This window comes from Myotis nattereri (genome assembly GCF_964212035.1).
Source record: "Myotis nattereri genome assembly, chromosome: 1".
Classification (NCBI taxonomy): domain Eukaryota; kingdom Metazoa; phylum Chordata; class Mammalia; order Chiroptera; family Vespertilionidae; genus Myotis; species Myotis nattereri.
The window spans coordinates 131280613-131424791 of record NC_138075.1 but is presented as its reverse complement, the minus strand read 5'-3'; the positions used below and the strand labels follow the sequence as shown (position 1 = coordinate 131424791).

Genomic DNA, 144179 nt, shown 5'->3' with positions numbered 1-144179 from the left:
TGGAGTTTTAAAAAACAGAATGCGTCATCTGCCTGCTTTGTATGGCAACTCTAAAAAGGCATGGCTCAACTCAGACATTTTGCAAGAGTGGATTTTGAAAGCATTTTCCCCTGCAGTCAGGAAGTTTCAAGGCGAAGAGCTTGGAATACCACCAGAGGATGCAAAATGTTCATTGCATTTAGACAATGCTCTTGCTCATCCATCTAAAAATACTTTCTGTTCAGAGGATGGCAAATTTAGATGTATGTTTTTGCCAAAAAAATACATCACGTATCCAGCCCATGGACCTGGGGGATAATTCTGGCAACTAAATGAATATACCGCAAAATTTTTTAGAGGAAGTAGTGGTTGTATTGCAGACAGAAGGTAATGATGAACATACAACTGGACAGCGTATCTTACAAAACTTACCGTTTTAAAGAGTTACCATTTAAAATCAGCAATTTTTAAATGTTGATGCAGCATGAAAAGAAGTGAAAGTGCAAACATTGGAAACTGGTTGGAAGAATTGGCTTGACAATGAAGAGAGACTTGCATTTAGAAGGTGTAGAGGTTACTCATTACTGTGGGACAACACAGAATATTGGCGGACAAGTAGCTGAGGAAGATGATTACAGTGGTTAGAAGAAGATGAAGGTGACCCTGGGTACCACACTGGCTGAAAGTGAAATAGCAGATGAGGTGATGACCTGGGAAGATGAGGGTGGGAGTGAAGATAAGGAGGAAGAAGAAACAGCATGCCCCAAACATAAAGTTATCAGTGCTTGGATCTCATCTCCACGATCTAATAACACTTATTGGCAATTCATCAGATAATGAAATGCAGCTCTATTACACCCATTTTTGAAATATTAGGGAGTTAATTATAAAAAACAGCAGACTTCAAAAGTTCAAACTAAACTTGACAGGTTTTTCAAGGCAGGATTACCTAAAGCAAGGGCCTCAACATCGAACATTAACGTCACACTACAATGGGAGTGGCTGGATATATCATCATCCAAAGATGATTATATAGGAAAACTTTCTTCTGTTCTTATAAAATTTAAATTTTGTTTTGTTTTTAAGAATATTGTTTATTTTTTAGTTAAATATAACTAAAGTGTATTTTTGGAAAAATGTTTATTTTAATTTAGATTGCTTACTTATCACAGTCTCTAAACTATGGTAAGTACATAAGCAATAATATCTATAGAAAATTTTTCTGTGAAACTAAACTTTTCATACACACTTAATTTTAAACAAACGTTGTCTACAAAAGTAAAAGCAGGTAAACTAATTTGTCAGTTTTTTCACATACACATTCAGAAAACCTACTTTATTATATATAACAGACTTTTGGCTTTGGGACACCTCCTTGCCTGAATTAGTCCCTTACATTGGATATTGGGGTCTCTCTTTAATTTGAAGATAACCTGACAAGAGTTGCTGACAGATTTGATGTGAGGTTTAAGATAAAGAGAAAGATAGGAGTTGAGTTTGAACCCAAGTTTTTGGCAGAGCAATTGGAAGAGCTGTCATTAACTCAAACAAGAAAGACCACATGAAGGGTGAGTGTGAGAAAGAAGATCAATAGTTCAATTTTGGAGATCTTATGTCTGGAACACCCAATGGCTATTAAAAAAAAAAAGATACCAAGTAGGGAATTTGATATATAGGTCTGGCATTGAGGAGAGAGGTTTGGTCTGGAGATATAAATTTGAAGATCATTAGTATATACAAGGTAGTAAAAGTCATGAGAAAAAAGATCAAAGCCTGAATCCTGGGACACTTGCATGTGTAAAAGGAGGGAAATGAGGAGAAACCAGACTAAGGACAGACTAGGAAAGGCAAGGAGGAATCCAGGTGATTATGTTCCCCCTCCCCACTGAAAACTCAAAGTTCTAAGAGACAAATGAAAAAAGAGACAGTTTTCCATTGGGTCAAATATTGCTGATAGGTTATGTAAAACCTGGTCTAAAACATTATGTCTAGATTTATTAGAGGGAAAAAAGTACTAACCTTGCAGAAAACAATTTTGGAGATGAGGTGGGACTGAAAATTACTAGAGTGGGCTCAAGAGTGCATGGAAGGGAAATTAGAATCAATGAGAATAGATCATTCTTTTCAGGACTTTGTAGCTAAATGGCACAGCCCTGGATGATCTCATCTGCTTCATGTTTAGCTGTAGCTTTCAATCCTTCCATAGTGACTATGAAGTATTTTTGTAATATGTAATACTTGAAAGTTTTTTAATTACGCACCTGTGGCACTATATGGTGTAAAACATGCCAGTCTAGTGTTACATAATAAATTCACAAAATTATACACCTAAAAGATGCCATGATTTTTTCTAGATATATAATATTCACTAACCTTATTATCATGTTTCTCATGCTTACAAAGATGACAGAAGGATTCCTTTCTAGATGAAAATCATCCAACTCTAGAATATACTACTCAAATGTACAAAGTACACTGTAATCAATCATATTAAAATTGTGTAATAGAAATAAAGGGGGAAACATGCATGTAACATTCTTACTTTATAAACTGAATTTTTGTAAATTTTGTAATATGCAGTCCCTGTTGAAAAATTGGGTGAGGTACATACTGAAATGTATTCTCTTTAAAAAAGAAGGATAAAGGTATGCACTCATGGTACCTTTCAAAAAGATTCACGACATTAGGAGCACCTTGGTTTATCTAGTGTCTATGACAGATTTCAGAGACCCGATGGTTCATGAAGCCCACAATACTGAGTGTCTGGCCCTTTACCAAAAAGGTTTGTCAACTCCTGATCTAGCAGATTAATCCCTTGATGTGCTTAATAGCTTTTACTCAATCTTCTGAAATTTGTATATAAGATATGGGACAAATTGCCTTGTGAAATCCCTGGGCTTTCAGATTAATTTGAGGGTCCAATATTTGAACACTCAGGAATTAGGGACAAGCACAAAAAGCTAGTAGCTAGTAATTTAGATGGAAACAAAGTAGAGTGACAGTGTAGCATATAATTTCCTATCATAACTGAGCAGGTATTAAAAGTATCCTCACAAAATTTGTCTAAGACATGACATTAAACCCAATACTTTAAGTACACTTCAGAAAAACAGGAATAACAGGAGTGAAGAAAAAGATGGTGGCTGGCAGTATGGAGGTGAGGGATAGGAAGTGAGTGAGTGAGGGTATGAAAGGAGAGTGTGTGGATGTGTGTGGTATGTGTGTGAGTGAGGCAGGGACAGTTAAATCTGGCAGGAGAAGCCGAGGCTGGCAGACCAGGCTCTCTGGGACAGGGAGAGACTACCACCGCTGCGGGCACTCCCCAGACTGCAGGACTTGGACTGGGAGCCCAGACCATCTTGAAAGGGAGAGTGGCCTCTTCTAGGAACTCATCAGCACCACCACCCAGATAGGCCTTGGACACTGCCTGTGACCTGCAGCCACTCCAGCCAAAATCCTGCTGCCATACCCGCAGACTCGCAGACCCTGGGATCTCCACCTCTAAAGGAGCACTGCGCCTGCAGCAGTAAGTGCAGCTTCCCCCTCCCCAGTGGCAGACCTCCAACATCGCATTCATGCATCTCCAGTGAGCAGGTCTCCAAGGCACACCACTCCACAAACTTCTCTTAGGAGTCATTGTGAGCCCCAGCTGGGTGTGATTTTGTACAGACACAGGCACACTGCCCCCCAATAGAAATTCTGAATTCCCTCTGCCTGAATAACTGCCCACACACCCAGCTGCCCAACTTTAGCGCCAGGGCCTCTCAGTACCAGAGCCCCTCAGTGCCAGGGCCCCTCAGAGTGCATCAGAGGTCAGCACCTCTGGCAGATGCACTGCCACAGTTGCTCATTCCCCCTGAGCCCACCTATCCACAGGGCACTTTGGGAAGCCTCAGTGAGCCTCCACTGGGTCCGATTTTGGACAAATAGGGACTCACTCCCCGGGGCAGTAGAAATCTGAATTCAACCATCCTGGATACCTGCCCAAAGATGCCTCGATTAAGCATGCCAGGGCCCTTCAGAGTGCTTCAGTGTGCCTGTCTTAGCAAACTCAGGGCGGGTGCTCCTGTGTGCCACCACTGGGAACACGCACCTATCCACCACAGGAGCGTCAGCAAAAATTGAGTTTCCCCACCCCACAGATGCAGATCTCTGGACACTACAGTTGCATGCTTTTCCAGCGTGCAGTTCTCCCAAGACCACTGCTCCACAGGCAGCCCTGGGGCCCCGCTGTGAGCCCTGCTGGACACACATTTAAACAAACAGGGGTGCACTGCTGGGCTGTAGAAACACTGAATCCCCTCTTCTGGGATACCTGCCCACAGACACTGCAATCCAGTGGCTTCAGTGCCAGGGCCCTTCAGAGTGTGTCAATACACCCTGCTGGCAAACACACCACAGGTGCCTCTGTGAAGTGCCGCTGGGATCACATGTACCCAACCATGAAGGCAGCAGCAAAAGCCGAGTCTGCCCACCCCACAACTACAGAACTTTGGACACCATAGTCATGCCTTGCCAGAACAGAGGCCTCCTGAGCCCCAACACCCCAATAGGTGGTTCCTGGGTGCCACTGTGAGTCCCTGCTGGGCACACGTGATTTCAACCAAGGGCATAAGACAGCAAAAATTGGAACACTCCCTCCACAGCTGCTGACTTCTAGACACCTCAGTTGTGCATTTCCAGCTCACAGGCCTACATCAAGAGAACCCAAATAGCTCAAGTAGGGAGCTACACTAGACTACCAAGCCCAGGAGGCCTGAGAGGTCACACCAGTAGCACCATACCCAAAAGAAGCTGGGTAGCAAAGCAATCTGAGCTACAATTAAAACATTACAGCAAAACATGGGAAGACAAAAAAGCAACCCACAAAGGAAAGAAAAATAAGAATCACTAGAAAATGATTTAAATGAAATTGAGGCTACTAACTTATGAGAGAAAGAATTCTGAATAATGGTTATAAGGATGCTCAAATGGCTGGATGACAAATACACACAACTCAATGGGAATCATAAGGAGCTGAATGAGAATGTCACCAACATGAAAAGGAACCAAGAGGAAATGAAGAACGACATAGCTGCAATAAAGAACACAATGGAAGGCTTAAAAAGCAGACTAGAAGAGGCTGAGGACCACATCAGTGAATTAGAAGACAAGGTAGGAAAAAACACACAAACACAGGAGCAACTGGAAAAAAACTTAAAAAGCAAGTGGAGAGCCTAAGGGAGCTTTGGGACAATGCAAAATGAAACAACATTTGCTTAATAGGGGTACCAGAAGGAGAGGAGGAGAAGCAAGGAATAGAAAACCTGTCTGAAGAAATAATGACAGAAAACTTCCCTGATACTGGCAAGAAAAAAGCTACACAAGTCCAAGAAGAACATAGAGTGCTAAACAAGATGAACCCCAAAAGACCAACATCAAGACCCATCACAATTAAATTCGCAAACACCAATGACAAAGTAAGAACCTTAAAGGCTGCCAGAGAAAGACAGAAAGTTACCTACAAGGGATCTCCTATTAGAATATCAGCTGACTTCTCAACAGAAACACACCAGGCAAGAAGGGAATGGAATGAAATATACAAAGTGATGCAGAGCAAGGGAATGAATCCAAGAACACTATACCCAGCCAGGCTATCATTCAAAATTGAAGGTGGAATCAGGAGCTTCACAGACAAAAAAAAAAAGGCTAAGAGAGTTTATTACTACCAATCCTAAAGGGACTGCTGTAAAAAGAAGAAAAAAAGACAAGAAGAAGCACACACATTAAGAATAAAAATAACGAGAAACCAAGACGGCGGCATAGGTAAACACGGGAAATTGATGCCTCCCACAACAAAATAAAAAATACAACTAAAAGACAAAAAGGACATCATCCAGAATCACAAGAAGGCTGGCTGAGTGGAAACTCTACAACTAGAAGGAAAGAGAAAAGCACACTGAGACTCAGAGGAGGTGCAGAAATAAAGTGCAGAGGTACAGAGGCGCACGTGGAAAGGGTTGGCAACTGAGGACACAGTTGTCTTTTTCAATCCGGAAGGAGTCTCAAGCTCCCTACTGCTCTGAACTCCAGTTCCGGGCGAGTCTCTGGGGACCCAGACTCATACGGGGAGAAACTGGACTGTTTGGCAGCGGGGGGAACTCGAGGGCAGCTTTCTCTCAGAGGTGCTTGCAGCGATTACCTTACTGGGACACTGAGACACAGGGCCTCTTGGGTAGGACTGAGTTTCAGCCATAGCTGTTTACTCTGCCTTGTTGCTTCCCTGAGACCCCGGCCCACCCAAGCTGTTAGCAGAGGCTTTTGCATATGAAAGGCCTGGCCCTTTGAAAACTGAAAATTACCTAACAAACTGCAGCTGGGTCAGAGAGTCCCAGAACTTCCAAAAGAAGGCCCAAGGCCCCACAGCAGCTTGCATTGCTTCACAGCTGGGCCTCATCTGGGCACCTCCAACTCCCAAACACAGAAGAGGAATCTTCAGATATCTCCATAGCTCCTGCTGGGTAGCCTCAGGCAAAAGCTAAATTAGCACCTCCTTAGAGATCCAAGAGCCACTGCACCCAGTGGTCAGAGTGGGACCATCCAGATTACAACTCCTCAGATCCATAAGGGACACACTCCAGGGGCAGACTCAGTGAGCACCAAAGCCCCACTGAAGCAAGTCCTTCCCCAGAAGGGCGTCTCCAGCACAGAAGTTCTCCCACTGCAGACACAGCTGATTCTCAAAGTCAATTGGCCTGGAGGTCAATTCCTCCCAGTGATACCTACAACAATCAAGGCTTAACTACAACAAGACTGTGCACAAAGCCCACAAAGGAGTGCACCAAGAGTGTCCACCTCAGGTAATTGGGGAGGCTGAGCCACTGGGCCCCATAGGACACCTAGCACAGAAAGCCACTCTATCAACACAGGGAAGTATAAAAAATGTGGAGACAAAGAAACAGGTCACAAATGACAGAAATAGAGGAAAGCAAACTACTGGATATAGAGTTCAAAACCACATTTATAAGGTTTTTCAAGAATTTTCTAGAAACCGCTGATAAATTTAGTGAGACCCTCAAGAAATCTAGTGAGACTCTCGAGGATATGAACAAGGACCAACTGGAAATTAAGCATACTTGACTGAATTAAAGAATATTATACAGAGTTCCAACAGCAGACTAGAGGATCGCAAGAATTAAGTAAAAGTTTAGAAATACGAAGAAGCAAAAACACCCAACTGGAAAAACAAAAAGAAAAAAGAATCCAAAAATATGAAGATAGTGTAAGGAGCCTCTGGGACAACTTCAAGCGTACCAACATCAGAATTATGGGGGTACCAGAAGAAGAGAGAGAGCAAGATAGTGAAAACCTATTAGAAAAAATCATGACAGAAAATTTCCCCTACCTGGTGAAAGAAATAGACTTACAAGTCCAGAAAGCGCAGAGAACCCCAAACAAGAGGAATCCAACGAGGACCACACCAAGACACATCATAATTAAAATGCCAAGAGCAAAAGACAAAGAATCTTAAAAGCACCAAGAGAAAAAACTCAGTTATGTACAAGGGAGTTACCATATGACTGTCAGCTGATTTCTCAACAGAAACTATGCAGTCCAGAAGGGAGTGGCAAGAAATATTCAAAGTGGTGAATAGCAAGAACCTAGAACCTAGCTGAAACTGGTTTGGCTCAGTGGATAGAGTGTCGGCCTGCAAACTGAAAGGTCCCAGGTTCGATTCCGGTCAAGGGCATGTACCTTGGTTGTGGGCACATCCCCATTAGGAGATGTGCAGGAGGCAGCTGATCGATGTTTCTCTCTCATTGGTGTTTCTAACTCTCTATCTCTCTCCCTTCCTCTCTGTAAAAAATCAATAAAATATATGTATTTTTAAAAAGAACCTACAACCTAGACTACTTTACCCAGCAAAGCTATCGTTCAGAATTGAAGGTCAGATAAAGAGCTTCACAGATAAGAAAAAGCTAAAGGAGTTCATCACCACCAAACCAGTATTATATGAAATGCTGAAAGGTATCCTTTAAGAAGAGGAAGAAGAAGAAAAATGTAAAGATACAAATTATTAATAACAAATATACATCTATCAACAAGTGAATCTTAAAATCAAGTAAATAAATAATCTGATGAACAGAATAAACTGGCGAATATAACAGAATCAGGGGCATAGAAAGGGAGTGGACTGACTATTCTCGGGTGGAAAGGGGTGTGGGGGGTGTGGGAAGAGACTGGACAGAAATCATACACCTATGGATGAGGACAGTGGGGGGAGGGTAAGGGCAGAGGGTGAGGTGGGAACAGGGTGGAGGGGAGCTATGGGGAGAAAAAAGAGGAACAACTGTAATAATCTGAACAATAAAGATTTAATTTTTTTAAAAAGAAGGATAAAAATGACCACAAACAAGTACTTTTCAATAATAACATTAAATGTAAATGGATTAAATGCTCCAATAAAAAGACACAGGGTAGCTGAATGGATTAGAAAACATGACCCATATATTTGCTGTCTGCAAGAGACCCACCTCAGAACAAAGGATTCACACAGAGTGAGAGTGAAGGGATGGAAAAAAAATTTTCAGGCAAATGGAAATAAGAAAAAAGCTGGGTTGCGATACTTATATCTGACAATACAGACCTCAAAATAAAGGCCATAACAAGATATAAGGAAGGCCACTACATAATGCTAAAGGGAGCAATTCAACAAAAAGATATAACTCTGGTAAACATATATGCACCCAATATAGGAGCACCCAAAAACATAAAACAACTCCTGGAAGATATCAAGGGAGAGATCGATAGCAATACAGTCATAGTAGGGGACTTTAATACCCCACTGACACCACTGGATAGTCCTCTAAACAAAAAATCAGCAAAGAAAAATCAATCCTAAATGACTCACTAGATCAGATGGACTTAATTGACATATTCAGAATATTTCACCCCAAAGCTACATTCTTCTACAGTGCACATGGGGCATTTTCAAAGATAGACTATATATTAGGAAACAGGAAAAGTCTCTTCAAATTCAAGAGAATAGAAATTATAACAAGCATCTTCTCAGATCACAATGACATAAAATTAGAAATCAACCACAATAAAAACATTGAAAAAGAAATCTAACACTTGGAGGCTAAATAGCATGCTATTAAACAATGACTGGGTCACCAGAGAGATCAAAGAAGAAATAAAAAGCATCCTGGAAACAAATGACAATGAAAACACAACAATCCAAAATCTATGGGACACATTTAAAGCAGTCCTCATACGGAAGTTCATAGTTCTACAGGCCGACCCCCCCCCCCCAAAAAAAAAACAACAAACAAACAAAGAAAAACTGATAATAAATTATCTCATTCTACAACTCAAGGAGTTAGAAAGAGAGCAACAAGAAAAGCCCACAGTATCCAGAAGGAAGGAAATAATAAAGAGCAGAGGAGAAAGAAAAAAACATAGAGACAAAAAACAACAACCCACAACAACAAACAAACAAACAAACAAACAAAAAATACCACAATACAAAAGATCAATGAAACCAAAAGCTGGTTCTTTGAAAGGATTAACAAGATTGATGAACCTCTAACCAGGCTCACCAAGAAGCAAAGAGAGAGGACCCAAATAAAATCAGAAATGAAAGAGGTGAAGTAACAACTGACCCTACTGATATACAAAGTATTGTCAAAAAATACAATGAACAACTCTACTCCAACAAACTGGACAATCTCGACGAAATGGACACATTCCTAGAAAAATACAAGCTTCCAAAACTCAACCAGGAAGAATCAAAAAACCTGAATAGGCCAATAACTACTGATGAAATTGAAACTAATCAAAAAGCTTCCAGCAAACAAAAGCCCTGAACCAGATGGCTTCACAGGGGAGTTTTACCAAACATTCAAAGAAGAACCAAAGCCAATCCTTCTCAGACTATTCCAAAAAGTTCAAGAGGAAGGCACACTTCCAAGCTCTTTCTATGAAGCCAGCATTACCCTAATCCCAAAACCAGAAAGGGACACCACAAAGAAAGCAAATTATAGGCCAATATCCCTGATGAACATAGATGCTCATATACTCAACAAAATTCTAATAAACTGGATCCAGCATTACATTAGAAAGATCATACACCATGACCAAGTGGGATTTATTCCAGGAATGCAAGGCTGGTAAATATCCGTAAATCAATAAACGTGATACATCACATAAACAAACTGAGAAGCAAAAATCACATAATCATATCGATGGATGCAGAAAAGGTATTTGACAAAGTCCAACACCCTTTTCTGATAAAAACACTCAGCAAAGCCCTAACCGGATTGGCTCAGTGGATAGAGTGTCGGCCTGCAGACTGAAAGGTCCTAGGTTTGATTCCAGTCAAGGGCATGAACCTTGGTTGCGGGCACATCCCCAGCAGGGGGTGTGCAGGAGGCAGCTGATGGATGTTTCTCTCTCATCATCGATGTTTCTAACTCTCTATCCCTCTCCCTTCTTCTCTGTAAAAAATCAATAAAATATATTTTTAAAAATGCTCAGCAAAGTGGGAATAGAGGGATCACACCTCAAAATTATAAAAGCCTTATATGCCAAACCTACAGCTAACATTATACTCAATGGGCAAAAACTAAAACCGTTTCCCTTAAGAACAGTAACAAGACAGGATGCCCACTTTTACCACTCCTGTTCTACATAGTACTAGAAGTGCTAGCCAAAGAGATCAGACAAGGAGAAGAAATAAAAGGCATCCTAATTGGAAAAGAAGAAGAACATTGTCATAATTCCCAGATGACATGATACTGTACTTAGAAAACCCTAAGGACTCCATCAAAAAAATATTAGAATGAATAAATGAATTTGGCTGTTTCAGTATACAAAATCAATGCTAAGAAATCGATGGCATTTTTATTATGCCAATAGTGAACTTACAGAAAAAGTAATTTTAAAAAAACTCATTTACCATTGCACCAAAAAATTAAGATACCTAGGAATAAACTTAACTAAGGAGGTAAAAGATCTCTACCCAGAAAACTACAGGACTTTGAAAAAAGAGATAGAGGAAGACATAGACAGATGGAAGAACATACCGTGTTCATAGATTGCTAGAATCAACATCATCAAAATGTCCATACTACCCAAAGCAATCTATAGATTAAATGCACTCCCCATTAAAATACCGAGATCTAGACAGAACTCTCCAAAAATTCATCTGGAATAAAAAAAGAAAAAAGAAACGAATAGCTGCTGTGATCCTGAGAAAGAAAAACAAAGTAAGAGGGATTTCAATACCAGATATCAAGCTGTATTACAAATCCACTGTTCTCAACACTGCCTGGCACTGGCACAAGAATATACATATAGACCAATGAAATAGAACAGAGATCCCAGAAATCGACCCAAACCACTATGCTCAATTATTATTTGACAAAGGAGGCAAGAACATACAATGGAGTCAAGACAGTCTCTTCAATAAATAGTGTTGGGAAATTTGGTCAGACACATGCAAAAAAATAAAACTAGACCACCAACTTACACCATACACAAAAATAAACTCAAAATGGATAAAGGACTTAAATGTAAGATGGGAAACCATAAAAATATTAGAGGAATCCACAGGTAGCAAAATCTCAGATATATGCCGAAGGAATTTCTTCACTGACACAGCTCCTAGGGCACTTGAAACTAAAGAGAAAATGAACAAATGGGACTATATATATCAAAATAAAAAGCTTCTGCACAGCAAAAGAAACCATCAGCAAAACAACAAGAAAACCCACTGCATGGGAGAACATATTCGCCAATGATATCTCTGATAAAGGTTTAATCTCGAACATTTACAGGGAACTCATACAACTTAACTAAAGGAAGATAAACAACCCAATAAAATAATGGGCAACAAACCTAAATAGATACTTTTTGAAAGAGGACAGACATAAGGCTGAGAGACATATGAAAACATGCTTAAAGTCACTAATCATGTGAGAGATGCAAATAAAAACGACAGTGAGGTACCACCTCACACCTGTCAGAATGGCTATCACCAACAAATCAACAAATGACAAATGCTGCGAGGATTCGAAGAAAGAGGAACCCTTGTTCACTGCTGGTGGGGATGCCACTGTGGAGAACAGTATGGAGTTTCCTCAAAAATCTAAAAATGGAACTTCCATTTGACCCAGTGACCCGACTTCTAGGAATATATCCCAAGAAACCAGAAACACCAATCAGAAAGGATATATGCATCTCTATGTTCATAGCAGCACAATTTACCATAGCTAAGATTTGGAATCAGCCTAAGTGCCCATCAGCAGATGAATGGATTAAAAACCTTTGGCACATCTACACAATGGAATACTATGCTGCTGTAAAGAGGAAGGAAATCTTACCATTTGCAATAGCATGGATGGAGCTGGAGAGCATTATGCTAAGTGCAATAAGTCAGTCAGAGAAAGATAAATATCACATGCTCTCACTCATTTGTGGATTATAATGAAAAACATAAACCGATGAACAAACACAGATGTAGAGACAGAGAAGCATCGATCAGATGCTCAAAACTCAGAGGGAAGGTAGGGGAGGGTGGGGGTGAGGGTGAAAGATCAACCAAAGGACTTGTATGCATGCATATGAGCATGAGTGATGGATGTGGACAACAAGGGTGAGGGTGAGGACAGGATTGGGGGATGAGGGGACATTGGGGGGATAAGGACACATTTATAATATCTTAATTAATAAAGAGGAAAAAATGTAAAAAAAATAAAAAAATAAATACACTTCAATTGTCTAACAATCAGTACACTGTAGACCAGAACTACCCTCATTTTTTTTTCCAGTGGCTGCATACTACATTATTTTATGGGTATAACAAAGTATTTCCTTATAGATAGCTATTTATACTATCTTCAACTTTTTGGTATGCAATGTTGTAATAAATATCCTTAACATACATATGTATATTTGTAACATTTATATAAATATCCTTAATGCATATGTGTATATGATATATCTTTAACATCTATGTCACATTTTATATATATACTAGAGGCCCAGTGCACAGAATCTTGCACCGGTGGGGTCCCTTGGCGTGGCCTTGGGATCGGGCCGAAACTGGCAGTCCAATGCTGCCTGCCCTCCTGCCTGCTGCTCCTGCTCATCCAGGCCCAGCTGCACCTGCCCAGTCAGTCCCAATCAGGAGAGGCTCGCACAGCTGCAGCGGTGGTGGCCAGCCATGAGCCCTGCACCTGGCGCCCCTTCCAAGGGGATTGCCGCAGGGGGAGGGGGGGCTGGGATGCCATCAGTGATCAGCCCTCTGGGTGGACAGTGAGGTGCCCTTGCTGGCCTGGGATCCGTATCCATCCTGCTGACATTCGCACCAGTTGTTGGGAGCCACCTGACAGCTGCTTTCACTGGTATATCTTTTTTCCTTGCCAAGCTTGCATGGAGGGGAAGTGGCCGTGGTGTTCGAGGCCGACTTCCAGGAGGCCAGTGTCACTGTCAGGATTGTGCCAACAGTGCAGGTCCATCAGCTGGTGGCTGCTGGGACAGGTCAGACAGCTGAACAGTGCTCCCGCTGTGGGAGCCCACTGACCACCAGGAAGAGCTCCTGTCGATCAGTCATCTGGCCATTCAGTCATTTGGTTGCTTAGGCTTTTATATATATATAAATAATACATATAATGACCAACTATATGCTTGATATACATAATAATATATAATTTATGTCCTTAGAATGTATACATGTGTGTTCATACAAGTCATGTTTTCTTGTAGGATCTAGTTCTGAAAGTGAAGCTATTGGGATAAAAGAATGACATACTTGAAATTTTGAAACTCAATTACCCTTCAAAAGAAGATGCACCGATTTCACCTCCCAATAGTGCACAAGAATGCCTTTTCCTCCCACATGCCAATTCTGGTTTTTATTTTCTTTAATAAAATAGTTATCATTATGAGTTCTAAAAATGGTATCTCATTGTTTGTTGATTTGCATTTTTCTAATTACCAATCAAGGTTCACTCTCTCTAGTAAAAATATAAAATCAATCAGTAATATTAGCTCAAGTTGGAATTTTTTTATACGAAAAGAATAATTACCTACTGTTAAGTACTGCTGTAGGCTTACCTGTCAGACTCTTCATTCTCCATAGTAGAAACCTGCTGCTTATCAGTTTGTTCACTGTTGTTCTGCTGGCTCACTCCACCACTGCCAGTGTCATCAGCACCCTCATCCATGTTTCCCGACACTTCCCTTTTGCTGGTTTTCTGATCCTTTTTTTCTTCAACCTTTGATGAAAGATTGATATTAGGGATATTGTTATCATCTCGCTCATTAAAAAGACTGTGTTTTCATTAATTTTATCATTTGGCTTTTATTATTTGGCTTTGTTATTACCTTATTCATGAAAATGACTGTGTTTTCATTAATTTTATCACTTGGCTGCTGGTTATCAGTGTGTTCATTGTTGCTCTGCTGACTCAGTCCAATACCGCCACTGTCCTTATCAGCACGATCATCCATGTTTCTTGACACTTCCCTTTTGCTGCTTTTTTGCCACTTCTTTTCTTTAACCTTTGTTGAAAGTTTAATATTATGGATATTGTGATTATGTTATTCATTAAAAAGGCTGTGTTTCCTGTAATTTTATGAAATTGCTATGACTTGAACCAATAAAAATATTTTGTGTGTTGAAGTTTATTATTAAAGGTCATTGAAATTGTTGTCAATTCTACTTCATTTGTGTCAGTAAAGAAGATGACTTTTTCAAGATTTCTAATAGGGCTTTCTTAATTTTGTGCTCCTATTCACATCACACCCACACTTTGTTACCTAACATTCTCCTTACCCACCCCCACCCCATTTATCTAGCAGAGACAGAGAAATAAAAGGACAAAGATGCAAAATGTGTCCTCTTCTGTCTTTCAAACATGGATCTTGCATTACCCACCAGATTTAGAGGATGTGAAATCGTGCTTCAGTAACAAATAGGAAGCTTTCCTGGGTCTGCACTAAGCTATTCCTTTCCCCATTGTCTTTTACAATTCTTTTTCCTTTAAGATCTTTGAGGGCTTCAAACAAGTGGTGGTATTCATAAAATATATGAACCACAGTTTACCACAGCACTGGAGCAGAGTGAAACCAATGGATTGGTGGTTAAAGTTCAATTCTGGAAAATGAGCAATACGATCCCTATAAAATCTTATAGCTAGAGGATATACAAGTAGTCATCTACTTACTTTAGCCCCATAGTTACTAATAATGGAAATAAAACCAAGATTAAATGAACTGTCCAAACTTGGTAAGGATGCAATTCCTAGCATTTTATGGCACCAAAAGAAAAGATATAATTGTATAGTGCTCAATCAGATAAGTAAACAGAAAATTTTGTCAAATTAATCAGGTAAATTAAGTATGACTTTTGAAAAGTAATTTAATGCCTTAGTGTAATGAGAGGGCTCATCCACATTTTCTTATAAAAGAGCATCATATCTCAAGCTTTTTCCATTTTAAAAGTCAATGAACCTCAAAACTTAATCTTCTATAGAGAAAAATATTGATTTTATTGCAAATAATTGATGTGACATATATATATATATATATATGTATATATATATATATATATATATATATGTCAAAATGATAATTGCCATGATTTTAGTTTTGGAAGGTGTTCTATCTCTTTTTATATTTTTTTAATCTTTACATTGCAGTTCACATTCAACATTATTTGTATTACTCTCCGTTGTGCCGCATAGTGGTTAGACAATCAGATACTTTACAAAGTGATCCCCCTGGTATTTCAATATCCATCTGACACCATTCACACTTTTTACAATACTAGTGGGCTGATGCATGGATTTGTGCACATGGAAAGGAAATTAACTAAAAGAAATATTTTAATATTGCTGGTCACCCTTTCTCTCTAATAGAAGTGTCAGAGATGAAAGGAAATTAGATGCATATGAAAATAACATTTGAATTGATTACTAAATAAACAATAACAACATGGTATAACAACAAAGACATGATATAAAAACATTGATAAAAACAATGACTGATAAATTGATTAAACTTATTCTATATCTCCCTGAATACTACATTAAAGGTAAAAACATTTTCAGAGTTCTTGACTAATTTCCCTTGTGATAAAATATTTACAACTTTAATGTCACATGCTCTTTTACCTCGAGAGAAAGCAACATGTAACTGACCATGTCCGAAAACGGGTTCAGGTAGGAATATTCCTACTCTGTCTAGAGTTTGTCCTTGTGATTTATCAATAGTCATCACAAATGCTGGCATCACGGGAAACTCTCTTCAAATTAATTTAAATAGGAGGCCAGTGTCAGACAGGGACAATCAATTCTTAGAATCAGAGCAACCTCTCCTTTCACAGCATCTGTTAATACTTCAGCTTTAATTATGTTAGGTCGCAATCTTGTGATAATAAATCTAGTACCATTACAAAGACCCCATTTACTATTAAGATTCCTCAATAGCATGATAATTGCACCTAATTTCAATTTTAATTTATGACATGACATTCCCAAAGGAGTAGTACTATTAAGAAATGCAATGGGAAAATATGCCTTCCCGGCATCATCCATTGAATCAGTAGATTCATCACTCAAGTAAGTGTGAAAATCTCCATTGAGTCTATCCAAAATTTCTTCATTTAATTTATGAACATGCTTACTTTTAGGACAAAGAATCACACATTTAGCTATATTTTTAGTATTACCTATAGATATACTATTTTCAAAGCTAGCTTCAATAATAGATCCGTTACAAATCATTTCACGTGGTATTTCAATAATATCCATTCCTAAATGAAAACTGCTATCTAGTTTGCCATCTCCAAGTTTTACTAACAATTTACTATAAGCAGAATCCTCTGATCTCATATTTGTTTTAAGGGACAACTGTCTGAAACATCTCCAAACAGTACAGTACTTTAAGCTCATTTGTACTATAGCCGATGGCATAGCATGCAGCAAAACACTGAGATATTGTCGAAAATCCCCTCCAAGGAGAACTTTTCCACCAAATGCAACATTCAAATTAATAATTTCTCTTAGTAATCTATCTATGGTGTTTATAGCATGACTGGATGCCATGGTGCATTCATCAATAATGAGCCTTTTTAATGGTTTTAGCAACTTCACTCTTTATATCGAGTCTAGAAATTGAAGTTTCATTGGTGCCAGAGAGAGCTTTATATGTATCACCCATGCACGAGTCAATGTTTATTTTTAAGTTGCCAGTGTGTGTCATATGTACCAGCAGGTGGGTCAGTGGAACTTTCAGATGGATGTATGGTCAGTCACTTAGCCTTTTATATATATAGATGGTTGACTATATTCTCTATGCTGTACTTGACATCCCTGTGACTTTTCTATAACTACCAGTTTGTACTTGTTGACCCTACTTTTGACTCAACCTACCAACCCATTCCCTCTGGCATCCGTCAGTCAAATCTGTCTGTTATCTATGAATATCTTTTAAATTTCTTAGTTCATTTATTTTGCTTTTTGCTCTTTACATTCCACATATAAGTGCAATCAGTTGGGACTTATCTTTCTCTGTTTGATTTATTTCACTTAGCATAATGCCCTCTAGGTCCATCCATGCTGTCACAAATGGTAAGTTTTTGTTTTTTTTATGGCACCATCATACTTTATTAAACAATATAATGTGAAGGTTTGACTCAACAAACACATTTGAGAGTGATGATAAAAATATATATATGAAAGTACGTATGTTTGTTATTAAAATATCTAAATAATATTCCAATGATGATATACAATGCAGGTGGGTACTTGAAATATTGGGGTGACTATGTTATACAGTATATGATTATCTAACCACAATCCTATACATATGAAACTAATACAAAATAATATTGAATGTAAACTGTAACTGAAAAGTAAAATAAAATAAAAATATCTTGATGTGATCATATTAGAATTCTAAATTCTAAGGTTTTCTTTCAGTAAGCCATAGAAGATTGCACACACTATAGCACAAAAATAGATGAGTTTGGTTGGGGATATTTGTTTATATCCCTTCTGTCAGTCATAGTTTCCTTCACTTTTATTGTTTCTGGGACGCTATTTATGGGTATTTTAAAAATTAATTTTAGAGAGAGAGAGAGAGAGAGAAACATCGATGACATAGAAACATAGATCGGCTGTCTCCTGCACACACTCTACTGCAGATCCAGCCACAACACAGGCATGTGCCCTGACCCTGAATTCAATCAGGAGCCTCTTGGTTCATGGATCAATGCTCAAATACTGAGCCACACTGGCCAGGATACGGGATGTAAATTATATTTAAGCCAATGAACTTAAGAAATAAAACAACCCTAGTGCTTATTACATTTTTTAAACAATTTCCTTTATACTTTCACTGGTTCAGAAGATGACATAATACATAGCTAAATTAGTTTCCCAATTCATAGGGAAGACTGACAGAAAGATCTAAGAACAAACCTGAGAACGTTTTCTTAAAATTCTATTACTTAGTTGACTGAATCTATTTATATTTACAATTATATATTTAGACAACCTAATTTTACACACAAACTTTTTTCAGAATGGATAAGAGAATTGATAAAGAGAAAAAACAGAGTAGCAGAAAATGAAGTTCTACCTCTTTTTGAAGTTGAATTTTCTCTCTTTTCCACGCCAGGTGTTCTGCTTTTAAGATGTATACCTTATTTTTAACCTTTTGTAATTCTTCATTTACATATACTCCAGGTGTTCTGTCATTGTGCAGTGCAGAGGAACTCTCATCTTTTAATTTAGAGTCCATGCTTTTACAATAATTAGCACGGCAATGATCTGCACATAATGGCTTCTGGAACACATCTTGATTTGGCTTTGTTTCCTTATAAGCATTTGTAACAGCAGGCGTATCGTGGCTTTTTAATTGAATCATAGGTTTTGTTTCATTACAGCGGACAAGCCACAAATCAAAATGGCCTTTCGGATCACTAGACTGAGGTGTAGGTCCGATGCCTAATTTCCAATCCGTGGTATTTGGGTTCATATTTTTTGTCATCTGCATAGCAAACTCTTGGTCTTCTCTCACTTCAGATGTAACTACTGCATGTCTTTCTTTTTTATTTTCTGTATCATTATAAAAAATCTCATTTTTGTTTAAAACGTGTTCAACGTCAGATTTGTGATCATTTTCAGAGTGTAATTCCTTTTCTCTTAAACGAAGCTCAGATGATGATGATGAGGGAGAGTCTGCTGGGGACCCAGGGTCTGCTTGAGATGGAGAAACAATTTTGAGAGAGGTTTCTTCTCCTTCAGGAAATGTTTGTAATGCTGCAGAGACAAACTTTCCAAATGCATCTTTCCCCTCACAATCAAGCATTTTACCTGTCAAATTAGAAGGCCTTTGTCTTAAGCTTGCTCCTTCTTTAGAGTTATCACGTAGTGGCTCTTCCTCAGGGCACTCCGTCATTTTGAATTTTACAGAAAATTCAGGTGACTTCTGCTTTGCCTCATCTTTGGAAAGTTGTAAGTTCTTCCTCTGCTCTAATGTGCCTTGTTTGATTCCTATTTCCTCCTCCTTTTGCACAGAAGGGTGTCCTGAATATACAGATGTATCTTCTTTGTCACATGCCCTATTCATTTCTGATTCCTGAGACATTTTTTCTAGATGCAAAGGTGGAAGGTGAATTTGCTTGCTTTGATTTTCAGATGTCTTTGCTGTCAGGATACATGTTTTTGAAATAACTTTATCCTTGAGTAATCAAGTATGGACAAAGATAAGTTAGAATATAATTAAAATTTAACTGTTAGGATTCTTAATCTATGATTAGCTACTCCCAAATCACAGGATTGAAACTAAGAAGTAAAAAAATAACTTGCCTTGGCCTAAATACAAATAAAAATATGAACCTAATTTTGACGCTGTTGGAGTTAAATAATTCATTAGATGTTAAATAAATTACCAGCTGAGTTTTAACATTACAAAGCTTCCTTCCTCACTTAAAATATTTCACCTCACCATATCCTGAATATTGAGTCCTTGCAGTGCATTTCAGAATTTTTTAGGGGTGCTCCAAGATGGAGGCAAAGAGGCAAAAGTTAAGTCACCTCCTCACTGGGCCAAATTGGAATGACAAGTAAATTACATAACTACCAACATGAACACTAGGTGAACATTCGTCTTATAACCAAGGATCTACAGAAGAAGCCTGAGCTACACTGGCAGGAAGGACAGAGATTCTAAAGGTAGGCCCCCACATCCACTTGTGGTGGTTGAGAATGCAGAGGCATGTCTCAGTGCAATGGTCCCCTGAGGAGCATGTGGTCTCAACCCCACTCTGGGGTCCAAGCCCTGAGAACCAGAGCTGAGAAGAGTAGCATACATGACATCCGATTGTCCTTCAGGAAGAGGTGGGAGTCTCCTAGAATCCCAGGAGTCCTTTTAAAGGGTCAGCACATGAGTATCATTCCCACCACTCACCCTGGGCCTATGAAGAAAGGGTGGTTCAGAGCAGACTGGGAGTCACGTGAGGAGAGACTGCTTTATGTGGCTCTGGGAGAGAGCTTTATGGCCTCTGGGTGCCCTCCCTGTGCTGAGTCGCTCTCCCACAATGCCCACAGATACCATCACCCTTGGGTCAAGTCCTCCCTTCCTTCTGGCGTCAGCCTGGGAGATGTACTAGCCCATCATCCTGAATCCTTATCCCCAACCCTGTGGAGCTACACAGTACAAAGGAGCCAGCTGCCTGGGCCCATGGTGTACACTTTCATGAAGATCTCTTAAGAAGGTTGAGATAGCTGAAACCGGTTTTGCTCAGTGGATAGAGCGTCGGCCTGAGGACTGAAAGGTCCCAGGTTCAATTCTGGTCAAGGGCGTGTACCTGGGTTGCGGGCATATCCCCAGTAGGAGATGTGCAGCAGGCAGCTGATCGATGTTTCTCTCTCATCGATGTTTCTAACTCTCTATCTCTCTCCCTTCCTCTCTGTGAAAAATCAATAAAATATATTTTTTAAAAAAAGAAGGTTGAGATAGACTGAGGAGGTGTCAGAGACTGAGTTGTGTGGCTTTGGGTTGGGAAATTTTATTCCCTTGCTGGTCTAATTGAGGTCACCTTTCTAGTGCCAAGCCCTCTCTTCACACAGCCAAATCTTGATACTTGGGGCCTGATGAATTCTGCTGGCCCCACCCTACCAGAAAGGTCCACAGGTCCCCGGTGGGTGATAACTGGTATTTGTATACCCTGGGACTTGTGCTGAGTGGCCTCACACCCAGAAATGAAGCCCAGTTTAAATCTGTATCAATCAGGTAAACACCACTGGCACCTACCTGATGACTCACTTACCTCATGCAACTCACATGCCAACCATAGCTCTTTCAGAGACTGACCCCAACAGAAAGCTGGTAGGTGGAGGTGGATCTCGGAGTGACTTCGGCTTTTTGCTCAGCTGCCCCATGGGCGTGGTGCTGGTAGAAGGAGGCATTGCTGTGCAGCTTGGCCCCTTCCAGGTGCACCCAGGCCCAGCAGAGGCAGTCACAAACTGGATCGCTTTGTAGCTCCACACAGGTAGCCCAGGGGAAATCACAGGCAGAGACTGACATTGACTTGCAACAGAGTCCCTCCCAAGAGGCCCCAGAACCAACACACTCAGTGGGGGGCTTCAGAGCATGACCCAATTAGCTTCACAAGCAGAACACGCAAACAGAAATCTGGGCAGGCACCACACCGAGCTGGCATGAATTACTTCACATGGGGTCGATCTTTGAACAAAAGCTTGTATGCTGTGTAGTCAGCCGGCATGAGGATCAACCCCACCCATGAACAGGCCAACAGCAATGAAAATTCTACCAAAGGAGGGCTCACATAACACAATAAAACACAAGTGACATTCTTGGAGCACCTACATCATGTGATCAGAAAGACTGTACCAATGTGCCTCACTAGACACCTAGTTCATAAGGCCATTATACCAAGACTGGGAGGCAAAGCAGATCTACCCAATACACAGAAACAAGTACCACGTCGCAGCCAAAATGGAGAGACAAAGATGCCGCAAATAAAAGAATGGGAGAAATTCCCAGAAAAAAAATCTAAATGAAATGAAGGCAAGATACAGAGCTCAAGAATATGGTTACAAAGATCCTCAAGGAACATAGTGAGAACATCAACAAAGAGGTAGCAAGTATAAAAAAAGGACAAAGAAACCACATAAGATAACCACTCAGAAATAAAGAATACGATATCTGAAATGAAAAATACACAAAAAGGAATCAATAGCAGATTCAATGAAGCAGAGAATAGACTCATTTTTAGAAAAATATATTTTATTGATTTCAGAGAGGTAGGTATAGGGAGAAAGAGAGATAAAAGCATCCATCATGAGAAAGAATCATTGCATGCCCCACACTGGGGATCAAGCCCACAACCTGAGCATATGTCCTAACATGGGATCGAAGCGTGACCTCTGGTTTATAGGTCAACACTCAACCACTGAGCTATGCCAGCTGGGTGAAAATAGAATCTTTGATTTAGAAGACAAGGTATCAGGAAACACCCAATTAGAGCATAAATGGTGTTTTTTTTTTTAAATACGGCTAGTTTAAGGGACTTCTGGGACAACAAAAAGCATAGTAACATCCACATTATAGGGTACCAGAAAGGGGAGAGAAAGAGAGAGAGAGAGAGAGAGAGAGAGAGAGAGAGAGAGAGAGAGAGAGAAATGATTTGAAGAAATAATGACTAAAAACTTTCCTGACTGGGTGAAGAAAAAGGAGACACAAGTGCCCGACACAAAGAGAGTCCCATACAAGAGGCCCACAGCAAGACACTGTATAATTATAGACAGTGACAAAGAGAGGATCTTAAAAGCTAAAAGAGAAAAACAGATAGTTACCTACAAGGGAGGCACCATAAATCTATCAGATACTTTCTCAACAGAAACTTTTCAGGCTGGTAGTGATTGGTACAAAATATTCAAAGTGATGAAAAAGAAGGACCTACAACCAAAACTATTCTACCCAGCAAAGCTATCATGTAAAATTGAGCTTTTCACATAACTTAAAGGAGTTCATCTCAAAAAAAGGCAGCGTTAGAGGAAATATTAGAGGGACTTCTATATAAAGAAAAAGAAAAAAGGCAGAGACATAATTATTAAGGGTAACAATAATTATGAAGAATAAAATGGCAATATGTGAGTACTTTCAATAATCCCTTAAATGCTTCAATCAGAAGACAGAGAGTAGATGGATGGATAGGGAAACAAGATCCCTACATGTGCTGTCTACAAAAGATGCACCTCAGCAAAAGATACACACACACTGAAAGTATAAAGAAATGGAAAAAGATATTTCCTGAAAATGCACGCAAAAAAGGCCCTGGTCTGCTGGCTCAGTTAGAGTATTGTCCCAATACGCCAAGTTCGTGTGTTCAATCTCTCATCATGGCATATACAAGAAGCAACCAATGAGTGCATAAATAAATGGAACAAATTGATGTTTCTTTCTATCTCTCTGTCTGTCTCCCTCTTCCTCTCTCTCAAAATAAAAAATAAAAAAATAAACAAATTTTTGCCTTGTCAGTGTGCTCAACGATCAAGTGTCCATCCAGGAAACAAGAGTTCACTGTTTTGATTCCTGGTCAGGGCACATGCCCGGGTTATGGGCCCAATCCCCAATAGGGAGCATGCAGGAGACAGAGGATTGATGTTTCTCTCTCATTGATGTTTATATCTCTCTATCCTCTTCCCTACTGTCTCTCTCAAATCAATAACACATCCTTAGCCAGTTTGGTTCAGTGGGCAGTGTCAGTTTGCAGACTGAAGAGTCCCGTGTTCCATTCTCTTCAAGGCACATGAAAAATGTATTTTTCCAAAAATAAAATAAAACATATTTAAAAAAAATTTTTTTCAAGCACAAAGAAAAGCCTGGGTAGCAATACTTATGTCAGACAAAATAGAAGTTAAATCTAAGGTTATAAAAAGAGACAAAGAAGGCCATTACATAATGATATGGGATCAATCCAACAAGAAGAAATAACCCTTATAAACATATATGTACCCACCAGAGGAGCATTTGAATATATAATGCAAATATTGATACAATCATAGTTAGGGTATTAAATACCCCATTGACATCAAAGGACAGACCTTCTAAAGAAAAAAAAAAAATCAGGAAGGTAACAGCACCCTTAAAGGACCCATTTTACCAGAAGAATTTCATTGATTTTTTCAGAGTATTACACCCTAAAACTGCAAGGTATACATTTTACTCAAGTGCACATGGAACATTTTCCAAGATAGACCACATGTTAGGCCATAAAACAGGCCCTTGTAAATTTAAAAAGATTGAAATCATTTCACACATCATGTCCAGTGACTATAAGTGTGTACCTATTAATAATCACTTTAAATATAAATGGCTTTAACGCTCCAATAAAAAAAAAAAAACACAGAGTAGATGAATGGACAAGAAAACAAGACCCCTATATGTGCTGTCTGCAATAGAACCACATCAGCAAAAGATACACACAGACCAAAAGTAAAGTGATGGAAAAAGATATTTCTTGAAAATGCAAAGTAAAAAGGCCCTGTCCTGGTAGCTCAGTTAGTTAGAACATTGTCCCAAGTTTGTAGGTTCAGTCTCTCATCAGGGCACATACAAGAAGCAGCCAATGAATGCATAAATAAGTGAAACAACAAATCAATGTTTTTCTCTCTGTGTGTGTCTCTCTTCCTGTCTATCTGCCTGCCTCTCACTCTCTCTTCTTTCTTTTTTCTCAATAAGTAAAAAAAACAAAACATTATTCAGGAGAATCAAGGTGGTGGCATAGGTAAATGCCTATACTTGCTGCCTCCCACAACCACATCAAAATTACAACTAAAATACAGAATAGCTATCATCTAAAGCCACTGGAAATCTGTCTGAGTGGAAGTACTACAACTAGAGAAGTAAAGAAGAAAGCACACTGAGACTGGTAGGAGACACGGAGGCTCAGAACAGGCTGGTCCGGCACCCGGATGTGTCACTTTTTTAATCAGGAGGGAGACTGCCTCTGCAGAGGCCATCCAGAGGAGCGAGGGATCCCAGCCCAACACCAGACCCCCAGCCCAGGGTTCCAGAGCTCAGGAAAGAAGTCACTATGGGCAGTAAGAACTATGGGCTGTAAAAACCAGTGTGGATTGGGGCTGAGTGACACACAGGCTGCTGGTAGCACAGCTGCTCCTCTTAAAAGGCTGGCACCAGGAACTGCATTTACAAGCTCCCAATTCCTCTGAGCTCCAATGCCAGGCAAGGCTCTGGGAGACCCAGACACATAAGGGGATAACTAGACTGTCTGGTATTGGGGCAGGAACTCGGGGGCAGCTTTCTTCCAGATGGAGATGCTTAAAGAGGTCATTGTTCTCGTGCTGAGACTTCCCCGGTGCAGGGCTGACTGGTAGCCATTTCTGTTTGCTCTGCCCTGGTGATTCCCTGAGACCCAGTCCAACCCAATTTACAACCTCCAAGCTGTGCTCAATGGCTTTTACATATGAATGATTTGTCCTTTCTCAGGCTAAAAATCTGTCAAACAAGCTGCAGCTGGGCCAGGAAGCCCCAAACCTATCAATAAAAGTCTCAAGAACCAGCACCAGTGCCAGCCTGCCTTGCTTCACAGTTGGGTCTCATCTGGGCACTTCCAAATCTGATACAAAGAAGAGGAATCTTCAGATTTCTCTGTAGCTCCTGCTGGATGGCCCCAGGCAATGGCTGACTTTGTACCTCTCTGGAGACCCAAGAGCCAGTGTACCAGTGGTCAGTGTGAGACTATACCAGATGATAAGTCTTCACATCCATAAATGTCACACTCAAGGGACAGACTCAGTGACCACCAAAGCCCCACTGAAGCCAGTCCTGCTTCATAAGGGTATCTCCAGAACAGCAGCTCTCCCACTATAGTTGCAACTAATCCCCCCAGCCAATTGCCCTGGAGGTCAATTCCTCCCAGAAACACCAATAGAAATCAAGGCTCAACTACAACAAAACTGTGCACACAGCCCACAAAAGGGTGCACCAAGAGTGTCCACCATAAGTGATTGAGGAGGCTGAGCCACTGAGCCCTATAGGACATCTACTACACAAGGCCATTTTATCAACTCAAGGAAACTTAGCAGCTACCCAATACATAGAAACAAGCACAGGGAAGCAGCCAAAATGCAGAGACAAAGAAACATGTCACAAATAAAAAAAACCAGAAGAATGTAAACTACTGGATATACAGTTCAAAACCATGGTTATAAGGTTACTCCAGAATCTTCTAGAAACTTCTGAGGAACTTAGGGAAACTTTCAAGGATCTTACTGAGAATGCCAAAAAAAAAAAAGAAAAGTTCGGTCAGAAATTAAGCCTATAGTGACTGAAATAAAGAATAAAATACAGGGATTCAATAGTAGACTAGAGGATCCCGAGAACCACATCAATGATTTGAAATATAAGGAAGCAAAAAACACCCAACCAGAAGAGCAAAAAGAATAAAGAATCCAAAAATCTGAGAATAGTGTAAGGAGCCTCTGGGACAACTTCAAGTGTACCAACATCCGAATTATGGGAGTGCCAGAAGAAAGAGAGCAAGATATTAAAAACCTATTTGAAGTAATAATGACAGAAAACTTCTCTCTCTGGTGAAACAATTACACTTACAAGTCCAGGAAGCACAGAGAACCCTAAACAAGAGGAATCCAAAGAGGACCACACCGAGACACATCATAATTAAAATGCCAAAAGTAAAAGACAAAGAGAGAATCTTAAAAGCAGCAAGAGAAAAAAAGTTAGTTACATAGAAGGAAGTGCCCATATGACTGTCAGCTGATTTCTCAACAGAAACTATGCAGGCTAGAAGAGAGTGCCAAGAAATATTCAAAATGATGAATAGGGAAAACCTACAACCAAGATTACTCTACTCAGCAAAGCTATCATTTAGAATTGAAGGTCAGATAAAGATCTTCACAGACAAGAAAAAGCTAAAAGGGTTCATCACCACCAAACCAGGATTATATGAAATGCTAAAGAGGATTTTTTAAAAAGAAGAAGATAAAGATAAAAAATATAAACAAGGAAGTGATAACAAATACCTATCTATCAACAATTGAATCTAAAATCAAATGAATAAAAAATCTGATGAACAGAATAAACTGGTGAATGGAATAGAATCAGGGGCATGGCAATGGAATGGATTGATGATTCTCATTGGAAAGGATGTGTGGGGGGTGTAGGAAGAGATTAGACAAAGATTTTATATGCATGTATGCATTACCTAAGGACACAGACAATATGGTGTTGACGGCCTAAGGTGGGGCAAAAACCAGGTGGATGGATGGGGCGAAAGGGGGAATATCTGTAGTAATCACAACAATGAAGATTAATTTTAAAAAATTATTCAAATGCAAACAAAAATAAGCTAGATAGCAATATTTATTCAAAAAATTTGAATTTAAAATTAAGACTTTAACAAGTGACAAAGGAGGCCATTACATAATGATAATGGGGTCAATCCAACAAGACACTCAACCACTGAGCTATGACAACTGGGTTAGAATAGAATCTTTAATTTAGAAGACAAGGTAACAGGAAATAGCAATTATTCACCTACCATAGGAGCTGAGTCTAAAAATTAGACTCAGAGTCTAAAAAATATTGATACAATCATAGTTGGGGGTTTAACACCCCATTGACATCAATAGGTAGATCTTCCCAAAAAAATCAAGCACAATGGTATCAAACTAAAAATTAATTACGCACACACACAAAAGAACACCTGAAAACACACATGGGGGCTACATAACCTGTTACTAAACAGTGAATAAATTAACATTGAGATCAAGGATAAATCAAAAGATTCCTTGAGACAAATGAGATGAAAACATGAAAAACCAATAGGACATAGTGAAAGCAGTCCTAAGAGAGGAATTCAAAGCAATGCAGGCCTACCTCAAGAAACAAGAAAAATCTCAAATTTATAATGTAACTTCATCAGAAGACATGTTTTAAATGAGCCTATTGCATTGTTGTAAAAGAACAATATGATCTTAATTCGATCACTTGATTGACTATTATTCTGATAGTATTCTTGTTTTTTTAGATAGTAAAGTTCACCAAACAGAAAATAAACCACTTTAAAGCGAGAAATCCTGTAGCATTTGGTACATGTACCATGCTGTGCAATGACCACCTCTATTTAGTTTCAAAACTTTTCATCACTCCAGAAGGAAACCTCATTACCATGAAATAGGAACTCCCTATTCCTCCTATCAAAGTCATCTATGAATTAACTTATTGTCAAAATTACATATAAAAGTAATCAGATAATAAAATGAACATATTTTCCACCCTGGCCTGCATGGCTCAGTTGGTTGGAGCATCATCGCATGCACCAAAGGGTCACAGGTTGAATTCCCACTCAGGGTACATACTCAGGTTGCCAGTTCAATCTTGGTTGGGACCCATGCAGAAGGCAGCCAATCAATATTTCTTTCTCACTTCTCTCTCTCTCTCTCTCTCTCTCTCTCTCTCTCTCTCTCTCTCTCAGTGGCTCCCTCTCCCTCCCCCTTCCTCTCTCTCTAAAATCAATTAAAGAAAATATACCCTCACTTGAGGATTTAACAACAAAAGACTCATTTTATATTACAAACATAAAACAATGACAGGTAGGCCACTACAAAATTTTAAGTTAGGCTACATAAAATTATATTGAGATCAGGAAAATTACTTTCACAAGGGAGCACGTTACCTTGAAGTCTTCATTGTGTGATACAGGCCATGCATCATCAATGCCAGATTTTTTGGAAAGTCTTTACAGTAAAATATACAACAAAAACGAGTGAGTTAATACTGTAAAATAGCAACAAAAAGGGGGCGGGGGAGATCAAGCTGGGAAAAAGGAGTCATATGTAAAATTTTAAACAATAAAAAAGGGAAAAACAATTAAGAAGCAACAAAAAATCTAAGTGAAAGATCAGCTACCTATAAATGAAATAGTTTCTTGATACAAGTAACACCAGACCTCTGTTTTAAAAAATATTTTAGTTACCTATTTCTGCCACCACCTCTCCCAACCTATGATCAATTTAATGAAGGTACACTCTGCTTGAGCTTAATTTGTTTTCACCAATTAAGGGCAGACATAAGTTTTGCTCCCTGAACTGGAACACATCTGATGACCTACGTCCAGGTAGGAAGATATACTGATCCTTCTTCAACATCTGTCCCTGATTCAAAGACTAATCAACGTCAGAAAAAATGGCAGTTTTGCTTCTTTAACATGGAAACCACTTGTTAAGGAGAACCTATTCCTTCCTTTTATCCTAAAACTGTACAGGAAGTTCCCTGAAGTGGTTGAAAGTTAAAAGTCCAAATGTCAAAGAACAAATGTATCCCAGATCACCCTTTGCAGGCTCCATGCCAGTCTCCAACATTTACATCTTCAGCCTGTGAGGCACAGACTCCTGAAACAAGGACAGGCTCAAATGACAAAGAACAGGAGCTCTCAATTTTCCTTGCTCCTTGAAAACAATCTAAATGGAGTCTCAGCAATTCACGCATAACATAGGCGTGCTACCAACTCCATTACTGATCTGACATCTAGTCCTACCTCTGCCCAACCCTCCGTGTAGATGAGAAGCACATCAGCTAATTGGGAAAACAGGTAGCAGTGAGAAGACACCTGCCTTGGGGCATAGATCTATGTAGTTCAGCAATCCCCGTCCCCTAGGCCTCAAGGAGACCTAAGCCCCACTCTGTGAATCAGCGTTCACGTAGCTAACATCACAATCCTTTATGCGATCAAAAGATCTTTCCAGTAGCTCCCAGTTTTTAAATATCTTTCTAAAGAAAACTTGAATGTTGCTAGTTCCTCCAATTAAACAAACTAACAGAAGAGCAGCAAACTTGTCAGGACTTCTTTGAGCCCCATATTTTAATCTGCCTTTCTAGAGAACTCCCGACACCCTATGGCCTTCCTTCTTAATACTTTTCTGTAACTTGTCACAAACCCCAATATTCTCATCTCCTTTCCAAAACTCTTATTTCAACCTTCACCCAGTGTTGTTCCTCTTGAAACTTAGACAGTCCTGCTAATTCCATTCTTATCCTCTATTGACTGTGTTCACTACCCAATCTCTGTATGTCTATTATTAAAACTCGCCAACAGAATGATCAAGAAGAGTACTACACTTAGCAACCTGAATTTACATATGAATTCCACCACTTTTTATATCCCCATGAGTCAATTTAAACCAGTTTCCAATAGTCCATGTGAACAACCACTGGGCCAGGATATTAAACAAGTTAAAGTACTACAGGGAGTTTTGATGAATTAATTGATAGCCTTCCTCAAAGTCCTGAAATTCTACGTGCCTGTCTTTCTGTCTATGAAAAAATGAAGAACACTGGAGCTGGCAGAGTAGAAAAAAAATTACACAATAAAAGACACACCAAAAAAAGCAGAGAAGAAAGTAAAATAAATAAATAAGTAAATAAATAAATGTCATGGAAGAGGAAAGAGGGCACTAGGGAAAAAGAAAAAAACTTCATACAACTAGACAAAGTTACAACCTGAAGGAAAATCCACAGTGGGAGTCAGTAAATAGAGAAATCAATTAGGAATATCCTCTAAATACATGCTGAATTTAATTAACATAACATGGTTTATACATAGAGACTATTCACTTACAGATAAATAATTCATGTCAAGAAGAGTAGATTATCATTTTATGTAAAAACAGCTGCCTGATTAGGCCTTGCTTAGGTAAAACCTTTGGTTCTGTGGCCATAGCTAACTGAGATGTGCCCTACAAGCTTTGGTGGGAAGAACAAGGTCCTATTTACCACTACAATGTTCAAGTACAGTAAGATAAATACTTGGACTAACTGAGCCGCTTAATAAAACTCTAAGTCAGAGTTAATACACAATCGGATTTGACTTCTGAGTTATCTGAATGCCATCCATATCTCAATGCCTGTGCTACACAGGAACTTACCAGTGTATGTTGAGAGACAAGAGAATAATTTGGGAGCCAGCCTGGTTAACAATCAAACCATGGGTCAGCCCCTTGCTAACTATGGAATCATGGGTCAATTCATCCACCTCCCTGAACCACAGTGGCCTCACTAGAAAAAGTAGGCTAAATAGCACAGCTACTTTGCAGAGCTATTGTGAACACTATAACACGGGTTAATAACATGAAGTAGTGACTGGCTCATGGCAGAACACTTTAGAAATGTTAGGTTTTTTTCTCTGCACTCCCTTAGTTAACATATAGTTTTAAAAATCCATAAAATCCTACCTGCTTAAGGAGTCTTTTTCAGAGCTCTCATCCACTATTAAAGAAAAACATAAAATACATTTTAAAACAATAAAAAAAACTGGACTTTAAAAGTACTGGAGTAATGCTTTGTTAGGGAGTATTCCTTTGGGACCACACCTGAAGACTATACTAGAGTGAATATGGATCACATTATTGGTAGGCCATGAACATATTAAGAACAGTTACTTTCTCTTTTAAAATATATCAAATGCAAGAAAAAAAAAAGAATGGCATCCATCAAAATTTTATACTTACCTTTGAACTATTATTTACAATGAACATATTCCTAGCCAAACCCCACCAGACTGATAGAAAATTGTTTCACTAGTTGAAGCAGAACCATAGACTGACAATGGAAATTGTAAATAGCATGAGTCTTCTGGACCTCTTCAACTGAGAGCGGTTGGAAGAGAGGACACCCACTCTGCTCTAACACAGCACAACTCCTCCCGCTCTTCAGTGAGGACCAGCCAGTTCAGGATGGAGCACCCTATCACAAGGAAGCCTGGCCGCTGGCACTACACTCTGCAGCACAGCAACACATAGGAAACAGTGTTTATGGCCGCATTACCGGCTGCAAGATAAGTAGGAAAGATTTTGTGATTCCGGTTGTGTAAAATATAACGATATGAGATTGTCCCCTTCCAGTGCTAGGGTCTACCGGGGCCCACATCATAGCTCAGGATGGTCCAAACAGTTAGTGCTCTGCAAGAGTGCGTGAGGTCATTTTTTCAGCTTGTACAGTATATGTCAGCAGAGCCTGTGCTGATGAACAACAACAACAAAGCACAAAGGACAAAGAACATCTTGGATAACTACATCCAAATACCTTGGATGTAATTTTTAAGCATTTAAAAAGATACCCACTGTATGATTCCAACTATACAACATTCAGGAAAAGGCAGAACTGTGGAGACAGTAAAAAGGATCAGTGATTTCCAGGGACTAGGGAGAAGGGAGGGATGAATAAGAGAGCACAGAGGATTTTTAGGGCAGTTAAGTGATTCTCTATGGTACTGTTAACGGGGGATACGTGTCATTATACATTTGTCAAAACCCATAGAATGTACACCAAGTGTGAACCTTAATATAAACTATGGACTTTGGTTTATAATGATGCATCAATGCACATCTACCCATTGTAATAAATGTACCTTTCAGGTGCAGGATGTCAAAAATGAGCAAGGCTGTGTGTAGGGGATGTAGGGTTTAAGGGAACTTTCTGTGCTTGCTGCTCAGTTTTACTGTGCACCTAATACTGCTTTAAAAAGTAAGATTATGAATTTCTGTGAAAAATGTGTTATTCGCATACATGACCACATTAGTACTATTTTCAAGACACAGTCACCTTGGAAATTAAGAAAAACCCAAGTACCAGAAAATTGGCATTATTCCCACAATTGAGTGAAACATACGGAAAACATAAATAAAGCCAATAATTTTAACTGTGTACAGGGCAGGGATATAACTGATATGATTGAATATCTTGCTTTATTATTATAAACTAGAGGCCCAGCGCGCGATTGTAATCACGGGAGGAGGCGCCCTGCTGGCCAGGACCTGCACCTGACCAGCATAGCAGCAGCCACCGCATTGTGTGGCTGGGGTGGGGGCCTGCTCTATGCTCTGAGCCAAGCAGCAGCCACTAGGAAAATGCCCCCCCCCCCCACCCTGCCGGCCGCCAGCATTGTGCCCGCTGGGGTGGGGCAGGTGCTCCTGTGTGTTGTGTCTCAGCTGTGGCCAGCCCTCTCCTCAGGTTCTCCATGTGTTGTGTCTCCACTCTGGCCCGCCCTCAGCCCCAGCCTCCCCCTGGCCACCGGGGTGGGGCGGTAAGCAGTCCCCTCCCGCCCATCTGCTTGCTCAGCTCCACATGAGCTGTCATGATGCAGCCTCCTCCTCAGTGGTGGTGATGGTCGGCTATCATATTCCCTGTTTATATATGTAGATGGGGATTTAGCATGACATAAATTAAAATTAAATCATCCATATAATTAAAGGATATTTTCTAATTTTAAGTAAAAAATCATTATTATGATTTTACAGAAAAATTGTCTTGAAAAGTTGATTGTACAAAAAGGAAACCTTAAAATTGCCTAAAATTACACTAGTAATTTATGGCCAAAAACCTGTTAAATAGCCACCAAGCATCACAGAAGTAACCAGCATTGCAAGCAACTATGGATGCTGTGACAAACCAGTACCATATTACATTATCATATTGCTTGTTTTAAAAATAAATTTTTAAGTCAACACCAAAAATTCAGTCAGGGCTATACCTGCTGTGCAGAAACATTTCCTACAGCAGGCTCAAGACTGCTATCCTTAGAAAGTCCTGCTTAACTGGCTGCCCTTCAGTTGGTGTCTGAACCTGAATCTGGGAGGGTTTCCACCTTTCCCTAACTGAGAAGAGTGGCTCCCTGCATCTAAACACTTTGTACAACCAATGGGGATCATGCTGAACACTTCCTTTCCTTCTGTGAATCTAGTAGTTTGGTACATGCTATCAGAAGATGTCCAGGTGACTATAGTGCCATAAAAACCTTGGCACTGAGTCTAACAAAACTGGTAGATGACATACTTCATGTGTGTTGTCAGAATTAGACACTGGAGTAACTCAGCACATCCTGGTAACTCCACAGGGAGAGGACTCTTGGAAGCGTGTGCCTGGTGTCCTCCACACTTTCTCACACACACCTTTTCTCTTTCTGATTTTGTTTTGGCCTTTCCCAAAAATAAACCTTTTTTTTTTTTTTTTAAGAGTAAAACTATATGCTGACTCCTATAAATTTTTCTTGGGAATTAGCAAACCTAGGTGTAGGTTTAGGAACCTCTAACAAAATTGCATTATGTGAAATTGGTATTATTTGGTGTGTTATACATGATGATAGGCAGAAATTGATTTCAGAGTACCTGTGTTTGATGTTGTTTCGGTCCATGCTTGTTTTTGAGTGTGCTGAAGATTTATAACTATTGGAATAAAGACATGAAAGGGATAAAGAAAGCAATGATGTCAGAAAATAATGTGAAACTAGCAACATTACTATTTACTCAGAATAAGAAATAGAGAATCCTAATGATTGACAACATGTTCTATACTATCAAAGTTCCTATAAAGGAAAGGAAGACATCACACTGACAATTTTATACAACTAAACAGGGTTTAATTCCTTTCTACAATAGTCATGAATCAATCGATATTGGGAGAACTGTAGAAAAACAAAAATGATCATATATACCAAAATAGGGTTCTCGTTATTTCAAAGTTCTTTTTATTTGTTCCTAATGTTTCACAAATTTCTTATTAAACTAAAATCATGGCTCACCTGTCAAAAGCAGTTCTTCACAGGACAAGTCAAAAAGTCAAAGGTATTGTATACAAACTTTAGAGATATCCATGGATATTCTACTAAACTCAACATGTGTGGACAAATACTGGTCTTACCTCTGGAACAGTGGCTCTTTCCTGTTCATCTGATAAAGTCCTATTCTTCATGTCTGATCTAAATGCCAGTGCACTACCTGGAAACCTGTCAGTCACCTTAGATTTCTTTCTCCTCGCCACTTTTTACATGCAATCACCAGGAAATCATATGAACTCGGCCTCCTACTGTCTCCACTTATTTTGCTACTGTCAACTGCCCTAGTCAAACATGAGCTCTTTACAGATAGCTCTCACAGGGGGATAATACCACTAATTGTTACTGTTCTTTCTTAAATTAATAAAATTAATAAGATATTTTAAGCAAAACAAATGAAAAAGGCATAGAATTAGAAAAAAGTTAACATTGTAAATGGAAATAATTGAGCTTCCTGACTCGTTTCACATACGAGTAAATGGGTAAAAACTTCATAATGGACTGATGGTAGTCCAAGGAGGAGAAATCTTCATTTGTCTCCCAGTCTCTTTATGTGCTTTCCTTCCATCTATGCTCTACATGAGGGGTCAGTCAGCAAAGGAGGGCTCACAGGCCAAATAGAAGCTGCCATCTGGTTTTGTAAATAAAGTCTCACTGGAACACAGCCATTCCTATTCACTTGCAGATTCTCTAGGACTGCCCTCACACTGCAGTGGCAGACTTGAGTAGATATGCAGACCACATGGACTAAAATCAGGCCCTTTCCAGAAAAAGCTTGCTGATCCCTGCTTCATACCACAACCACCGGGCCCTAATCAAATATAATCTTCTTACTCTTCTCCCAAGAACTGCAATGAATCCCTGCAGCAAATATTGGTGGCTCCCTACCTTGGTCTTCATTTTTGCTGGAGAACCACAACTGAATTTGGCCATTCACTGTCCTGATACACAAAGAAGGTGGTATCTCTCCAGCTCCAAAGAGAGAAATGATTATACTAAGCTCATCACAGTAACAAGTTGACCACTGTCTGGTTTAGGAATGAGCAGGGGATGTAACCCAAGCCTATAAAATGTTAGAGGAAGTGAGCTGCAGGCCACTCAGTTTTCTTCCTATTTGAAAAGAAACACATAGGCCCAGCCTGTGTGGTTCTGAGGATTGAGCGTTTTCCCATGCACCATGAGGTCACTGGTTATATTCTAGGTCAGGGCACAGTTAGGCTTGATCCCCCATTAGGGGGCGTGTAGGAGGCAGCCGGTGGATGTGATGGCGCTCTGTCTCCATGTTTCTATGGCCCTCTCTCTAAAGACAATAAAAACTTATTTTAAAAAAGGTTAAAGGGAACACACAGATCAACATCAATAATCAGGGAAATGCAAATGAAAACCATAAGAAGTACCAGCTCATTATCTAAGAATGGCTGTCATCAAAATATAAATAAATAACAAGTGTTGGTGAGAATATGGAAAAAAGCAAAAGCCTCATGCACTGTACAGGTGTTTAAAATTGGTATAGTCACTGTGGAAAGCAGCATAGACATGCTTCAGAAAAATGGAAATAGAACTGCCATTCCACTTCTGGGTATTTATCCACCAGAAACATGAACACTAATTTGAAAAGATATCTGCAGCTGTATGTTTGCTACAGAATTATTTACAATAACCAAGATATAGAAGCAATGTAGGTGTCCTTCCTTAGATAAATGAATAATGAATATGTGGGTAGTATATACATATACACATGCATATATATATACATATATATATAATTTATATATAATAAAATACTACTCAGACATAATAAATAATGAATTCCTGCTACTTATGGCAACATGGGTGGACTGAGAGGGTGTTATGCTAAGTGATATAAGACAGAGAAAGACAAAGACCATAGGTTCTCACTTACATGTGCAATCTAAAAGAATATAATAGAAACAGACCCATAGCTTCAGAAAACAAACTGATCCCTTACTTGCCAGAGATAGTAAGTTGAGGAGAGGGATGAAATAAAGAATGTGTATAACAAGTGCAAACTTCCAATTATACAATGTATAAGCCACGGAAATCTAGTGTACAGCACAGGGAATGTGTCAAATCTATCCTATCTAATAAAAGAGAAACATGGTAATTAGCGTATGACCGCTACCCTTCCCATTGGCTAATCAGGGCGATATGCAAATTAACTGTCAGCCATGATGGAGACCGGCAGCCAGGCAGCTGGAAGTGAACATTAGGCTTGCTTGCTTCAGTGACGGAGGACTGCAACGTTCCCCGCCTGCCGCTGACGGCTTCTGAGCTGAAACTCTAAGCAACTATGTTACAAATATAGAAGCTAAACAAAACCCCAGAAACCTGCTTTAGTCGCCAGGCTTCAGCCAGCAGGATCGCAACATTGTTTCAAATACAGAAGGTAAACAAAGGCCAGAAACCTGCTTTCAGCAGCGGAGGCCTAAGAGCTGGAGCCTCAGGGCTAAAGCTGGCCCTGCTCTATGCCTGATAGGGGGGAGCTCCCCAACCCCCTGATTGCCCTGCGGTTTTGTGTGTGACAGGCTGCTGTGCCCCAACCCCCTGATCGGCCCTGCTCTGTGTGTGACAATGTGCAGCGCCCCAACCCCTGATCAGCCCTGCTCTGTGAGTGACAGGGTGTGGTGCCCCAAACCCCCACCCCCCATGGGCCCTGCTCTGTGTGTGACGGGGTAGAGCCATAACCTCCCCATCGACCCTGCCCTGAGTGTGACAAGGTACGGCACCCCAACCCCCTGATCCGCCCTGCTCTGTGTGTGATGGGGGGAGCTCCCCAACCCCCTGATCGACCCTGCTCTGTGCATGACAGGGTACGGAGCCCCAAACTCCCTGATGGGCCCTGCTCTGTGAATGACAGGGGGAAATGCCCCAACCCCGATTGGCCCTGCTCTGCGTGTGACAGGGGGTGGCGCCGCAACCTGCCCATCAACCCTGCCTTGAGTGTGACACGGGGCAGTGCCCCAACCCCCCAATCAGCCCTACCCTGAGCGTGACTGAGGGTGGCATCGCAACCTCCTGATCCGCCCTGCTCTGTGCATGACAGGGGCAGCGCCCCAACTCCCCAATCAACCCTGCCTTGAGCCGGACCAGGGTCTGCACCTAGGGATTGGGCCTGCCCTCTGCCACCCGGGAGCAGGCCTAAGCCAGCAGGTCGTTATCTCCCGAGGGGCCCCAGACTGCGAGAGGGCACAGGCTGGGCTGAGGGACCCCGAGTGCACAAATTTTTGTGCACCGGGCCTCTAGTATATATATAAGCCTAAGAGACCATTATGACTGAATGATTGGACAACCATTCTGTAGCTATAATGTGCATTGACCACTGGGGGGCAAATGCTCTACGGAGGAGCTGCCCCCTGGTGGTCAGTGTGCTTCCACAGTCAACCTCCCCCAGGCAGCCAACCTCCCAGCCCCAATTGGCCCAATCAGGACTGGGTGAGAGAGGCCCTGATCAGCCCTGATCACCGGCAAGGCTGAGGGATGAATTCGTGCACCGGGCCTTGCTGGGGTCCAACCCCAGCGGGTCCAGGGGTCCCCAAAGGTGTGGACGGAGTCGGTGAAGAAGGAATGACACGGAGACAGCGTTCAGTTGATCAGCAGCCTAGCCAGGATCTCCAGCCAAGTTCTGGTCTGGATCTCCAGCGAAGTTCTGCTTAGGATCTCCAGCCAGGTTCTGTGTCCATGGTCTCTTGCTAGGTTCTCCAGCCAGGTTCTCCAGGTTCTCCAGCCAGGTTCTGTAGCCATGTTCCCTCGCTAGGTTCTCCAGCCAGGTTCTGTCCAGGTTCTAGTCAGGTTCTCTTGCCAATTTCTGTAGTCAGGTTCAGTCCAGGATCTTTTGCCATGTTCTCTCGCTAGGTTCTGTCTCTAGGTTCTGAGGCCAGTTTCTGTCCAGGATCTTTTGCCATGTTCTCTCCAGCGAAGTTCTTCTGTCTCTAGAGAACGTTCTGTGTAGGTTCTGTGCCAATTTCTGTCTCTCTCCGTTCTGTCTTCTTACATCTGTATTTATACCAGTTGATTCCAATCCTATCAATCTCTATTTCAAAGGTTAGGGCGTTTCTTATCTCCATTCCAGGGAGTAAAGATTATGTAGCTTAAGCATGATTGTTGGTAAAGTGATTAATTACCCACCTGGCACTTAGTTAAGAGGTTTTATTCCCTCCCTAACTTCAGGGGAAAATCCCTACCTGGGGAAACAACCTTTCTCAGAGACCTTGGTTAAAACACATAGTGCCTAGAAGGTGAGCAAACATATTAAGAACAGTGTGCCATATATGCCAGGTCCCTTGAAACAGCAAGCATGGACTGGCTCCCGGCAGGGCCTGCACAATAACAGATGAATACTAGACATATCATTGTGAAAACATCATGAAGTACCTAAATCTCAAATCACTATGGATACACACCTGAAAGCAATATAATGTGTGCCAACTCTACTGTAACAAGAAGTTTAAGGAAAAAGAATGCCTCAGGAAAAGCAGGCCTTTCAGCTTCACATATTGCCATATGAGAATAGGATGCTTTGGCACCATTGCTAAATACGGACCAGGTAAGCAGACATAAACACTGACAACCTCACAGCTGAAAAAAAGGACAACTAGGATCCTGATGACATTACTGAACCACAAAAACAATCCTGGTTCCTAATGTTTCAGCCTCTGTTAATTAGACCACCTATTATCTGAAACTAAAAGCATTCTATCTGATAAATTTCCCAAGTCCTAGAGCAGTGATGGTGAACCTATGACACACGTGTTAGAGGTGACTCACGAACTCATTTTTTGGTTGATTTTTCTTTGTTAAATGGCATTTAAATATATAAAATAAATATCAAAAATATAAATCTTTGTTTTACCATGGTTGCCAAGATCAAAAAATTTCTATATGTGACACGGCACCAGAGTAAAGTTAGGGTTTTTCAAAATACTGACACACCGAGCTCAAAAGGTTTGCCATCACTGTCCTAGAGGATAAGACCAGGTCCTTTCTGTAGCACTAAAGACTTTCATCAGCCTGCCTTAGCTAGGCACTCACCTCATTCCCAACATTCCCATTGCACACATCTTGCACATTGAAATGGTTCTGCTCATAAACCCCGCCAAGTTCACTAGTGCATCTCAGCCCTTGCACTGCTGTTCCTGCAGCCAAACCTGTAATCTCAATAGTGGTTCCACCTGCCAAACATCATCCTTCTGCCACTTTACCTGGAAAACTTCTTTGTGGTCTGCATGCTTACTTAAACTCTCATCCACATTTTTACTTCTATTTTTTAAAAATATTTTTAAAACATTGATTAGAGAGAGACAGAGATAGAAACAGGGATAGAGAAACACTAGTTTATAGTTCCACTTATTTATGCATTCATTGAGTGATTCTGGATTATGCCCTGACCAGGCATCAAGACCACAACCTTGGCATATCAGGGACAAGGCTCTAAGCAACGGAGATACCTGGACAGGTCCTCACCCACATTTTTCTAACTGCAATTCTCATCATGGACTTAAAGTGGCTGGCACACACTACACACAATACACAAGAATAAACAATGATAATTATAAGCTCCTAGTGCACTCTGGCACATAATAAGAATTGAATAAACCATAGTAAATAATAGAAATGACAAATGATAATAATAAACTCTTAGAGGGTAAGAACTGTGTTTTTAAAATATTTCAATTCTGTATCATCAAAATAATACTTAGTACCTAAAAGACACCTGATGTAAATAGCGTGATCATTAAGCAGAAAAATGAATTAACTGAATTTAGATATTTTCTTTGAAAATTCTGTTTAAAAAGTACAGAAATAATCCAGGACATTTTTCTCATATTATGAGCACCTTCAAGGTCAAAACACTACTTTATCTTTGCATTTTCCATGATTTGCAAAACAAACCAACAGAATTCCTTTGATAAAGGACTACTAAGTCCAAGTTGTCCTCGTACAGTTCAGATTACACAATGAACTATGTGCCACATCTGGGTAGCACACTGACATTTTTGTTATTGTGAAACACTTTTGTACTTTTATGATAATTTGCTGAGTCCCGAGTGGGACTATCTGAATATTTATGATTATCTTTTGACCAATGGCAACAGAGCACCTTGTTCTAAAGAAATTATTGTCCTGACATTTATTTAACAAACAAAGATAACATGTTCTAATAAATCAACATATCTCATTCTGTTTTGACTTCTGAAGAGTAAAGTTAATAACAGTGAGACCTAGTTGGTATAATATGTAAAATACCCTATGATGCTCAACAGATATTGCCTTTCTGACTTCTGTACTATGAGTATATATCTTTCAAAAACAACTTCATTGAAATCCGTGCACACTGGCTAAGTGAGTAACTCTATCATTTGCCATTTGTTTGTGCTTCTAAGAAGTAATGATGAGTCCCTACTTTTAGTTACTTTTTTAGTAAGACAAATCACTGTGTATAATAAGAATTCATGTACTAAATGTAATCCATTCAGTACAAAATCTAAACAAAAGATCCATTTTTAGAACAAGTCCAATTTGTTATAATGTGAATATAGTAGAAACATACAACATTCTAACTTAACATCTTTTTTCTTTTTTACATAAAGATATCATATGGGCTTTTAGGGGTCAGAATAAATAAATGAACTTGTTTTCAAACAAAATACTTCAAGATTTTAAATTACCCACAATTAACATTTTTGATCATACTGAATATTATTCTATCAAGAATGAGATAAAGAAAAACTACATGCAAGTTGCACATTGTTTTGTTTTTTTTCACTGCTCCTTCATTATCAAAATTTCCTCATTCTACTGCATCTATGTTAGGAGCACCAAGAGTAATTCACTATCAGAATTCTTACCACGATGAGTACTTTCAGATGTGTGAGATCTCCTTCTTTCTTGATATTCAGAAGTTAGTTGTTGCTTGCTGTGCACAAAAAAATAAAAATGGTGATAAGTAATATTAGTGCCTTAATACAAATCCTATATAATAAAAGGGTAATATGCAAATAAACCAAACAGTAGAAGACTGTTCACTATGATGCACACTGACCACCAGGGGGCAAAAGCTCAATGCAGGAGCTGCCCCCTGGTGGTCACTCAGCCAGAAGCCAGGCTCATGGCTGGCGAGTGCAGCAGTGGGAGCTTCTCTTGCCTCTGCAGCAGCACTAAGGATCCCCCTCAAGGTATGTCCAACTGCCGGCTTAGGCCTGCTCCCTGAGGGGACATCCCCCAAGCAGTCCCAGACTGTGAGAGGGTGCAGGCCAAGCTGAGAGACACCCTCTCCTCCTCTCACAAATGTCATGCACCTGGCCTCTAGTCCTATCTAATAAAAGAGAAACATGGTAATTAGCTATACCTCCGCTACCCTTCCCATTGGCTAATCAGGGCGATATGCAAATTAACTGCCAACTAAGATGGCAGTTAACTGCTAACAAAGATGGCGGCTAATTTGCATACTGAAGGCAGGGTAGGACAGTGCAAGCCGCCATCCAGGCCCCTGTATGCCATGGGGGGAGGGGGGGTGGGGCTAAGGCAAGTGGTGCCAATTCCTTCTCCAGCCTACCAGAGACAGGGGGCCCACTCCCGTGTGCGATCTGGGCGGCGGGTGGGGGCTGGGGCCAAGGCAAGTGGTGCCGATTGCTTCACCAGCCTATGAGAGACAAGGGCCCACTCTTGTGTGTGACCCGGGGGTGGGTGGGGGCTGGGCCAAGGCAAGCAGTAGCTATCGCTTCGCCCGCCTACCAGAGACTCGGGGCCCATTCCTGTGTGCGACCCGGGGGTGGGCGGGGGATCGGCAGCATTGCTTGCCTTAGCATGAGCCCCGCCCGCCCGCCAGGAGCCATCCAGCCCAGGGCCAAGAAGGCAGGAGGCAACCCTGGAGCGCTGGAGCCACCCGGCTCTCCCAGCTGTCCGCACTTCATGAATCCCAATTTTCCACGGAGCAAAGGCTGCAGGACCCAGAGCAGGAGACAAGGGAGTGGGCCAAGCTCGGCTCTGGCTCGGGCTTGATAGAGGGCACCGATGATGCTCGTGGAGGATATCTACCCAGGGGGCAGCGACTCCCCCTGCTGCCTGGGAGATCTCCTCTGCCCCAGTGCCCTCTGTCCAGCCCGAGCCACACTCAGCCTGCTCCCCTGTCTCCTGCTCTGGTCCCTGCAGCCGCTGCCTCTGGGGAAACTTGCGATTCATGAAGCAAGGGCGGTGAGGAGGAGGAGGCACCTAAGAAGTCCCCAGCTGCTGCCACTGGGAGCTGGGAACTTTGTGCGGGGCGCTCCCAGCAGGGCCATGGCACAGGGGAGTTGGGACTCTGGCCACCACCGCCGCCACCCCCCAGCTGGCTACTGCTGCTGCTTTGGCTGCTGGAAGCTCCGCTGCTGCTTGGGGTCCAGGCGCAGGAGGCTGGCCACGGGCCTGGGCCAGGTCAGCAGCCCCCGCGGCCGCCTCAGCAGCAACAGAGCAGGCAGCAATACAATGGTGAGCAGGGCCTGAGCCCCGCCAGCCCACCCAGACACTGGGCCGAGAGAGAGAGAGAGAGAGAGAGAGAGAGAGAGAGAGAGAGAGAGAGAGAGAGGCGGAATTTGGCACCCCGCATCCCTCCCTGATCAACCACTGTGATTCAGGCCGCAGCTCCAGGTCCCTCATCCCCACCCCAGGCCCGAGAGCACAGTTCTGGGCAGAGGCACCCAGTGGTTGGGGAATGCAGCGCAGTGAGGGGCCAGAATGAGGTGGGGGTGGGGGTTGTGTTTACACCACCAAGTTCCCCACTTCTGCCCTGGCCCACATCCCTCCTCCTTCCCCTCAGAGGCCCAACTCCTGCCTACATGCTTGCTGGGCAGGCCCAACTGCACCAGAAAGTGAGCTATGGCAATCAGGATGGCCACTTCCTGGGATGGGATGGCCAGACCACGGGGATTCACGAGGGCGATGAGGCCCATGGGGCATGCACAGCCCTCCGGCAGTGGGGGTGGCTGGCCAAGCCAAGTCTGGCTACAGTGGGGCCAGTGGGAGCCCGAGGCTACCCCAACCCCCACAGGTCCTGGGCAGACGGTGGCTCAGTGGAGAGTGGTATCTCCATGCATGGTGCCCAGGGGCGGCTGTGAGCTGCTGCAACCCCACCCCATGCTTCAGGGATGGGGAGAAGGCTCGCAGCCACCAGCACCCTATGCTGCACCGCCTGGCCTGTGCCTCAGCCTGCCAGGTTGGCAGGGTCCAGAGAAGGTGAGCTGTTCCCTTTCCCCAGTGGTAGGACAGGGAGGAGAGCGCTGGGTGGACGGAGGGGACCTTAGCTGGGATTCTCCTGGTGTGGGCCCTGGCAGGGGCCGGTGCAGAAGTACCAGGGCACAGTTGCTTCGGTGTCTCGGTGAAGTTTGCAAATGACCCAAGGAGGAAACCCGAGAGGGGAAAGGCCGGGAGGCATGAATTGCCAGCACTGTAGCCACTTGAAAACAGCTCCACTTGGAATGTGAGGTGGTTGTATGTTCAGCTGAGAAGTGAGGGGGCTGAACTCCACCATCGCTGGGCTCCTGTCAGTCCAAGGCCCAAGCGTCCACCACGACAAGGGGAGAACAAAGCGAGGGACCCGGAGGAAGGGAGGACAATTGAAGAAAACCATGTCTAGATTTTCCCCAGCCCTCTCCTTCTTTCTGCTGCCTACAAGAGCCCCAGGCCCGGCCACAGTTCTGTGTCCACCTTTTAGTCCCCTATTCTCCAACCGCAGAGGAAAGAAATAAGGAAGGAGTCTGTGCTGCCTTCAGAAAGTATCTATATACCTGATTGGCCAGTTGCCTTCGACAGAGGGAGGCCAGACTGTGGCTTAGGCCCACTCCTCACAGGGACATCAGTAGGACATCCTGTGAGGGCTCCCAGACTGTTAGAGGGGGCAGGCTGGGCTGAGGGATGCCCCCCAAGTGCACAAATTTTTGTGCACCGGGCCACTAGTCTATATATAAAAGCCTAAATGACCATCCAACCTTTCGACTGTCTAACCGGTAGCTATGATGCATACTGACCACCAGAGGCAGACGCTCAGTGCAGGAGCTGCTGAGCTGCGGTGACTTGGCAGCTTTGGTTCTCAGGTGATGCACCCAGAACAAGGAAGGACGGAGCCCGATTCCTGGGTGCATCACCCGAGAACTGCCCTCTCATAATCCAGGACCCTTCGGGAGATATTGGAGAGATGGTTTTGACCTGATCCCCCAATGGCCAGGCGGAGGGAACCCACCTGCCAGAAGGACCCCACCCTTAGTGTGGCCCCCCAGGGAGGGTCTGCAGGACGTTGGCTCCAGGGTGTGTCTGTCCCGTTTCGCTCAGTCCCACCTAACCACCTTCTAATTAATTTCCTTTCAATGTGCACAAATCTGTGCACTGGGTCACTATTATAAATATATTTTCCAAATGTAGTAAATTCTTAGAATATTTTAGATAATATTGGATCTAATATTAAAACTTCAATTATATGATACATTTCAAATACATAAGGTCTATAACGCTTTTTAGGAAGCATGTAATTTTTTAAAAAAAGTAAACTGAAATAGTCATGATTTTAGGACAGTATAGTTTAATGAATTAATTAGAGTTAGCTTATCATAAGGGCAAGTGTCTTGAACTCATACATCCTAGTTCTATAATCAACAGCTATTTGTTCTCAAGTCACTTTTCTTTGACTCAAGGTCCTCCTTTCAAAATAACAATCTTACTGCCTTATTTTAGAAGGTCGTTAGGAGGACTAAATGAGCTAAGACAGCAAAAAAAGAATGCTCAGAGAAACAGTAAAGTCAAGCAAAAATCAGTTCATGAACATTATTTGTTGAAATTGTTTTGGAATCTGAAATAAGTCCCATTGTGGGGTTTTCAACATTTCTAACATAAAATGTTGCAGTTTTCAGAAAATGTTATTACTTCTGATTATTACCTGTTCTTTCTTTGTGTTTTGTAAATCAGGGTATCTCAGCTACTATCTAACTTGCAGCTAAATTTATCTACAAATATATTACCTCCTGAAGTCAGATAACACAATGCTCCCTTATTTTGGCAGCAAATCATACCAATGGCAGAAAGAAAACTAATAGAAATCACGACCTGGTCTGGACCACTACTATCCCTTCTCTACCTACTCACTCTGTGAACCAGCAGATCTTATTGAGAATGATCCTTAATCTCCCTGTTCACCCCCATTGGCTTTGAAGATAGAATCCTACTGGTCACACATGGATACTGATGAGTCATGGATGGAGGCTTAGGTATTATATGGGCCAATAACCTACTTTTGTTTATTGGATTTTTAAAAAATAACTCTTTACTATAGGAATTATTACATAAGTCCCCTGCTTCTCTCTATTAACCACCTCCAAACCACTCTCCCCCATCCCCTGGCCCCAGGCACTCTCCACCCCACTGTCTGAGTCCATGGATTATGCACATATGCATATAAGATCTTCAGAATAACCTACTTTTGATTCAGAGCTTTAGGTTAACTGGCTTCCATATGAGGCAAAATTTAAAATATTTTGAAACCTGAGGTAAATTCAAATCACTTGGGCATGTTTCAATGTTATGGCAAAGAGATCACTGGAGGAGCCAACCTCAGTTATGGAATCTCAGGCGGGGTGTTGACCACTACTCTGGGAATTGTGACATGGGACCTTCCACTATCTGAACAAAGATTCTCTGTAGGATTTAAAGTGAACCTAAGGTACAGGACTGGTAACAAAGGAGAAAGGAATGTCTGGCCTTTTCCTGAGGCTTTATTTGAACCTTTATTTGACAGCTCAGAACGGGTCTGACTAACACCTGCAAGCAGAAAAATACAAACAAGAAGCTCAAAGGTAAGTAGTCCACAAAGGTCCCGGCAAGGAAGTGAGCACCATGTAGGCTTTCCAGTGTGTGTGTGTGTGTGTGTGTGTGTGTGTGTGTGTGTGTGCGTGTGTGTGTGAGAGAGAGTTGGGGGAAGACTTTAAGCTTTGAGTGCTAAAGCTAGGAGGCTCAGATACCAATATAAGATGGTGGTAATTGAAATAGTGGCTTAGTATAACAGCATATGGATATGAACTAATAAAAAGCTGTGACCCTCAAATCCAAGAGAGAATGAACATGAAGACTCAGGAATCTGGATCAGCAAGGACAATCCAGGAGCAAAGATCAATCATGACTACAGGACCAGTTTCAGTGGCACGTCTGCAGCAATAAGATCGAAGGAAATGACAGAACAATTAGAATGTCCTCTTTTTACCTCTGCATCTGACTTGTGAAAGAAGATTGTCTCCCTTGGACTTAGGGAATCCCTTATGTTCCTAAAGAATTCAAGGGGAAGAGTAGGCGATAACCTCCAGAAAACACAGATATTTCTACTAAAGAGAACAAGTCAAAATCGCACATAATGAATTAGAAAAATCAGAGATGAGACTTTATTTGTAATCACATGCATAGAGGTTCTACTTGGAGTGAAATGGATAAAGATCTTAAAAGTTCTGAGATAAGAGTCTGGCTCATTGCTCATCCTAACTAGTTGAGCCTTTGCTGGTTTCTGGCTGAAGACGACAGTAACCCACTGCTATTCCTAAACTGCCTGAACTAAACTATGAAATCTCACCTGGTACATAGGAAGGAACAGGGAAGCTATTTTAAACCTCAATTTAGTCATAAACACCATTTTAAAACAAACACGAATTAGCACCACTCACAAAAGCATATTCTTCGAAAGTCCACCTACAGTTACCTTGAGAAAAGACATCAGTACCTTGCTGAAGAGGAAACCTGGTTGTGCTTGTGGACTCATCATTTCTAGCAAGCCTGAGGGCTGTGCATGTAACACAGAGATCACTTCCCTCTCAGCATCTTCAATACAGCTAACTATTTAAACAGTGAATTTGGTGTACTCCCCGAGTTAATGCCCTGTGTGTCTGTCTAGAGTGGCCCATTTACATGCCAAAGTGCTCATCTTTGTGGGTTACCTCAAAGGCCAAAATGAAGGGACAAAATGGATGCCTCTTGCCCCACTTGTGTATTGCTAATTTAAAGTCTAACCTATAATCAACTATGCTGAGGTCACTAGTCTGAAGTAGGGAAAGATTTAATGAAGATCCACCACTGGCTAGGATTTTAAACACATGCTAATGTACTATAAGGTGTTTTTTATTAATTAACTAGAGGCCCGGTTCATGAAATTTGTACATGGGAGGGTTGCCGGTGCACCCCCTCGGAATCTGGGACTGCTGGCTCCTAATCGCACACCTGCCTGTCTGCCTGATCGCTCCTAACCACTCGCCAGCCTGCTTGATTTCCTCTAACCACTCTGCCTGCCTGCCTCATTGCCCCTAACCACTCAGACTGCCTGTCTGATCATCCATAATCGCCTCTGACTCAGACTTCGCTGCCGTGGCTTCGTCCAGAAGGGCATCCGGAATGATGTCCAGAAAGTTGGTCAGCTGTTCAGTCTAATTAGCATGCTATGCTTTTATTATTATAGATTGCTGGACTTCCTTAAACTCTTGAAATTTCACATGACTTTGATTCTGAATATAGATAAATGGAGAACCCTGGAGCTTGCAGAAGTAGAAAAAATAACACACTGAAAGAAACACCAAAAAAAAAAAGCAGAGAAGAAGTAAAAATCATTAAAAGTCATGGAAGAGGAAGAAAGGACTAGGAAAAAAGAAAAAACTTCACACAGGTAGGCAAAGGTACCATCCTGAAAAGAAACCAGACTGGGAAGTCAGTAATTCGAGACATCAATTAGAAATATCTTCTAAATACACTCTGAGTTAAATTAACATAACATGGTCTATACAAAGATATTCTTTACTTACAGATAAATAATTCATCTCAAGAAGAATAGATATTATTGTACCTAAAAATGCTTTCCTGATTAGGCCTTGCATAGGTAAAAACTTTGGTTCTGTGGCCATAGCTAACTGAAATGGGCTCTAAAAGGTTTGGTGAGAAGAACAAGGTCGTATTTACCAATACAATTGTCAAGGATAGTAAGTTAAATGCTTGGACTAGCCTGGCCTCTCAGAAAAACTCTATATCAGAGTTAACACACAAGCAGATTTCACTGAGCTGATGTGATTCTCATATGTATCTCCATGCCAGTGGCACACAGGAACTTATCAGTGTATGTTGAGGGACAACACAGTAGATTTGGGAGCCAAGCTAGTTGACAGTCAAATCATGGGTCAGCAACTTGCTAACTATGAAATCATGGGTCAATGCATCCACCTCCCTGAACCACAGTTGCCTCATTAATAAAAAATAGGCTAAATAGCACACCTCCTTTGCAGAGTTATTATGATGACTATATTACACAAATTCATTACATAAAATAGGGTCTAGTCCACAGGAGAACACTCTAGAAATGGTAGTTTCTATTCTCAGCATCCCCTAAGTTAACATATAATTTTTAAAAATCCATAAAATGTTACCTGTTTAAAGAGCCTTCTGCAGAGATCTCATCCACTATTAAAGAAAAAATTAAAATACATTTTAAAACAATAATAAAAAACGCAGGTATTTAAAAGTCCCCAACTAATGTTTTGTTGGAAAATATTCCTTTGGGACCACACCTGAAGACTATACTAGAGTGAATATTAATGATAGTATGGGTAGGCCTTTAATACATTAAGAACATTTACTTTCTCTTTTTCAATGCAAGAAGAAAAAGAATGGGATCTATCAAAATCGGATCTGCCTACCTTTAAACTATGTACAATGAATATCATTCTAATCAAACCCCATCAGACAGAAAGAAAATGATATTATTAGTGCAAATAGAATCATAGAATAACAGTATCAAACGTACATAACATGAGTTTTCTGGACTCCCTCCTTTTAGAGTAGTTGGAAGAGAGTATATTTATTTTGTCCTAACACATACAGCTTCTCCAGCTCTTCAGTGAAGCCTAGCCAGTTTCGGATGAAACGGTCCATCACCAGGAAGCTTGGTTGATAGGCCCTCCATTTTGCAGCACAGCAAAACATAGGAACCAAACTCTTTCTGCCCCATTTCCAATTGCAAAATAAGTATGAGAGACCTTGGGATTCCAATTGTATAAAGTAGAACTACTTGAGATTGTCTCCTTTCATTGTGAAAGTCTCTCTGGACCCACCTCATAGAGAAGGATGGTCCAAACAGTCAGTGCTCTGCAGTAGTGTGTGAGGTCATTTTTCTCAACCTTCCCCATTAGGTGTCTAATAGAGAAATCATGCTACCTGAGTGCATATGGCACATGTCATCAGAGCCTAAGCTAAAGAACAACAACAGAAAACCACAAAGGACAAAAAACATCTTGGATAAATGCATCCAATTACCTTGAAATTTTAATTTTTTAAACACCCAAAAAGATACCTACGGTATGATGCCAACTATACAACATTCAGGAAAAGATAAAGCTACTATCACTGGTGTCCACTGTTTAGGGAGAAGGGGTGGATGAATAAGCAGAGCATAGAGGATTTTTAAGGGAGTGAAAGGATGGTATATGATACTGTAATGGGGGATACATGTCATCATACATTTGTCAAAACCCATAGAATATACAACAGCAAGAGTGAACGTTAATGTAAACTATGGACTTTTGTTGATACACCGCTCTATTACAGGATGTAAAATGAGCGAGGCTGTTTGTGTAGGGGATGTGGAGGTTATGGGAACTCTCTGTACTTTCCCCTCAATATTGCTGTGATCCTAAAACTCATCTAAAAGCTAAGAATTATGAAGTTTTCTTTAAAAATAGGTATTTGCTGAAACTACTATTAGCATATATCAACATAGTAATGCTATTTTCAAGACATAGTCACCTTAGAAATTAATATGAAGATCCAAGTATCAGAATATGGGTATTGAAAGATGTAGTAGCATGGAACAGACCTTCAAACTACAGAGGGAAGGCTAGGGAGGGTGAAGGGGAGGCCTAGGAGATGAACCAGAGGACTTGTATGCATGCATATATACATAACCAATGAACACGGACAATAGGGGGATGAGAGCATGTGATGGGGGCAGAAGCAGGCAGGGAGAGATCAAGGGGGGAAAAGGAGACATATGTAATACTTTCAACAATAAAGAATTTTAAAAAGAATAAGGGTGTTATCCCCACAATAAAGTGAAGCATATGGAAAGACATAAATAAAGCCAATAATTTTAATTGTATACTAGGGCAAGAAAATAACTGATAAATACGGTTGAATATCTTGTTTTATCATTATAAGTGGGGAGTTAGTGCAATATCAACTGAATCATCCATGTAATTAAATGACACTTTTTATTCTAATTTTAATACAGAAATTGTCATACAGATTTTATCTAAACATTACCTTGAAACATTAATTGGATGAAAAGGAAAGTTTATAATTGCCTGATATTGCACTAGTAATTTATGTATAAATAGCTATTAAATACTCACTAAGAGTAATAATAGTAACCAACATTGCAAGCAATTATGGATGATGCAACTGAAACCAGTGCCATGTTATATTACAATATTACTTGCTTTAAAAATAAATTTTCAAGTCAACACCAAAAATTCATTCAAGGCTATAACTGCTGTGCAGAAAATTTTCATGCCGCAGGACTAAGACTCCTATCCATAGAAAGTCCTGCTTAAAAGGCTACCCTTCAGTTGGAGTCTGAAAACCTGAATCTGGGGAGGGTTTCCTCATTTCCCTAACTGAGAAGAGTGGCCCCCTGTGCCTAAATACTTCCTACAACCTACAGGGTTCGTGACAAACACTTGCTCTCCTTCTGGGAATCTAGAATTTAGGTACAGGCTATGGGGCAGATGCCCATGTGACTATAGTGACATAAAAACTTTGGCACTGAGTCTAACCAGACTGGTAGATGACACAGTTCACGTGTGTTGTCAGAATTTGACCCTGGAGTAATGACGACCTCCTGGTAAGTCCACAGGGAGAGGACTCTTGGAAGCTTGTGCCTGGTGTCCTCCACCCTTTGTCACACACACACACCAATTCTCTTTGGGGACTTTCCTTTGGACTTTTACTGTAATAAATCTCAGGTATGAGAACAACTATATGCTAAGTCCTGTAAATTTTTCTAGTGAATAAACAAACCTAGGTGTGGGTTTAAGAACCTCTAACAAAATTGCATTATGTGGAATTGTTATTATCTGGGTTGATATATTATACATGATTACAGTCAGAAGCTGATTTCACAGAATACCTGTCTTTGATTTTGTTTCGGTTTGTGGTGATTTAGGAGATTCCTGTAGATTCGTAGCTATTGGAATAAAGGCAGAAAAGGGATGAATGAAACAATGATGTCAGAAAATAATATGAAACAAGAAACAGTACTTTTACTCAGAATAGAAAATACAGGATCCTAATGATTGACAACAAGTTCTATAGCATGAACGTTCCAATAAAGAAAAGAAAAAAATCACACTGACAATTCTCTCCAACTAAACAGGTTTGAATTCCTCTTTACAATAACTGTAGAAAAGTAAAAATGATCACATATTCCAAAATAATGTTCTAGTGATTACAAAGTTCTTTTTATTTGTTCCTAATCTTTTTTTTTTAAATGTTATTAAACTAAAACCATGGCTCACCTATTAAAGGCAGTTCTTGACAGGACAAGTCAAAAAGTCAAAAAAATTGTACCCAAAATGTACATATCCATGGATATTCTATGAAACTCAACATGTATGGCCCAGCCAGCATGGTTCAGAGATTGAGTGCTGACCTGTGAACCAGAAGGTCAAGGTTGGATTCCCTGTCCGGGCACATGCCTGGGGTGCAGGCTCAATCTCCAGTACAAGGCCTACAGTAGGCAGCCGACCCATGAATCCCTCACATCAATGTTTCTATCTCTCTCTCCCTCTCCCTTCCTCTGAAATCAATACAAATATATTTTAAAATAACTCAACATGTATGGAAAAGTACTGGTCTTTGCTCTTGAACTGTTGTTCTTTCCTGCTCCTCTGACAAAGTCCTATTCTTCACGTCCAATCTAAATGCCAGTGCACTGACTGGAAGCCTATGAATCACCTAGGATTTCTCTCTCCCTGATCACTCTTCACTTGCAATCATCACGAAGTCATATGACCTAGACCTCTCTACTCCCTCTGCTTTTACTTTGCTACTGTCAGCAGCCCTAGTCAAACATGGGCTCTTAACAGGTGGCTGTGACATGGGGGAAAATACTAACAACTGTTATTGTTCCTCCTTAAATTATTAAGATTTTGAAAGCAAAATGAATAAAAAAGACATAGACCTATAAAAACTCCAACATTTTAAGTGGAATAAATTGAGCTTCCTGACACATTTAGCATGGATGGATGGAAACTTCATAATGGACTGATGCTAGTCCAAAAAGTCAAGAGCTATTTTCGTCTCCCGGTCTCTTTACGTGGTTTCTTCCATCTATTCTCTACATGAGGGTTCATCAAACTAGGGCCCACAGGCCAAATACAAGCTGCCATCTGGTTTTTCAAATAAAGTCTCACTGGAACACAGCTGTGCCTACTCAGTTGCAAATTCTCTAGAACCGCCCTCACACTGCAATAGCAGACTTGAGGAGATAAGGCAGACCACATGGACTAAAATCAGGCCCTTTTCAAGGAAAACTTTGCTATCCCTGCTTCATATCACAACCAGAGGGCCCTAATCAAACCTAATCTTGTTACTTTTCTGCTCAAAACTCCAATGCATCCCTGCACTATGCACTGCTGGCTCCCTGCCTCAGTCTTCATTCTTGCTGGAGAACCACATCTCTATCTGGACATTGACTGTCCTGATACACAAAGAAGGTGGCATCTCCCCAGCTCCAAAAAGGGAAGTGATTATACTGAGCTCATCACAGTACCTACTTTACCAATAACTGGTTTAGGAATGGGCATGTGATATAACTCAGGCCTATAGAACTTTAGAGGGAGTCAACTGAAAGTCTGTCCCTTTTCTCCCTATTTAACAGAAACATATAGGCCAGGCCAGTGTGGTTCAGAGACTTGAGCATTGTGCCCTGCATTAAGAGGTCACTGGTTCGATTCCCAGTCAGGGCACAGGCCGGGTTGCAGGCTGCTTCCCCAGCAGGGGCAGCAGGTAGCAGCTTATCGAAATGATGTTTCTCTCATTGATGTTTCTATCTTACTTTCCCTTTCCTTCCTCTCTCTCTAAAAATAAATAAAAACATATTTTTAAAACAATTACAGGAAACACATAGCTCAACATCACTAATCAGGAATATACAAATGAAAGCCATAATGAAGTACCAGCTCACTCCTCTCAGAATGGCTGTCACCAAAATATAAATGGAAAACAAGTGTTGGCGAGGATATGGAGAACAGAGAAAGCCTCATGCACTGTCCATGTGATTGTAAATTGGTACAGTCACGGTGGAAAGTAGCACAGAGCTATTTCAAAAAACTGGAAATACAACTGCCATTCCAGTTCTGGGTGTTTATTGTACAGAAACATACACAGGAATTTGAAAAGATATCTGCATCCCTAATGTTCACTGCAGCATTAATTACAGTAGCCAGGATATGGAAGCAACCTAGGTGCCCTCCATAGATAAACGAATAAAGAAGATGTGGGATGTGTGTGTACATATACAGAAAGAAATATTACTCAGACATAAGTAAGAATGGACTCTTGCCATTTATGGCAACATTGATAGACCAAGAAGGTGCTATGCTAAGTTAAATCAGAGAGAGAAAGTCAAACACCATAATGTCTCTCTTACAGGTGCAATCTAAAACACCAGAAACAGACCCCATGGCCACAGAGAATAAACTGATGGTTGCCAGAGGGTAGTGAGTTGAGGATTTGGATGAAAAGGAAGAATATGAATAAGCAGTGCAAACTTCCAGTTATAAAATATATAAGCCACAGGGATCTAGTGCACAGCACAGGGAGCGTGTCAAAGTTGCGATAACTTTGCACAGTAAGATGGTTATCATTTGCTTATCATTGTGAACACATCATGAGAAACATAAATTACTCTGTCATATACCTGAATGTAATCTATTGTGGGCCAAATATATTTTAACAAAAAAAATTATAAAAGAAAAAACATCTAGTCCTTTCTGTGGTACTAAAGACTTTCATAAGCCTGCCTTAGCTACATATATACCTCATTCCCAACCATTCCCTTAACGCACATTGGGCCCCATCAAAAGAGTACTGCTCCTAAATCCCTCAAAGCTCATGTGTACACCTTAGCCCTTGCTCTGCTGCTCCTGCTGTCAAACATGTAATCTCTATAAAGATTCCTCCTGCCAAACATCACCGTCTGTCTCGTTACCTGGCAAACCTATTTGTGTGCGTTACTTTAAAACACACCCACCAATGCAGACTGGTGCAGCCTCTGTGGAGAACAGTATAGAGCCTTCTCAAAAAACTGAAAATGGAACTCTCATTTGACCAGTGAACCCACTTCTAGGAATATATCCCAAGAAACTAGAAACACCAACCAGAAAGGATATATACACCCCTATGTTCATAGCAGCCCAATTCACCATAGCTAAGATTTGGAATCAGCCTAAGTGCCCATCAGCAGATGAATGGATTAAAACACTGTGGTACATCTACACAATGAATACTACGCTATTGTAAAAAAAATAAATAAATAAAAGGAATTCTTGTCATTTGCAACAGCATAAGTGGAACTGGAGAGCATTGGTATAATGCAAAATAAGCCAGTCAGAGAAAGATAAATATCACATGATCTCACTCATTTGTGGAATATAATGAAAAACATAAGCTGATAAACAAAAACAGATCCAGAGACAGAGAAGCACTGATCAGACTGTCAAACCTCTGAAGGTAGGGGAGAGTGGGGGCAAGGGGGAGCGATCAAGCAGAGGACTTGTATGTATGCATATAAGCCTAACCAATGGACACAGACACCAAGGGGTGAGAGACGAGAGGGGGTTTGGTGGGGAGGGCATTGGGGGGTAAGGACACATATGTAATACCTTAATCAATAAAGAAAAAAACAACAAAAACATACCCACTTTTTAATTTATTTTTGAAGGTTTTAAAAGAATTCATTAGAAAGACGAGGAGAGACAGGGAGAGAGAAGGAGTATTGGTTCCACTTATTTATGCATTCATTAGGTGATTCTGATATGAGCCATAACCAGGCAGCAAAACCACAACCTTGGCATATCAGGAACAGCACTTTAAGCAACTGAACCACCATGCCAAGGCCTCACCCACATGTTTAAAACTTTAGTTCTCATCATGGACTTAAAGAGGCTGGCATCCTACATGCCAATACAAAAGAATAAACAAGGGTAATTATAAGCTCCTAGTGCACTCTGGCAGCTAGTAGCACTGAATGAAGTAATGTGAATAATAGAAATGACAATGATACTAACAAGCTCTTAGAGGGCAAGGACTGTGTTGTTAAAATGTTCCCATTCTGCAACATCAGAATAACACTGAGCACCTAAAAGACACCTGAGAGTTAAATAGCAGACCATTCAGTGGACAAATGAATGACTTATTTTTGACATTTTCTTTGAAAATTCTGTTAAAAAAACAACAACACAGAAATGAACCAGGGACAGCTCTCTCATATTATGCACACCTTCAAGGTCAAAACGCTAGTCCATCCTTGTATTTTCTATAACTTGCAAACCAACCTACACAAGTCCTCTGATAAAGGTCCACTAAGTCCAAGGTGTCCTCAAACATTTCCAATTGCACACATTGGGTAGCACACTGTGCCACATCTGGGGAGCACACTGGCATTTTTGTTATTGTGAAACACCTTTGTACTTTTTTAAAAACATATATTTCATTGATTTTTTACAGAGAGGAAGGGAGAGGGAATAGAGAGTTAGAAACACCGATGAGAGAAAAACATTGATCAGCTGCCTCCTGCACACCCCTTCCTGGGGATGTGCCCGCAACCAAGGTACATGCCCCTGATCAGAATCGAACCCGGGACTCCTCAGTCCACAGCCTGATGGTCTATCCACTGAGCCAAACCAGTTAGGGCTATTATCATTTCCTGAGTCCCAGGTTGGGCTCTTTGAATAGTTATTATCATTACCTACTGACCAATGGCTACAGAGCATCATATTCTAGAGAAATTACAATAATCCAACTAATTAAGTCAACATATCTCATTCTGTTTTGAGTTCTGAGCAATGAAGCTGATAATAGTGAGACCTTGTTGGTATAATATGTCAAATCCACAATGCTTCTCTACAGGCATTTTCTTTCTGACTTCAGTACTATGGGTAGAAATCTTTTAAGAAACAATCTCATTGGGATGTTGCACACTGGCTAACTGCTGTAACTCTTATGGTTTGCTGTTTCTTTGTGGTACCCAAAAAATATTGTTGCGTTTCTAGTTTTAGTTACTTTTTTAGTGAGACAAATCCCTATGTATTACCAAGTGTTCATTTACTACATGTAATCCATTTGCTATAAAAACTAAAGGTAAGATCCATTTTTAGAAAAAGTCCAATTTGTTATCATGTGAATACAGTAGAAACATACAACATCTTTTTTTTTCTTTAAATATATTTTATTGATTTTTTACAGAGAGGAAAGGAGAGAGATAGAGAGTCAGAAACATCGATGAGAGAGAAACATCAATCAGCCGCCTCCTGCACATCCCCCACTGGGGATGTGCCCGAAACCCAGGTACATGCCCTTGACCGGAATCGGACCTGGGACCTTTCAGTCCGCAGGCCGACGCTCTATCCACTGAGCCAACCGGTTTTGGCATAACATCTTAAATTATGATTTTTTTCTTTTTTACATAAAGGTATCATATAGGATTTTAGGGATCAGTTCTAAATAAATGAATTTCGTTCCAAATAATATTGCACCAGATTTTAAATTACCTACAATTAACTTTGTTAATAATACTGAATACTATGCTGTTAAGAAATACATTGAGAAAAACTATATATGCACCTTACATATTGTTTTGTATTTTTACAGTGTTCTTCCATTATCAAAACTTTCCTACTCTTACTTCATCTATGTTAGGGGCACCAAGAGTAATTCAGTATTTGAAGTCTTACCAAGATTGCAACTTTGAAATGTTTCGGGTCTTCTTTCTTCTTTATATTCATAAATTAGTGGTTGCTTCCTATGTACAAAAAATGGTGATAAATAGTATTACTCTCTTAATATCAACACAAAATATTTTCCAAATATACTAAATTCATAGAATATTTCACATAATATCAGAACTAATATTAAAACTTTAATTATACCATACACTTTAAATACGTAAGTTCTACAAGTGTGTTATGAAGCATGTAATTAAAGAAAATAAGGTGTAATAGTCATGACTTCAGGGCAGTATAGTTCAGTGAATCAATTAGAGTTAGTTTGACATATCATAAATGTCTTGAACTCACACATCCTAGTTCTATAACCCATAGCCATTTGTTCTCAAATGAGTCATTTTTTTTTTGTCTCAAGACCCTCCACTACAAAATAAGAATCTTATTACCTTATTAAGAAGGTTGTTAGGAGGATGAAATGAGATAAGACAGCAAAATGACATGCTCAGAAAAATAGTGAAAGAAAGAAAACAATCTAGTTATGAACTTTATTTGTCGAAACTATTTTGGAATCCCAAATCAACCCCAATGTGGGCTATTCATGGCTTCTAACATTCAAATGCTGCAGTTTTCAGATGTTATGAATTCTGGTTGTCACCTGTCCTCACCTGGTGGTCTGTACCTCATGCATCTCAGCTGCTATGTAACTGGCAGCTGAGTGTTTGTACAAACACGTGACCTCCTGCAGTCAGACAGCACCTCCCTCCCTGTATTTCTGCAGCGAATCACCAGCAGCAGAAAGGAAACTAACAGAAGCCAGGACAACTATTCCTCCTCTACCTGCTCTCACTGTGAGCCAGCAGATCTTCATGAGAACGACGCTTACTCTCCCTGTCCACCCCAACTGGCTTGGAAGATGCAATCCTACTGGTCACCCACGGATACTGATGAGTCATGGATGGGCCCTTAGCAATTTTAAGGACCAATAACCTACTTTTGATTCAGAGCTTTCTGTTGACTGGCTTCCATGTGAGGCATAATTTAAATTTTGAAACCTGAGGTAAAGTTTCATTGTTATGGCAAAGAGATCATTTGAGGGGACAACCTCAATTATGGAACCTCAGGCAAGCTGGTGCTCACTATTCTGGAAAGGCCTTATGCGACCTTCCACTCCCTAAACAAAGATGCTCCACGAGATAGAGAGTGGCCTTGGAGTACAGATCTGGTAACACAGGACAAAGGAACGTCTGGTCGTTTCCTGCAGCCTTATTTGAATCTCTCTGGCAGCTTAGGATGGTCCCAACTAACACCCTCTTCTTCTATCCGAAGTGCTTCCTGTTTCACTGTCCCCAGCTTCAATAAATGTACTCTCCAAATAAAATTTTTAAAAGAACAAACTATTGTACCTTTTTCTCTGATCATCTTTTGCAGCTCTGCTTTCTAGTAATTCCACCATTTCATCATTGTTTGCAAGTTTAGCAAGTGCAAGTGGTGTGAGGTCACTCTGTAAGCAGCAAAAACAATTTATAATTTAAGAAATTACATATATCCAAATTGAATATTAAAAATTATGAAAGATCCTCTGAACTTACACGTATAATATAGAAAGTAAATAAAAAGCATCCATTTTTTTCCCTGGCCAGTGTTACGCAATGGCTGGAGTGTCAGCCTGCACATGGAAGGGTTGGGAGTTAGATTCCCATTCAAAGGCAAGTCCCTGGTTGCAGGTTGGATCCCCAGCCCTATGGGGGGTGGGCACCCAATCGATGTGTCTATGTGTCTCTCACACATAGATGTCTCTCTCTCTCTCTCTCTCTCTCTCTCTCTCTCTCTCTCTCTCATCTGTTCCCTCCCTCCACTCCACTCTCTCTAAAATCAATGGGAAAACTATCCTCTGGTGAGAATTAAAAAAAAAAAAAAAGCCCCTTTCTTCTCACCTCTGTGCAGTCACTGACTGTTCTTCCCTTTAAAATGCCCTCCATTCTCCCTTCAACAGATTAACTGCAACATCATTTGTCAAATCTCACTTCCAACATTTACAGTACGGGTGCCAAGAATCTGTGTTCCTATCGTGCTATCCTGTTGTTATTTTGTTGCCTGTGGACTGGGGCTTCCTCTTCCCTCTTGCACTCACCCAGCTCCCCTTGCTGGGTACTAGGCCTCCTCCTCCCACCCATACCCAGCAGCACCATTTCCTAAGCCCCTGGCAGCACAGCAGCCAGTCCCCAGCATCACTTCACTCCCCCAGGCCTTCAGCCTTAGTGGGCTCTGAGCCTATCTCCCACTCCCAGGCACTAACAGGAAGTTCTTCCTTCTGGGGTGGAAGGGAGACAGAGCTTTGCCCCCTACCGTGGACACTACATTTCCCCAGCCCCCTGATTGGGCTTTGGAGTGTTTCCATGGTGACAGGGCCTGATATATTACATTCAGTATATGTATGTGAGAAAGAAAATGCTTGTGCCCAGCTGGTGTGGCTCAGTGTTTGAGTGTAGACCCAAGAACCTAGAGGACATGGTTGATGAGAGGTCAGGGCACATGCCGGATTTGTGGGCTCAATCTTCAGTAGGGGATGTGCAGGAGGCAGCCAATGGGTGAGTCTCTCTCATCATTGATCATTGATGTTTCTCTCTCTCTCTTCCTTCCTCTCTCAATACAAAAATACTTTTTTAAAAAAAAAAAAAAAGATGCCTTTAACTAAACTAAACACATGTATTTCAAATATTTAATAAATGAGGTTACTTGAGCTATACCTTGTTTCTCACTTCAGTATTTGCCTTGCACACAAGCAGCTTTTCCACTATAGCTGTATTGTGACCAAGGACAGCATAGTGCAGAGCGGTGTTGCCATCGTTGTCCATTGCATTCGGATCTGCACTAGAGTCTAGCAGAATAGCTGCACATTTCACATTCTGATATTGTAGGGCCTGTCAGTGTTATGCCAAGAAAGAGATTATAAGTTCTAGGAACCAAAATAAACATTTCGCAATTTCACCAATGACTTTTAGATAAATGAGATGAATTGAATTTTATTCTAAATAATTAAATGAACCCCATCTCATGTTGACATAGTTGGCGAGTGCATACCTGAATCAGAGCTGTCTTTTTCTCACTGTCACGGAGGTCCAATAGGCATTGTCTCTCTATTAAGAGTCTCACTATCCTTGAACGGCCATAGGCACAGGCCACATGGAGAGGAGTCCTATGGGAGTCAGAGGACTCGTTAGGAAATTAGAGGGCACTATCTCAAAACATAAATTATCCATGTAATTGTAAACATTTACCCCTATGATTCAAAACAAATATGTCGTTTTCTTCTGAAAACAGTACAGTATTTGTTAATTCTTGTTTCTCTCCACATTAATGAAGGAGCAGCCTATTTGACTAGAGGGAGGATGACCTGGGAATTCAGTTCAACTTGAGTCTGATCGTATTTTAACTGTCACTTATTAGCTATCACTTGGCCTTAATTTCCTCATCAACAAAATGGAGATAAAAATAATTATTTCCCAGGACACCACTGTTTGCTTAATGGGAATCTATGCAAAGTGTTTACTATAGTTCTTAGCACACACAAAAAACTGGCAAAATAATTGTTAGATAATATTAGTATCATTATTACTATTACTGCCACTTTATAAAGACAACATTTCAATTAAGTAAAATGATATCATTACATCTATTCTGCAGACCTGTTTTAAGGATCAGAAAGAAGACAGTATTTCAATGATTCTAACATGCTTATCTTCTCACACTTTAACATTTCTGACTTTGGAATCCAATTTTTAATTCAGAATGTGTTAAAACTTATTGACAGCATTAAAAAATTTTAGTGATACATAAAATACTGGCATCATTCCATCCATGGTACCTTACATTAAGTGAAATAATGGTGAATACAACAGAGCTCTTGCAGTTCTAATCAATGGTTGGCATTTAAATAAATTTTAGTTCTTAAAAACCTTGTGGGGGAAAGAGGACTAAAAAAGCAAAATAATAATTTTTTAAAGTAATTTGATGTTCAAGAAAACTTAAGCCAAAGGAAATGCAGGATTCAAATAAATAGGATGATTCATTTTGTCCAATATTTGAATGTACAGATTGTATGGAAAACAGATGTTCCCAATGATCAATATTATTTGATACTATTATACTTTTCAAAAGGGCAAGAAAAGGTCTTACAATTTCCTACCTTCAAAAATACTTTTGTTTGAAACCTGGGAGAAAAAAGCTTCAACTGTGACTAAGTCCTAATACTTTCATTTTCAGTTTCTCATTTTGCTCATATTGGCCAACATGAACATTTTAAGGATGAAAAAAGGGCCTGGTAGATAGACTGGAAGGGTCCTGTGTAGACTATGTCTGCTCCATAATAGATATTCAGGTTATGTTTCATGTAAAGATGGATTGAAAGAATGAATAAACATAGTGGGAGAGTTCAATATTTTTTAAGAAAACTTCTATAAGTTAAAATGACACTTCTGGAATAGGAATAATCACTGATATGTTCTATTTTTTAAAGAAATAAGCCAGTTAGAGAAAGACAAATATCACGTATCTCACTTATATGTGGAATCTAATGAACAAAATAAACTGATGAACAAAATATGTCCAGAGGTATGAATGCATGGAACAGAGTAACAGATCTCAGGGTGGAGATGGGGGAACAGGAAGAGATTAACCAAAGAACATATATACATATATTCATAAGCCATGGACAGAGACAGTAGTATGGGAAAAGCCTGTGGTGGGGTGGAGGCTGGGTTGAGGGGGACAAAAATGGAACAAATAGGAGACATCTGTCATAAATAAGACAAAAATAAATTATTTAACTTAAAAATATTTTTAATTAATTGTAGAGAAAGAGGGAGGAAGAGAGGGGAATGAGAGAGAGAAAAATATCTATGTGAAGGAGAAGCATCGATCAGTTCTCTCCCATAGGTACCCCGACCAGGGATCAAACCCACAATCTAGATATGTGTCCTGACCTGGAATGAACCTGCGACCTTTGAGTGTACTAGAGGGGTACCAGGCAACACTCCAACCAATGGAGTTATACTGGGCACCATTTTTGATTTTCATAAGTACACAACTAAAATGATTAATCTATAATCATTTACATATTATGTATAGTAAAGCTATATAAAGTAAAACACATATGTGTGTAATTAGATGTATGCATACACTCTACAGGCACAGACAAAAAGCAGCCCAAGTGCCCATCAGCAGATGAGTAGATAAAGATGTAGTACATTTTCACCGTGGAATACTACGCTGCTGTACAAAAGAAGGAACTCTTATATGCTTGGTGACAACATGGATGGACCTAGAGATTATTATGCTGAGCAAAAATAAGCCAGTCAGAGAAAGACAAATACCATATGATCTCATTTACCTGTGGAACAAAATAAATTAACAAACAAATAGGACCAGAGGCATGGATACATGGAACAGTCTGACAGATCTCAGAGGGAGGGAGGGAATTGGGGGGACTCAAAGAGATTAGCCAAAGAACATATATGCATATTTGCATAGCCCATGGACACAGACAACTATGAAGTGAAGGCTGAAGGGGGCTGGGTGGAAAGGCACTAAGAGGGGGGAAAGGAAGGGGAACATCTGTAACAGTGTCAACAATAAAAATAAATGTAAAAAAGATTCCCTTTCCTTCTGAAGATACCAATCCTCAAAAGAATTTCAAAAATAAGTCCACAAAACAGGAAGTGAGCAATCAATTTTATCTGTGCAGGATTCATATTATTGCTCTTACCCAGGATGATTTCATTCATAATAATATTTACTGGAACTTTTGTACATGTTCATTGCAGAAATCAGATTTTTTTAAAGAAATGCTCATTTTTAATACAAATGCTCAGAAATAAATTTTATCTTATTTTGCACCTATTTTTGGCTAAGACAAGATCATAATCTGTTTGTGTGTATGTATAACCAAATTGATTTTTTTTCTTATTATTATATTGCTCTTTTAAGCAGTGCTGAATGAAACAAACTATGTAATTTATCTAATTATTTCATAAAGATACTTTAGTATAAATAGAATTGATGGGTGTAGGGAATATACATATATTTTTAAATGTGGTACTTGGTACCAAATTGCCTATGGAAAAGTCAAAAGCAACTTAAACTTTAAGCAGCAGTATAAGGATAATCACTGGTCATCTTCACAAACCTTGTGGATGGAAAATATTATTTTCCTCTTTCAACTTAAATTCCTTTTCCTACCAAGGATACTAAGTACTTTTCCTGTGTCCATTGGTCACTTGCACATATCCAAAATGTACTTAATCTACTTTCAAGTTAGTTTTTTCTTGTTGATTTCAAAAACTTCTCTGTAACATGAAGACTTTTTTTTTTTTTGCTCTGATACACATTCATTGCAAATATTTTGCTACTACTTTTGCTGTTACCCTGCTAATATTATTTTCTGACAGAGGGTTTGAATTTTTTATATTGCTCAATCAATCTCCTGAAATCTTGCTTTTGAAGTGTTTGTAATCATTTAAAAAAAAAAGTATAAATAGCCCTAACTAGTTTAGCTCAGTGGACAGTATATCAGCTAGGCACTGAAGGGTCTCAGGTTTTACTCTCTTCAAAGACACATACCAGGGTCGCTGGCTCAATCCCCAGTGTGGGGGCATACAGGAGGCAGCCAATCAATGATTCTCTCTCATCATTGATGTTTCTCTCTCCCTTCCTCTCAGAAATCAATAAAATATTTTTTTAGTAAAGAACATATACATGTACACTGATATAAAGTGATTATTGGATTTTACCTAAACAACTTTTAGCCTAGTAGTTGATCTACTATGGTAATTCTCTCTCTGTTTATTTAATTTTCTAAGGTGTGTAACATTATGGTATAAAAATGTGTACATCAAATATAAAATGCTGTATATATTCAATTTCATTTCAATTATTGATATATAGTTCAATCACTTAAAAGTTGTCAATAAAGCCCTAACCAGTGTGGCTCAGTGAATAGCGTGTCAGCCTATGGACTGAAGGGTCCCGGGTTGGATACCTGTCAAGGGCATGTGCCTTGGTTGCGGGCACATCCCCAGTAGGGGGTGTGCAGGAGGCAGCTGATGGATGTATCTCTCATTGATTTTTCTAACTCTCTATCGCTCTCCCTTCCTCTCTGTAAAAAACTAATAAAATATTTTTTTAAAAGTTGTCAGGAAAGTGTTCTGTAAGAGGAATTATGAGTGGGTCTTTATGTTTTGCGGCTCATAAAGTTGGTCTGAGCGCTAATCCCCAGGTTAGGTGTCCAGCAGGGAGGTGCTGCGGGGTCCCAGGAGGGAAGTCAGCCCAGAGCCCTGGCTGACAGGAGGCTGCTCTCCAGCTGCTGAGCCAGGCAAGGGCGTGCCTCTCCCAGGTCCACCCACCTCTTCCCAGGGCACCTCAGACCCCCAGCCTTGCAGTCCCAATTACCTGCGCTTCTTATCTCTTGAATTCAGGTCACTTATCCCGAAAAAGAGGATGTGCTTCAGGAGCTGCCGGCTGCCCTCTCTGGCTGCCTTGTGGATCACATTCAAATCTTTGTCTTGAAAGCTAGGCCTCCTGGGTTCCATGCGACTGTGCCCCTGGCTTGTAGGGGAGGCATTGGCCACACTGGTAGAGGAACCCATGGCCCTGCTGGTAGGGGAAACCAGGGCCCCCCTGGTAGGAGAGGTCTTGGTCTGGCAGGTAGGGGAGACCGTGGCCCCACTGGTAGGAGAGACCGTGTGCCCAGTAGTAGGGGAGACCATGGCCCCGTTGGTAGGGGCGACATTGGGCACGGCAACAGGGGAGTTCACAGCCACCATGATAGCATCCCTCAAAAAATGAGACAACTTTTTCCTGGTGGGGAGTCTAGGCTTCAGAGAAGCCTCACTGGTAGGGCAGACATTGGTCCCACTGGTAAGGGAGATCTTGGTCTGGCTGGGAGGGGAGACCATTGTCCCACTAGTAGGGGCAACCATGGCCCCAGTGGTAGGGGCAACCATGGCCCCACTGGTAGGGGAGACCGTGGAACCGCTGGTAGGGGAGACCGTGGGCCCAGTGGTAGGGGCGACCGTGGGCCCAGTGGTAGGGGAGACCATGGCCCCGCTGGTAGGGGAAACCATGGCCCCCCTGGTAGGACAGGTCTTGGTCTGGCAGGTAGGGGAGACTGTGGGGCCAGTGGTAGGGGAGACTGTGGGCCCAGTGGTAGGGGAAACCGTGGGCCCAGTGGTAGGGGAGACCATGGCCCCGTTGGTAGGGGCGACATTGACCACGGCAACAGGGGTGTTCACAGCCACCATGATAGCATCCCTCAAAAAATGAGACAACTTTTTCCTGGTGGGGAGTCTAGGCTTCAGAGAAGCCTCACTGGTAGGGCAGACATTGGTCCCACTGGTAAGGGAGATCTTGGTCTGGCTGGGAGGGGAGACCATTGTCCCACTAGTAGGGGCAACCATGGCCCCAGTGGTAGGGGCAACCATGGCCCCACTGGTAGGGGAGACCGTGGCCCCGCTGGTAGGGGAGACCGTGGGCCCAGTGGTAGGAGCGACCGTGGGCCCAGTGGTAGGGGAGACCATGGCCCCGCTGGTAGGGAAAACCATGGCCCCCCTGGTAGGACAGGTCTTGGTCTGGCAGGTAGGGGAGACTGTGGGGCCAGTGGTAGGGGAGACTGTGGGCCCAGTGGTAGGGGAAACCGCGGGCCCAGTGGTAGGGGAGACCATGGCCCCGTTGGTAGGGGCGACATTGACCACGGCAACAGGGGTGTTCACAGCCACCATGATAGCATCCCTCAAAAAATGAGACAACTTTTTCCTGGTGGGGAGTCTAGGCTTCAGAGAAGCCTCACTGGTAGGGCAGACATTGGTCCCACAGGTAAGGGAGAGCTTGGTCTGGCTGGTAGGGGAGACCATTGTCCCACTAGTAGGGGCAACCATGGCCCCACTGGTAGGGGAGACCGTGGCCCCGCTGGTAGGGGAGACCGTGGCCCCACTGGAAGGAGAGACCGTGGGCCCAGTGGGAGGGTCGAACATGGGCCCAGTGGTAGGGGTGTTCACAGCCACCATAGCATTCTTCAAAACATGAGACACCTTTTTCGTGGTGGGGGGTCTAGGCTTCAGAGAAGCCTCACTGGTAGGGCAGACGTTGGACCCATTGGTAAGGAAGACTGTGGCCCCACAGGTAGGGGCGACTTTGGCCCCGCTGGTAGGGGAGACCATGGCCCCGCTGGTAGGGGCAACCGTGGCCCCGCTGGTAGGGGAGACCATGGCCCCGCTGGTAGGGGCAACCGTGGCCCCGCTGGTAGGGGAGACCATGGCCCCGCTGGTAGGGGCGACCGTGGCCCCGCTGGTAGGGGAGACAATGGCCCCGCTAGTAGGGGAGACCGTGGCCCCGCTGGTAGGGGAGACCATGGCCCCGGTGGTAGGGGCGACCGTGGCCCCACTGGTAGGGGAGCCGGTGGGCCCAGTGGTAGGGGCGACCATGGCCCCGGAGATAGGGGTGTTCACAGTCACCATAGCATTCTTCAAAACATGAGACACCTTTTTCGTGGTGGGGGGTCTAGGCTTCAGAGAAGCCTCACTGGTAGGGCAGACGTTGGACCCACTGGTAAGAGAGATCTTGGTCTGGCTGGTAGGGGGGACCATTTTCCTACTAGTAGTGGCAACCATGGCCCCACTGGTATGGGAGACTGTGGCCCCACTTGTAGGGGCGATCGTGGCCCCACTGGTAGGGGAGACCGTGGGCCCAGTGGTAGGGGCGACCATGGCCCCAGCGATAGGGGTATTCACAGCCACCGTATCATCCTTCAGAAAATGATACACCTTTTTCCTAGTGAGGAGTCTAGGCTTCAGAGAAGCCTCACTGGTAGGGCAGACGTTGGTCTCACTTGTAAGTGAGATCTTGGTCTGGCTGGTAGGGGAGACCATTTTCCCACTAGTAGGGGCAACCATTGTCCCGCTGGTAGGGGAGACCGTGGCCCCGCTGGTAGGGGAAACCGCGGCCCCACTGGAAGGAGAGACCGTGGGCCCAATGGGAGTGGCGACAGTGGGTCCAGTGGTAGGGGTGACCATGGCCCCGGCGATAGGGGTGTTCCCAGTCACCATAGCATTCTTCAAAACATGAGACACCTTTTTCGTGGTGGGGGGTCTAGGCTTCAGAGAAGCCTCACTGGTAGGGCAGACATTGGACCCACTGGTAAGGGAGAAATTGGTCTGGCTGGTAGGGGAGACCATTTTCCCAATAGTAGGGGCAACCATGGCCCCATTGGTATGGGAGACTGTGGCCCCACTTGTAGGGGCGATCGTGGCCCCACTGGTAGGGGCGACCGTGGCCCCGCTTGTAGGGGAGACCATGGCCCCGCTGGTAGGGGAGACCGTGGCCCCGCTTGTAGGGGAGACCGTGGCCCCACTGGAAGGAGAGACCGTGAGCCCAGTGGGAGGGTCGAACGTGGGCCCAGTGGTAGGGGTGTTCACAGCCACCATAGCATTCTGCAAAACATGAGACACCTTTTTCGTGGTGGGGGGTCTAGGCTTCAGAGAAGCCTCACTTGTAGGGCAGACCTTGGACCCACTGGTAAGGGAGATCTTGGTCTGGCTGGTAGGGGGGACCATTTTCCCACTAGTTGGGGCAACCATGGCCCCACTGGTATGGGAGACTGTGGCCCCACTGGTAGGGGCGACCGTGGGCCCACTGGTAGGGGGGACCATGGCCCCGCTGGTAAGGGAGATTTTTGCCCCAATTTTAGAGATTAAGGAGGGCCGGATGGTAGGGGAGAACTTTGCTCCACTGGTAGGGGAGACCGTGGGCCCAGTGGTAGGGGCGACCATGGCCCCGGCGATAGGGGTGTTCACAGCCACCGTATCATCCTTCAGAAAAGGATACACCTTTTTCCTAGTGAGAAGTCTAGGCTTCAGAGAAGCCTCACTGGTAGGGCAGACGTTGGACCCACTGGTAAGGGAGATCTTGGTCTGGCTGTTAGGGGGGACCATTTTCCCACTAGTAGGGGCAACCATGGCCCCACTGGTATGGGAGACTGTGGCCCCACTGGTAGGGGCGACCGTGGCCCCACTGGTAGGGGAGACCATGGCCCTGCTGGTAGGGGCGACCGTGGCCCCGCTGGTAGGGGAGACCATGGCCCCGCTCGTAAGGGCAACCGTGGCCCCGCTGGATGGGGAGACCATGGCCCTGCTAGTAGGGGAGACTGTGGCCCCGCTGGTAGGAGAGACCATGGCCCCGGTGGTAGGGGCGACCGTGGCCCCACTGGTAGGGGATACCGTGGGCCCAGTGGTAGGGGCGACCATGGCCCCGGCGATAGGGGTGTTCACAGTCACCACAGCATTCTGCAAAACATGAGATACCTTTTTCGTGGTGGGGGGGCTAGGCTTCAGAGAAGACTCACTGGTAGGGCAGACGTTGGACCCACTGGTAAGGGAGACTGTGGCCCCACCGGTAGGGGCGACCTTGGCCCCGCTGGTAGGGGAGATCATGGCCCCGCTGCTGGGGGCGACCGTGGCCCCACTGGTAGGGGAGACCATGGCTCCGCTAGTAGGGGAGACCGTGGCCCCGCTGGTAGGGGAGACCATGGCCCCGGTGGTAGGGGCGACCGTGGCCCCACTGGTAGGGGAGATCGTGGGCCCAGTGGTAGGGGCGACCATGGCCCCGGCGATAGGGGTGTTCACAGTCACCACAGCATTCTTCAAAACATGAGACACCTTTTTCGTGGTGGGGGGTCTAGGCTTCAGAGAAGCCTCACTGGTAGGGCAAACGTTGGACCCACTGGTAAGGGAGATCTTGGTCTGGCTGGTAGGGGAGACAATTTTCCCACTAGTAGGGGCAACCATGGCCCCGCTGGTAGGGGAGACTGTGGCTCCACTTGAAGGGGCGACCGTGGGCCCACTGGTAGGGGGGACAATAGCCCCGCTGGTAAGGGAGATCTTTGCCCCAATTTTAGGGAATACGGAGGACCGGATGGTAGGGGAGACCTTTGCTCCACTGGTAGGGGAGACCGTGGGCCCAGTGGTAGGGGAGATCGTGGGCCCAGTGGTAGGGGCGACCATGGCCCCGGCGATAGGGGTGTTCACAGTCACCACAGCATTCTTCAAAACATGAGACACCTTTTTCGTGGTGGGGGGTCTAGGCTTCAGAGAAGCCTCACTGGTAGGGCAGACGTTGGACCCACTGGTAAGGGAGATCATGGTCTGGCTGGTAGGGGGGACCATTTTCCTACTAGTAGTGGCAACCATGGCCCCACTGGTATGGGAGACTGTGGCCCCAATTGTAGGGGCGATCGTGGCCCCACTGGTAGGGGAGACCGTGGGCCCAGTGGTAGGGGCGACCATGGCCCCAGCGATAGGGGTATTCACAGCCACCGTATCATCCTTCAGAAAATGATACACCTTTTTCCTAGTGAGGAGTCTAGGCTTCAGAGAAGCCTCACTGGTAGGGCAGACGTTGGTCTCACTTGTAAGTGAGATCTTGGTCTGGCTGGTAGGGGAGACCATTTTCCCGCTAGTAGGGGCAACCATGGCCCCGCTGGTAGGGGAGTCCGTGGCTCCGCTTGTAGGGGAGACCGCGGCCCCACTGGAAGGAGAGACCGTGGGCCCAGTGGGAGTGGCGACGGTGGGTCCAGTGGTAAGGGTGACCATGGCCCCGGCGATAGGGGTGTTCCCAGTCACCATAGCATTCTTCAAAACATGAGACACCTTTTTCGTGGTGGGGGGTCTAGGCTTCAGAGAAGCCTCACTGGTAGCGCAGACATTGGACCCACTGGTAAGGGAGAAATTGGTCTGGCTGGTAGGGGAGACCATTTTCCCAATAGTAGGGGCAACCATGGCCCCATTGGTATGGGAGACTGTGGCCCCACTGGTAGGGGCGACCGTGGCCCCGCTTGTAGGGGAGACCATGGCCCCGCTGGTAGGGGAGACCGTGGCCCCGCTTGTAGGGGAGACCGTGGCCCCACCGGAAGGAGAGACCGTGGGCCCAGTGGGATGGTCGAACGTGGGCCCAGTGGTAGGGGTGTTCACAGCCACCATAGCATTCTGCAAAACATGAGACACCTTTTTCGTGGTGGGGGGTCTAGGCTTCAGAGAAGCCTCACTTGTAGGGCAGACCTTGGACCCACTGGTAAGGGAGATCTTGGTCTGGCTGGTAGGGGGGACCATTTTCCCACTAGTTGGGGCAACCATGGCCCCACTGGTATGGGAGACTGTGGCCCCACTGGTAGGGGCGACCGTGGGCCCACTGGTAGGGGGGACCATGGCCCCGCTGGTAAGGGAGATCTTTGCCCCAATTTTAGGGAATAAGGAGGGCCGGATGGTAGGGGAGAACTTTGCTCCACTGGTAGGGGAGACCGTGGGCCCAGTGGTAGGGGCGAACATGGCCCCGGCGATAGGGGTGTTCACAGCCACCGTATCATCCTTCAGAAAAGGATACACCTTTTTCCTAGTGAGGAGCCTAGGCTTCAGAGAAGCCTCACTGGTAGGGCAGACGTTGGACCCACTGGTAAGGGATATCTTGGTCTGGCTGTTAGGGGGGACAATTTTCCCACTAGTAGGGGCAACCATGGCCCCACTGGTATGGGAGACTATGGCCCCACTGGTAGGGGCGACCGTGGCCCCACTGGTAGGGGAGACCATGGCCCTGCTGGTAGGGGCGACCGTGGCCCCGCTGGTAGGGGAGACCATGGCCCTGCTAGTAGGGGAGACTGTGGCCCCGCTGGTAGGAGAGACCATGGCCCCGGTGGTAGGGGCGACCGTGGCCCCACTGGTAGGGGAGACCGTGGGCCCAGTGGTAGGGGCGACCATGGCCCCGGCGATAGGGGTGTTCACAGTCACCATAGCATTCTTCAAAACATGAGACACCTTTTTCGTGGTGGGGGGTCTAGGCTTCAGAGAAGCCTCACTGGTAGGGCAGACGTTGGACCCACTGGTAAGGGAGATCTTGGTCTGGCTGGTAGGGGAGACCATTTTCCCACTAGTAGGGGCAACCATGGCCCCACTGGTATGGGAGACTGGGACCCCACTGGTATGGGCGACCGTGGGCCCACTGGTAGGGGGGACCATGGCCCCGCTGGTAAGGGAGATCTTTTCCCCAATTTTAGGGAATACGGAGGGCCGGCTGGTAGGGGCGACCATTGCCCTGGCGATAGGGGTGTTCACAGCCACCGTATCATCCTTCAGAAAAGGATACACCTTTTTCCTAGTGAGGAGTCTAGGCTTCAGAGAAGCCTCACTGGTAGTGCAGACGTTGGACCCACTGGTAAGGGAGATCTTGGTCTGGCTGGTAGGGGAGACCATTTTCCCACTAGTAGGGGCAACCATGGCCCCGCTGGTAGTGGAGACCGTGGCCCCACTGGAAGGAGAGACCATGGGCCCAGTGGGAGTGGCGACCGTGGGCCCAGTGGTAGGGGCGACCATGCCCCCGGCGATAGGGGTGTTCACAGTCAGCATAGCATTCTTCAAAACATGAGACACCTTTTTCGTGGTGGGGGGTCTAGGCTTCATAGAAGCCTCACTGGTAGGGCAGACGTTGGACGCACTGGTATGGGAGACTGTGGCCCCACTGGTAGGGGAGACCATGGCCCCGCTGGTAGGGGCGACCGTGGGCCCACTGGTATTGGAGACTGTGGCCCCACTGGTAGCGGAGACCATGGCCCCGCTGGTAGGGGAGACCGTGGCCCCGCTGGTAGGGGAGACCATGGCCCCGGTGGTAGGGGCGACCGTGGCCCCACTGGAAGGGGCGACCGTGGGCCCAGTGGTAGGGGCGAACATGGCCCCGGCGATAGGGGTGTTCACAGTCACCATAGCATTCTTCAAAACATGAGACACTTTTTTCGTGGTGGGAGGTCTAGGCTTCAGAGAAGCCTCACTGGTAGGGCAGACGTTGGACCCACTGGTATGGGAGACCATGGCCCCGCTGGTAGGGGCGACCGTGGGCCCACTGGTATTGGAGACTGTGGCCCCACTGGTAGGGGTGACCATGGCTCCGCTGGTAGGGGCGACCGTGGGCCCACTGGTATTGGAGACTGTGGCCCCACTGGTAGGGGGGACCATGGCTCCGCTGGTAAGGGAGATCTTTGCCCCAATTTTAGGGAATACGGAGGGCCGGCTGGTAGGGGCGACCGTGGCCCCACTGGAAGGGGAGACCGTGGGCCCAGTGGAAGGGGAGACCGTGGGCCCAGTGGTAGGGGCGACCATGGCCCCGGTGATAGGGGTGTTCACAGCCACCGTATCATCCTTCAGAAAAGGATACACCTTTTTCCTAGTGAGGAGTCTAGGCTTCAGAGAAGCCTCACTGGTAGGGCAGACGTTGGTCCCACTTGTAAGTGAGATCTTGGTCTGTTTGGTAGGGGAGACCATTTTCCCACTAGTAGGGGCAACCATGGCCCCGCTGGTAGTGGAGACCGTGGCCCCACTGGAAGGAGAGACCATGGGCCCAGTGGGAGTGGCGACCGTGGGCCCAGTGGTAGGGGCGACCATGCCCCCGGCGATAGGGGTGTTCACAGTCAGCATAGCATTCTTCAAAACATGAGACACCTTTTTCGTGGTGGGGGGTCTAGGCTTCAGAGAAGCCTCACTGGTAGGGCAGACGTTGGACCCACTGATAAGGGAGATCTTGGTCTGGCTGGTAGGGGAGACCATTTTCCCACTAGTAGGGGCAACCAAGGCCCTGCTGGTAGGGGACACCGTGGCCCCACTGGTAGGGGCTACCATGGCCCTGCTGGTAGGGGATACCTTTGTCCCAATTCTAGGGAAGACCATGGCCCCGCTGGTAGGGGAGACCTTTGCCCCAATGGTAGGGAAGACCATGGCCGCGCTGGTAGGGGATACCTTTGCCCCACTGGTAGGGGACACCGTGGTCCAGGCACTACGCGATTCCACATCCAGCCTGACAGCTTCCTTCAAAACAGAAGACACCTTCTTCATGATAGAGAGTCCAGGCTTCAGAGAAGCCTCACCCTCCGTCCACTTTTCGCACCTTCTGAGCCCAAAACTAGCTCTCTTGCCAACCACCTCATGCCACAGCATTCAAGCATGGCAGTTCAGCAGTTTGACAGTTTGGCAGTTTGGAATCTCCCAGCTCAGAATCATAGTAACCAAGCAACAGCCTCTGACATAACTGCCCATGTGCACAGAGCCTTGTGGTCAAGGGCAGCCAGAGCCCATGCCCAAGGCCCAAGCCTCTCAAATCCCAGGAACTGCCTGTGAGCAAGTGTGGGTTCTGTTCAAACACCCCTGGGAGTTGGCTAAGTGTTTCCAGATGCTTACAAAGGTGACTCACCCCCCGTTAAAAAGCAGTCTGTGCCTAAGACAAGGGCTAGGGTGGTATGGAACTTCAGGATACTCAAGGTCTAGTGCCCCAGAAAACTCCCCTTAAAAACATCTCTAAATCTCCTTGTGACTCAGTTTATTTCTCTTCCTCATCCTTTTGTGCCCCAGCCAAGCTCCAGGGAATGTACCTGATGCAAGAACAGACGGACGTTTTCATGGCTTCAGAGATTGTGGCAACATGTGTCTGCAAGTGTAAATTTATGAGAAACCAGTGCCTGTTCTGCTTATGAAATGAAACCCCTTTCTGCAATCCTCCTAATCTCCTCTTGGGCCCACCTCTTACACTTATGTATTATTTCCGTCAAATAAATGTTTTACTCAATCGAAGATGTATTTTGGCGCATGGTGTTAACCTTTAAGAACTTTTTGTTAAAAATGGCTATTCACCTGTCACAAGCCACCTTTTCTCGCCTCGTTGAAAATGTCACTTTACTGTGGATTAAATTCTCAAGTTATGATTTTGGTTTTGAAGTTTTCTGTTGTTATCCATTGAATGGTCAGCTTCTTTTTGCATCAGTAATACCTCTGTAATAAACCCAGGTACAAATAACTAGAGAGGAGCAAAGGGAAGGCCGAATTTCATAGGCATGTCTTTTATGCAGCTTTGCCAGAAAACTGCAATTTAACCCTCCCCAGGGCTAGTCCCCACAGATGGTGGGGGGAAGGGACTGGACAGGGGAAGAGTACTAGTGACTGCATGCCCAGGCAGGTCTCAGTGAAAGAGGGAAAGTACTTGACTGTCAGTAACACCTGAGAACAGGTCATGGGCTAGAGTAGGTGTGGCCCTCACAAGTGGAGAAGATTTGAGACACTTACTTCCTAAACAAAGGAGTTCTCTCTCTTGCTACGCCCACCCTCCTGGCCTGTGGGACTTTCATGCTCCTGCATTTGCCCACATAGGCCAAGGCCATGTGGCCCCCACACACAATGGACTAATGGACTGCAAGTAGCCTGATGTTATGCAGCAACCAGCTCCACTGTGGGAAGGAAACTCTGGACACTGGCTCTGCTTCAAGCTCTGCCGAGTCCCCAGCTGCACATTTTCTAGGCCTGGATGAAGGGAAATTGGACTTTGCAAACCCAGGGATGTAAATCACTCCTCCTCCTGTGTGAGTCTCAGAAATTTCTTTTTCTTCAGGTATTATAAGGACTCAACTCCAAGCACCCAGGGGGAAGGGGACTGATAACACTGGGTGGTTACTTTAGGTCTCTGAGTTTGTAAGGCCTGCCATGCACCTGCCATGAGCTTGTCACGTTTAGTAGGTGGTCACTTTTTTGTTCACACTTGACCTGTTAAATATTTGTTTATTGTCTACTTTCTCCCAACTAGAATGTACCATCCATGAGAAAAGTAATTATTTTCTTTGCTATTTATCTTCATTGCTTTTAGAAGAGTAGATGCTTAATAGTTTCTCATTAACTAAATGACTGAACTGTGAAATTGCCTAACATATGTCTAATTTATGTCTCTACCACCTCTCCACATGGAAATACTTGAAGACAGCTGTATAGGGGAAGAGGAGGAGGTTACTGCAACCCTATTTACAAATTGTAATGGATTTTAACTGCTGTATTTTCAGATCTCCCCTCATTCTCTCAGGAGACTCCCCTCCCCAAGGCCACTGGGGTTATTTCCACTCAGTCCTTGGCTGTTAAAAATAGGAGTGCCCAGAAAGACCCTGTGCATATGCATTACTTCTTTTCATCACTTAATCTCTGTAATACATTCTTAGAAATGTGATCTCTGCGTCAAAGTTGTAATTCCATATGTAAATTAATTAGCTATTGCCTAACACCACTCCCATCCCCACCCCCCACCGCCCACCCCACCCCCACCCCACCCCTAGAACTCATGCCACTACTATTTTGGATTTCCACCAAATATGTGAGAGGCTACAGCCTCACATGCCATCTGAGTGTGGTTAAGCTTTGGGGGTGAGAAGGTTGTCAATCTGATCCTTAAGGAATGGCCTCTGCTGGGTGCACCTGTTCCCACCCCTACTCCAATCCCTCCAGCCACTCCCAGGTCCCATAGAGGCAAGCTGATCTCCAACCAGAGGGCAAAGGAATAGCAGGTGAGTCCCCACCCCGTGCACAGGTGGAATGCATGGGCAGCTCCCCTCCCCACTCTGAAGCTGCCTGCCCCAGGTGGGATGCACAGCCAGGAAGGGGCATTTGCACAGCTGGCCAGACAGAGGAAACACAGGAAGGACTGAAGTAAACACTTAGAAAGACAGTTTAGAAAGAAATCTGGTCTTCGGGCTGTGGCCAAACCATCTTCTGGCCCCAAATTCCTTTGCCATTTTCCACTAATATATTGAGGCGACAGAGGGGTCAGTTCACCAGGGTCACTCCTGAGAGAAGGGGCACTTGGTGCCAGTAAGGAAGGGATGAGCCAGGAAGGCACAACTTCACCAGAATTTTTGAAACAACAAACAAACAAGAATAAAACACCTCTTTTCTTCAAGGTTATCAAGGTTGTAGTGTAGAGGGGGCAAGTAAGAGGAATTGAGGTACAAATCCAATGAGGAGGACAGATCAGCCCTGATTATTCCCAGTGGTTCTCCAGCTGCGTTTCTCCCTGTGTGTCTCCAACCAGGTGTCCCCCTTATACCAGGATGAGAAGCTGAGCTGACGCACTTCCTCCCTGAGGCGGGGACCTCAGCTGGGTGCAGCCTAGTCCATCTCTTTGCCTACCCAGCAGGAGTCCAAGGCCGACCAGCACCCTGCCCGCACCCCCACCAGGTCCCCCTACAGCCTTGGATGTAAGCACTGCAGGCAGGCCTGGGAGCAAAGGGAGCTGCAACCAGCACCCTGGGGCTCTCCCCTCAACATGTGTCAAGCCCCTGGGGTCCCAGGCCTCACACAGCGTTTCAGAGGAACAAGCGCTCCCACCTCCTCTTAGACCCGCTCCCCACGGTCCCACCACTGATGTCTGCACTTGACCCAGCTCCATGGAAGTTTGGGGCTGAGGCTGGACATCCCCACACCGGATTTCATCAGATTTGACTGATTTCCTACCCAGAAAATTGCTACAAGTTCCCATGAGGAATAGGGAAGAACCGCTGTCTGTCCCCCAGGTCCAGAAGCCCAGCCAACTGGAAGGGATTCCTGGGGCATTTCTGGGCGCTGTAGATTAAATGCAAGTCTTGTACAATTTGAGTTGCCTGCCTTGAGAACTTTCAGACAACTGTTTCTTCTTTTTAAAAATAACTTTTCTTCCAAATTGTTGGGTTGTTTTTGTCTTGAAGGAAGATAGAGGGAAAATATGGACACCAGGCAGAGGTTTGCAATTTGGCTTGGAAATTAATGTCCAGGGTGTGGTTTTATAGCATGAAGGAAAGTAGTAAGATGCCTGATACACTGGAAGGCCTCAGATCAAGGGCCCCACTGAAAACTTTGCTCAGTGTACCTCTCATTTTCCTCTGGGGAGGGGTTTCTTATTATTCATACCAGTCATACCATAACTGTGCTGTTTCCTAGACATTCACAGCAAAGTGGTTCAAAAGAATATTCAGTGTGACCGTTAGAGAAAGAGAAATGGAGTAACAGAGGAAAGTAACAGAGAGGAAAGGTCACATGAGTTTATTACTCCCCAGGGTATTGTTTCTGGTGGTATAATGTGGCTTAAACAAGGCAAGGATCCCACACTGCTTCCAACTTTGAAGTCTAGGCCTTCAAATCGAAATTTCAGAAAGAGAGCCTTTGTCCCCTTGCATAAGCCCCCAGTGGCAATTTTCCTCTGGCCTCACTGCAATACTGGAATGGCACAGTAATGCTGGCTGGCAAAATTAACAGAGGTTCCACTAAGAAATGTGTCATGTTTTCCAGATGGTATTTCCCGTGTGAAAGGTCAAAGAAATTGAACATAATCTTTGGACCATCAGTCCGTAATAATTCTTACAGTATTATTCAATACTTGTGTCTTTTCTGGGTATTTGGGAGACTTTAACTAGAGGAAGGATGGTCTTGAATAAGTTGCTTTAACCTCTCTGAACCTGAGATAATTTACCAGTAAAGTGAGATTATTGCACTACATTATGTCTGTCATTAAAAGAGCAATTAGCGAATTGCTATAATTCTTTGAATTTGTCCTGCCTGGAATGCCAATAAAGTTAGAATTGCTGATTACTAACCAAAAAGAATGGAGAAAATAATAATGACAACAGATTTTGTTAGATGCTGAACCACCGATACTTTAGAGGCCTTTTGTTTCTCTGAATACAGTCAATTTCTGGCCTATAGATGGCAAATTTTCATTCTGTTGAAAACTGAGTTGATGTGCCCAAGTTTGGGCAGGTCAATATTAGTTTTCAAAATTCTTCAATTGTTATTTCTCAAGAAATATAACTTCGTAATATGAATGACTTGGTGATTTAGTTACTTTAAATCTTAAACATAATACTTACTGAGTGAGGATAGTGTCCACTACATTTTTTGTATTTTTATATCCCAAGAATGTATACTAATTACCCACTCTATTTTTTGCCTTTTTTCAATTAAAATAAGTTTTTCTAGATATTTTCATATTTTTCTCCCAATAACCTTTTTATAAAATTATTGTTATAAGTTACCGTTTAATATGCCACTTTGAATTTTTTAAACCATCCTACTTTCAAAAAGTATTATTATTTTCATGTACTCTAATCATCCTCAACCTTATTTTAATTATTTTTATACTTAACACCTTTTAGTGATTCCACAAATCTTATAATAAACTAAGTTTGAATTTTATATTCTAGTAAAATAAAATCAATTTTATAGAACTTCATCAGTTTATTTTTATAGCTAATAGAATTATCTTAGTAATTATCCCTGAAAATAGAACAATTCTTATTAACATGATTAATATTTTAGTATGGAACATCTTACCTAATAATAGACAAACATGCAAATTGACTGTCTGTCTGCTACACCCACCAGCCAATTGGACTAGTATGTAAATTAATCCAACAAAGATGGCGGTTAATTTGCATACATAGGCACCCAGCGGTCTGGGTCCCGGGAACATCATCAGCACCCAGGTCACTCAGAGGTAGGCCCCGTGTGGGCCCTGAGCAGCCTAGAAAGGGCCAGAGCCAGGGGGCTCCTGGGCAGAGCCAAGCCTTCTATTGGAGCCGAGGGGGCCCCTGCCCATGCCTAACAACTCAGCCAGAGGTATTAGGCCTGGGCAAGGGCAGAGCTGGCAATCCCGGGGAACTGGGGGTATCCTGCCCAGGCCTAATGCCTTTGCCAAAGGCGTTTGGCCTGGGCAGGGGCGGGGCCGGCAATCGCAGGGAGCTGGGGGTCCCCTACCCAGGCCCAATGCCTCGGCCAGAGGGTAGCAGCTTTGTATGCTGTGTGGATGGGATGGATGGTTGGAGGCACCTACATCCTCCTGAAGAAGGAGGAGGAAGAGGGGGAGGAGGAGCTGGACACTCTGCAGGGCATGGCCTCTGCTGTCCTGGTGAGAAGCGGGGTGGGGCTCATTTCTTGAGCCTTTAGCAGCCCCTGTCAGGTCTTTGTAGCCCCGTTCCCTACCCCGTGTCCCAGAGGATCAGCAGCCTTTCCTGGGAGAGGAGCACTCTTCCCGAGTTCTGGGCCTGGGGGCAGGGGGTCCTCCTTCTCAGGGTGTGAGGAAGCAGGAAGGTTGTCGGTGCACAGAGAGGAATGGCTTTCCATGTCCTGGGGACAAGGCTCCTGATGCCCGTGGTGAGCCTTCTTCGGGAGGCGTTGAAATGTCTACCTGGGAGTTTACCACCAATGTCTGACGCCCAGTCTCATTCCCATCCTCTGGCAGTGGCAGAGGGGGACAAGGTGCTCTGGGCTGTCTCTGTCCTGGAGGAGGGGGTGCCAGGGCTTCCCAGGAAAAAAACCTCTTGTTCCTATGTTGGAGGGAGGAGTCCAAACAGGTGAGCCCGGTAGAGGTTTCCAGGCCCCGGCAGAAGTGAAGGTATCTGGTGCTTTATCTTTTACTAGAGGCCCAGTGCAGAGATTCATGAACTTGGGAGGGGGAAGGGGGGGCCTTCAGCTCGGCCTGCACCCAACTGACAGCTTAGGAAGAAGCCCTGAGCGGTGCTCCCCTTGTGGGAGGGCACTGACCAAGAGGGGGCAACTAGTGCATTGAGCGTCTGCCCCCTGGTGGTCAGTGCACATTATAGTGACTGGTCTTTCTGCTGTTCGGTCGATTTGCATATTAGCTTTTTATTATATAGGGCTTATTATATAGGATAGGATAGTATTTATAAATGCAGTAGTCATTGCTGTGTGTGGGGCGAATACCGGGGGGTGAATGGGAGTAGGAATAAGAGATCAGAGTTTTTAAAAAGAAAGAAATACTTGGCCCTTAGCCTCTTAGAGGCAGATTCAAGAATTCAGAAATGTGTACTTTAAGCTGTGTTTAATAGGGGGCCATCAAATTGTCTGCTTTTCCTCATTTCTGCTGCCTTCATCTCCACCAACACGTGGGGAAAGGGTAACGTACTGATCAGGTGCGTGGCTGCAAAGTAACACTGATGCAGCTGTCTCAGGACCTCCTGGCTAGGCCCCAGAGCACGCTCCGGTGAGATGGGCTTATTTTTGGGAAAGCCTTAACACAGCTTGTGATGCAGCTCATGAGTTCAGTGGAAATACAACACAGTAGGATCAATTCTGTTTTTTTGGACCCTGACAGTATAGGTTGTAGAGCAGCGGTTTTCAACCTGTGGGTCGCGACCCTTTTGGGGGTCAAATGACCCTTTCACAGGGGTCGCCTAAGACCATCGGAAAATACATGTATAATTACATATTGTTTTTTTGATTAATCACTATGCTTTAATTATGTTCAATTTATAACAATGAAAATACATCCTGTATATCAGATATTTACATGATGATTCATAACAGTAGCAAAATTATACTTATGAAGTAGCAACAAAAATAATTTTATGGTTGGGGGTCACCACAACATGAGGAACTGTATTAAAGGGTCATGGCATTAAGAAGGTTGAGAATCACTGTTGTAGAAGGAAAGAGTAGAATGTAAGCCATTTTAGTTAGTTTTTATTTCCAGCTGGGAAGTTTCTAATACTCCATGAAAAAGAAGTTGATGTAACTTGGGTACCCATTGGTACCAAGTCCTTGACCTGTTTTTTTCATGGTGTCATTATTTGGAGCTGTATGTCTGCTGATTAAGACAGGCATGAATTTGCCTTAGACAATTAATAGTCTCTTGACATGAAGGTGATAAACCTTGAAGAACATACTGAGTTGAGTATATCGGCCAAAGAAGAGTTCACAGAGGAGAAGGGCTTTGACGTAGGCAACAGGTTGTTGCTCCAAAAGAATGAGGAAGACTGCCCTGAGTTGTGGGAATCCTTTCCTCTGGATCTTGTCAGGATGGAGTGGGTGCTTTTGACCTAGCAGGTGTGGATTCTGGGACTCGCACACAGGATTACTTCTGCGTCCAGAGCCTCGGAGGGAAACGTACTCTCTGTTGTGTGGCTCCCAAACCCTCTTCCTGCTTTCTTCTCATCACCAGCTATGCTCTCTGCATAGGCTTTGTTCAGGTTGAGGGGACCCTAGGAAATTAATTAATTGATCTTCTTTTCCAACCAGGAAGAAGATTCCCTTCTTAACATATGCAAGGAGATTGTGGAACGATGGTCAGAAACTCAGAAAGTTGTCACCAAAGTGAAAAAAGAAGGTAGTTCTGATGTCTAGCTTGCATTGTGTTTTCCAGTAACCCAGTGGTTCTCAACCTTCCTAATGCCGCAACCCTTTAATACAGTTCCTTATGTTGTGGTGACCCCCAATTTCATTGTTACAAATTGAACATAATTAAAGCATAGTGATTAATCACAAAACAATATGTAATTATATATGTGTTTTCCAATGGTCTTAGGCGACCCCTGTGAAGGGGTCGCGACCCACAGGTTGAGAACTGCTGCAATAACCTTTACTAGTAAGCTGTCATGGAGAGAGTTTTTAGTTTTCTCCTGTAAATACTCATTATCCCTAAGATAATTTAATCTGTCAAACACCCAACAGCTTTAACTTTTTAAGTGAATATTGGTTTCCTTTTCTCTTTTCTACTTTTTCACTTCAGCTAACCAGTTATCTTCATTTTGGTTTATGCTTTTTTTCTTTTTAATCCTCTTTTCACTGCCCCTCGTAGATTTGCATTGCAGGGATAGGATCACCTATAATTTCCCACTTTTTTGGCTTGATAAACTCTTTTCTGTTTTTATTTTTATGTTTTAATTAAATATTTATTGTTGAAAGTATTACCTATGTCCCCCTTTTCCCCCCATTGGCCATCCGGATCTGGGCTTTTCTTTGCTGGGAGCTTTTTGACTACTGCTTCTATTTCATCAGTTCTTATTGGCCTATTCAACTTTTGTAGTTCTTCGTGATTCAGTTTTGTGATATTGTGTTTTTCTAGGAACTTGTCCATTTCATCCACATTGCCTAGCTTGTTGGCATATAGTTGTTTATAGTGTTTTCTTACAAGCCTTTGTATTTCTGTGGTGTCCACTGTTATATCATCTCTTTTGTTTCTGGTATTATTCATTTGAGTCCTCTCTTTGTTTCCTGATGTGTCTGGCTAACGGGTCATCAATCTTGTTTATCTTTTCAAAGAACCAGCTCTTAGTTTCATTGTTTTTTTTGTTTGTTTGTTTGTTTGTTTGTTTGTGTTTGTTTTGTTGTTTTTTTTGTCTCTGTATCATCTTTATGCTCTAATCTTTATTATTTCCTTCATTCTACTTACTCTGGGCTTTTCTTTTTCTAATTCTTTAATTAGTGAGGTTAAATAGTTTATTATTAATTTTTGTTATTTTTTGAGACAGGCCTGTAGTGCTATGAACTTCCCTTTCAGGACTGCTTTTGCTGTGTCCCAAAGATCTGGGATTGTTGTGTGTTCATTTTCACTTGTTTCCAGGAAGTTTTTGATTTCTTTCTTGATCTCATTGGTAAGCCAATCATTGTTTAATAACATGCTATTTGGTCTCCATGTGTTTGAATGTTTTGGGGTGTTTTTACTGTAGTTGATTTCTAATTTCATTCCACTGTCATCTGAGAAGATGCTTGATATGATTTCAGTCTTCTTGAACTAGGGACTTGTTTGTGTCCTAACATGTGGTCTGTCTTTGAGAATGTTCTATGTGCACTTGAGAAGAATGTATATTCTGTGGCTTTTGGGTAAAATGTTCTATAAATGTCAATTATATCCATTTGACCCAGTGTGTCACTTAGAGTCACTGTTTCCTTGTTAATTTTCTGTCTAGGAGATCTATTCGGTGAAGTCAGTGGGTGTTAAATTCCCCTACTATGACTATACTGTTATCTATGTCTCCAAGTAAAGTCCTCTGGAAGTTTTTTATATATTTAGGTGCTACTGTATTGGGTGCATATGTGTTTACCATGGTTATACCCTCTTGTTGGATCAATCCTTTTAGTATTATGTACTGACCTTTGTTGTCTCTTGTAATGGTCTTCATTCTGAAGTCTATTTAGTCAGAAATGAGTATTGCCAACCCAGCTTTTTTTTTTTTTTATTATTCCATTTGCATGGAATATTTTTTTCCATTCCCTCACTGTAACCCTATGTGATTCTTTTGCTCTGAGGTAAGTCTCTTGTAAACAGCATATAATTTGGTCATATTTCTTTATTTCTATTCAGCTACCACATGTCTTTTGATTGGAGAATTAAATGCAGTTACATTTAAGGTTATTATTAATCGGTACTTATTTATTGCCACCTTAAGTCTGTATGCCTGTTTTTCTCTCTATTTCTTCTCATGATAGCTGTCCCTTTAACATTTCTTTGCAGTGCTGGTTTAGTGGTGACAAACTCCTTTTATGTTTTTGTCTGGAAAACTCTTTATTTCACCATCTATTGTGAATGATAACTTTGCTGAACATAGTAATATTGGTTTCATATTCTTGCTTTTCATTACCTTGTGAACTTGGTCATTCCCTTCTAGCCTGTAGAATTTCTGATGAAAAATCAAGCTGACAGCCTTATGGGAGATGATTTGAAGGTAGAAAATTGCTTTACTCTTGCTGCCTTTAAGATTTTCTCCTTGACTTTAATTTTTGGCATTTTAATTATGATGTGTCTGAGTGTGGGCCTGTTTGGGTTCTTCTTGCTTGGGAGTCTGTGCCTCCTGGACCTCTTTGACTTTTTCCTTTACCAGGTTAGGGAAATTTTCTGCCATTATTTCTTCAAACATATTCTGTATCCCTTGCTCTCTTTCTTCTCCTTCTGGCACACCTATTATATGAATAGTATTACATTTCATGTTGTCCTGTAGCCCCCTTAAGCTGACCTCCTGTATTTTAATTGTTTTTTTTTCACGTTGGTTCTCTGATTGATTTTTTTTATGCCATCTTCTAATTCACTGATCCAATCCTTGGCTTCCCATACTTTTCTGTGTATTCATTCCCCTGTGTTCTTTATTAATGCTATATCATTCTTCATAGCTACTATATGTTTTCTAATGCTTATGATCATATTTGCCATCATTATTCTGAATTCTATGGCTCATAAATTTTTTTTCCTCAATTTTTATTAGCTCTTCTTCTAGAGAATTCTCTTGTTCTTTCATTTCAGAGTGTTTTGGGGGTTTTTTTTGTCTCCATTTTTGCTTCCTATTGGGTTTGTGACTATATACTAGGTAGATCTGCTACCTTTCCCAATCTCTTGTGTAGGACAGTATCAAAAGCTATTTTTGACTCATTAGATCAGGCAAAGACTCAAAGCCTTCAGAGACCCACTTTTGCCCTAGACCAATTGTATTCAGTTGCAAGAAGCCTCAAGCTCTCACCCACAGGTGGGGATGAGAGGTTTTTCAACAGACTGTGGCAGAAGCAATTGCCTAGAGCAGGGGTGGGCAAACTTTTTGACTTGAGGGCCACAATGGGTTTTTAAACTGGACCGGAGGGCCGGAACAAAAGCATGGATGGAGTGTTTGTGTGAAATAATATAAATTCAAAGTAAACATCATTACATAAATGGGTACGGTCTTTTTTTTTTTTTTTTTTTTTTAGTTTTATTCATTTCAAATGGGCCGGATCCGGCCCACGGGCCGTAGTTTGCCCACCCCTGGCCTAGAGGCTAATTGTTATTCTCAGTCTCTTAATGGGCCTGAGAAACTCTATTTGTGGAGGAAGGGGCTTTCTAATACAGCAGTGGTTCTCAACCTTCTGGCCCTTTAAATACAGTCCCTCATGTTGTGACCCAACAATAAAATTAATTTCGTTGCTACTTCATCACTATAGTGTTGCTACTGTTATGAATCGTAACGTAAATATCTGATATGCAGGATGGTCTTAAGAGACCCCTGTGAAAGGGTCTTTCGACCGCCAAAGGGGTCGTGACCCACAGGTTGAGAACCGCTGGAATAGAGTAAGGCAACTGCCTTCCCAACCAGGAAAAATACACTTGGATAGCAAAGGTCTGCCTGAGAAATTTGTCCTTAGGAGTGTGATGGAATGACTCAGCACAGGAAACCAATGTGTCTGCCTTCCGAGCTCTAACCCCAGAGCCCCCAACCCTGGCTTCTGCTCACACAGCTCCAGTCCACTCTGCCCTCCCTCTGCTGAAGCCCAAGTTGAGTGGCTGCACACAAAGTTTTGTGTGATGGCCCTTTAAGAGGATGCCTGCATCTCTTGCTCTCTCTCCTTGGCAGACAGCAACCCTTCTGCTTTTTATAGTCAGATGTTATGTGGGCATCTTTCTCGGTTCTGTTGCTCTCACCTGGGGCCCCAACTTGGGGTTTAGACACCAGAATTCTCAGTGGCAACCCCCCAAAGCTGAGATATCTCCCCAGATGCTCAGTTGCTGTTTGTGAGAGCACAGCCAGTCCCTTCACTCCTCTGCCCTTCCTACCAGTCTCTATGCAGTCTCCACTTTCTGTCCTTGGTTATCAGCATTCTCTCCAGCTAGTCTTCAGTTGATTATTCAAGATGGTGTTTTGTGTTTTGTTTTTGGGGTTTTTTTTTGATATTTGAGTAGTAATTCCAGTTTGGTCCTGGGAGCATGTCTGTGTAGAATCCACTTACTCCACTGCCATTTTTTTTGTAATTATGTGTTGTTGTTTTTGTGTTTTGTTTTGTTTTTAATATATTTTATTGGTTTTTTACAGAGAGGAAAGGAGAAGGATAGAGAGTTAGAAACATCAATGAGAGAGAAACATCGATGAGCTGCCTCCTGCACACCCCCCACTGGGGATATGCCTGCAACCAAGGCACATGCCCTTGACCGGAATTAAACCTGGGACCCTTCAGTCCACAAGCCAACTCTCTATCCACTGAGCCAAATAGGTTAGGGCTGTAATTATGTTTTAATAGAATATTGCTTAAGTCATTGCTTACCGTGTAATAGCCTATGTTTTTCATAGGGCATAAGTCCAGTTTTCAGTTAAGTGCATTATTAGGGTTTCATCTCAAGAAGTAAAGAACAAATTAGTTATTTGGCAGAAAAAGTACCACAAAATACTTTTCAGGTGATTTAGAGTGTATTATCCTCGTTAAGTTACTGGTTAAGTATATTTACCTGAGGTCACTATATTTATAGTTTTACAAATTTTCATCTCTGCTGATATCAAATTCACAACTGACAGTTGAATGAACTGATTGGGCTTGGGATGTAGTATTGGTTGGTTCTGTTGTTATTAGGACAGTGGCTTCCTTCTGATTAAATTCAGAACCCATGTATACTAATTAGTTAAAGTGTATTAGAGCATGTTACATTTTCTAAACGCACTTATTTTTTGTGTGTGTTTTTCTTCTCTCAGTCCGCTTCAAGTCCTTTGTGGATGGACACTTGCTATTTATAAACATTTAATTTTTGAACAATATACAGCTAAAGTAATACATTTTAAAAAGGGGAACCTGAGTGACATTATATTAAAAATGTGATACATAAATGTGGAAGTATAGATAACACTTAAAATGCAGAATATCATGTTTTAGTATAATAGTGGCAAGTTTTCTCTTCCCATACAAGGACAATGTAGAATATTTTATGGAATGTGATCAATCGGCAAAGTAATCTCTAAAGTATAAGTAACTTAGATATGACATTTTATTTTTAACTTTTATTTATTAAATTCAGAAAGAGGGGAAGGGAGAGAGAGAGAGAGGAATATCGATTTGTTGTTTCACTTATTTATGCATTCATAGGTTGATTCTTGTATGTGCCCTGACCAGGGATGGAACCGCATGGTTGGCTATGGGGTCAATGGTATGATCAACTGAGCTACATAAGGCTAATATGATATTTTATACAGCCACCTATTTCTACTCACAAACAAATGGAATACAAAAAGAATAAGACTATATCCTAAAGTTATCTGCACTTTAATAATATCTTGATGGAACACTAAGATTTTTCTTTTCCTTAGAAGTTTATTTTAACATATTTCATGTTATCTACATTCAGTTTAAGGGCTTTTATTTTTTGTTTGTTTTTTGTTTGTTTTTTAAATTAAATCTTTATTGTTCAGATTATTACATTTGTTCCTCTTTTTTCCCCCCATAACTCCCCTCCTCCCAGTTCCCGCCCACCCTCCGCCCTCACTCCCCACCCACTGTCCTCATCCATAGGTGCACGATTTCTGTCCAGTCTCTTCCCGCATCTCCCACACCCCTTCCCCCCCCCCCAAGAATAGTCAGTCCATTCCCTTTCTATGTCCCTGATTCTATTATGATCACCAGATTATTTGTTCACTTGATTCTTAGATTCACATGTTGATACAGGCATGTTTGTTGTTCATAATTTGTATCTTTACCTTTTTCTTCTTCTTCCTCTTCTTAAAGGATACCTTTCAGCATTTCATAGAATACTGGTTTGGTGGTGATGAACTCCTTTAGCTTTTCCTTATCTGTGAAGCTCTTTATCTGACCTTCAGTTCTGAATGATAGCTTTGCTGGATAAAGTAATCTTGGTTGTAGGTTCTTGCTATTCATCACTTTGAATATTTCTTGCCATTCACTTCTGGCCTGCAAAGTTTCTGTTGAGAAATCAGCTGACAGTCGTATGGGTACTCCCTTGTAGGAAACTGAGTTTCTTTCTCTTGCTGCTTTTAAGATTCTCTCTTTGTCTTTTGCTCTTGGCATTTTAATTATGATGTGTCTTGGTGTGGTCCTCTTTGGATTCCTTTTGTTTGGGGTTCTCTGCACTTCCTGGACCTGTAAGTCTATTTCTTTCACCAGGTGGGGGAAGTTTTCTGTCATTATTTCTTCAAATAGGTTTTCAATATCTTGCTCTTTCTCATCTTCTGGCACCCCTATAATTCTGATGTTGGTACACTTGAAGTTGTCCCAGAGGCTCCTTACACTATTTTCGCATTTTTGGATTCTTTTTTCATTTTGCTTTTCCAGTTGGGTGTTTTTTGCTTCTTCGTATTTCAAATCTTTGACTTGATTCTTGCGCTCCTCTGGTCTGCTGTTGGGTGTCTGTATAATATTCTTTATTTCAGTCAGTGTATGCTTAATTTCTAGTTGGTTCTTTATCACAACATCGAGGGTCTCATTAGATTTCTTGAGGATCTCACGACATTTATTGGCAGTTTCTAGAAAATTATTGAAAGACCTTAAAATTGCGGTTTTTAGCTCTATATCCTCCATTTCTGTCATATTTCTTTGTCTCCGAATTTTGTATGCTTTCTTGGTGCACCCCCTTGTGGTCTTTGTGCGCAGTCTTGTTGTAGTTAAGCCTTGATTGAGGTTTGCAATACTGGGGGTGATTTGACCTCCAGGCCAACTGGCTATCTTAAGTGCTTTTTTAATTATTTTTTAATTGAAGCAGATAATGAATATTGCAATATATGTATTCTTTAAATTAAAGAAGTGACCTGTAAGCTTTATTATGAAAGCTTTTCTTTTTTTAAAAAAAATATATTTTATTGTCTCTTTTTACAGAGAGGAAGGGAGAGGGATAGAGAATTAGAAACATCAATGAGAGAGTAACATTGACCAGCTGCCTCCTGCATGCCGCCTACTGGGAATGTGCTTGCAACCAAGGTATATGCCCTTGACCAGAATTGAACCTGGGACCCTTCAGTCCGCAGGCCGATGCTCTATCACTGAGCCAAACCAGTTAGGGCTGAAAACTTTCTTAATAGTCAATTAAGTTAAACATTCAAATGGTTTATTCTTTTGTTGTTGTAAATACTCATCCAAGGATATTTTTTTCCATTTCTTTTTATAGACAGTGGAAAGGAGGGAGGTACGGGGAGAGAGAGAATGAATGAAAGGGAGAGAGAAACTTTGATGTGAAAGACATTAATTGGTTTCTTCCCACAGGTCTGGGGATTGAACCTTCAACCCTTTGGTGTATGGGCCAATGCTCTTACCACTGAAAACCACCAGCCATGGCCAAATGGTTCATTCTTTTTAAAAAAATCACCTGGATTTAAAAATGCTTTTGAATGAGTCAGTATATGTATGCATCAATTATATATTCTGATCAAGTTTTTTTTTCCAGTCATGTGACTTCATTTGGATAGCCTAAGAAACCAGTACATTTTATTCTTCACTTTAACATAATTTCTGCATTCCATGGGAGGGTTTCATTTTCTTACTTACTTTTATGATAAACTACTTAAATACATGTATATCATGTATTCAACATAATGTGAAAACCATTTCCATATATGCATCATGATAAATCAATAGTTCCTTTGTGAATAATTTTTTTATTCATTCATTGTGAAAGGAACTTTAAAGGTGAAAATCAATGGGATTTTATTTCATTTTAATATCTGCTCTTTTTCATTGTGTTTTTGATGTACAAATGAGAGAATTTGCCTTATTAAATATGTCCAAATAAATTACTGATTCAAACAAAGTGTTGCGAGATATATTCTTCACAATATTTTTACAAAAATAATTTTATTTCATACTTGCTTCTATAAAGAACTGTGTACAATGTGTCTATAACCTAGAGTTATTTTTCTCACTGTGCTATTATTCCTTCTAAATCAAAGGAGCATATAAAAAACATTAAAAAGTTTAGTGTTTGTTATGAAGTCTCTATATGCCCCTCAAACCCTGACTGCCTTCTCTCCAGGGTTTTTTGAGGACATGAGGTAGTGCAGAGTGAAGGGACAGGCACTTGATAGATATAAACATATAGTTAACATTTCCCTTTGTTTTTTATTTAATCATACTTTGTGTAAAGGACCTTTATTCCATGTTCTTTGTGGGCAGAGCTTTGGGAATTCTATTCAGAGATATACTGACTCTAACAGAATTCCAGAGCCACACCTTGAGAAAAATTTGGCTTTGCCTTAACAGTGGGTGGGATGGCCAATCTGAACACAAGTTAAACTTTCTTAATTTGCAAAGTAAAATAAAGTTTTGGTTTTGCCGTATGCCCCATATTTTCTATTATAAGAATAGCTCATTTTAAAATTTATTGTTTATTCAAGTTTTGTTAAAAGTCCAGGTGAAAACACATAACATTTGCTTTCATGTGTATGTCGGTATGTATATCCAAAGGAAGTGATCTCTATCCACTTTTCTCTATCAAGTTAGTATCACTAATAAGTTATGTACATTTGCCAGATTAGTTTTTCATAGAATGTCTTTGGAGAATTAGTCTAATAACATTTTTTCTTTTTAATTTTAAAATTGAGAGCTTATTTTTAAAATAGACAGTTTTGCCCTAGCTGGTTTATTTTTATTGATACATAAATGTTCAAGTATAGATAATACTTAAAATACAGAATATTATGTTTTAGTATAATAGTGGCAGGTTTACTATTGATAGAGTGTTGCTGTGGAATAAAGGGTCCAGGCTCAATTTCACTCAAGGGCATGTACCTTGGTTGCAGCTCAATCACTGGCCCTGCTTATGATGCATGTGGGAGGCAACCAGTCAATGTGTCTCTTCACATCCATGTTTTTCTGTTTGTCTCTCCCTCTCCCTTCCACTCTTTCTCTAAAAAAAAAAAAAAGAAAGAAAAGAATAAAAAAGAAGAAGAAAGAAAAAAAAGTAAAAATATATCCTCCAGTGAGGATTAAAATAAAAATAAAATGGACATTTTTCCCATAGCTTTTTAAAATCCATCATTGAAGATATTATCCATTTTGATATTAAAAGTTTTAACATACAGATACTTACTCTTTCACTCAACCAATCTTTTAAAAAACGTTTTTAAATGACGAGAGTGAGAGCGAGAGCGAGAGCGAGAGCGAGCGAGAGAGAGAGAGAGAGAGAGAGAGAGAGAGACATTGATTTTGCTCTTCCACTTGTTTATGCATTCATTGGTTGATTCTTGTATGTCCCTTGACCAGGGATTAAACCTGTAACCTTGGCATATTGGGCCAGCACTTTAACCACCTGTGCTATCTGGCCAGGGCTCAACCAATTTTTATTAACTATTGTATGTGAAGCTAGTTCTTGGTATGAAATTTCACGGCGGGGGTGTCGGGGGGGCGGGGGATTGCTCCTACTTTCTTTTATTTCACAAAGTATTTTCCGTTTTTACTTTTGCTACTATTAAACTCAGTACTATGTTCAGAGCTCAATTGCAGCAACTATCCCTAACCTATGTTTCTAATAGAACTGTCGGTCCCTGTCTCTACCACATGGCTCTTAATATTTATCTTTGTATACATGTATTTTAGAGTGAACTATCTAAAAAGAATTTATAGTAGGTAGAATATAAATAAAACAAAGATTATTTTTACCTGAAGATATATTTTTTAACTGACTGCCTTCCAAAAATTTCCTCTTCAATTATTATTCATGAAACCTCCTAGAGCAGACAGTCCTTTTAGAACTGTCCTATTTATTCTCTACATATAAATTTTCAGTTTGTTCATTCATCATTCAATAAACATTTAGTGAGTGTCAAAGTGCCAGATGTATGCTTAGATGCTGATCATGTAGAAATAGAAAACCCTCAAGGATCTTATTTGTTAATTAGTGGCATGGTGCATGAAATTTGTGCACAGCAGGGGTTTGTCCCTCAGCCCGGCCTAAACCCTCTCCAATCTGGGATCCCTTTGGGGATGTCCGAATGCCGGTGGGATCATGCCTAAACTGGCAGTCAAACATCCCTCTCGAAATCCAGGACTGCTGGCTCCTAACCATTCACCTACCTACCTGCCTGATTGCCCCTAACCACTCTGCCTGCTGGGCTGCTTTCCCCCAACTGCGCCCCCTGCCAACCTTCTCTCCCCCGGTTGCCCCCCCTTGCTGGCCTGATGGCCCCCAACTGCCCTCCCTGGCCAGCCTCATGGTCCCCAACTGCCCTCCCATCCCAACCTCATGGCCCCCAACTGCCCTCTCTGGCCAACCTCATGGCCCCCAACTGTCCTCCCTGACTGGCCTGCTCACCCACAGCTGGCACCCCCACTGGCTTTCTTGCCCCCATTGTACCCCCTGCTGTCCTGATTGCCCCCAACTTCCTCCCCTGCCAGCCTGTTCATCCCCAACTGGCCCCGTGCCGGCCTGCTCTCCCCCAACTGCCCCCCCCACCAGCCTGATCACCCCAACTGCCCTTTCCTCTTGGCCTGATCGCCCCTAACTGCCTCTGCCTGGTCCCCACCACCATAGCTTTGTCTGGAAGGTCTCCCAGTCTAATTAGTATATTACCCTTTTATTAGTATTGATGGAGAGATATATAAATAAAATAACCATTTCATAAATGTCTAGAGATAGATAGAGCACATATGGAGGATACTTAACTCAGGCTTTGGGAGTGAAGGGTGGTGTCTATATGAGGCTTTTAGGAGGATTTCCTAGGACCAAAAATGGGAGGGGGAAACTGCATTCAGCTGGAGGGAAATTACGTGTAAAGGCAGAGGCCAGAAATAATGTGGTGTGTACTTGATAGAAAAGGCAAATGTTCAGGTATGACGGGAGCTTCTTAGAGAGAGAAACGTCAGTGCTCCAGAGAAAACAGGCCTAAGTATGAAGGACCTCATCTGAAGGTTGGATTTATCCTGAGATTGATAGAAAGCCATTCGAGAGATTTAATTAGAGGAACATTGGGATCCCTTTTGTGTTTTACATGATTTTCACAGTTGTGTAGAGAGCAGATTGGAGGGGATTAAAATGGGATCAGGGAGACCAGGTATGCATGTTTGCTCTACCAGTCTAGCTGGATAAGAGATATGCAGGACTTGTGACTTAGCAGAAGGGAGCAGGTGGCAGGTAAAGAGAGGTGAGTTCAAGATGACTCCCAGGCTTCTGGCTGCTTAGGTTAGTGCCATTCATTGGTGGAAAAAGAGGATACAGAAAGTGGAGGAAATGATTTCACTCAAACAGTGTTGAGGTGGTAGTGCGTCTGGGGTATTTATGTGCCAGTGACCATGGTAAGCAATTTGGATATGTAGGGCTCTGGAGCCCAGGAGAGATATCTTAGCGGGGGATAAAGGTTTAGATGTGTGGAACTTACATGCTTACTTGAAAACTATAGTCAAAGCTCATTTATATATTTCTTTATGTAATTATACACATGTAAGTTCTAGTCATTTTATCTAAAGTATATGTAAGTTGCACCTACCATAACTTGTATGCTCTACATGCTCACTCAGTTCATGGTGATGGCTGTGACCTAGTCTAGTCATACAGTTGAATTAGTTTAATACAGGATCATGGAAGACAGCTACAGTAATGTTAATAGTAGGATAATAGCAGTTCAGCAGATTATACCCTTGGGTATGCATTCTAAACCTAGCAATAAGCCGGTTTCATTGGTAAATGGTAAATGTTATATAAGTATATGTTAAATAAATAAATAAATAAATAAATAAATAAATAAATAAATAAATACTGCACTTCCTTTCCCTCTTAAAAGAGTTGCTAGCTTGTTCAGTGAGTCAGTGATCTTGGTCTCATCTTCCTTTCACCTCGCCCCACCCAAAAATGACCTATTAGGTGTGGTAGCCCTTCACTCATAAACAACTGAGTTAATAGTGAATCACCAAACAAAATTCAGAAGACGCTAACTGTAGTATTAATTACAATGAGAATAATTTAAAAAGGAGAAAATGGACTACTTTGGATCATAATGTAAAAAAACTAGATATGATTTGTGATTCATTCTGACCCTTTAAATAAATTATAAGACTTTGTGTTATAAGGGATATAGCATCTAAAATCATAATTGACATGCCCAGCTGGTGTGGCTCAGTGGTTGAGTGACAACCTATGATCCCGGAGGTCACATTTTGATTCCTAGTCAGGAAACATGCTTGGATTACAGGCTCAATCCTCAGTAAGGGTGTGCAGGAGGCAGGTGGTAGACGATTTTCTCTCATCATTGTTGTTTTTATCTCTCTCTTCCTCTCCTGTATTCTATGAAATCAATAAAAGTATATTTTTAAAAAGCTGATGTTTTAAGAAAATTTTAAATCATAAGTACCTTGATAGTTATGACAGTGAAAACGTATTTCACAGAAAACAAAACAAATAGACATGTGATACCAAAATTTATGATTTCTTAATTAAATGTAGGGATAGTGGCCAGAGGTATGTAATCATAGAGGATGGGAGAAACCAAATCAGGTCCTAAAAATTCTTACTCTAAAAAATTGCAAGGGAGGAACACTTAAATATTTTCAAATAAAAAATGGCCAGTGAAAGAAATTGAGAACAAGTTGTAAAATTCAGCACCTGCTTCAGTGTCATGACACTTGCTTCCTGTAAATGTAATATCTTATTATAGAAATAAAATTTTAAATCTGCTAAAGTTGGTAAGCGTAGTTGCAGTTATTCTGTGATAGAGCAGATAGCGCTTACAGTAGTGAAATCAAAGTGAGTGGTGGCTTCGAGAGCCAAGACCACACGTTTTTCAATAAGAGCTAGCTGTGTATTCAGGACCATGCTAGGTAATTTGAGAAACAGAAAACAAGTATAAAACGAGCTCTTCTCTGGATATGTTTATTATTTTCCTACTAGAGGCCCGGTGCACAAAAATTTGTGCACTCGGGGGGAGAGGGGGGGTACTTCAGCCCGGCCTGTGCCCTCTTGCAGTGTGGGACCCCTTGGGAGATAACGACCTGCTGGCTTAGGCCTGCTCCCGGGTGGCAGAGGGCAGGCCCAATCCCTAGGTGCAGCCCCTGGTCGGGCTCAGAGCAGGGCCGATTGGGGGGTTGGGGCACGGTCCCCTGTCACACTCAAGGCAGGGTCCATGGGGAAGTTGCGGCGCCACCCCCTGTCATGCACAGAGCAGGGCCAATCAGGGGGTTGGGGCACTGCCCCCTGTCACTCACAGAGCAGGGCCTATCAGGGGGATTGAGGCTCTGTACCCTGTCACACACAGAGCAGGGCCCATCAGGGGGTTGGGGCACCACCCTCTATCACCCACAGAGAAGGACCGATCAGGGGGTTGGGGGGCCGCCACTCTCACACTCAGGGCAGAGCCGATGGAGAGGTTATGGCTCTACCCGTCACACACAGAGCAGGGCCCGTGCGGGGGTGGGTTGGGGAGCTCCCCGCTATCAGGCACAGAGCAGGGCTGCTCAGGGGGTTGGGGCGCCTTCCCCTGTCACGAACAGAGCAGGGCGGATAGGGAGGTTGTGGCCCCGCCCCCTGTCACACACAGAGTCACAGAGCGATCAGGGCGTTTGGGCGCTGCCCCCTGTCACGCTGATCCCAGTGCCAGGAGGCATATTACCCTTTTACTATATAGGGTAGAGGCCTGGTGCATGGGTGGGGCCGGCTGGTTTGCCCTGAAGGGTGTCCTGGATCAGGGTGGGGGTCCCCACTGGGGTGCGTGGCCAGCCTGGGTAAGGGGATGATGGCTGTCTGCAGCTGGTCACACACCATTCAGGGTAGGGGTCCGCACTGGGGTGCCTGGCCAGTCTGGGTGAGGGGCTGAGGGCGGTTTTCAGGCTGGGAGTGACTGAAGCTCCCAATTGCTCCTTTTTTCTTTTTTTTTTTTTTTTATTCTGGGCCAGCTTTAGCTTGAGGCTTGGCTCCAGCTCTTAGGCCTCGGCTGACAGTAGGTTTCTGGCCTTTGCATACAATGTTGCGAATCTGCTGGCTGAAGTCCCGCGGTATCTGTTACAATGTTTTAAACAGCAGGCTCAGAGGCCTGCAGCCGCAGGCGGGGAACGTTGGTTTCCTCCGTCACTGAAGCAAGCAAGCCTCATGTTAGTTTCAAGCTGCCTGGCTGCCGGCGCCATCTTGGCTGACAGTTAATTTGCATATCTCGCTGATTAGCCAATGAAAAGGGTAGTGGTCGTACGCCAATTACCATGTTTCTCTTTTATTAGTGTAGATGGAGATAAGTAATTTATTCATATAAACAAACTAGAGGACCGCTTAAGATGGTATGTCAAGGATGGCTGCTGTGCTTTGCATGGCTTTGGGCGTACCATTTATATCATGGTCTATGTGAGTGTCATCCCCTGGACTTGCGCAGCACACAGCCTGCTCGGCCATTCATGGCGGACCTGGGGACTACTCAGCCTTCATTTTCATTTATTTCCCTGAGAGTAAGTGATGTAAACAGTAAAGCTCCCCATGGCTTCCCATTTCATTTAGAATAACATCACAAAATCTTAATTTGACCAGTAGCCAAATTTGATCTGGCCCCAACCAAGCTCTCCTGCTTTATTTCTTGCCAAGTCACCCCCCACTTGACATGTGAGGATGGTCTGACTTTCTCATGGCTTCTTCTACAGTCCGCCACCATCATGCACTCCTTGTCCAAGCCAGAAACCTGAAGTGTCACCAATTTCTCCGTCTTCCTCACACTAATCAGTTTCTCTTCTAAATCTCTCCCTGTCTCCTCCCCTTTGCCATTGCTGCTCTCGAGGCTATCTTCACATCCGGTGTAGGTTCCTACAGCAGCCTCCCAAGTGGTCTTCCTGCCTCCAGTCTTGTCTGTGTTTATCCTTTCTTCCCAGCGTAATCAGAGGGAGCCTCCTTTACAAAGTGCAAATCTGATTCTTTCGGCATACTGACATTAATGTTCAGATTCAATTCAAAATACTTCAGGATTTTGGTTCCTGTTAATTTCTTAGCCTCCTTTCTCCAACCTTCTCTCTCCACTCTGACACTGTAGTCATACTGCAGTCTCAGTTTTGTCAACACATCAAACTTTTTTGTTTTGAGCTTCATTTATATAGTTCCTTCTGGTTGGAATACTCTGCAGTCCACTTACCTCTCTACTCCCTCCAAATTTTTAGCAGGCAATCTGCCGAAATACATTCAGCTGTCAAGTTAGATGTCACTGTTCCTTGGTTGCCTTTTCTGTGTTCTTTAAAGCCTGCTCTAGTGCATGTTGGCAGAGCACACTCTACTTCTCATTTAGTTGCATACACCATAATGTGTTGCATTTGTTTACCTCTCACAGCCCCTTTATAAGTTCTTTGAGATCAAAGACAATTACGTTTTTAACACCGTGCCTATTCTTAAGATATACTTCTTTTATTTTCAATTACAGTTTACATTTAATATTATTCTGTACTAGAGGCCCGGTGCACGAAGTTGTGCATGGGTGGGGTCTGGCTGGCGCAGCCCCAAAAAGAGCAGATCAGGGCCAGGCCTGTCAGGAGGAGGAGATGCAGGAGGTTGGCCAGCCAGACCACCCCAATTGGGGCCCAATCAGGGCCAGGCCAGCTGGGGGAAGGGGCACAGGTGGTTGGCTGTTGGGCCCCACCCCCAGTTGGGATTGGGGTGGTGATCAGGGGCGGGGCCAGCTGGGGAGAGGGGCTGCAGGCCGATCAGGGTGGTGGGGGCTCATTGGAGATGGGGCTGGCCAGAGGGAGGGGCTGCAGGAGGTTGGCTGGCCAGCCCCACCCCCTATTGGGGTGGAGGTACAATCAGGCACAGGGTGGGCCCATTGGGGGTGGGGCTGGCTGAGAGGAAGGGCCGCGGAGGGTGGCCACCAGGCCCCACTCCCAATTGGCCAGTTCCTTGGCTGCAGTGGGTGTCATAGTAACCAGCCATTCTAGTCATTAGGGCGTTCTGGTCACTGGCTTTGTATATATACATTACTTGCAGATGTACAGCATAGTGGTTATTAAATCATGTATTTTACAGACTGGTTCCCCCAATATTTCAAGTACCTACATGGCCATATACATAGTTATTACGATATTGATTAGTCCCTGTGCTGTAATTTACATCTCTGTGACTATTCTGTAACTACCAATTTGTACTTCTTAGTCCCTTCACCTTTTTCACCCAGTGCCCTCAACCTTCATCCCCTCTGTCAATTGACACTCTGTTCTCTGTATCTGTTTCTATTTTTTTGTTTATTTTGTTCTTTAGATTTCATATGTAAGAGAAATCATACAGTATTTATCTTTCTTTACTTGACTTATTTCACTTAGCATAATACTCTCTAGGTCTATTCATGCTGTCACAAAGGGTAAGATTTCATTTTTTTTAATGGCCAAGTAGTATCCCATGTGTATATGTACCACAGCATGTGTTTTTTTTAATCCTCAACCAAGGACATGCTTAGAGAAAATGGGAGAGGGAGGGAGGGAGAGATGGAGGGAGGGAAGAAGGGAGGGCGAGCGCACTGATGTTAGAGAGAAACATCAACCTGTAGCTTTCTGTATGTGCCCCTACCAGGGATGGAACCCACAACCTGGGTATGTGCCCTGACCAGAAATCAAATGTTCAACCTTTAAGTGCAGGGGATGATGTCAATAATCTGAACCACACTGGCCAAGGCCCAACAATTCCATTTTAAGGTATGCACTAAAGGTAATTGAAATCTGGCACTCAAGTGGATATGTGTACACCAAGGCTCATAGAAGCATTATTTACAATAACGTAAAAGTGGAAATAACCTAAATGTCCATCAACAGATGAATGGACAAGCAACAGTTGTATATATATACAACACAATATTATTCATTTTACAAAGGTAATGAAATTCTGATTCATGCTGTAATAGGTGAACCTTAAAAACATGGTAAGGATGAAGTAAGCCAGGGGGAAAAAATGACAAATGTTTGATTCCCTTTATATGGGATATCTACAGTGGACAAATTCAAAGAGATAGAAAGTAGAATAGAGGTTACAAGGCACTGGGCGTAGGAAGAAATTGGGAGTTAGTGTTTAATTTGTATAGAATATCTGTTAGCAATGATAAAGGAAAGTTCTGGAAATGACAATGGATGGTGGTTACACAATATTATGACTGTACTTAATGCCACAGAATTATACATTTAAAAATGGTTAAAATAATAAATGTTAGGTATATTTTACCACAATAAAAATAAATTAAATTGGCCGAAACCGGTTTGGCTCAGTGGATAGAGCGTCGGCCTGCGGACTGAAGGGTCCCAGGTTCGATTCCGGTCAAGGGCATGTACCTGGGTTGCGGGCACATCCCCAGTGGGAGATGTGCAGGAGGCAGCTGATCGATGTTTCTCTCTCATCGATGTTTCTAACTCTCTATCTCTCTCCCTTCCTCTCTGTAAAAAATCAATAAAATATATTAAAAAAAAATAAATAAATTAAATTGAAAAGCAAAACAAAGATAAGAAGGAACCAGTGAATCTAATGAACAAAGTAAACTGATAGACAAAATAGATCCAGAGACATGGAAGCATGGAATAGTCTGAGGAATCTGAGGGGAGGCAGGGGTAGGATATGGGTGGGCAGACATTAACCAGGGGAACCCATATGTATACATGCATAGCCCTGGGACACAGACAATAGTGTGATGAAGACCTACAATGCACAGATATAGGGTGGAGGTGCTTATTTAGGAAGGGGAGAGAGGGGGAGACAGCTGTAATACTTTCAACAATAAAGGTAAATTTATATAAAAAAAGAACCAACCAGGGAAACCAGAAATCTTTACTATGATGGAAATAGGACCAAAGACCCAGTTTACAGGGACTTGTTTTTACAGAAACAAAGTTGAGATGTTAAATATCTTTATAAACAGAAGATTGAGGTAATATGTATATGAACTATATATATGTAATGTGAAAATGAATGGGTAATATTTTTGTCTTTGAAAATGTTTGACATTCCCTAATTAATATGCAGTAGGCATGCAGAATCAAAGTAATTAGGCCTATGTGGCATTGAAAGGAATTAAAGGAAAGAGCTAATAATTAAAGGAAAGAATTAATAATTAAGAGGGATTATGTGAGGCTATTTTATATTCTCCACTTGATTATTAGGTTCTTGAGAGTAGGAGCTGCCTTAACTCATGTATGTAGTTCTATTCCTTGCCACTTGGTAAGCCCTGATCTGTTTTCTGAATGAATGATTATGGGCAGGATCAGCAAGGTTGTTTCTGTTTGGGGCATAACTGGATTGCAACGTAGGTATTAGCAGCCATGTCTCCAGTATGGCACTGGAACAAGAAAAATACCAAAGGAGCTCAAAACTATAAAGCTGGGAGTAGGGGAGGATTGTAAAGATGTAGCCTATAAGTTAAAGTTCAAAAATGGTTTCACACTATTTTATCAGTTTGTATAGAGTACACTAAATTATTTTACAAATATTAGAGTACAATATGTGAATTATTTTAATATTAGGTATTAGATAGATGTTGGCTCCTTCAGTAAAGACCCCAATGAAGTCATTAGCTGCTCCCTAGAGTTATTATAGCAACTATTTCAGGGTGCTGTAATTTGTGGATTCTCAATTGTCATGCCTTTGCTCACCAAGGATCAATCACTATGGATTCCTAATGGATAGTGCTTTGTGCCTGCAAAGTTTACCAGCCTGTGCAGTTTAAACTTGCAACTGTGGCCTTCTATAAGATGGTCTAACCAGGCAATTTAGGCATAAAAATGATCTCTAAATGAAGTGCGAGACTATGAAAAGCCACAAGTCACATCATTAAATGTATTTGAGATAAGCATCATTATTCTCTGTTCATGTTACTTGGAAATACTATTTACGTTACTTTAATCTAATCCTAAATGTTATTGTAAATGTTTTCTTTTTATTCTTTTTTTTTAAATTTTTTATTGTTTAAAGTATTACATAAGTCTCCCTTTCCCCCATTGACCTCTCCCCGGCTGCCCCCACCCCTCAGCATATGCCCTCACCCCTCTACTGTTTGTGTCCATTGGTTATGCTCATTTCCTTGCATTAAATTCCTTTGGTTGCTCTCTTTCCCCCTCACTCCCTGCCTTCCCTCATAGGTTGGACAGTCTGTTAAATGCTTCTATGACTCTGGTTCTATTTTTGTTCACCAGTTTATGTTCATTATATTACACATATGAATGAGATCATGTGATATTTATCTTTCTCTGACTGGCTTATTTTGCTTAGCATAGTGCTCTCTAGTTCCATTCATGCTGTTGCAAATGATAAGAATTTTTTCTTCTTTTTTACTGTAGCATAGTATTCCCTTGTCTACACGGTTTTCTAATCCACTCATCTGCTATTGGGCACTTAGGCTGTTTCCAAATCTTCACTATTGTAAATTGTGCTGCTATGAACATAGGGGTGCATATATCCTTTACGACTGGTGTTTCTGGTTTCTTGAGATATATTCCAAGAAATGGGATTACAGGGTCAAATGGGAGTTCCATGTTTAATTTTTTGAGGAAACACCACACTGTTTCCATAGTGGCTGCACCAGTCTGCATTCCCACCAGCAGTGCAAGAGGGGTCCTTTTTCTCTGCATCTTCTCCAGCACTTGTTGTTTGTTGATTTCTTGATGATAGCCATTCTGAAAGGTGTGAAATGGTACCTCATTGTTGTTTTGATTTGCATCTCTCAGATGATTAGTGACTTTGAGCATCTATATATATAAAAGGCTAAGTGACTAGCTGGTACATATGATGAACACTGACCACCAGAGGGGAGATGCTCAACGCAGGAGCTGCTGAGCCGCAGTGACTTGGCAGAGGTAGTTCTCCAGTGATGCACCCTGGAACCAGGGAGGAGGGAGTCTGATTCCTCGCAGAGCCGTGCTATTCCACCTTTGGCCATGGGTTATGTTGTTGCTGGGGCAGTGTTGGCACACAATCTGTTTTACTGTACACCTGCATTTGCATTCTGTTGGGGGCCAGATGTAAGCTGGCAAGGTCCTTGCAACCTGTAGGGGCTAGCAAGGCTGGGACCCTTACCCACACAGTTTTCCCAGACTTGTTTGCATGGCGATTATCAGTAGAATGAGAGAAACATTTGTAGAATGAGAACAGCCTTTCATAGCTTACCAAGAAGTCTGTAACTATTTACTGAGATATGCTGTACTGAGAACTTGTCCTTCTGCTGTGTCTCTCCCTTAGAGATTAAGAGGAACAAAGAGCCAAAACCGGTTTGGCTTAGTGGATAGAGCGTCGGCCTGCGGACTGAAAGGTCCCTGGTTCGATTCCGGTCAAGGGCATGTACCTGGGTTGCGGGCGCATCCCCGGTGGGAGATGTGCAGGAGGCAGCTGATCGATGTTTCTCTCTCATCGATGTTTCTAACTCTCTATCTCTCTCCCTTCCTCTCTGTAAAAAATCAATAAAAATATATTAAAAAAAAAAGAGGAACAAAGAATACATTCCTCTTGACAGACCTCCTATTCAGTGTGTTGTGTATAAATAGGATTGTATAGCTAATAAACTTGCTTCAGTTCATCGAGACAGCTGGAGTCCTCCCGACCCCGCTTTCCTGTCTTTCTTTCTTTTCTCAATTCCCACCTCCCTGCCTCAGCCCGGCTCAACCTGTCAGGCTGGCCCTGACAGATCTGGCACCCGAACAGGGACTGAGGAGGGAAGCAGACAGTGAGGAACTCCTCCGGAGAAAGAGTGCACTCGTTAAGGTAAGGAAGGAGCAATTTTTTGGTAATCGGGAGTAAAGTATGGGGCAATTAGAATCTAGAGAAAATGCCCTTTATGGGCAAATGTTAAAGTTTATGCTCAATAGTAGAGGAACTAAGGTTAATGACAAGCAAGTAGAAAAATTTTTAAAATTCATTCAGGAGGTCTGCATTTCCTTATCGAATTTAATACAGGATTGTTTGGATCCCAGGCATGACCATAATCAACCGTCTCTTAAGCCAGAACAAAAGGAGAACAGTGTGATAGCACAAAACAGGAGTCTAAAAAAGACAGTATATTAAAAAGAAATAATGCAACTTTTAAAGATAATTTAACTCCTCAAGATGAGGAGGAGTTTGAGGAAGCTGCTGTTCTTTGTCATGATGATAATACAGGTATTGTTCAGGCAAAAGAGGAGGAAGAATATTTTTCTGCTGGAACTGAAGAGGGCAGTGATATAGAGGAAGTGTTGGAATGCTTTTTAGAAACATTAAAGCTTCTTGGCAAGAAAAAGAGAAGCCGCAGGGGCCGTTCCCGCCGCTCTCCGCTGCTTTGTGCGGCACCAGTTCCAAGGAAAAGTCAAATACACAAGTGTTTTACTTGTGGAGGAACAGGACACATGGCAAAACAGTGTCCTTCTAATAAAGGGATTAATAAAGGAAATGGCAGAGGTCCCAAACAACCTGGACTATGCCCTAAATGTAAAAAAGGAAAACATTGGGCAAATGAGTGTAAATCTAAGACAGATATCCAGGGAAATTCTTTGCCTCAACACAGGTCGGGAAACTACCAAAAGGGGCCAGCCCAGCCACGGCAAATAACAGGGGCATTGTCTATTTACCCTCCTGTCCCTGTGCTGTCTCAAGGCCAGCAGGCTGCACAGCACCCAGCCTGCCCCAGAGAGCAAAACAGATACAAGAGCTATTCCCAGCAGCCCCCGGAAGTGCCGGGCTGGGCCTTTGATCCATAGGAATAAGACACTCTGTCTGCCCTGGGTGCTGCCCTTGCCCACTGAAATAAACAAAATATCATTAGATTTAAAACCTCCCACATAGAGAAGAAATGATGGTTTCCTTGCATTTCCGATACAGCTACAGCAAATGCCACCAGATCTGAAATTTAAAAATACGTCAGGGATTTCTGTACATGTGTAAAGAGAAAACTGGCTTGGAACTGAGGCGCGCATTGTCCGATTTTGGACATTTAGATAGAGTTTTGAGCTGAAATCTCTTTACAAATATACAAAATAAAACCCAAGACTGATTATTTCCTAAAAAAAATGGAAAATTTAACCCAAAGGAAAAAAGATGCTGGCTAGATTCTAGCAGCAGGATTGGCATTTCCATAATAAAGAACAGTTGTTAAATACTAATAAAAGATGTTAAAATGTTAACTTCAAGGCCAAAAAGGAAATTCAGTAAAATTATCTCTGTTACAAAAATTTGCTAAAGAATATGCCTTAAAATAGTAAATTGGATTTAAATCTCAAGAATTATTAAACTATCTACACTAATAAAAGAGAAACATGGTAATTGGCGTACAACCGCTAGCCTTCTCATTGGCTAATCAGCGAGATATGCAAATTAACTGTCAGCCAAGACAGCGGCGGGCAGCTAGGCAGCTTGAAACTAACATGAGGCTTGCTTGCCTCAGTGACAGAGGAAACCAACCTTCCCCGCCTGCGGCTGCAGGCCTCTGAGCGGGCAGTTTAAGAAACATTGTAACAAATACCGCCGGACTTCAGCCAGCACATTGGCAACATTGTAAGCAAAGGCCAGAAACCTACTTTCAGCCAGAGGCCTAAGAGCTGGAGCCAAGCCTCAAGGTAAAGCTGGCCCAGAATACAAACAAAAAAGGAAAAAAGGAGCAGTTGGGAGCTTCAGTCACTCCCAACCTGAAAACAGCCCTCAGCCCCTCACCCAGACTGGCCAGGCACCCCAGTGGGGACCCCCACCCTGAATGGTGTGTGACCAGCTGCAAACAGCCATCATCCCCTCACCCAGACTGGCCAGGCACCCCAGTGGGGACCCCCACCCTGATCCAGGACACCCTTCAGAGCAAACCAGCTGGCCCCACCCATGCACCAGGCCTCTACCCTATATAGTAAAAGGGTAATATGCCTCCTGGCACCGGGATCAGCGTGACAGGGGGCAGCGCCCAAACCCCCTGATTGCCCTGCAGCTCTGTGTGTGACAGGGGGCGGGGCCCCAACCCCCTAAGCAGCCCTGCTCTGTGCCTGATAGGGGGGAGCTCCCCACCGCCCCCCGCCACGGGCCCTGCTCTGTGTGTGATGGGGTAGAGCCATAACCTCCCCCTCGGCCCTGCCCTGAGTGTGAGAGTGGCGGTGCCCCAACCCCCTGATCAGCCCTGCTCTGTGGGTAAAAGAGGGCGGTGCCCCAACCCCCTGATTGGCCCTGCTCTGTGCATGACATGGGGTGGCACCCCAACTCCCCAATCGGCCCTACCCTGAGCATGACTGAGGCTGGCATAGCAATCTCCCAATCCGCCCTGCTCTGTGCATGACAGGGGGCGGCGCCCCAACTCCCCAATCGGCCCTGCTCTGAGCCTGACCAGGGTCTGCACCTAGGGATTGGGCCTGCCCTCTGCCACCCAGGAGCAGGCCTAAGCCAGCAGGTCGTTATATCCTGAGGGGTCCCAGACTGCGAGTGGGCACAGGCCGGGCTGAGGGACGCCCCCTCCCCCCCCACCACCCCCGAGTGCACAAATTTTTGTGCACCGGGCCTCTAGTATTAATTATAAAAATCTATGTAGCCCAGGTAAAAGACGGCTACACCCTCTATTTAAGGCTGGCTTCCCAAAGCAATTTCTAATAGAGGAAGGGCTAGCCTCCCTTCCCCCAACAGAGCAGGTAGGTCATAAATTTCCTGCCAGTGACAACTTTTAAAAAGAGGCTTGCTTCTCAGTTTCCCATTCTTGGTAGAAAGAATGTAACTAATTTGCATTTTAATGGTTACCTGTTTTCAGTCAATGGCACCCCAAGGCTTAGGAGTTTGCTAAATTGAAGTAGATATTCTGAAATATCAAAATGCTAAAATATTAATCTAAATGTCCCTCAGGAAAAATCTAGAGGACAGAATTATATCTATTGATTATGTCTTGTATTTTTGAAGTTTGGGAGCTTCAGTCACTCCCAATTGCTTCCAGCATTACAAGAAGGAAAAAGCTAGATATATGAAAATGAACAACTTTTTACAAAATCTATTAGGGAACTGAGGTCACAAAGAAAATAATAGGGAACCCAAAATATATTGCCATGGCTGTGTGATTTTCAAATATTAAGTTTGCATAAAGAATCAGCCTGAGAGTGTGCCTTCTCCAGAGCCACCCCAGAAGAGGCAGCCCAAGCTGGAGGAATTCTTTGCCCTAAATCCTACATGGCTGGCCATTAGGATTATGGCCTTCCAGGGGCAGCTCAACAGCCACATGGAGACCTACCACCAAGAGCCACAGGCCAACTTTCTACCCGGCTTTGCCCCGCACCATCTATGAGGTCGTCACCAAGAACATGTAGCAGACATCCATGAATCAGACAGGCTAGAACGGCATCATCATGGAGGAGCCCTTCAGGAGGAACCTAAAAGCACTCCAACCAGCTTCCCACCCATATCTCTCCCCTATTCTGCGAGGATTAGATCTACCGCATCAACCGCTACCTGGGCAAGAAGATGGTCCAGAATCCCATGGTGCCGAGGTTTGCCAACGGGATCTTGGCCCTATCTGGAGCCAGGACAACATCGTCAACCGCACCCTTACCTGCAAGGAGCGTTTCGGTCCTGAGAGCTGCGGAAGCCACTTCGATGAATTTGGGCTCATCCTACGTGTGATGCAGAACCGCCTCCTGCAGATGCTGTGTCTGGTGACCATGGAAAAGCCCGTCTCCACGGACTCAAAAGAAGGCCGAGGGGTTGAAATGTACCTCAGAGGTGTAGGAGAACAACGCTGCCCTGGCCCGTGCAGGGGGAATCTAACAGAGGACGAAGCCACCGAAGGGCACCTGGACCTTCGTGCAGAGCGGCCCTTCCTCCTCCTCCGCTGCAAAGCCCTGCGTACATGCGAGACGGAGCCTTGGCTGCAGCGCCAGGACGCTGAGGACAGCTCCCGGCAGCGCGCAAGCGCAGTGAGCTGCAGGCCCGTGGGCAGTGCAAGGGCCTGCACAGCCACACGAGGGCCAGGAAGCCCGGCGGGTTCTTCTGACCCGAGGCTTCAGAGCCGGACCTGACACCCCGCAACAGTAACAAGAAATGAAGCTCCCCTGTCCATTTGAGCGCCTCTGCTGGACTAATGTAACAGAAGCCACGGTGTGTGCCCATGGGCCCGTGTGCCCTGAGGCGCTCCGACCCCCTGGCAGGTCTTTACGTCACTGCTGCACGAGGCGGAGCTGGGGAGGCGCGCCCGGGGCTACTTTATGGCAGCGGAGGCCGACAAGCTGAGGAAAAGAGGGAGCTTCCTCTACCAGGACGCCTGCAAGTAGGTGAACCCCCCCAAAGCGGGGAGTCCCTGGACCCCCAAACTCTATCTCTGCTTGGTCCTGTCTGTCGCTGTAGCTCCCAGCCCCCGAGGATTTCAGAACCACGCTCAGGCCCTGGCTGGGTGCTCGGTGCATAGAGTGTCCTTTCCAGGCACCAGGGTTGCAGGTCCCATCCAGGTCAGGGCACACACAAGAATCGACCAACGAATGCATAAATATGTGGAGCAACAAATCCACATCTCTTTCTCTCTCTCCCTCCCTCAAGCCCTGCCCCCTCTCTCATCAATTAAAAAATAAATAAAAATTTACAGCCTGCCCAGGCCAACCCCGGCTGCCCCTAGCAGCTGCAGCCCAAGCCCAGCTCCATTCCTCCAGCACCGAGCGCTGGCACTGTGCCTGTCCGCAGCCCCGACTGAGCCTGCTCTGCCCACAGGACTGAGCCCCAACAGCAGGAAGGAGAAGCATGGTCCTTCTGTCTGTCTCAGCCACCTGGACCTAGGACAGGAGTTAGTAAGGACAGGGAAGGGCAGCGGGTAGACCTCAGGGGCGTGGCCAACCACACCCCCGTGTGTCGTTCAGTGGGGAACATATAGCCTTTGTCTGTCCAGGCAAATAATATTACACAGGAATAGAAAGAAGTAAACCGCTGTTTCACACAATTGAATTTTGAACGCGTTTTCTGAGATCCAGAAGCCTGCACAGTGCTCTCTGGCTTTGACCTTTACAATAGCTGTGTGAGTGAAAGCAGTCGCCCAAGAGCACATTAGGGCAATGGAGCTGTTCTTTTGGGTACGGTCTTGTGTGCTTGGGGTTAGAATAAAGAAAAGTGATGAACGGGATTTCTGTGAGTACTGGATTGGGAGTGAGAACATGAAAAATTAAGATTAATCATTTCAAGTAAGTGACTATAACTCAGGTTTAATTCCATGCCCCATCACTTATAAGATTAGTGAGCTTAGAAAAATAATTTACCCTCAACACTTTAGTTTTTCTATCTGATAAATGTGACATTAAAAATACCTGCTTAATAAGGTCAGTATGCAATTTGAACATTAAAATAAATAATGATGGCAATAAAAAATAACCCATTACATAAAATAGGAACTCAAAACCACATATAGATATAAATAAAGAGTTGAATAAATTGAAATTTTTAATGAGGTATAGGGAGTTCTATGATTATAATATATCTACCAGAAAAAAATGCTTATTAATTGTGATACAGAAGCATAACTTTTTAGTGAAGTCTGGCAGACAGCAAGTACCTTAATAAAGTGAGCAAGGTGCACTTAATCAGTAACAAAGCAAATTGAAATATTGAGCCAACCGATAAGATGCAAGAAGTATACAACAACAGATAGAATGACATTTCTCTGATATTCCTACCTAAGATACACAGTTGGAATCTAGTCGTGATGAAACATCAGGCAAATGTGGCTTGAGGGACATTTTACAAAATAACTAGCTTGTAATCTTCAAAATAGCAAGGTCATAAAAATCAAGAAGTGCCTGAGGAACTCACCCAGACTGAATAAAACCAAAGAGATAAGGCAACAGCTCTCTTGAGCTGGAACCTTTGCTCTAAAAGGCATCGCCAAGACATGAATTCAGCCCAGGATCAGAGAGTATTTATAACAACTGATTTTGACAGTGTTTTTTAGTCACATAGGAAAATGTCCCTGTTTGTAAGAAATATATACTGAAGAGGAAAGATGAGACATCCAGTCAGCAAATTACTCTCAAGTGGCACAGAATGGACTGTTATTCTGTCATCTTGAGATTGTAAGTTTAAATGATAAATATTAAAATAAGATGGACAGCAAAGACTTCCCCTTCAATTCTTAAGTAAAACTAGTACTGTTATAATTGAATTTGTGGAAATTCAAATGAAAAAAAAAGCACAGAAGTACAAACTCATTTATGTGACATATGTTTTCAATCTTTTTCCATCCTGGTAAGGTGGGTCCAACCTCCATAAAATAGTGGAGTATTTGATAAATTGATGTTGACTTTTCTTTGCTCTCATTTTGCTAAACTCACTTCATATTCAAGTCATTTAAAAAAAATTTAAAGTATTTCATCCCTGGCCAGCTAGTGTGGCTAGCTGGTTGGAACATAGTCCTATACATCAAAAAGTGGCAGGGGCAAGTTCCATTCTCTGTCAAGACACTGAACCAGGTTGTGGGTTGGATCCCATGCTAAAGACAACTGATTGATCTCTCTCTCGCTCTCAAGTCACTAAAAAAAAATTAAGTATTTAATTTATAACTAGCATTTGTTTTGTATAAATAACTTATGTATCTTACCTAATTTAATTTTCCAGATATAACCACATTCTAAGGAGTACCTATATAATTGAACAGATATCTATACCTATTATATGTGTAGATATAGATATAGATACATATATATGTAGCTCACACATATATTCATATACACAAGTATATTTATAACATAAGTATACATGAATGTAAACATTTCTATTTACATATATATATATATATAATATATTCATGCATAAATAGTGTATGCATACACACATATATTTTCCCAAAAAGGATTATATTGGATAACTTTTAAAAACTTGCTACTTTTACTTAACAGGTAATTATATACACATTTCTCATACCAGTTTCTCCAGATGTTTAATACTTTGTTTTACATATTAAGCAGTATACTTGAATTCATAACTGGATGTGTTACAAATTTTAATGTAACGGAGATGCTTCAATCAATATCTTAGTATGTGTATACTTAGTATATACTAACATATATGTAATGATAGCATTACAAATGTAAATATATCTAGACATATGTACTACTATCTAATATTTTAAACAATAAAATAAAATAAAAAATAAAACTAAAAAAAACAAAAAATATAAATATATCTTGTAGAATAAATTGCATGATGTTTCTAGGTTAGGAATTTATATACATAAGCATATATATGTATATATATGTGTGTATATATGTACATAGGCGTATATATACATATATAATACATGCTAGTATATATACATATAAAATTATTGCCAAACTGATATTAAAGAATTTGTACTCATGAACATTCATATTAACAATGATAAAGACCAGGTTCTTGCCGAACCGGTTTGGCTCAGTGGATAGAGCATCGGCCTGCGGACTCAAGGGTCCCAGGTTCGATTCCGGTCAAGGGCATGTACCTTGGTTGCGGGCACATCCTCACTGGGGGGCGTGCAGGAGGCAGCTGATCGATGTTTCTCTCTCTCATCGATGTTTCTAACTCTCTATCCCTCTCCCTTCTTCTCTGTAAAAAATCAATAAAATATATTTAAAAAAAAAAAAAAAAAAAAAAAAGACCAGGTTCTCAGGTAACTAACAACACTGGCTAGAATCAATGTTTTAAATATTTACCAAGCTAATAGTTGAGAAATATTATCCATTATAGTAGTTTTCATTTATTTAAGTACAATATAGCTGGCCTCAGAAACTTTCATTATTTATATAGTTTAGGGATTGTTCAGGGATCAATTCTTTCAGGCTTTCTATACATTTTTTTTTACACTTGATCTCATTTCCCATGCACAACTATATGAATTCAATGCTATTATTTCCATTTTAGAGACAAAGAAAGGGAAGCAAGAGTTAATAACTTACCTGCAGACAGAGGACTATAAGTGGTGAGATTGGATTCAAACTCAAGTCTATCTGTCTCAAACCCTGCTTTTATACTAGACCACCCCCCTCCCTGAAAACTTTTGGTGAGTGTAAAACTAGGTACTAAGCATATAATTATGAGAATAGTCATTGGGTTGGCAGGTTAGACATGAATATACATGCTGCCTGATTAGTATCAAATTGAGGCGCTCTTCTAAACAAATGGTATATCCTATTTCCTTTTCCACAGAACCTGAAGGATTTCGATGCCTTCTTTATTTATTTATTTATTTATTTATTTATTTATTTATTTATTTAAAATATGTTTTTATGGATTTTAAAGAGGGAGAGAGAAACAATGATGAGAGAGAATCAGCGATTGTCTGCCTCCTCCATGCTCCATCTTGGGGCTCAAGCCCACAACCCAGACATGTGCCCTGACCTGGAATGGAACTGAGCCACACCAGTGGGGTATTGATGCCATTTTTAAGTGTAAGGGACTCAAACAGTTTACAGAACTAGTAGCTGATGCAAAGATGTTCCCATTTGAAGACCTTTGTAATGAGCCCCTCTATATACCCTGCACCTGCCTATTTGAATTGTGCTCATAGGAGTGACTAAAAATGAGTATTTCCATTTGTTTGGATTCATCCTTTAAAGTGTGAAGAGAAAGATGTATTTCCTTGGCATGTGTAGTATAATATGCTTTGCACTCAGTGGTTGCTCAATAAAATTTGATGTTGGCTGAATAGGTGGTGGTGATGGTACCCAGAGTTGTTTTCTTTCAAGTCAAGATCATGGGCTTTTGGCCAATTGTCAATGTAAGAAACTTTCAATCCTGCGAAGAATTTTTGTGGGTTTACTTGAGCCAAACTGTCAACAAATGCTGGGAAACAGAATCTCAATGGATTGCGATAATGCTCCAGAGAACAGCAGTTTTGCATCTTATTTTATACATTACAATCAACAGAGGAGATGCAAGTGGGTTACATGAAATCCACTGGTGATAGATTAGGAAGGTGGGAGAAAGCAAAGCGGGGAAACTTCTCAGGTTGAATAAAAAGTAAAATGATAGTCACAGACTTCTTTTACTTAGGTGGGTGCAGGGGAGTTAACCGTCAACAATTACCTATAACAATGAGGGGATTTGTGGTCTCCACAGAGTGGTACCTGAGCTTTGAGGGGTTCTAAAAAAGAAAAATTATTTTGACATTGCAAGAATATGTTATCAAAGATGCAGAAAGATAATGGACCAGCTCAGTTAAGGTAAAGATTGACCTTTTTCAGGGAAGATGCTGGCCTAGGACAGTGGTCGGCAAACTGCAGCTCGCGAGCCACATGCGGCTCTTTGGCCCCTTGAGTGTGGCTCTTCCACAAAATACCACGTGGGCTGCGCACGTACAGTGTGATTGAAACTTCGTGGCCCATGCACAGAAGTCGGTGTTCGGCCTGAGTGAGTCTGTTTTGAAGAAGTACTGTTGATATTTGGCTCTGTTGACTAATGAGTTTGCCGACCACTGGCCTAGGACATGACTACTCACAATAAGCTGCTGTTGGTTTAAAAAGTTTTAATTTCAGACCATACTTTGTGGTTACTTTAGGTCTCTGAGTTTGCAAGGCCACCACGCAGGCTTCCCCTGAACTAGCCAAGTTAGCATGTGGCCCCCTTTCATCCACACAATCAAAAAGAAAACAAACGTGTTCTGTCAAACGCTAGAGAAAGTCCTGCAGTCATTAAAAAAAGCCACTTATTTTTCACTGGCCAGTGGTACTAAGTAGTTAGAGCATATGCCCATGCACCAAAGGGTCTTGGCTGTGATTCCTGGCCAAGGGCACATATCTGGGTTGCAGGTGTCATCCCTGGCTCCAGGGGCACATGCGGGAGGCAGCCAATTGATGTGTCTTCTTACATGGCTGCTTACCTGTCTGTCTGTCTCTCCCTCCCTCCCTTCTACTCTTTCTAAAAATCAATGGGAAAAATATCCTCCGGTGAGGATTAACAAAAAGTAAACATTTTTTTTTAAAATCCACTTAATTTGAAATGCCAAACATTTTTCTTATAGCACCCTAGTGTCTATTTAGGATGCTTAGACCAGAGAAATTTAGTGGTTCAACTGTTTTCTGTCATATTATAATGTTTAATACTATATTGTCAGGTGATGAATCAGAGGGTAGGAGTTTACAAATCAGTCCCTAGGGTCTTTGCATTTCATCTTTCCAGGCAACCTGGAGTGATAGGCCTCCCTTAAGAAAACTAGTTCAAAAGCTAAGAAAACTTTGGCACAAAAAGAGGAAATATGAGCTAGGGCACTCAGCGGCCAATGAATAGAATGGCCCCACGGCATTCACATAGTTCATGTATGAGGAGACAAGAAGAAATCCTAAGTCCTCAGGCTGGATGTGGGCAACCTCTCCTGTGGCTCCATGCGTGGTACCATCTAACCAGAACCTTGGCTGAGGTCGAGGAAGTGCCCCGTAATGAGCGGGTGTGGGCTCATGGACACATGCAGGACTGGCCCTGGAAAGAACGCAACCTCGCATGGTCTCTGAGCAGCAAGAAGGGGCCCTGCTACCTCCTGAGGAAGAAGAGATTTTGGAGGTAAAGCAGGTAAAGAAAATCCCAGGGGATATGATGAACAGAAAAGAGCATCAAGGTCTGGAGGAGCAGTTTCTAGGACTTGTCTGGACCCATTGAAAAGGTCAGGAAGCTCAGTCCTTGTTCAGGAAGAGCCAGGCACAGTAAAGCAAAAAAATCCTTCTTACTCCTGAGAACAAGTAGTAAAATTATTTACTGCCCACCTCCCTCCAAAACTAAGCAAATTACAAGGAGAAAAAAACATACGAAAGCTAAATGCTCATTTGGGCACAATCACGAGCACATAACTGATGTAGCATATTGAAAAGATGATAGCCTGTTTCTTTTTTTTTAAAGCTTGGCTTTTGGTTTGACAGTTTTACATTAAATGTCTTATCTTTCAGTATGCATTTACCTTGCTGAAAGGGATCCTTATGCTAAGAAAATGATCTATTCTATTGGTATTATTTATTAAGTAACTACTAATACCACTTTTTATAAATGGATACAATTAAATCATAGAGTGGCAGCTTTTGCTGAAATTCTCTTCTCCTTTCTGAGCTTATTCTAATCTCTGACTGGAACTTGTGAACAGCTGTCTAGAATTGATGAGATGACCCCATTTGGGTCCCAATCAGCTCAGCAGGAGAGACTGTCATGCTTAGGAGCTGAGTGTCACTGATGTAGTAAAAGTAACAAACTAAAAAAGTAAAAGTGCAGTAGAGGGAAAAACTCACAGGCTAATCCCTCTAATGATCCCTTTACACAGAGCTGAGACTTGAGGAGGGAAATGTTAAAATAATTACTAGAATAATAACTTACACACGTGGTTAAAACACTCAGTGTACTGAAAGTAGGGAGCTTTCTTTGAAGATTAGTTTGAAACATAATGTGCCAGAGGCTCCCCCTAAGTGTCCCCAAGCCAGTCTGTTCCCTTTCTGCCTCCATAACAGGTAGAATTTGCCCCAACATACTACCTCACCCTTTGTACCCATGCAGAATGTCTTCCATCCAGAGGTTTAGTGTTTCCACAAATGTAAATTAACAAGCCCCAGCATCACTTCTGTCCACAGAGATGGCTCATTTAAGTACCACAGAAATTCACCTAAATGGCCCTCTCAGGGTCACCTGACAAGTCCTTTGTGTCATCGGGTATTGGATATTCAAAGTGTAAAAATACTTGCAGCCTCATTACGGTTCCAAATTTATTGCATCCTTAGCAAGACCACTGGAAGGATAAATCATCTTTCACCTTGATCAAGGCTCCTACCACTTGGCCTTCCTCAGTCTCATGGAGCGACCACATTCCTGGGAAGCCAGACTTCAGCCCTCCTCTTTCCTATCTTATCTGCCCCCAAACCTAAGTGAGGACAGAACATGATGGTTTTTTAGGATGTTTTAGGAATCACTTTGATTAAATAAATAGTTGGCCATATACTTTTTTATTCCCCAAACTCATTATTAATCCAGTGAACAAATATTGATTAGAAACTTACTGTGTTGCCTGCCACTCATGTGCTAGACACAGGGAACACTTCAGTCATGCTCCTCCCTTCATGGGAAGGACAGACAGTAAACAAGAATCAGCCACACTGTGGTCAGTGCTATGAAGATGACAAACGTGATGGGCTGGGTGAGGCAGGTAGGAATGGATGAAGCAGGGAAGCTCACTAAGCAGGTGATATTTGAACTGAGACCTGGAGCATGAGAATCAGTCAGACTTTCCCTCCCTCCCTCCCTCCCTCCCTCCCTCCCTCCCTCCCTCCCTCCCTCCCTTCCTTCCTTCCTTCCTTCCTTCCTTCCCTTCAGATTTTCATGTCTAAAAAAGTATACATCAATCTTTAATATTCCACATTAAAAAAAGCTCTTTTGTGGTCATTTTATTTTTCCCCAGAGTATAAGGATCATGGGACCAAAAAGAGAGAAAACCACTGTGGTCCATCCCCAACCCTGATCGGTCCATTTCTTGCTCTGACCTCATAAGGCGCCATTGTGATCCGTTGCAAACCAATCCTATATAAGGTGCTGGCTGAGCCCAGGAAGCTGTGGGTGTAGTAGTGGTTGGTTGGATTAGTTGGTGGTAGTGGATTGGCGGATTGATTGGTTGTTGCTTTTTACCTCTTCCTTCTCCTTCTCCTTCTCCTCTTCCTCCTCCTCCTCTTCCTCTTCCTCCTCCTCCTGCTCCCCTCCTACCACTGATCCCCTTCAGTGGAAATTTTTAAATCACTATGTGTGATTTTTTTGAGAACACCTCGTCCAAAGTGGACTGCCAGTTTGGCAATTATGCCATCCTCAGTAATATCGGGAGGGGCTCCTTTGGTGAGGTGCGACTGGCCCGGCACCTCCTAACCAGCATGAAGGTGGCGGTGAAAATAGTCAACTGTGAAGATCCCGCAGACGTGACCAAAGAAATTTATTGTCTGAAAGAACTAAACCACACGAACATCATCAAATTATTTGAGGTGGTCAACACCAACCACCAGGTATACATGTTTATGGAATATGCCTGGGGAGGTGCCTTGTACAATTATCTAAAGAAGTGGGGTCCTTTATCGGAGACGGCAGCATGAGCCCCATTCCGGCAGCTGCTGTCGGCCGTCCAGTACTGTCACCAAAAACATATCATCCACCGGGACATAAAACCCGAAAACATCCTGCTGGACATCGGGTTGAATATAAAACTGGCTGACTTCGGACCGAGTGCTGTGTTCACGGAGGAAAAACTCAGCACCTTCTGTGGCACTCCCAACTATAAGGCCCCAGAATTGTTCCGGCTTGAACCATACGAGGGCCCGAAGGTGGACGTCTGGAGCATGGGGGTCGTGCTCTACAAGATGCTGACCGGAGAACGTCCGTTTGTGGGAGAAACCTTAGAACAACTCAGGGAGCACATCTTGAGTGGGCACTTTTCTGTTCCGTCTTTTCTATCTATACCGTGCCACACACTATTAAAGACGATGATCGACATCGACCCCGGTCGAAGACCGACCCTGGGAATTATTATGCAAGATGTCTGGGTGAATATCGGGGAGGCAGAGGAAGTGACCCCATACATAGAACCACCGTGGACTGACATAGACCCCCAGGTCACTGACATCATGAGAACACTGGGGTATGAGCCAAAGGAGATAGAGTCATCCCTGATGGAGAGGAAATTTGATAGTGTGATGGGGACTTACCGGATATTAAACATGAAACTTACCACCGGCATCCGAACAATAAAAGTAAGTGCCAGCTCCCCCTCTGACTCCAACAGAACAGTTTGTACAACCGAGGGGACTAGAGGAGCAGAGACGAAGGGCGGACACCCTCGGGGTCCACCACCGAGCCCAGAGTTCAGTGTGCCCACCACCACACCACCGGGGGGCCTGGACTGGAGTATTGCCACCCCTCCAATTAGAGTGGAGGTGAGGAGGATCATCCGGCCACGCAGTGAGCACTTGCAGAACACCAGCCAGCCTGGCAGTGCACACCTGCAGAACAGCAGCCAGCCTGGCAGTGCGCACCTGCAGAACATCAGCCAGCCTGGCAGTGCACACCTGCAGAACATCAGCCAGCCTGGCAGTGCACACCTGCAGAACATCAGCCAGGCTGGCAGTGCGCACCTGCAGATCATCAGCCAGCCTGGCAGTGTGCACATGGAGAACATCAGCCAGCCTGGCAGTGCGCACCTGCAGAACATCAGCCAGGCTGGCAGTGCGCACCTGCAGAACATCAGCCAGGCTGGCAGTGTGCACATGGAGAACATCAGCCAGGCTGGCAGTGCACACCTGCAGAACATCAGCCAGCCTGGCAGTGCGCACCTGCAGATCATCAGCCAGCCTGGCAGTGCGCACTTGCAGAACATCAGCCAGGCAGACAGTGCGTACTTGCAGAACACCAGCCAGGATGGCAGTGTGCACATGGAGAACATCAGCCAGCCTGGCAGTGCGCACCTGCAGATCATCAGCCAGCCTGGCAGTGCACACCTGCAGAACATCAGCCAGCCTGGCAGTGCGCACCTGCAGAACATCAGCCAGGCTGGCAGTGTGCACATGGAGAACATCAGCCAGGCTGGCAGTGCACACCTGCAGAACATCAGCCAGCCTGGCAGTGCGCATCTGAAGATCATCAGCCAGCCTGGCAGTGCGCACTTGCAGAACATCAGCCAGGCTGGCAGTGCACACCTGCAGAACACCAGCCAGCCTGGCAGTGCACACCTGCAGAACATCAGCCAGCCTGGCAGTGCGCACCTGAAGATCATCAGCCAGCCTGGCAGTGCGCACCTGCAGAACACCAGCCAGGCTGGCAGTGCGCACCTGCAGAACATCAGCCAGCCTGGCAGTGCGCACCTGAAGATCATCAGCCAGCCTGGCAGTGCGCACCTGCAGAACACCAGCCAGGCTGGCAGTGCGCACCTGCAGAACATCAGCCAGCCTGGCAGTGCGCACCTGCAGATCATTAGCCAGGCTGGCAGTGCTCACTTGCAGAACACCAGCCAGGCTGGCAGTGTGCACATGGAGAACACCAGGCAGGCTGGCAGTGTGCACATGGAGAACATCAGCCAGCCTGGCAGTGCGCACCTGCAGATCATCAGCCAGCCTGGCAGTGCGCACTTGCAGAACATCAGCCAGGCTGGCAGTGCGCACTTGCAGAACACCAGCCAGGCTGGCAGTGTGCACATGGAGAACATCAGCCAGCCTGGCAGTGCGCACTTGCAGAACACAGCCAGCCTGGCAGTGCGCACTTGCAGAACATCAGCCAGGCTGGCAGTGTGCACATGGAGAACATCAGCCAGGCTGGCAGTGCTCACTTGCAGAACACCAGGCAGGCTGGCAGCGCAAATTTGCAGAACACCAGCCAGCATGCCAGCGAACAACTGGAGAGTACTTCCCAGCCAGACACCAGGGGGGAATTAAGGAAACAGAAACTGAAGCCAGAACTCCAAGGTGACAGTAACATGTTCCCTGCCACCCAGAGCGGTGGCAGCCCCAGAGGCTGTAGTGGAGGCACAGAGGAGAAAACCACCAACAAAGGCCAAGCTAGGGCATCTGGTGAGGAGACCCGAGCCTCTTCACCTGACCATAGCCAGCGCCGAAAAGGGATGGCAAGGAGGATTTTAGGATTTTTAAAAAGATGCTTCTGCTGTACGGGAGAAACTAAAAAACCACGCGTAAAAATTACACGGGTGGTACCAATTTAACATTCATGCACGGAGTGTCGGTAGCCACACTTCACCCAGCCAGACGATGAGAATAAGAGATTCAATTGGCCAGAAGTGAAGAGAAGAAAGTTAACAGAGTGAGACCATGACCGGACAGTACACCACAGCACACTAGACCAAACGCGAGGGAAGTCAGTTCACCACCGCTCACCAGCCAGAACCTGAGTGGAGGACAGCTAACCACAGCTCACTCGGGCAAACGCGAGGGGAATTCAGTTCACCACCACTCACCGCCCAGAAACTGAGGGGAGGTCAGTTCACCACCGCTCACCGGCCAGAAACTGAGGGGAGGTCAGTTCACCACCGCTCACCGGCCAGAAACTGAGGGGAGGTCAGTTCACCACCGCTCACCGGCCAGAATCTGAGGGGAGGTCAGTTCACCACCACTCACCGCCCAGAACCTGAGGGGAGGTCAGTTCACCACCACTCACCGGCCAGAAACTGAGTGGAGGTCAGTTCACCACCGCTCACCGGCCAGAATCTGAGGGGAGGTCAGTTCACCACCGCTCACCGGCCAGAATCTGAGGGGAGGTCAGTTCACCACCACTCACCGGCCAGAAACTGAGGGGAGGTCAGTTCACCACCGCTCACGGCCCAGAAACTGAGGGGAGGTCAGTTCACCACCGCTCACCGCCCAGAAACTGAGGGGAGGTCAGTTCACCACCGCTCACCGCCCAGAAACTGAGGGGAGGTCAGTTCACCACCACTCACCGCCCAGAAACTGAGGGGAGGTCAGTTCACCACCGCTCACCGCCCAGAAACTGAGGGGAGGTCAGTTCACCACCACTCACCGGCCAGAAACTGAGGGGAGGTCAGTTCACCACCACTCACCGGCCAGAAACTGAGGGGAGGTCAGTTCACCACCGCTCACCACCCAGAAACTGAGGGGAGGTCAGTTCACCACCACTCACCGGCCAGAAACTGAGGGGAGGTCAGTTCACCACCCCTCACCGGCCAGAAACTGAGGGGAAGTCAGTTCACCACCGCTCACCGGCCACAACCTGAGTGGAGGACAGCTAACCACAGCTCACTTGGCCAGAAACGCGAGTCGAGGTCAGTACACCACAGCTCACTCGGCCAAACGCGAGGGGAGGTCAGTACACCACAGCTCACTTGGCCAGAAACGCGAGGGGATGGCAGGTCACCACAGCTCACCGGCCAGAATCAGAAGGACAGTTCACCAAAGCTCACTCGGTCAAACAGGAGGGGAAGTCAGTTCACCACCGCTCACTCTGCCAAACACAAGGGGCGGTCTGTTCACCACAGCTCACAGGGCAGAACCTGAGGGGAGGATAGCTAACCACAGCTCACTCGGCCAAACGCGAGGGTAAGTCAGATCACCACCGCTCACTGGCCCGAACAGGAGTGGAGGACAGCTAACTACAGTTCACTCGGCCTAACGTGAGGGGAAGGCAGTTCACCACCGCTCACCGGCCAGAATCTGAGGGGAGGATAGTTCACCACCGCTCTCTTGGCCAGAATGCGCGGAGAGGACCGTTCACCACGGTTTATTCAGCCAGAGTGCAAGGGGCATAGTTCACTCTAGTTTAGCAGGAATGGAGGACAGTGCTCCACAGTTCACCCGTCCAGAGCACTAGGGGAAGACGGTTCACCAGGACAGAGCCTAAAAAAGGACGACAGTTCATCTGGCCAGAGCCCAAAGATTAGGACAGTTCATTCGGCCAGAGCCCAAGAGAGGAGGACAGTTCATTCAGCCATGGTTTGGGAGGGGGACAGTTGTCGGGCCAGAGCACAAGAGAGGACCACCGTTCAGCCAGCCAGCATTGCCGCCAGGAATTCCATTCCCTTAGCCAGCATGGAAGGAAGGACCACAAGTCCCTCATGCAGTCTAGAATCAAGTACTGCCATCTCAAGCCCCGACCTCCAGCCTGACCCTGGGGGCTCACCCACCGCCCTCAGCAACAGTATCACCAGTAGAGGTGGTGGAGCCCCAGAAGGAGCCACTAATGTAAACAGCCTTCAAGATGTGTAGCCTTTTAGGGGCACCCCAGCCTCTTCCTCTGGCCGCAGGCAAGGCTGGCTAAAGTGGTGGTTAGAAGGTTCTTCAGATTTTTCTTACAATTCCTATGCTGTACACCACCCACCGATAAGCCATGTATCAAAAGAACAAGAGTGAAGTCAAAATAATGTTTTTGCAATAGTGGCAGCCAAAGCAGGACCACGGCCAAAGACGCTGGGGCAATCAGGCAGCACTCACTTCATTTGAAATGTTGAACTTTAAAGATGCTGAGCTCCAGGGAGGCGGGCCATGTGGCGTGGGACATGAGCCAGAGGCTAGATACAAACAGCTGTGGCCAGAGCTGTGCCAGAAATACACGCTGTGTGTGCAAGGTGAGAGGGCTTGTTCCAGTGGACCATGGAGGTGTGCAAACTGCGAGGCGTTCTCTGCATGGGATTCACCTCAGGACAGTATCCAGCATCTCCATCCATGACCTTCAGAAGCATCTTATCCAAAATGCCTTCTGAGCTTGGAGGACTGCCTGGAGCCCCCTGGGGGTCAAGAGGAGAAGCTGCCTCCCTGTGAGTCCCGCCCCTGGGCCCCCACTGGAATGAAACTTCAGAGACTGGACTGTTTTTCCTGGGCCCTTCTCCCTCCCCTGCTCTCCTTTGCTCCCATGTTTTTGGGGGTTCTTATTTAAGTATTTGATTCTTTCAAGTTTTGTAATAAACTTGATTTCTAGAAAGATGTATTGGATACTCTGTTTTTCATCCTCTGCACAGAACTGGGCATGTGCATCCTCTGGTTTGAGAAGCATGTAGTGATGTGGTACTGGGACTTTATGAGGGAACTCCAACAGTAACCAATGTGGTTCCGCAGGGAAAAGGCCAGCATCCAGCATGCTGGACGGGCTCCAGACACCAGGGCACAGCAGTGGGTGAAGCAGGCAGAGGCTTCCATTCTCATGCAGCTGATGGTCTGGGTGCTCTATGACCTCAGCAGGAATCATCTCTGCTGACCTCTTGGCTTTGCTCACTTCCCTCTGTGCTGGTGTCATTCTAGGTGGGCTTTCCCTTCATTTAAGTCAGACTTTTATAACACTGAAGGAACAGTGCTCCCGGCAGAGGGAACCACAAAGCTTAAGAGAGAGCTCAAGTGGGAAAGAACTTGGCTTTTTTCAAGGCTGCCAAAGCGGAGAGAGCTAGTGTGAGAACAGTAGGAGTTGTAGCTGCAGACGGAGGGCAGAGCTTGTGGACCACGGGAAGGAGTGTGAAGTTTATTCTGAAAACAGTGTTCAACCCATGGGGGGTTTTAAGCTAGGAAGTAACATGATCCGATTATGTTTTAAAACTACTAAATTGTGGAATATCTTTCCTTTGCAATCATCTTTATCCCTTCGTATTACGTGATTCACGAGGCAGGGCAGGTTTTCTTATAATCACTGAAACAATGTGAGTTGGAAACTATATGTATTCTCCCCACTTTTATCCTTTCCACATCAGTTCCCTGGACATGTAGAGACACAAATGAATACATTGTATTAAAAGGGAAAGAGCTACCTGCCTCTGTGGAGCTGATTCATTGTCTGGTATCACTGATGAGCTGATCTGCTTGCCCTTTTCCCCGAGGAACCTGGTGGTCCTCTGATTCATCTGCCCTCCTTCCCTGTGATCCCAGCAGCTTATGGTGTAGACCAGGGGTGGGCAAACTTTTTGACTCGAGGGCCACAATGGGTTCTTAAACTGGACCGGAGGGCCAGAACAAAAGCATGGATGGAATGTTTGTGTGAATTAATATAAATTCAAAGTAAACATCGTTACATAAAGGGGTACGGTCTTTTTTTTTTTTTAGTTTTATTCATTTCAAACGGGCCGGACCCGGCCCATTCGGCTGTTCTATCCGGCCCTTGCTCTCCCCTCCGCTCCTTCACCAGCAGCAGTGTTAACATGGCAACATCGGGAAACACGGCCGCAGCTCCTTCTTCTGAGTCCAGTTTAAGAACCCATTGTGGCCCTCAAGTCAGAAAGTTTGCCCACCCCTGGTGTAGACCTCTGTGTGACTTTCATCACTTTTGTTGTCATTAAGTGGTTCCTCTTCCCTCCTTGCCCTGGTCTTCCATCCCTGAGTCCTTGGGGGCTGGGAACTATCTTACTCATCTTTGTATTTCCAGTCATTATCACAGAGCCAGGTCCAGAGTAGGTGCTCAGAAAATGATGAACAGGTGAATGATCAACCTGGTGACTATATAGTGAATTGTCCCAAATGAGGACACACTGGCGTGTGATTAATGATTTTGCTAGGACAACAGTGTAAAGTTAGACTGAGACTTTCTGGGATGTATAGTCACCTCGGTAATTGTAAATAATTATGAACAAAAATATGAACTCTGCAGTTCTGGAGATCTCTTAGAAGGCATTACTACTTGATTTTCCCAAGCTGGTTTAGAGAAATAGTTGCCAACGTGAGGGAGACATAATAGCATAGGAAGTGTGTGTGTTTAATCCTCACCCAAGGATTTTTTAAAACATTGATTGGTTGCCTCCTGCGCATGCCTAACTGGGAATGGAACCCACAACCTAGGTATGTGCCCTGACCAAAAATCGAACCCACAACCTTGTGTGTGTGTGTGTGTGTGTGTGTGTGTGTGTGTGTGTATAGGGTGACACTCCAACCAACTGAGCCACCTGGCCAGGGAAAAATAGGAAATGTTTTACCTTCACTTATTCCTTCTCTAATGTTCTTCCTTTCTTTCTGGAGATCTGAGTCTTTGTCTTATAATTTTCCTTTTCTCTAAAGAATTTCTTTTAACATTTCTTATGTTAAAGGAAGGTCTACTGCTAGTAAATTCAGTTTTTGTTTGCTCAAGAAAGTATTTCTCCTTTACTTTTTGAAGGATAATTCTGTAGGATACAGAATTCTAGCTTGATGGGTTTTTTTTTTTCTTTTCTCAGCAGTAAATATTCCACCCCATTCTCTTCTTGTTTGAATGGTTTTTGAGGGTGTCACATTTAATTCTTATTTTTCTTCCTTTATAAGCAAGGTGTTCCTCCCTTCCCTCCCCCAGCTTCTTTCAAAAATGTTTCTTTATCTTTGATTTTCTTTAGTTTGAATATGATACAGTATACATAGGTATAGTTTTGGGGACATTTACCATGCTTGGTGGTCTCAGAGCTTCCTGGACTTGTGGTTTGATGTCTGACATTAATATGAGGCAAGTTCTCAGTCATTATTGCTTCATATATCATTTCTGTTCATTTCTCTCTTTTCCTTTTGGTATTCCCTGTTCCATGTATGTAACACTTTTTGTTGTTGTTTTACAATTCTTGGATATTCTGTCCTTTCTTTTTCAATCTTTTTTAAATCTTTGCTTTTTCAGTTTTGGAAGTTTCCATGGACATATCTTCAAACTCAAGATTTTTCATGAGCCATATCCAGTTTTGTAATAAGCCCATAAAAGGAACTCCTCTTTTCTGTTACTATATATTTGATCTCCAGTATTTCTTTTTGATTTTCTTAAAATTTCCTTCTCTCTGCTTACATTACCCATTTTTTCTTTCATGTATTTTTCTGTTAGAGCTCTTAGCATAGAAATCATAGTTTTAAAAATATTTCTCATCTTGTAATTCCAGAATTCCTGCTCTATCTGACTCTGGTTCTGATTGTTGTTTAGTCTCTTCAAACTATGTTTTTGTATTTTAATGTCCCTTGACAATTTTCCCTTGATAGCCAGACATGATGTTCTGAATAAAAGAAACTGTGATAAATAGGCCTTTAGTGTATTGGTGGGAAGGTGTAAGGGGAGTCCTACAGTCTTATGAGTAGGTCACAATCTCTTAGTGAACCTGTCCTTGAACTTTGATCTTCACAATGTTTCTTAGATTATTTTCCCCCTTATGTGGGAGGATGATTAGAGGGTCTGTGTTGTGCATTTTCCTTCCCTTCGGTCACTCGGCCTCTGATAAATCTCAATAGTTTAGGCTCCAGGAAATTAGTTTTTCTTGTGGGCAGTCCTTGTTAGACAGAACAGAATGCTCTGGCATATTTTAAATTGGTTATTTTTTTTCCTAAACACTGCCCCCTCTCCCACCCCTTTCCAGCTGGAAACATGACAGGATTTTTCTCCCACCTTCACTGTGAGAACCTGGCAGGGTTCTGAAGGTAAAACTGACTGGCCCCCTCTGGAGTTTTTAACTCTCAGATTCATCTACAATGAACCTTCAGTGATTCACCTGTTATGATCAGCACTGTTTCTGCAGAGGTCTCTCCTTGTGGGTTTCTATCCCAGGAAGTTTGATGTTCGGTATCTGCTTGTTCATGTCTTCAGTTTGGGGCAGTGGTTTGTCCTATGACCTTACTTGTCTGATGGCTCTAAGACGAGTTGTTAATATTTCATGTTGTCCAGCTTTTTACTTGTTAGCACCGAGTGACAACTTCCAGCTCCTCATATGCAAGAAACTGGAGGTCAGATGAGGGCCTTGTAGCATTAAAATGAGTGCAGTGCTGGGCAACCAGGGTGGTTTGGGACTCTACTTGGGAGTAAAGAAATCTGGGATCTTGTCTTGGCTCTGGTGAACCCCTTTGTCTTAGAGCTTCAGTTTCCTTTTTTATGAAAAGAGAGAGGGTTGACTATGGGCTTCTTTCCAGCTACCTTTTCATTGCACAGGATCTGATTTCCTTTATGCTGGGTGGTGTTAAGGAATGGCATCTGGATTTAAAATAATGAAGCCTCCTTTCTGGGAGATGAAACATAAATTATCTTGTTAATCGTTTTGTTTTCTTTTGACTTGGGATAATCTTGGCTTGGAAGGCACAGTGACCTGTGCTCTCAGAGAAAGGGCTCCCTGCTGCTTTCACCCGTTGTGATGTTTGTTACGCAGCAGGGAGTTTTCTTCCCTGTACACCACCTGTTGGACAACAGAACGATCCTTGCTAAAGATAGAAATATGATATTCCGTTCCTTTTGGTTGACTTTCACTTAAAGCAGTGGTTCTCAACCTTCTGGCCCTTTAAACACAGTTCCTCATGTTGTGACCCAGCCATAAAATTATTTTCATTGCTACTTCATAACTGTAATGTTGCTACTGTTATGAATCATAATGTAAATATCTGATATGCAGGATGGTCTTAGATGACCCCTGTGAAAGGGTCATTCAACCGCCAAAGGGGTCGCGACCCACAGGTTGAGAACCACTGACTTAAAGGATCCAGAGTAGAATAGGAGTGAGGTTGGTGTAAACTTCTGGCGCGGACTGTGAGAATAGGACACAAGTCTTAGACTGGTCACTGGTTCATTTCTTTCCAAAAACCTTTTAGTCTCTGCTTCCCCAGTTATTCCATGATCCTTGATTTGCCCAGTAACATAATCAGAAACATTAAGCACATCAATATCTTCCTAAGTCCCCAGCAGAGAAACAGCTGAGACAATTTTTATGAAATTGTAATGTGCCCACTTGAACACAAACCCTCATTTCCTGAAGTCTAACTCTAGTTTGAAAAATTGCCCGATTTAATTTAAAATTGAACTTTTCTTTTAGAGAAGATGCCAGTACTTACTGCTGGCATTGTTATTTTTTTCTTTACATATTTTAGTCTTAGCTCTTGAGAATAAAAAGCCCTTTCCTTTCTTTCCTTTCACGAACTGAGTTTCAACTGCATGGCCATACAGTACAATTGCACATGAGTTTAAGGTTTTCCAGGGAAGTGAAAGGTGTTGCTGGCTCATTGTCTATTTTTTTAAAATGACAGATTTTCCCATGGCAAATAAACACCGGGAGAGGTTAAACAATTCTAAAAAGTAGAAGGGCCTTAAGAGGTCTGCTCTAGCTCTCCATCCACTGTCAGGACTATATTCAAATCATTTCATATAGAAAAGGGGGTGTCACAAATGTCCTTTGGGAATCATTTCATTCTCAAGAGGTTCTTGTGTAGAAGGTCTTTAATTTCAAGCCAATTTAGTCAACAACTATAGAAGACAACATTATGTATCAGCTGTGATTTCAAGGACTTCCAATACAGCAATGAGCAGGGCAGATGAATAAATAAGAAAATCAGGCATATGTTTTATCAAGAAAAGAAAGCAGGGACATGTGATAGAGAGGCCAAGGGATTGATGACAACTTGAGAGGGAACAGTTGGGTTAGAAAAGTAATGATATTTAAAATAAGATCTGGATGACAACTGTTTGGACTCAATCCTACAGACATCTTGGAACTAGCAAAGGTTCCTCAATTGGGTGACCATGGTCTAGTATAATCAATAACCTATTACCACACTAGATAACTGCATGTCTTATTTTCTTAAAAGAAACTCTGGCAGGTAACTATCATTTCCATTTTACACATAAGCACACTGCTATTCAGAAGTCCCCAGGGACCTTGTGCCTGAGGAGAACTGCAGTCCCTTATTCCCATTGATTTCAAACATTGATATTCCTTTTTCTTTGCTCAAAGTCACACAGGTGGTCTAAGAAACTGGCTCTTTCACACACGTTGGCTGTTTGACCTGGAGTCAGCTACCTTTGGCACCTGTTTGTCCATCTGTAGGTGGATGTGGTGCCCTTAAGAGACCTCAAGACCTTAGGTATTTTGAGTTGGAAATGCATCCTTATACGGGGTTTCCCTTTTAGGCCCACAGGAAGCAGGATGTCTGTATGGAGCCCTCTGGCTCACTTTGTGAGTTGTCTTCTCCAGTTAGTGATGATAAAAATGGGAGGCCATTTCTTCTCCTGTGGGCCTGAAGGAGAACCACAGAATGCTTAGGGGTCTTTGCTGACATCTGGCCAGCCTGCTTTGGAATGTTCATCCTCTTTGGTGAGTCCACATTCCATCTGGTCCTTGAAATAGATACCCACACCTTTGTTTCTCTCCTCACCACCATCCTCATTATAGTGGGTTTAACACTGACCTACTAGGCTGTTTATTAAAAGTGGTGAGTAAAAAATAAACCATTGTTCAATTCTCAAGAAGTAGGCCAAACATGCCAGAATCTGCTATCCTGTTATTTAATCTTTAGCTATTAACTCTCATCTAGTTTGTAACCTCCCATGGGGAGCCTGCAATGAGAAGGGATGTTTTATAGCTTGAAATGTGTGTCTGATGATCTCTGCTTCATTAAATTGGAACAGAACCCCCCATTTGCTCTTCTAGTAGATATTTGAACAACACACCACGTATTAGCATTCTTTGTTATAGTTTTTCTTTGAGACACCTAAGCAGAAAGCAGTCAAGGCTTCTAAGCTTGGTTTCAGCCTCCTGCCCCCGAATACCCTGGAGTTTTCTGGGACTGTTTACAGCAGGTGTGGAAGACTTACCCCTGTGCCTCAGAGCAATGGCTCTACCAGAGAGATTTACAGCCCCTCAGCTCCTTTCTTATTTGGGGGTGGGGGTGCTTGGTGATTACTTAAAACATTTTTTATTGTAGTAAAATCCAGATGATATGATACTCACCACAACCACCTTTATGTGTACAGTTCAACAGCATTAAGTACATTCATATTGTCCAGTCATTGCCATGATCTATCTCCATAACTCTTTACATCTTGCAGAACTGAAACTCTATATCCATTAAATAATAATTCCTGGTTCCCCTTCTCCAAAGCCCCTGACATCCACCATCCTACTTTCAGTCTCTATGATTTTGACTATTCTATGTACCTCATATAAGTGGATTCATACAGTATTTGCCTTTTTTGTAACTAGCCCATTTCATTTAACATGTCCTCAAGGTTCACCCATGCTGTAACTATGTCAGAATATATCCTTCCTGTTTAAGGCTAAATAATATTCCATTGTATGTATAGATCACATTATGCTTATCCATTCATCTGTCAATGGACACGTGGGTTGCTTTCACCTTTTGGTATTGTGAATAATACTGCAACCACGAGTATGGGTGTGCAAATATCTGTTTGCATCCCTGCTTCCAATTATTTTTGAGCATGTACGCAGAGGTGGAATTGCTTGGTTATATGATAATTTTGTTTTTAATTTTTAGGAGCTGCCACACTGTTTTCTAGCTGTATAATTTCACTGAATTTATGTATAATTATTTTTATTACTTCAATTTTAGTGATACATAATTTATTATATATTCAAATATTTTATGGGAAAATTTCCTTTACCTTAAAATATTCTTTGTAACTTCCCTTTTTATCCTTATCAGTAGATCTCCCTTCGGAATCCTCTATGACTTGTCTTTTGTTCCCCACCCAACATCTAAACCATGAGGAAATAGTGCCAACTCACATATCCAGAATCCTAATCCACTTCCTACCACTTCTACTTGCCCGCCTTGCTAGTCTGTTCTCCCCACAGCAGCTAGACAGTCCATTTAGAACCTAATCAGATCACATCACTACTCGCTCAAAATTCTCCTAAGGTTTTTTTCCATTTCATAAAATCCAAAGCCCTTGCAATGGCCTGAGAGGTCCTTTAGAAACTCGTCTCTGTTCTGAACTCACTTACTTCCCTCCCTTCCTCTGCCTCCTCCTGTAGCCACATCAGTGTTCTTGCTGTTCTTTGAGCACACAGAGCATCCTTCCTCAGCACCTCAGCACCACCCTGACCCCAGCTTCATAGTTTTGTTACTTGTTTTCTTACTCTGCTCAAATGACACCTCAAAAATACCTTTCTGGATGACTCTATTAAATGTTAAAGCTAACACCCTCCCCAACCCCTTCCCATCCTCTAACCTTGCTCTAGTTTCTTCATAGTTCTTATCTTCAGCATCACATTTTTTATCTTCTACCTCCACCAAAATGTGAGCTCCGTGAGATACATTACCTTGTTTGTTTTGTTAATTCTGTATCTCAGAACCTTAAAAAGGGCCCAGCACATATAGGCATTCCTATGTGTTTGTCTTAAATGCACCTTCTTATCTGCATTTCCAGATAGTAGCAAGAAGCACTTAACTAAAGAGAAGGCTCTGGACATAAATTTTCCTAGCTTATCAAATGGGTTCTAGTTTAATTACTTTGGGCATTTTACTTAACCTGAGCCTCAGTTTCCTCGTCTGAAAAATGGGGATAAATAATTATACCTTCGTCATAGAGTGATAGTTGAGGATTTAATGAGATCTTCTATGTAATGTAGTAGGCACTATATTTGCACATACTATATGATCAAAAACATTATTTTGTTGTAGTTGATGTTGACATTCTTTTGGTTTCTACTTTTCTTTTCTTTTTTTGCTTGGACTTGTTTCATATGATACTAGAGGATGGGTACCCCTGACTCTGGGCTTACCTTCTATCATCTTAAAATCATTTGTGAAAGGAGGAACCCTTTTCTTTCATCATCCTATCTAATAATAGACAAACACGGTAATTGACGGTACCTTCGCTACACCTCCCATTGGCTAATCAGTGCGATATGCAAGAAGGCCGAGGGGTTGAAATGTACCTCAGAGGTGTAGGAGAACAACGCTGCCCTGGCCCGTGCAGGGGGAATCTAACAGAGGACGAAGCCACCGAAGGGCACCTGGACCTTCGTGCAGAGCGGCCCTTCCTCCTCCTCCGCTGCAAAGCCCTGCGTACGTGCGAGACGGAGCCATGGCTGTAGCGCCAGGACGCTGAGGACAGCTCCCGGCAGCACGCAAGCGCAGTGAGCTGCAGGCCCATGGGCAGTGCAAGGGCCTGCACAGCCACACGAGGGCCAGGAAGCCCGGCGGGTTCTTCCGACCCGAGGATTCAGAGACGGACCTGACACGCCGCAACAGTAACAAGAAATGAAGCTCCCCTGTCCATTTGAGCGCCTCTGCTGGACTAATGTAACGGAAGCCACGGTGTGTGCCTGTGTGCCCGTGTGCCGTGAGGCGCTCCGGCCCCCTGGCAGGTCTTTACGCCACTGCTGCACGAGGCGGAGCCTGGGAGGCACGCCCGGGGCTGCTTTATGGCAGCGGAGGCCGACAAGCTGAGGAAAAGAGGGAGCGTCCTCTACCAGGACGCCTGCAAGTAGGTGAACCCCCAAAAGCGGGGAGTCCCTGGATCCCCAAACTCTATCTCTGCTTGGTCCTGTCTGTCGCTGTAGCTCCCAGCCCCCGAGGATTTCAGAACCACGCTCAGGCCCTGGCTGGGTGCTCGGTGCATAGAGTGTCCTTTCCAGGCACCAGGGTTGCAGGTCCCATCCAGGTCAGGGCACACACAAGAATCGACCAACGAATGCATAAATATGTGGAGCAACAAATCCACATCTCTTTCTCTCTCTCCCTCCCTCAAGCCCTGCCCCCTCTCTCATCAATTAAAAAATAAATAAAAATTTACGGCCTGCCCAGGCCAACCCCGGCTGCCCCTTGCAGCTGCAGCCCAAGCCCAGCTCCATTCCTCCAGCACCGAGCGCTGGCACTGTGCCTGCCCGCAGCCCTGACTGAGCCAGCTCTGCCCACAGGACTGAGCCCCAACAGCAGGAAGGAGAAGCATGGTCCTTCTGTCTGTCTCAGCCACCTGGACCTAGGACAGGAGTTAGTAAGGACAGGGAAGGGCAGCGGGTAGACCTCAGGGGCGTGGCCAACCACACCCCCGTGTGTCGTTCAGTGGGGAATATATAGCCTTTGTCTGTCCAGGCAAATAATATTACACAGGAATAGAAAGAAGTAAACTGTTGTTTCACACAATTGAATTTTGAACGCGTTTTCTAAGATCCAGAAGGCTGCACAGTGCTCTCTGGCTTTGACCTTTACAATAGCTGTGTGAGTGAAAGCAGTCGCCCAAAAGCACATTAGGGCAATGGAGCTGTTCTTTTGGGTACGGTCTTGTGTGCTTGAGGTTAGAATAAAGAAAAGTGATGAACAGGATTTCTGTGAGTACTGGATTGGGAGTGGGAACATGAAAAATTAAGATTAATCATTTCAAGTAAGTGACTATAACTCAGGTTTAATTCCATGCCCCATCACTTATAAGATTAGTGAGCTTAGAAAAATATTTTACCCTCAACACTTCAGTTTTTCTATCTGATAAATGTGACATTAAAAATACCTGCTTGGAAGATGGCGGCGGTATAGGCAGATGCGTCCCAGGTTGTGTCTCGGAGCAAATGGAGTGAGCAGCTGAAACTAGTAACATCCACCCCGAATTGGCGAAATGCTCAGCTGGTGAGACAGTTTGCAGCCAGGAAGAGCAGAACTCCTCTGGAAAGGTAAAAAAAAACAGGAATTTGGGCAGGAAAGTTTGCCAGACCTCTGAGCCCAGAGAGTCGGAGGGAGACCGCGTGGCAGACAGCCGCATCCCTTGGGACAGGCACAGCCCCTGACGGGGGGGGGGGGGGGGGAGGAGAACTGCGGGATTCCTGGCGCCACCGGGGAATTGAGAGCTGGGTTCTGTGATCACAGAGGACTGAGCCTAAAGGGGGCAGCCTGAAGAGCTGACCAGACCATGCAGTCCCGGTAAGAGAAGAAGCTTACAGAAACCAAGGCTTTCCCGTTTCCGCGGCCGGCGTTTGTTTGTTTGTTTTCGCTGAATCCTGTTCATGGGACATTTCGGATACAGACACTCACCTGTGCTGAAGAGAGGGAGAGAGTGCAGAGGAGTGGAATCTGGGGAGAGACTGAGGAGAGGGGGGGGCCGGGAGAGGTGGCAGCAAATTGAGTGCTGAGACACCCCTGAGCGCAGGACTGCGGCAGCCATTCTCTCTGGAGAGTGAGACTCCTCCCCCCAGCCCCCAAGCAAGGAGCACAGCCACACCCAGATTCCACCCTGTAGGGGATCAAGGATTAAAATAACCTGATCAGTCCCTGGGAGTTAACAGGGTCAGGCCTATGGAGGGATTTTCAATGCCAGCAACAACAAAGCGCCAGTAACTAACTATTGCGCAGCCAGCTCTGGGCAGTGAACTTCCACTGGACAGAGAGGCCCTATAGCCTCAGAGGCCAACCCCAGAACACTGCCACCCAGAGGCTGACCCACAAACTGACTCTTTGATAAACACAAAATAAGGCAGTCTGGGAAACAAATGCGGCTTGCTTTAAAATAAGGACTGTGGTTTACAACACAGAGGAACAGTGTATCGCAGGGAAACTCAACACTCTCCTGAATACCTGGCAGGTCTAAGGCGAGCCACACTGAAGAATAGAAGAACCGAAGGACCTTCACTACTGCAATTTTTTTTTTCTTTTTTCACCTTTTAACTAAGAAACCAATTTTTTTTCTTTTTTTTTCTTCTTTTCTTCTTTTTTTTTCTTTTTTTTTCTTCTTTTTTCCATCACCTGATTTTACCCTTTTAATTACTACCTTATTATTTTTAACCAGTATTATTACTGCTACCATTTTACCATTTTTTTTAAAGTGCCATTTTATTTTCTCTTTATTTTATTTTGGGATTAGTGTTCTCCATTCTATTTTCATCGTTATATTATTGGTTGTTTCTAGTTTGCATTCATCTCCAGGGAGCTGTTGCTGGAATTTGTTGGGATTAATGGCGGTTCTATAGGAGTATTCTCCTCATATAAAAAAGTCTCTTCCCCTCTTCCACTTCATTCTCTCTATTCGCTCTTTTTTTTTTTCTTTTCTTTTCTTTTCTCGCCTTTATTTCCCCCCCTCCTTTTTCCCAATTTCATTTTTGCACTCCTTTTTTTGGTCCCTACTTTTCTTTTCTTTTTTCTCTTTTATCTTTTTCTCTTCCTTCTTCCTTATCCCCTAATTCTCTTAATTCAGGTGTTCACCTTTATTTGGGGTTATTAATATCGTGAATATATTTGTGTATAGTGCCTGGTACGTGGTGCCTTATTGTGTTGTATTTTGTGCCTTTAAATCAACGCAGCAGATCCAAGCAACAGCAACCTCCTGAGCACCAACACCCTCTGCTGAGGAACAGCAGCTGTACGTGAAACCTCGCCCCACCAGCCAGAAGAGCCACCACAGCTGTGAACAGCACCCACCAGAGGAGCTGCTGCCAACTGAAGAGCAGCTGCTACCGCAACCGCCCGAAGAGCAACCACAGACCAAGGAGTCACTGCCACCAAGGGAGCAACCACTGAACGACTCAACGTATAGATATGTCAGTGAGATCAAACATGGGTAGACAAAGAAACCCCCAAAGGAAAGAGAAGGAGGACTCTCCAGAAAAGCAGCTAAATAATACAGAGGCATGCAACATGACAGACAAAGAATTCAGAATAAGGGTCCTAGAGTGCATAAACCTGATGGAGGAAAAAATCGACAACCTCTGCAAGAAGCAAGAAGAAACAGATGAAAAAATCGATAACATATGGAAGAAGCTAGAAGAAACAGATGAAAAAATCAACAACTTAAGTAAGACCCAAGAAGAAATGAAGAGTGATATAGCTGCAATGAAAAACTCCATTGAAAGTATCAACAGTAGACTAGGAGAAGCGGAGGACCGAATTAGTGAATTAGAAGACAAGGAAGCAAAACACACCCAAAATGTACTGCAATTGGAGAAAAAAATTAAAAGACAGGAGGAGAGCCTAAGGGAGCTTTGGGACAACATGAAACGAAACAACATACGAATAATAGGGGTACCAGAACAACAGAAGGATGAACAAGGATTAGAAAACCTATTAGAAGAAATAATATCAGAAAACTTTCATGAGGTGGGGAAGAAAAAAGTCACACAAGCCCAGAGTCCCAAACAAGGTGAACCCGAAAAGACCCACACCAAGACACATCATAATTACCATGGCAAATGTTCAGGACAAAGAGAGAATCTTACAGGCTGCAAGAGAGAGATGAAAAGTTACACACAAGGGATCTCCCATTAGATTGTCAAATGATTTCTCAACAGAAACACATAAGGCCAGAAAAGAATGGACAGAAATTTACAAAGTGATGCAAAGCAAAGGACTAAATCCAAGAATACTCTATCCAGCAAGGTTATCATTCAAACTTGAAGGGGAAATAAGAAGCTTCACAGACAAAAAAAGGCTAAGAGAGTTTATCACCACCAAGCTAGCAATGCAAGGAATGCTAAAGGGACTGGTATAAAAATAATAAAAAGCTTAGAAAGAAAACAGCCACACAAAAAAAGAAATGGCTACAAACAAGTACCTTTCAATAATAACTTTAAACGTAAACGGACTAAATGCTCCAAACAAAAGACATCGAGTGGCTGAATGGATAAAAAAACATGACCCATACATCTGTTGTCTACAAGAAACCCACCTCATTAGAAGGGACTCACACAGACTGAAAGTGAAAGGATGGAAAAATATCTTTCAGGCAAATGGAAAGGAAAAGAAAGCTGGGGTAGCAATACTTATATCGGACAAAATAGACCTCAAAGTGAAGGCCATAACAAGAGATAAGGAAGGCCACTTCATAATACTAAAGGGATCAATACAACAAGAAGATATAACCCTGGTAAACATATATGCACCCAATGCAGGAGCACCCAATTTCATAAAAAAAACTCCTGGAAGATATCAAAGGAGAGATCAACAACAATACAATCATAGTAGGGGACTTTAATACACCACTGACAGCACTGGATAAGTCCTCTAGACAAACAATCAGCAAAGATACAGCAATCCTAAATGACTCACTAGATCAGATGGACTTAATAGACATCTTCAGAATACTTCACCCCAGTGCCACGGAATATACATTCTACTCAAGTGCTCATGACACATATTCAAAAATAGACCATACATTGGGTCACAAGCAAAGTATACCCAAATTCAAGAAGATTGAAATCATAAAAAGTGTCTTCGCAGACCACGATGGCATAATATTAGAAATAAACTACAAAAAAAAAACAACCCAAAATACACAAACACCTGGAAGCTGAATAGCATGCTATTAAATATTGATTGGGTTACCAATGAAATCAAAGAAGAAATTCAAAACATCCTGGAAACTAATGACAATGAAAACACAACAATCCAAAACCTATGGGACACAATGAAAGCAGTCCTGAGAGGGAAGTTTATAGCTCTAGAGGCCTATCTCAATGAACAAGAAAAAATGGTAGTAAATCAGCTAACTCTACAACTCAAAGAATTAGAAATAGAGCAACAAGAAAAGCCCAGAGTGAGCAGAAGGAAGGAGATAATAAAGATTAGAGCAGAAATAAATGACATAGAGACCAAAAAAACAATACAGAAAATCAATGAAACCAAGAGCTGGTTCTTTGAAAGGATAAACAAGATTGACAAACCTCTAGCCAGACTCACCAAGAAGCAAAGAGAGAGGACCCAAATAAACAAAATCAGAAACGATAGAGGCGAAATAACAACAGACCCCACAGAAATACAAATGATTGTTAAAAAATACAATGGATAGCTCTACTCCAACAAACTAGACAACCTGGAGGAAATGGACAAATTCCTACAAAAACACAACATTCCAAAACTCAATCAGGAAGAATCTAAAAATCGCAACAGGCCAATAACTATGAAAGAAATTGAAGCAGTCATCAAAAAGCTTCCAGCAAACAAAAACCCAGGCCCAGACGGCTTCACAGGGGAGTTTTACCAAACATTCAAGGAAGAACTAAAACCTATCCTCCTCAGACTACTACAAAAAATTCAAGAGGAAGAAACACTTCTAAACTCATTCTATGAAGCCAGCATCACCCTAACACCAAAACCAGGTAAAGACAACACAATGAAAGAGAATTACAGGCCAATATCCCTCATGAACATAGATGCCAAAATCCTCAACAAAATCTTAGCAAATCGGATCCAGCAGTACATCAGAAAGATCATACACCATGACCAAGTAGGATTTATCCCAGGGATGCAAGGATGGTACAATATACGCAAATCAATAAACGTCGTACATCACATAAACAAATTGAAAGAAAAAAACCACATGGTCATATCAATTGATGCAGAAAAAGCATTTGACAAAATTCAACACCCATTTTTGATAAAAACTCTCAGCAAGGTGGGAGTAGAAGGATCATACCTCAACATAATAAAAGCCATATATGACAGGCCCACAGCCAACATCATACTCAATGGACAAAAACTAACACCATTTCCCCTAAGAACAGGAACAAGACAGGGATGCCCCCTCTCACCACTCCTGTTCAACATAGTACTGGAAGTGTTAGCCATTGCAATTAGGCAAGAAGAAGAAATAAAAGGCATCCAAATTGGAAAAGAGGAAGTAAAACTGTCCTTATTGCAGACGACATGATATTATACATACAAAACCCTAGAGACTCCATCAAAAAGCTACTAGACTTAATACATGAATTTGGCAATGTAGCAGGATACAAAATTAACCCCAAGAAATCTGAGGCATTTCTATACACCAATAGTGAACTTTCAGAAAGAGAGATTATAAAAACTACCCCGTTTACCATCACACCAAAAAAGTTAAGCTACCTGGGAATAAACTTAACTAAAGAGGTAAAAGACCTCTACTCAGAAAACTACAGGACGTTGAAAAAAGATATAGAGGAAGACATAAACAGATGGAAGAACATACCGTGTTCATGGATTGGTAGAATCAACATCATTAAAATGTCCATACTACCCAAAGCAATCTATAAATTCAATGCACTTCCCATTAAAATACCAACGGCATACTTCAGAGATCTAGAACGAACTCTCCAAAAATTCATGTGGAATAAAAAAAGACCCTGAATAGCTGCAGCAATCCTGAAAAAGAACAAAGTAGGTGGGATCTCAATACCAGATATCAAGTTGTATTACAAAGGCACTGTTCTCAAAACTGCCTGGTACTGGCACAAGAATAGGCATGTAGATTAATGGAATAGAATAGAGAGCCCAGAAATCGGCCCGAACCAATATGCTCAAGTAATATTTGACAAAGGAGGCAAGAACATACAATGGAGCCAAGAACATACAATGGAGCCAAGATAGTCTCTTCAATAAATGGTGTTGGGAAAATTGGACAGATATATGCAAGAAAATGAAACTAGACCACCAACTTACACCATACACAAAAATAAACTCAAAATGGATAAAGACTTAAATGTACAACAGGAAACCATAAAAATTCTAGAAGAATCCAAAGGCAACAAAATCTCAGACATATGCCGAAGCAATTTCTTCACTGATACAGCTCCTAGGGCACTTGAAACTAAAGAGAAAATGAACAAATGGGACTACATCAAAATAAAAAGCTTCTGCACAGCAAAAGAAACCATCAACAAAACAACGAGAAAACCCACTGTGTTGGAAAACATATTTGCCAATGTCATATCTGATAAGGGCCTAATCTCCAAAATTTATAGGGAACTCATACAACTTAACAAAAGGAAGATAAACAATCCAATCAAAAAATGGGCAAAGGACCTAAATAGACACCTTTCAAAAGAGGACATTCAGAAAGCCAAGAGACATATGAAAACATGTTCAAAGTCACTAATCATCCGAGAGATGCAAATCAAAACAACAATGAGGTACCATCTCACACCTGTCAGACTGGCTATCATCAACATATCAGCAAACGACAAGTGCTGGAGAGGATGTGGAGAAAAAGGAACACTTGTGCACTGCTGGTGGGAATGCAGACTGGTGCAGCCACTTTGGAAGACAGTATGGAGTTTCCTCAAAAAACTTCAAATGGAACTCCCATTTGACCCTGTGATCCCACTTCTAGGAATATATCCCAAGAAACCAGAAACACCAATCTGAAAGGATATATGCACCCCTATGTTCATAGCAGCACAATTCACCATAGCTAACATCTGGAAACAGCCTAAGTGCCCATCAGTAGATGAATGGATTAGAAAACTGTGGTACATCTACACGATGGAATACTATGCTGCTCTAAAACGGAAGGAACTCTTACCATTTGCAACGTCATGGATGCAACTGGAGAGCATTATGCTAAGTGAAATAAGCCAGTCAATGAAGGAAAAATACCACATGATCTCACTCATTCATGGATAATAGAGACCATTATAAACTTTTGAACAATAATAGATACAGAGGCAGAGCTGCCTCAAACAGATTGTCAAACTGCAGCGGGAAGGCCGGGGAGGGTTGGGGGGCAGGAGGTAGGGGGGTAAGAGATCAACTAAAGGACTTGTATGCATGCATATAAGCATAACCAATGGACATAAGACACTGGGGGATAGGGGAGGCTAGGGGACTGTCTAGGGCAGGGGGATAAAATGGACACATATGTAATACCCTTTATAATACTTTAAGCAATAAAAAAAATTATTAAAAAAAATAAAATAAAATAAAAGCTTTAAAAAAAATTTCGTTGACTCATCAGTTCATTTCTATTATTTTCGTTATTGGTGTGATTCAATTAGTCAACAACTGGTATAACCAACTAAATAGCAGCTTTTCTATAAATTGCTTTTAAGAAGAAAAAGACTTCTTTTTCTTGGAGGTAGATCTCTTGTATTTTGAATAAGTTTTATTTGTTATTATCTTTCCTGGTGAGAATAAAAATAAAAAAATAAGAGTAGCATTTATTTTTATTGCTATGGAGCAATCATTTTATATACAATACATTTTTATTTCCACAGCAGCCCTTTGAAGTCAGTACTATTATCGTCATTCATGCTTAATTGATGGAGCTGCATTAACATTTAGCATATTTGTAAATGTGACTCACGAAGATTCATTTAGCTAAGATCATAGAACCCACCAATGGTAAAGCTGAGGTTTGAAACCATGTCTGACTTTCTCCCCAACAAAACCCTTGGTCTTCAGTACAGCACAAGCATATCTAAAACTTTACCAGTGCATGAAATCCTTTTGCAGGAAAAATATCTACTCGATTACATTATTCAGATTTGTACTATTTGTGTTATAATATTATTTAGTCATACATGCACAATGAACATGGCATAAAATCTCTTTCAAATGGCTCTTATCCAACTACAGAAGGAAATGTGAGCACAATTTAAATGCAAAGAGAATTACAAAATTGATCAAATTTAACTAAACATTTTGACTACAGGAGGGAGAGAAAGATACTATAAAGCAATTGAATGCTTGAAATAGAATGTAAGTGCTTTCATGGTGCACTTTAAGATTCTGGTAGGCACCGAAGAAGCCTTTTCAGAACAATAGCAATTATCTGCAAAGCACACCACATCTCCCCCAGGAAATTGCATTTGTTTAGTCAGTGAATGACTGCAAATAAAGAGGCTCACCTTAGTGGAACTTCTGTGGAAAGGAAAAGTCCAGAAGCAGAATCTGGGCTGAGCAGTGTCTTCTGCAACAGTGACCTTGTGGTTTCAGTGTGAATGATGTCCATCATTTCATTGATCTGGTCGGTTTACCATTAGCCAAAACCACCTTGCAGCTCCTTGACAAGGTGGGCAACAGTATTCAGAACAAAACTTCTCATCCCAAAAGGCACAATGTTATTCTATGGAGGATGTCTGCATTGCTCTGTTTGAAATGTTATTTGGAAAATATCTTCTTTTGAGCCTTTTAATCAAAACGTAAGTAAAAATCATTTAAGTCCAAATTTTTTTTTTTTCACCAACTGAAAGAGTGAAACAACAAATTTTTTTTTTCCTTATTTGGTTACCTTTTAATGCTTTTTTACTCATGTGCATTTAACTTATTAGATAAAGAGTTTAGTAATTCAAGCATCCTTGACCTTCTAAGATATCTCCTTTTTTTCCGGGAGTCTCAGTCCTAGTTCCTAATAGAATTCTGGCTAGGGAAGGCAATGCATTTGGTGCTTCCAAACCCTATGTGTGGATTAAGCATAAAATTAGACCTGCTGTTAAGGGTTGGAGGCCTATTATAGTCTGTATTTACAGAGTTCTTCAGCCAGCCATAGGTTCCAAATTTATCATTTTTGGCCAAATCAATATTACTTTTTATCTGCCTCAATTTTCAGGGATTTAGAGAAGCAGAAAAAATAATTATCAAGCACTTACAATTTTCCAAAGACTGAGCTAAGGGATTTTTATACAGGGATTGATTTAAGACTTAAATAATTATATAAGGTGTTATAATCTATTAGAATTCCACTGAAGCAAATTGAATTCCAGGCAAATAGAGAATAAGGAGAGAAAATGGATTAGCTATCCCAGATCAGTTTGAGTCCAATAAAAAAAGATCTTCTCAAATTCTAAATGAATCCTACCATGAATACTTGTAATCCTGATATCTTGGACATGTCTACTGGATGGAGACAAGCTATAACATAAACAAATTTAGCAGATCCACAATGTGGTTCGCCATCAGAGCTTGACCACAACCAGTAAACATACACATGTTTAATACACAAACAATTCTTCTTCATTGCCCATCTCAGTCAAGACTGGATTTGCCACATTCCCATATGAAGCTTATTAAATTGATGATTAACCCATCAAAAATCATTTTTGTTGTTATTGTTGATTGGGATTTTTCTCCTTTAGCCTTGGGCACAGAGTCTAGCTTCCTGTCTTGTCTTACTGGTCACAACTGATTATCAAATGACCTGGTAGGTTTGCTTCCTGGTAAAGCCCAGAATGTCTTACACATCCCTTATTGCACCATGAATAGGCATTGAATTTCTTATACTCTATGTAATTAGAGATGTTTCATAAATCTTAAATTCCTCAATTAACATTTCTTGATTTATGCTAAAGTTTTTGTTTTCAGTGATCTTACCTTAGTTATGTATGTAATTATTCATGATGTCAGTATTTCTTAATTGGCTAGACTGCACAGGTTTTTATTTTTCATCTTTAAGCTTTTAAAATACAAATTGGTGAATCCAAGGAATGAGTGACGGAGGTACCCAGGCTTTCATTATTAGGTTGACAAAAAAAGCCATTTTTTTAAAAAAAAAATACATTTTATTGATTTCTTACAGAGAGGAAGGGAGAGAGATAGTTAGAAACATCAGTGAGAGAGAAACTGATCAGCTGCCTCCTGCACACCTCCTACTGGGGATGTGCCTGCAACCAAGGTACATGCCCTTGACCTGAATCAAACCTGGGACCCTTCAGTCCGCAGGACGGCACTCTATCCACTGAGCCAAACCGGTTTTGGCAAACAAGCCATTTTATATGCTCAGAAATCTGATTCTACACTAGGATAAAAGAGAGAATTTTTTGAGATGTTTCTCCTAAGGACTCAAAAGAGAATGATTTTAAGTTATTTAGTTTACATATACATCAATCTTGACGGCGGTGTGAAAATTTTAATTGCATCAGGAGATACAATGCAATTATGACCTCCTAGGAGGAAAATGGAAGTGGTGGTAGTGCCTCTCAATGCTGAATTGCTTCATATGAAACATTTGCTGATGTTTTTGGTTATATTCATTCTTGGAGAAGCTGTGATGAAGACTACCACAGTGTAGCTCTGTCATTCTTTTTAAAGACCTCTCTGAAGGTTGGACTTTTAAAGTGCTTCAGGAGCAAGAATGGAAAATCACCCAACATATATAGGGAAAGAGAAATGGTTGCTACTGAAAAGGCCAAACAACATCTACCTGAATATAAATCCTCTTTCTTCATTTATTTGCTTATAATGATTTTCTTGCTTGAAGTGACTTCTCTGTCTTGGTAGACTATTAACCTTCAAGACCCTGCTGAGATATAACTCTTTTCTAAAGCCTTCTCCGATTTACCTCTTCCTTCAAATTGCTATACATTTATTCCATTTATTCAATTCACTCATTCATTCAACAAACGTTTCTATATTATTTACCAGGAATTGGGTCTATAAATACAGATAAAACTTGATCTCTATTCTTCAGAAGTTTTAAATCAATTTGGAGGAGATTCACATAGTGAGGAAAATAAGTGTGATAGTTGTCAAAGCTTCCATTAGAGACATCTTTATGAAGCATAAAGAGTCCATGAAGCAAGAACTGTTAACCACTACTGGGAACTAACAAAGGTGTGATAGAGAAGATGGCATTTGTGATTATCTTGAAGTATGTGTACATTTGGCCGGTGTAACGGGAGCTGTTGGTAGCCTGCCTATATTTCTTTGTCTTTACAACAGCAGTGTACACTGGCTCAAATGTTATTGGAGTTGGCTCTTTGGCACCATTCATGAGAGGCTGGACATTCTGGAAATTACCCACTCCCTCACAAGCAGCCCTCCATCATAGGTAAATGGTCTAGGCTCAAAAGAAAGGTCTGGGATGGAGTGTTAAGTATAGCGGTTGTTGGATAAATAGCTCACCTTCCTTACCCAGGGCTGAGATAACTCTGAGGAATGTGTGCCATACTGACTGGGAGTGCCCCCGGGAGAGTTACCTGCAGTTACCCACAGTAGTAACTGGCTTCATAATGTGTATTTATAAGCTGGCTTCCCTACCTTGTCTCACTTCCTTATTTCCCTGCTACCCAAATAAACTACTTGTAAGCTGTTATGAGATGCTTTTTAAAAGTAAAATCAAGACTTTCATACAATTGTAAAATAAATACATACCAATGGTTTTATTTAACTTATTATTTAATGAGAAAAATGAAGAATGTCACAACTGAAAGAAAGGTAGAATTACCAGATAAAATGTAGGATGTTAAATTTGAGTTTTAGATATATTTTTAAAGTGTAAATATATCTACATTTTTGAACGGGACCATACTTATGCTAAAAAATAACTATTTATTTGAAATTCAAATGTAACTGGGTATCTTGTTAGTTTGATTTGCTAAATATAACAACCCTATTCAAAGGAGCATTCAAACTACTATATATAGATGTCAGATAAGGAATGTTGTGAAATAAATTTACAAGTAGGTGTAAAACTGGAAGAACTGGTCAATATCTATAGGACAACAATCAATTACATTCCACTGGGCATAATTTATGTGTGTGTGGAAAGTATTTTCATGGGTAATAGTTTTCTACAACTTAGAGTTGTGAAATAGCTCAAAGACAATGAAAAAGTAGAGATAACTGGGAGGGTGAGATAGGGTACTCAGTAGTCTTTTTGTTTGTTTTCCATTTCATAGACTTTTATAATTGTTTCCAACAATAAGAACTCTTGTCTGAGAGTCTGCTTCTGAGAGAACACAAACTAAGAAACTGTTCTGGAGACAGGTGAGGTGATCAATCTAGAAAATGGGACAGAATGATGGTGCACTATAAGAATTGTACAGGATATATGCAGAGTCATGTTGGGTGGTAGGAGTGTAGTGATAGGTTGAGAGTGAGATAATTAAGAACCTTGTGTACCATGCTGAGTAGCTTGGGCTGAATCATGTGACAAACCTGGAGCTACTGAAGAAGTAGCAAGATCAGATTTGCATTTATAGAGATCAACCAGCCAATACATGATGAATGGATTTTAGGGCTATAAAACTGGAGGTGAAAAACAGAGGCAAAAGTGGCAAGTAGGTACAGATATAGAAGAGAAAGGAAAGGAGAACTCAGAAAACAGTTAAGGAGATAGAATAGGCAGGAAGATATATTTATTAAAATGTGTGGGTTGAATTAGAAGTAACTGTGTAGGGATGACTATTATAGTTGTGCTTTATTAGTGACTAGAGGACCAGTGCATGAAATTCGTGCACTGAGAGGAGGGTCCCTCCACTCAGCCTGCACCCTCTCCCAGTCTGAGAGCCCACAGGGGATGTCTAACCCATGGGGAGTGGGGCCTAAGCTGGCAGTCAGACATCCTTAGTACTGCTGCGGAGGCGGGAGAGGCTCCCACCACCACCGCTGTGCTTGCCAGCTGTGAGCCTGGCTTCTGGCTGAGTGGCGCTCCCCCTGTGGGAGCGCACTGACCACCAGATGGCAGCTCTGGAGTTAAGCGTCTGCCCCCTGGTGGTCAATGCACATGAAAGCGACTGGTTGACCAGTCGACTG

The 144179-nt window shown here is 42.9% G+C and overlaps 1 protein-coding gene across 1 annotated transcript; it reads right to left on the bottom strand.

Annotated features, from left to right (window-relative positions):
- Nucleotides 1–28474: 28474 nt before the first annotated feature.
- On the bottom strand, nucleotides 28475–139835 carry LOC308523170 (uncharacterized protein). The gene is made up of 12 exons (XM_081096885.1): nucleotides 139556–139835; nucleotides 131485–131636; nucleotides 60736–60850; nucleotides 60402–60575; nucleotides 59058–59155; nucleotides 57664–57731; nucleotides 51837–51893; nucleotides 49081–49114; nucleotides 41518–41585; nucleotides 34206–34262; nucleotides 31275–31308; nucleotides 28475–28781 (listed from the first exon to the last, which is right to left on the bottom strand). Exons 4-12 carry the CDS (start codon nucleotides 60507–60509, stop codon nucleotides 28676–28678), a joined length of 630 nt encoding a protein of 209 aa, XP_080953011.1. The 5' UTR covers nucleotides 60510–60575; nucleotides 60736–60850; nucleotides 131485–131636; nucleotides 139556–139835; the 3' UTR covers nucleotides 28475–28675.
- Between the last annotated feature and the right edge of the window lie 4344 nt (nucleotides 139836–144179).

Bases quoted from the DNA above. Each gene is read 5' to 3' on its own strand.
- LOC308523170 (XM_081096885.1), bottom strand. From the start codon at position 60,509: ATGGACAACGATGGCAACACCGCTCTGCACTATGCTGTCCTTGGTCAC. The intron at 59,156-60,401 runs GTATAGCTCAAG...TGCTGCTTACAG, and splicing joins ATACTGAAGTGAGAAACAAG to AGTGACCTCACACCACTTGC. The intron at 34,263-41,517 runs GTAAGAATTCTG...TTATTCCAATAG, and splicing joins ATCTGAAAGTACTCATCGTG to TTATAAATCTTCAGCACACT.